The sequence below is a fragment of the Taudactylus pleione genome, unplaced genomic scaffold, assembly GCF_031769625.1.
Source record: "Taudactylus pleione unplaced genomic scaffold, aTauple2 ptg000320l, whole genome shotgun sequence".
Taxonomy (NCBI): Eukaryota; Metazoa; Chordata; class Amphibia; order Anura; family Myobatrachidae; genus Taudactylus; species Taudactylus pleione.
Genome location: NW_028284721.1, coordinates 974,815 through 1,096,710, shown reverse-complemented (window position 1 = coordinate 1,096,710; position 121,896 = coordinate 974,815). Strand labels below are relative to the sequence as shown.

General features: G+C 47.7%; 1 protein-coding gene across 1 annotated transcript; it reads right to left on the bottom strand.

Annotated features, from left to right (window-relative positions):
• Positions 1–7,306: 7,306 nt before the first annotated feature.
• On the bottom strand, positions 7,307–87,792 carry ABCC10 (ATP binding cassette subfamily C member 10). The gene is made up of 22 exons (XM_088442993.1): positions 87,685–87,792; positions 84,409–84,593; positions 81,930–83,193; positions 75,439–75,666; positions 75,121–75,280; positions 74,002–74,138; positions 72,954–73,033; positions 64,894–65,065; positions 63,317–63,415; positions 61,941–62,130; positions 61,754–61,849; positions 43,841–44,026; positions 17,855–17,993; positions 16,023–16,212; positions 12,493–12,836; positions 11,306–11,475; positions 10,586–10,746; positions 10,096–10,349; positions 9,818–9,963; positions 9,645–9,742; positions 9,300–9,412; positions 7,307–9,105 (listed from the first exon to the last, which is right to left on the bottom strand). Exons 2-22 carry the CDS (start codon positions 84,567–84,569, stop codon positions 8,970–8,972), a joined length of 4,524 nt encoding a protein of 1,507 aa, XP_088299119.1. The 5' UTR covers positions 84,570–84,593; positions 87,685–87,792; the 3' UTR covers positions 7,307–8,969.
• Positions 87,793–121,896: the final 34,104 nt, after the last annotated feature.

The window sequence follows — 121,896 nt, the reverse complement described above, 5'->3', positions numbered from 1 at the left end:
GACATAAAGCTAGAGAGCCCTCACCACATCCAATGAAGCCTCCGGCTGAGATGGATCCGTAGTCTGAAATGCAGGAAGTACTATTTATTAATATGGAAGCGGGATACTACCCTGGGAAGGGGTTGGGTATGAAATCCCAGCTGTCGGATGCCATTGGTCAGAATATCGACAGAGGCATCCCAATAGCCAGAATCCCGACACCCATAGGAAGTAATGGTATTTTTCTAACCCCTACTCTAACCCACCCTCCCCGGTGCCTAACCCTAACCTCCCCTCCTAGTGCCTAAACCTAACATCCCCCTCCCCGCACCCTAAACCTAACATCCCTAGCCTGAAGCATGGTCTGAACAAACCTCCTGGAGAGTCCTTCTGTTCTTAGGATGGACGTCTCAAGAGCCACCCCGTCAAAGCGAGACAGGCTAGATCCTGATGAAAGCAGGGGCCCTGAGACAGAAGATCCGACTGCAGTGGAAGACACAGAGAAGCATCTACGGAGAGGCCCAGCAGATCTGCATACCACACTCACCGAAGCCACCAGGATTAGAATGCCTTCTTCCAGTTTGAACTTGCGAAGGACCCGAGGAATCATTGATATCCGAGGGAAGTTATAAATTAGAGGGAAGGTCCAAGGAACAGCTAGTGCCTTTACCAGGAGAGCTTCCGGAATCCTGGTACGGGAGCAATAGCTCGGAGGCTGATGATTGTAGCGAGACGCCATCATGTCCATGTCCGGAAGGCCCCAGTGACGGACTAAAAGCTGGAAGACGTCCGGCAGTAAGGCCCATTCGCCTGCATGGACGTCTTGACGACCTAGGAAGTCTGCTTCCCAATTTTGAATGCCCAGGATGAAGACTGTGGACAGTGCTGGAAGATGCCACTCCGCCCAGCAAATTCTGCTGACTTCTTGCATGGATTCTTAACTGCGAGTTCCGCCATGGTGATTTATGTAGACCACCGCAGTAGCGTTGTCTGACTGTATCTTCACCAGACGTCCCCGAGGAGGTGCTGTGCCTGACACAAAGTCCTGTACATGGCACAAATTTCCAGGATGTTGATGGAAAGCTGGCTTTTTTGAGGAGTCCAACGGCCCTGAAAAGTTGGCTAAGTTACAGCCCCTCCTCCCCCCGAAGGCTTGCAATGGTGGTGAGTAGGACTCAGTCCTGGATCCAAAAAGGGTGGTCCCTTGTCCATAGTAGGATGTACCTCCTGGGGAAAAATTTTAGTCTAAGCCCTAAAGTTCGGACGTGACTCGATCCAATGTTTCAGAATGATTCCCTGGAGAGGCCGGCAGAGAAATGGACCATACTCCACCATGTCGAATGACGAAACTAACGACCCCAGAATTTGCATGCACGAGTGAATGGACACTCACTGCTGACTGAGAAAGGTGCGAATTTTGGTTTGTAATGACAAGATCTTATCCAGAGGGAGAAAGACTCTGGGAGCACTGGTATCCAATAAGGCTCCAAGGTGGAGTATCTCCTGGGATGGAGATAGCGTGGATTTCTTCTAATTTATTATCCATCCGTGTGACTAAAGAAGCTCCGTCTACCGTGAAGTAGATACCGTCTACCATCAGATGGATGTAATCTCTGAAAACTGCTGGAGATTAAGCTAAGAGAAGCAAGTCGTCCAGGTACGGTAAAATTCTGTCGCCCTTCTGGCGCAGATGCCATGACTGCTGTGACCTTTGTGAACACACGAGGGGCTGTGGACAGACCAACAGGTAACGTTGAACAGGAATAATGACCACTGAGGCCAAGAGAGAGCGAAGAGACACCTCAAGAGCTTCCACCTTTTTTGGCTGTGTAGGAAGGCCGGTGGGAAAAAACCTGGAATGTAGACACAGTTGAAAGGTGAGAGTTTTGAGACACGACACCTCTGACCCAAACGTCTGTTGTAGTCTGCATCCATACTGCCGAAAAGCGAAGAAGCCTGCCTCCCACTCCGTGAACCCTCGGGAGGAGGCCCGTCCCATCATGCGGTAAGCTTGTCCACTGGCATGGCAGCCGGATGTCTAGTGGACCAGGGTTGCTTACTTATGGGCTTGGAACTTTTAGGGGCTGAACCCTGGCTTCTGTGAAAAGACTGACCTCTGGCTTTGCCTTGTGGACGAAAGGAAGGAGAGACAGAAGTTCTCGGACTCAGTGTGGCAACTGATCCAATTCCAGACCGAACAGGATGTCGTTCAATAGGGAAGAACTTCCAGAGCCTGATTGGATTCCATGGCCGCCGTCCCGATGCGCAGCCAAAGTGCTTTTCTGGCTGCAATTGCAGATGTAAAAATTTTAGAAGTTAAAATTCCTGAATCTATGGCTGCTTCAGAGAGAAAAGCTGCCTCTCTAACATGCGTAACCATGGAGGCCAGGGCACCTACGTGTGTGCCAGAGATAGGTCCTTCCTCAAAAGCGTCTGCCCAGCAGCCAACAGCTTTTGATACTCAAGCTGCAGCAAGAGCTGGACGAGCCAGAGCACCTGCATTGACATAAAGTGACTTTAAAAATGTTTTCAGCTTCCTATAAATCGGATCTTTCAGAGATGCCATGTTAGGGATAGGCAAGAGAGATGACATAATAAGATGGGCATCCACTGGGGGAGGAGACTCCCACTTTGCCCTATCCGATGCTGGGAGATGGTAAGCAATACACTTGGAAACCGGAAAGCGTCTACTAGGGTGAGTCCACATCTCCACCAAGAGGTCTTGCACCTGTGCTGAAGACGGAAAATCCGCAATTGTCTTTTTAGAAAAAACAAAAACAAAACAGGTGCCTTGAATCTAGGAGGTTTCAAAGCTAGCATCACAGATAGGAACTGAACCTGGGGCTCAGCTCTCATTACTACTGTGCCCCTGCTCACTAGCTATTGGCTAGTCCTCCATTAGTAGAATGGACTTTATTGCTCTGATAAGAGCCTCAACAACTACTGGGGACATAGCCTCCTTTGGGACAGAAAACGTCTCCATACAGGAGACAGTAATGGAAGCCCTAGCCTCGTCATCTAAAGACATCTCTGAATCCGAATCTCCACCAGATAACGGAGTGGAGTCTTCGCGTGGAGCCAGCCTACGTCTAGGAGCCCTATCCTTATGTAGCATTTGCAGAAAGGATGTGGACACCTGAACGAACCCCTGGACCATGGTGGCTCCGCCATGGGCAACTATGGCACAGCGACAGGTGGCACTGGAACTGACATGCGGTCTACAAATTGTATTATTACCAAAGTCAGCCGTGACGCCAAAGCCGGTTCTTGGGTGGAATCCATGGGCAAAATCACCTGTTAATCGAAAGCACAGATAGACAGGCGCTAAAGATACTAATATTTAATAAGAAGACCACAGTAAATAGTAAAATTAAACACTCAAAAAATTAATAAAAATACATATAGGATAGGAAATGCTAAAATGACATATTAATGGGATAATGAAAATAAAAGTAAAAAATAAAGAGTAAAAATATATATAAATTAGAGAATTACTTCAACTAAGACAATAAAAAATGAATAGGAAAATAAAAGCAATATTTGTTGTAATTGCATACAATCTGCACCAAGCAGAGAATAATAAACCTGCAAGATAAATTGTAAAAATGTAGCAACAATGGCAGTGTATAGTGGCTTACATATAAACCATCACAAATAACATTAAAGGTGTTGATATTTACATAGCTCTTAGATGGTCCGTGTAGACATATATATATTAATGTCTCTCACACATCTGAGACTGTAGGAGAATGTTAATTAGTACACCATAATAAAGGTATTCCAGCCTATGTGGCACAACAAATTTTTAGGGGGACTGTTGATGTCCAGTGATATTCTGAAAAAAGTTGGAATATAAATTGAGCCCTTAGGAGCTGGGCTTATAGATTGTTCATCTAGGAGCATTGGCTGTTTCTAACATTTGAAGCCACTCCTAATACGTGTAGACCGCACAGCTGCAGACAGCTCTGTTCAATATATCAGAGAATAAAAATGTAAAAAAATTTTTTTTTTTTGAATAGTGCACATTCAAGGATGCATGCTTTATAGGGTTTGTCACTCACGATCCAGTTGTGACCATAAGTCATACCGTACTCCCCACTTATCTTTCACATGCAGTGGCCTCACAGTAATCCACGGAGGAGAGGGATCGGCTCCGGTGCAATCACCCGTCGGTGTGCAGCGTGCAGCGTTATTGTTCTTCCTCCGTGTAAAGTGGTCAGTGTAGAGTGGTCAGTGACTCACTTGCCCGGCTTGCGGTCTCACGTCCCGTCCTTCTCTCTACGCGTTTCTCCGCCTTAGAAACATCGGCGGCTTCTTCAGGAGACTGTCTCCTGAAGAAGCCGCCGATGTTTCTAAGGCGGAGAAACGCGTAGAGAGGACGGGACGTGAGACCGCAAGCCGGGCAAGTGAGTCACTGACCACTCTACACTGACCACTTTACACGGAGGAAGAACAATAACGCTGCACACCGACGGGTGATTGCACCGGAGCCGATCCCTCTCCTCCGTGGATTACTGTGAGGCCACTGCATGTGAAAGATAAGTGGGGAGTACGGTATGACTTATGGTCACAACTGGATCGTGAGTGACAAACCCTATAAAGCATGCATCCTTGAATGTGCACTATTCTAAAAAAAATTTTTTTTACATTTTTATTCTCTGATATATTGAACAGAGCTGTCTGCAGCTGTGCGGTCTACACGTATTAGGAGTGGCTTCAAATGTTAGAAACAGCCAATGCTCCTAGATGAACAATCTATAAGCCCAGCTCCTAAGGGCTCAATTTATATTCCAACTTTTTTTCAGAATATCACTGGACATCAACAGTCCCCCTAAAAATTTGTTGTGCCACATAGGCTGGAATACCTTTATTATGGTGTACTAATTAACAATCTCCTACAGTCTCAGATGTGTGAGAGATATTAATATATATATGTCTACACGGACCATCTAAGAGCTATGTAAATATCAACACCTTTAATGTTATTTGTGATGGTTTATATGCAAGAAAATATATACTGCCATTGTTGCTACATTTTTATAATTTATCTTGCAGGTTTATTATTCTCTGCTTGGTGCAGATTGTATGCAATTACAACAAATATTGCTTTTATTTTCCTATTCATTTTTTATTGTCTTAGTTGAAGTAATTCTCTAATTTATATATATTTTTACTCTTTATTTTTTACTTTTATTTTCATTATCCCATTAATATGTCATTTTAGCATTTCCTATCCTATATGTATTTTTATTAATTTTTTGAGTGTTTAATTTTACTATTTACTGTGGTCTTCTTATTAAATATTAGTATCTTTAGCGCCTGTCTATCTGTGCTTTCGATTTCTTGGTAATTGTTGGGACGGTCCAGATTCCTCCACCTCTATGACGGCTGCTTTATACTAATTAATCCCCTGGTCCTCTACACACTCCCTACATTTATCCTGGTCCACTGAGGTGGTTATAGTCCAGCGCCTATTTTTTGTCTGTGTGTGTGTCTACTGTAAAATCACCTGTTGTAGGCGCAAGCAACTGGCATTTAGGCGCAATACTCCTTGGTAAGTTTGTTTCTGGACATCTGAGAGTCGCAGTACTCCGCACTCACCAATAATACGCAAGGGCGCAAAGCCAAATGGGTCTTAGGCAGTGTTCGTATATATACATATATATACACACACACACACACACACACACACACACACACACACATACAAAATACATGTGCTCCTTCGGCACTGTTAGCAAAGGGCATGCAGCCCAACTGGCTCTGGTGCCCTCCTTATGGGGTATATACCCCTATTTCATATAGTCCACAATAACAGGCGGCACTCAGAGACTTGAAATCCATAAACCCTCACCAGAGGGATTCATTTAGTGCAAGTCAACGTTTCGGGGTCTTACACCCCTTCCTGTTGTCCTGAGGAAGGGGTGTAAGACCCCAAAACGTTGACATGCACTAAATAAATCCCTCTGGTGAGGGTTTATGGATTTCAAGTCTCTGAGTGCCGCCTGTTATTGTGGAATATATATACTTTACTCACCCCTGCCAGGGATGTTCCCTCAGTGACCAGTAACCACACCAGGTACAGGGACACATGCAGGGTACACTTACTTACAAGTAGCAGGAAGAAGCAATTTAACTAGCTAGCTGCTGGGAGCGTTTAGGCAGGCATTGTGGTCAAATGGCCGCTTAACGTCTGAGAGGGGAGAGGATCTGCCTGGGTCTTGCTGGCCGCGGAGGGAAAGCTTGCCCCAGGGTTGGAGGAGGGGCTACGGGGAAGCGTCCGCCTCCCCCAGCTGATTTTGCCGCCGCTGCTATTAAGCAGCCCCTGCCATGTAATATTCCCTGGTGGTCTAGTGGGCAGCGCGGTCAGACCAGCAGCCCCTGTCAGCACCGCATGGGGGTCTCCTGCTCCGGCGGTGAAAGCCGCAGCTCCATGCATGCAGGGAGCCGCCTTACCTTCTCCCCAGTGAATGCCGGCTGTGGCTTGTGGCTCCCGGTGTGAAGCAGAACATGGCCGAAGTCATTGACCTAGTCACCAGTGCTGCAGCCACCGATGCTGGAGTGACAGTGGGGCGTCCTATAGGACGTCTCACACTGCCCACTCTATAGTAGTAAAACACTATAAAAAATAAGTAATTCAAATTAAATAGCATACGGGAGGACATCTAACTGATCCTCCCTGAAAGTAGTGCCCAGCTCCTGCCTTGGCACCAAACTAAAAACAGAGGTCCAGTGGCTGGGGGCGGGGTATAGAGGAGAGGAGCCTGGGCTTGTGGGTAAATTTCATTAACCATTTGCTGCCCGGATTCTCCTCTCCAGGCTATATCCAGAGTCAACCCTGTGCCCCCTAGTGGAGGAAGAACAAACCTCTCGTGGTTAACAGTATCATTGACTAAGGAAATCCAGCTGTGAAACAGAGGAGGTTCAACCCCGAGCCATGTCCATGCTATAATAACCTTGGCCAGGGATAGCAACTTAAAAACATACTTATAAGTTATGACATTAAACGATTCTTCAGGGGAAAAACCAGACAGATATGTAAGTGGGTCAAGGGGGGGCAAAGCAAATAGAGTAGTACAGACGCAGTCCCACAACTGGTTCCAAAAAAGGTAACAGGAGAATCAAGAATGGAGGGAGAGGAGTTCCCAAACTGGGCACCCAAGGTAACGAAAAAAGGCAGAGTTGGGCAAACAAACTTATTATGCGCTTTTAAATCATTTTTCATGTATTTGAATGTTTTGATACACGTGTATCTTATGTGTATTTCCTTTTCTTTACCCTCCATTTTTACATGTAATCAATCATTTGAAATTATCATTTGAGAGAATACTCTCCATCCCCTCAGACTGTATTGGTTATACTCTCCATTACCCTAACACAGTATTGGTTATACTCTCCATCCTCTCTTACTGTATCGGCCATACTCTCCATCCTCTCTTACTGTATCGGCCATACTCTCCATCCTCTCTTACTGTATCGGCCATACTCTCCATCCTCTCTTACTGTATCGGCCATACTCTCCATCCTTCACACAGTATTGGTTATACTCTCCATGCTCTCACACTGTAGCGGCCATACTCTTCATTCCCTCACACAGTATTGGTCATACTCTCCATCCTCTCTTACTGTATCGGCCATACTCTCCACCCTTTCTCACTCTAGCGGCCGTACGCTCCATCCTCTCTCACTGTATTGGTTATACCCTCCATCCTCTCTCACTGTAGCGACCGTACTCTACATTCCCTCACACAGTATTGGTTATACTCTCCATCCTCTCTCACTGTAGCAGCCATACTCTCCATCGTTTCACTCTAGTGGCCGTACGCTCCATCCTCTCTCTCTGTAGCGGCCGTACTCTCCATCCTCTCTCACTGTAGCGGCCGTACTCTCCATCCTCTCTCACTGTAGTGGCCGTATTCTCCATCCTATCTCACTGTAGCGGCCGTACTCTCCACCCTTTCTCACTCTAGCGGCCGTATGCTCAATCCTCTCTCACTGTAGCGACCGTACTCTACATTCCCTCACACAGTATTGGTTATACTCTCCATCCTCTCTCACTGTAGCAGCCATACTCTCCATCCTCTCTCACTGTAGCGACCGTACTCTACATTCCCTCACACAGTATTGGTTATACTCTCCATCCTCTCTCACTGCAGCAGCCATACTCTCCATTCCCTCACACAGTACTGGTTATACTCTCCATCCTCTCTCAGTGTAGCGGCCGTACGCTCCATCCTCTCTCACTGTAGCGGCCGTACTCTCCATTCTCTCGCACTGTAGCGGCCATACGCTCCATCCTCTCGTACTGTAGTAACTATACTCTCAATCTTCTCGCACTGTAGTGGCCATACTCTCCATTCTCTCACACTGTACTGACTGTCCTCTCCATCCTCTCTTACTGTAGTGGCCGTACTCGCCATCCTCTCTCACTGTAGCGGCCATACTCTCCATCCTCTCTTTCTGTAGCGGTTGTCCTCGCCATCCTCTCGCACTGTACTGGCTGTACTCTACAGCTTCTTGCACTACAGGCGCCTGTACTTTCCATGCTCTCACACTGCACCGGCTGTACTCTCCATCCTTCTCTCACAGTAGTGGCTGTCCTTTCCATCCTCTCTCACTGTAGCGGCTGTCCTCTCCATCCTCTCTCACTGTAGCGGCTGTCCTCTCCATCCTCTCGCTCTGTACTGGCTGTACTCCTCTTGCACTACAGGCGCCTGTACTTTCCATCCTCTCACACTGCAGCAGCTGTCCTCTCCATCCTCTTACACTGTAGCAGCGGTACTGTCCATCCTCTCCCAGCTCTATCGGATGTACTCTCCAGCCTTTCACACTGCACTGCGGTACTCTTCACCCCTTACACTGCACCGGCTGTACTCTCCATCCCTCTCACCCTGCACCAGCTGTATTCTCCATCCCTCTCAGTGAACTGGCTCTGAGATCTCTTACTGTAAAGGCTTCTCCGCCTCCCTTACTGCACAGGATCGCTCTCCTTAAAGTTGCCCACTGTTTATTAGTCTGTAAAAATGTGAGTCTTTCTTGTTGCTGAGAACTATGGGAGAATCCAGTTCAGCCACTTTCCCAGCATGCATCACCAGCACTCGATCTGAATCCATGATAGTGTTCAGCCTATAACAGAGGAGAGACAGAGTTTTTAACATGTGGGGGAGAGTTGTAAGGTAAGAGGAGTACATGAGTGTGAGTGGCGATTGTGTGTATATAAATGTGCGTGTGGCAGTGGCAACTGTGTGTAAATTTGACAATGGTGTCCCTGCATAGAAAAAACAAAGGGGGGAGGGTAACAGGTCAGGGATTCAGGGTACCTGTGAGCGATGGTGAGAACTGTACGATCTCTGAAACGCTCCCGGATGGTTTGCTGGAGGAGGTGGTCTGTTTGGTGGTCCACACTCGCTGTAGCTTCATCAATACAGAGGATCTGCCAAACAGAGATCGTTGGATGTAGATAGGTTTAATGCAGTCTTACAAATGGTATGTTCATATATTTAGGGGACAGACACCCCTAACACACCGCAGAACCAGTGCCTTACTGATAACATTCGGAGATGAGTGTGCACACTATTACTGTGCAAGCATCTACATGCAAGAAATAACCAGCAAGAGTTCCTGTACTGAAAAGTTTATCATCTACATTATCCAGCTGGAATTACCTTGGCTTGGGTTAGCAAAGCTCTGGCCAGACACAAAAGCTGCTTCTGTCCCAGAGAAAATCTCTTCCCCTTGTCCCCAACATCAGCCTCCAGGCCTCCTGCATGACATGAAGAACAGAGGACAATTGGTACCTGATGCGTTTTACATGTCCACAGCCCAAAAAAACACTCACCAATGCGTGACACCAAGTCCTGCAAATGACACTGCTCCAGGACATCCAGCATATCAGCATCTTTGTGAAGGGAAAGAGGGTCCAGGTTCTCCCTCACGCTCCCACTCAACAAGAAGGCATCCTGAGGGATGACAGCAAGTCGCGATCTGGCCGGGATAACATAAGTATACGTTATTATATATGGTCTACATGTGTGATCCATCTGTGTGTATTATATCAGTACTTCTGGTAAAAAAGCGGAGCATGTGGTTCTCGTGCCACAACATCTAATCGGTCACCTTAGTACATCCAAATTCAGCTCCCGTGTGGACAAGTTATCGATGAAAATAAATCCAGAATTCAATTCCATCATTCTGAAAAGTGCAAGGAACAGGGTGGACTTTCCAGAACCCGTTCTTCCCACAATGCCAATCTTCTCTCCTGCGGAAATGGCAAAGCTAACCCCATCGAGAGCATTGGGAAGACCTGGACGATAACATAAAACTGCATCTCTGAACTCAACGCGACCATTTTTGGGCCAGTCAAGCTCCACCTGGGAAGAACAACACAGATGAAATGTGAGCATTGCGAAAACAAGGTATTACCACTTCTGGATGTCCTTCTGGGCGACACTGGACATCCTGTGAAAGTTCCACATCATAATGGGACTAAATTGCAATAAAAGACTAGGAAAAGTCCATTAACTATAGACTATATACTGTTCTATCAGTGCTGACATAGTCTTTGTCTTGGAAGCTTCCATTAAAAATGACACACCGGCTAACTCACCATCACTGTCCCTTCTGTTGGCTCAGACGGTAGAGTTGTAGAATACTCTTCTGCTCTCTCCACACTCACCATCATGGCCTCAGTCTGAGTGAAGCTGGAGATAAGTCCAGAAAGTAAACCAGTGATAGAGAGAGCATAGGATAGAGACAGTCCCACCAGACCTAATGAAGAAGAAGAAAAAAAAACTTATAAAGGTAATTTCTTTGTGACCTCCCAGATCATTATAGGTCACACCTAGTACCATGTAGTCTCCAGGTCTCAGTAGTTCACACCTTGAAATATCTTGTAACCTATTCTCTCCTGTTATCTGTAGGTCATACCTTGTAACCTGTACTCTCCAGATCTCTATAGGTCTCACTTTGTAACCTGTTTTCTCTAGATCTCTATAGGTCTCACCCTGTCACAAGTTCTCTCCAAATTTCTATAGGTCACATCTTGTAACCTGTTCTCTCTAGATCTCTATAGGTCCCATACAGTATTGTAAACTGTTCTCTCCAGATTTGTGAAACTTGTCATACTCCCCCCTGTGCAGTTCCTCACTTCCCTGCCAAGTATCACCCAACTTGCGTTAAGACAACTTCTAATGGTTTGTACACGGCTATAGGCAACCACACTGCTGTATATATTAGGACTACCTTCTGTGTTTTCCATCAATGATCACTTTGTACAATACTGTATGACTACTTATGATCTGTCACTGTATATCCGCATCCATCTCACCTGGATCCCCGGCCCTCCTCTGGTGCTGTATAATAGCGATGATGGCGATGGCTGTAACCACCACTACTCCTATCATCTGTAGGTGGATGTCCAACCACTGTACAGCGCTGTTACTGGCAAACACGCAACGCTGGTTCAGCTCCAGACGAGATTCACATTCTGCTTCAAACCTGTAACCACAGGCCACGTGGAGACACTTACAAATCAGATTCCTGCCCTCTTATCTCTAATGATCTGTAATATCTGGGAATACAGCTGATGCTTTCTATGATAACCTCGCAACAATCCACTATAACATTTAAGGGGCACATCCACTAGACTATCTACTCCCTGTCCAATCTCTAAACGATTTTCCCTTGATTTTTTCCCTTGAAATTTTATCTTTCAGTCTGAACGATTTGCAAACTTTCTTTAATAGATCAAGTGAAATTGACCTGCATGGACGATCAAACGACCAGCGGGAGCGCGCATCATTGATCGTTAACGACCACACACTGCACGATTTATAAACGATTTTTAAACGATTGAACGATAACGACGTCATTATCGTTCAATCGCCTGCTAAAATCGTGTAGTGGATGCCCCCCTTTAGGATTAGAGCATTAAAGGTGGAATCTGTTGTTGCTGTTTGGGCGCCCATTAGTAATGGGCACCCGATGGAGCAATTCATTTGTTGCCCCATTCAGGAGCGAGTGCCAAGATTTCTGCTCGCACCCTCGTGAGATCAGAAGCAGCAATCTGCAAAAAATCGTTTGGAGGCTCTGACACAACTTTAGGCGTTTATGTAGCTAAACCCGATACATTAGGGTGCGACAAGTGCGATAAGTAAAGGGCACCCATGGCACTCGCGCCCGATCAGAGCAACAATTGAATTGTTCTGTCGGGCGTATGGAGCAGAGGTGTTATATGCTATGGCACGATGACCCTTTCCTGCCTAATAATGTGCTGTGTTTGTTACCAGGCTCACACCTACTGACTACAGGGTACTTTTTATGTGGACTGTGTAATCCCATCCCTACATCATACATACTCTTCGGCGGCTTCCTGCTCTATTACCCCCTCTCCCACACCCAGAGAATTAAATGTGCCTTTGTGGCTTCCTAAGAATTGTGTGAGCTGTACCAAGCACAGGGCAGGGTAATGAGTCAGAGAGCTGGTAGATAGAAAGGGGGTAGTCAGTATCTTACCTGTCAGTGTGGCGTGTGGCTCTGATGGTGCTCAGGCCACTCAGGGTCTCAGAGAAGTGGCTGTAGATCGGGGACAGGGTGATGCTCTGCAGTCTTTTCAGTTCCCGGGACGTGTGGCGGTAGAATCTCTGGATATAGTAATACAACAGGGCAAGAGGCAGCAGTATGGGCAGAATCCAGGGCAGCCCATAGCTGATCATCACCAGCATTCCCAGCAGCCCAAAGACGTTGGCAAGGAATATATTGAGCATAAAGGGCAGGAAGTCATCCACACAGTATAGGTCAGAGGAGAAACGATTGATGATGCGTCCGACCGGTGTACTGTCGAAGAATGTCACCGTAGCCTGGAGAGAGAATTACAGGAAACCCATAGAGAATGCAGGACAGGAACCCCACGGGTTCCATATGACTTTATAACCATTTGTTATGTATGATATAGACGTTCCCGACTAACCTCCACTAGGGCAGGGACTGAAGTGACTGACAAATATTCGCTCTACAGCGCAGCGTAATATGGCTGTGCTTTATATACAATACTGATCAGCAGCCAGTTCCTGGAGCTATTCTCCATAGCCACGGCACTGTGCCGAAAATACCACCCTGACCCCCGTTCTTATGGCTAAGTTTTCGATTTAAAGGGCGCGTTTTAATTAGTGATCTCGCAAATTGTTAACTGTCAAGTGCTTGTCAATTCTCATCCAAAGATGCTGCCAATGTAAAAAAATAAAAACAGAATAAGAATAATAATAATATTAATAATAGATGTAATCTAATAACGGAAAAGAAGTGGTCTTAAAAAAAACATGAAATAGAGCCAGAAGAGCTGGATCAGCTACAGAGCCCAGGCCAGCCCCCGTCTGCGGGAGTAAAAACTAGCATCAAATACAGAATATTCTAAATATCTTTTTAGAAGACGGTTCTTAAGAGTTCACTTGTTGTTTTATTTTCTTACTAATTCTAACAAGTCACTTTACTTGTCCTCCCCACCCCCCCTTTTTAATTTGCTTTTTCTTGCATTTATAGCCGGCTTTTCTTAACATTGACATTAACCTGGTTTATCAGTTAATTTCCAAAGACTGCGCCATTATTTATTTGTGTATTAAGGCGATATTTATCTTTCTTAAATATATGAATATTGTATGTAGTGTGAAATTTGTAGGGTTAAATACCCGTAAGTATCCCAGTGTGCGGCAGCTGGCGTTGTTATACCACTGCGCTGTCTCGCGTAAAGCTTTGTAGTTTTGGCACCGAGCTAGTTCCCATAGACACATAATTCCTCATTGGTCGAAGGACATAAGTTTAAGAAATCACATGATCACTTTGGATGCCTTAATCGGAACTTGGTTATAACTGGCATCTATTTAGCTTCTTCAAGAGCTGGATGCCATTGTGCCGTTCTAATGCCATGCTGGGATGTGTGTACAGTTGGTTATGGAATACAGTTTTTATTTTTTTGTATCTTCAAACACTCTTTTCTCCAGGTTTAGGATAAGGCTAAGGCACCGGACAATTCTTAAATGTCGCTGCAAAAACTTGTATATGGACATACGTACAGATGCAGCCATTTACATTGTGGCTGATCGCGCCACAGACGTGCGCACGCATCACGCCATGGTATTCCCTGTGCCTACATACGCTACGTATGGCGAGCACTGCGATCGCACCATGCATTCCTATGGAGGTGCGGTTGTGTATGCAGTGCGCGTATCTGCTCGCGGGTGCGTGTCTCGTGCTATGCGTGGCGCTATTCACATAGATTAAACAGTTGTCGAGGGCCCTGTTTATCCTAATATGACAGAATATATTTATTTGTATGACGTCTCCCACCATCTCTGCTGACCTGCTCATAGCACAGATGCCTGATTGGCACCCCGCATCTCAGTGTAACCATTAAAACCAGTGTCATCATATGTCAGAGCTTACACAAAATGTATCTTAATCAGATCTACTAATATCTGTGGGGCATATCCAAGTAGCTGCGGGATTTACCTTGGACCTGTTTAATCACGTCCCGTATCCCCCGTGCGTTTAGCCCCGAGGGCGTACTTTTCCTTGCATATTCAAGAGCTGCAATGAAAAGTCTGCCTTACAATGCACCCCCTGGGATTTAACGCAAAAGGAAACCATTTAGATTTGTTGCACAAGGGTTTACCATGTGGGGAAAATGCCAAATAAATGAATAGCTCCAGGCGTGGAACCCAGAGCTTTACTCGCGCCTAATTGGATATGCCACCCTGCAAAGGCCAATTAGCTCATTGTACATTTACAAGGGTGGATCCAAAAGTCCATGTCCTGATGTAGTAGTAGATGACGCCTCGTATTTATGTATGTATATACGTACTAGAGGTCTTAGTAGAATACTATTGGAAATTCTTTTATTTTTGCAGATATTGAAAAATAAGCGGAATAATATCACTAAAATTAGGGGACATCATCACTAAAAACTAAAAAATTGAGAATACTGAAAAAAAATCGATAAAACTGGAATTCAAGACGTCATTAAATATCTGCAAATGAAGATGACGCTACTGAAATTCATACTCAAAGAACACATTCGTGGGAAGACTTTTGCGTCTGATGACAATGACATGACTACTGTACAGAACTGGTTTGAGGACCAATGAACAGACTTTTTCCTGAACGGAATCAAGAGGTTGGATCATCGATGGGAGAAGTGTATTGAAGTAAATGGAGACTATGTAAAAAAATAAATGCCATTTGAACTTAAATTTTTCTGTTATTCATGGTCAGGACACCAACTTTTGGATCCACTCTCATACATAAGGGCCTCCGATTTGCAATGTTAACAGTTACAACTAGGATGCTGACAATCATCCTAATCACACCCATACACATCAATTTATCCAATAGAAGCCCGTGTACCAGTGGGTCTGAGTGGCTGGTTCACCCAGTAGATGGACAGCAGACATCTTCATGTGCCAGGTTGATATCAAAATTTATCCGGAATACATATGGGATGCCAGCGCTCGGGATCCCGGCAGTCAAAATCCCGACGCCGGCATCCCAACAGGGTTAGAATACCAACATTTGTTGGTAGGTATTCTAACCCTCCCCCTACCTTAACATTAACCTTCCCTCCCTGCTGCCTGAACATAACCTCCACCCTAGTGCCAAAACCCAACATCCCCATCTCTGCACCCTAGACCTCCACCCTTAGTGACTAACCCTCCCCCTAGTGCCTAACCCTAACCCTCCCCCTAACCCCAGTACTTACATCCGGTATCCTGGCGGTCGGTATACCGACGCCAGTACTCTGACTAGTGCCAGGATTCTGGCGTCGGTGTTCTGACTGCCGGAATCCCAGCGGTCGGGTTACTGACCACATCCCATATGTCTGCAGCAATGAGGCTACAAATGTACCTCATCAACAGTACAATAGCCAACACTGAGGACTTAGTTCATTTTTGTAATAACTATTCAGACTAACAATGAATTACTACTCTGAGGATGTACGGATTCTAATGATAACGGGCACAGGGTCTACACGGAGAGGCGATTGTGAGTCTTACCCTCAGCACTCGCTGTAATAAGCGTCTGTGGATCACATTGGCTGCCCGGACAGCTCCAAAGGCGAAAAGCAGAGCACGCAGGGCGCTGAAGATGGAGTTTGCTACCGCAATTCCCCCGTAGACTGACAAATAGAAGGTTATATCCAGAGAAGAGTTCTGCTCTGTAGACTGATCCCAGCTGACCGGGGACCTAAATATAGAAAAAAAAAACATCTCGTACCAAACACTGGCCAACACTGCATACTGAGTATATATACTGACCTGGGGATGTAACGGGTTGGGTACGCGATGGCGGCGCTCCGGATACGGGCCGTCAAAATCCCAACACCGGCATCCTAACCATTGTCCTACCCCTAACCCTCCCTCCCCCTTGCCTAAACCTAACATCCCCCTCCCCTCCCCCTAAACCTAACCCCTCCCCCCCTAGAACCTAACCCTCCCCCTAGTGCCTAACTCTAACCTTCCCCCTAACCCCGCTAATGATATTCAGGATGCTGGTGGTTGGCATGTCGACGCCAGGGTTCTGACGCGTGTTGGGATCTGGCGCCATTATTCTAAGCGCTGGCATCCCTTTTTGCCAGGATATTGACTGTATCTCGATGTAACATGTGATTAAAATGGTGTCCCGGGTATAAATACTGACCTGAGGGGTGTAACACGTGGATAATAGTGTGTACTGCGTATAAACAGATCTGTCCAAATACGTATTAAACATAACGCTTGAGCGCTGTGCGACTCTGTAACGATGAGAATCTTTTTGTGCAACTACCGAGTCATGCCACGGCATGGCGCGCGACTAGAAGGGCTGTTTAAAGTGCAAGGAAGTAAGATGTAAGTGGACACATCTATATACTGACCTAGGGGAGTAACATATTGGTAATACTGACTGTGTACTGTTTCCATTTCCATCTCACCACTCCAATAACACATTAATACTTCACTTCTATAGCAATGCTATAGTAAGATATTACCTTCCCTCACCTGTGTACTAACACATTCCACTCCCTCACCTCTGCAGTAACACCTTTCCCTCACTCGCCCGTTTTGTAACACAATCAACATTTCCCTCCCTCACCTGTGTAGAAATACAATTCCTCCCTCACACCTGTAGTAACACATTACCCTCACTCACACCTGTAGTAACTTATTCGCCTCCCTCACCTCTGGAGTAACACATCCCCCTCCCTCACTTCTGGATTAACACATTTCCCTCCCTCACCTCTGGAGTAACACATTATATCCGGTCACACCTGTAGTAACACATTCCCCTCCCTCAGCCTTTGTTGACACAACATTTCCTTCCTTCACCCAGTAGTAAGACATTTGACATCTCCATCCCTCACCTCTGTAGTAAAACACATTTTCCGCTCACCTCTGTAGTAACACATTCCCTTCCCTCACCATTAAAATAGGGGAGTCACACCAACTGCCAGTGATGTGTGGCAGCACTTGGGGTGACAGTTGGTGTTTGAATATGAACTGTGCTATAGCCACAGTGAGACAGTCAGTCAGGATATTGTACAGGGGAAGGATATATTTTATCCCCTTGCAACCCTTTAGGAGTCGAATTTTGAAAAATCCCTTCTTAGTGGGTACTTACATCATGAAAGGGATATTCTCCCCAATTTTCATGTTTCTAGGTTGAGGAGTTTGGGCTGGGCGTTTATGAGTCTGATTTTATTTATTTATATATATATATATATATATATATATATATATATATATATATATATATCTATAGTAACTTGATTACTTGGTTCATAAATGCCATGCACATTTGTTCTGAAATACAGGTTATGACTGCACTAGAGCATTGGTTCTATAATACTTACACAAGACCCCCAGTGGAGAACAGAAGCAATGAGGGAGACATCGCAGACAGGGTAAAACTTGCAAGGGAAGAGTTTCTTGGTTGGTCTGGTAAGCTTGAAATCCAGTGTGACAGCCACCAGTCAGAAACGTTCCTCGAGGCTGTAATGGTACATACACATAGAAATAAATACACCCATCAACCATCTTTATGTCTGAGTGTGCACATTCAGCAAACGGATGAGCTGCTGCAAACATGATCGGAGTTTTAACATGTCAGGAGGTGGAGCTTACATAAAAGCGCACAGCGTTACACACGGAAATGCTGTAACTGCAAAAAAGATGTTTAAATGTGGAATACAAAAACCTTTTCTTATGCTTTACCAAGTTTAAAAACCGCAGGAAGTAGACATGGTTTAAAATTTCAACCAAATATTTGTCCTTTTTTGTGTGCAAACTTGAGTCCATTCTATTTCTCACAGGGGACCACACAGTAGCAGGGAAGGGACCCATAACAGCCATATCACACAGCTGTGTAAATAGGAAGCTGATTATTTTGAAGAGTATGTGCCACCTAACAACCAAGATAGAATGAGTAAGAGATTACTCAGGTTCAAGACCATTCTCAGAAACAATGATGGGAAATCCAAGTTATTCTTTGTAGTCATCTCTAAGTATATAATTGGCATGAATTTGCTCCATTCTGGCTGGGCTTATATGATGTAATATGTTTAAGCATTCACAAAAGTCTAATAACAGTAACATTGGTTTTATTCAGGTGAAGAAGATTAAAATGGTTTGTCCTTCGGTTCACAAGCTACCCCCTTAGTGCCCACATATACATTGTGTGCAGGGAATGGTCAAAATAATGGGCACTGGTTTATGCAATATGGGCATAGTTTTATGCAGGCAATATACAACAGAGAGCATTCACGCTAGTGCACTGCTGATCGCAGATTCCCGATTATCGGGAGTCTGCGCATAAGCAGGACCCATTTTGTGCATTTGCAGAGCGGGTCTGTGATCCCGGACGCAGTCCGGCAGCAGACTGTCAGCGATTGACAGTCTGCTGTTGTGGCGACTGCCTCCGTTTCCCAAAAAACAGAACCATGTCGCTGCTGTTACGGGGGAGAGAACAGGCCAGGTTCTCCGTCGGCTGACAGAGATTTCCTGGCCTCTTTTGTGCATCTGCGGTGGCCGGCTTGCGTGACCCCGTGGGTCACTTAGCCGGCCAATGGGATCACAGATGATCCGATGCTGCGTCCTTGGACGCAGCTCAAATCAGTAAGGAGGCATGATGGCTACTGCTGCAGTACCATATCAGTGCTATCACAGCTGCTACCATGTTAGCAGCGATAGCAACGCCGTCCTCTGCTGAAATCAGACACTGAAATACAAGAGAGCATTCGAGTGACCTAAATACAACAGAGAGCATTCGAGTGACCTAAATACAAGAGAGCATTCGAGTGACCTAAATACAAGAGAGCATTCGAGTGACCTAAATACAACAGAGAGCATTCGAGTGACCTAAATACAAGAGAGAGCATTCTAGTAACCAAAATACAATTGAGAACAATACAAGAGTATATGCAACCTAATAATGAAGACAGAAAAACCAAGACCATTCTCAGACGCAATGAAGGGGAATCCCAGTTATTATTTGCAGCTCTAAGTATATCATTGGTATGGATTTGCGCAATTCTGGCTCTGCTTCTTTGATGTAATATGTTTTAGCATTCACAATAGACTTCCAGTACAAAAAATGAGATGCAATAAACTCTGGCACACAGACAAAAGCTGCCTGGAGTACTGTGGACCGGGATCACCCTGTGGCCTCTAACAAGTGAACAGTGAGTCCACTGGTGTTCCCCGGGATGTGTTAACTCCAATGGTGTGCACTTTAGCTGCTCTTGGAGAAGATACACTAGATAAATATTCTGCACAATATGTTGTTAAGTTATGTATGCTCGCCAAGGTTTGCATAGCTAGAACATGGATGGCCCCTGAAGGTCCATCGATAGGACAATGGATAGCACTGGTAAATGAGACCTTGGCGCATGAGACATTTGTGTACGTAGCTAGAAAGGCTGAAAAGAAATTTCAACTTATTTGGGGTAGATGGCTGGATTCATCATATGTGCGGAGACTGGGTGAAACTAGACTTGATACTATGCAGATAACCACTGGGGATAGAGCTGTGCGTAGTACTGAGATTCCTCATATTTAATGTGATGTAGATGAGGTGATATGTATGTGAACAGGGATATATATTTGCATAAAGCTGTGTAATTGCTTTAATCTTGCTGTATAATTTATGCCCAGGGTGTATGTCCTGAACAAGAACCCGTACTGTAGTATGCCCTGTTTGATTTGTACTATTGTATAGAGTATATGTAATATGACCACACACAGACTGTTTATTGCGATGTAAAACAATTTTTTATTTATTTTTATTACTGTTTATGTTTGAATTTTTTCTTGAAAACAAATAAAAAAATTATTGAATTAAAAAAAAAAAAAAAAACAAGTGAACAGTGAGAAAGTGATTGGTGAACATTAGCCCTTGAAAGGTATTTAATAGATAAAACAAAAAGCACATGAAACAAATAGGTTGGCTACGCACACTAAAATGAAGGAAATACAATTGCATCACCAGTTCTTTTTAGACCGCCGGACATCTATGGGGCACAAAAGGAATCCTTCCACAAGGTACCAGCAGCTCACTGCCCGCTAACCTATTTGTTTCATGTGCTTTTTGTTTTATCTATTAAACACCTTTTAATGTGCTGCGCTATGAAGTCTGCATATGTTTCTCTACATGTGGAGCTGGCTTGATCTTTGAAAATTGTCTGAATATCTGTACAAAGAAACCGTGATGTGCGGAGAGAATATCTGTTGCAAGTAAGCACTTCATAAAAGTAAAGAATCCAGTTTATATGGGGGTGTGCACCAAGGGTGTCAGTGGTGGAATTTAAAGAAACCTTTAAGAGTTTTACTCAAGCTCCCTTGATGTAAGCATACATGTGAGCCCTTATTTCTGTGGAATATCACCTGTAAGGAATTGGTAACGGCCATAAAGATACCTTTACGTGATTGCATTGTACAGGTGACATGTAAGCATAATATGTGAGCTATTCTTTTAACCCCCTAAAAGTGGAGCATATTCTGTATGTAATTTTTAGATAAAAACCCCTTGTATTATATAAAGGGTGTTTTATATCTGAATACCCAATACATTGTATATGTTGCAATCAATACAGTACTTGCAATTCCCGCGCTCCTCTGGAGTAACAGTCAGATTCAGGAAAAGTTAATGAATGAGAAAATTTCTCCAGGAATAAATTCCTACGTTGTTCCTTTTCAAATGGTTCAACCAATGAATATGTCAAAATTCCTTCGGGATTCCGGCTGTTGGCATTGTGACCGCTGGAATCCTCGATGTCAGGATATTAAACGTATCCCTACTTATGGTGGCTGCAGGAATCTGCTACAGAGAAATCTGGAATCCCCTTGAAAATCCTGAGTCCCTGGGATAGAAAGTGTTTCGGGATAGTAATACTACACATCGAGGATTCCAGCGGTCACAATGCCAACAGCCGGAATCCCGAAGGAATTTTGACATATTCATTGGTTGCACCATTTGAAAAGGAACAACGTAGGAATTTATTCCGGGAGAAATTTTCTCATTCATTAACTTTTCCTGAATCTGACTGTTACTCCAGAGGAGCGCGGGAATTGCAAGTACTGTATTGATTGTGGTTTATAGGGTGTAAGCAGCCACCCAAGCACTTCCTGCAGCACCATTGGATTGGTGCGCTCATTTCATTATATAATATACATTGTATATGTTCTCTGTTTTTTTCATATGGGCCAACTCCGGAATATCTGTGGAAGCTGGTCTTCGTTAATCACAATCAGATGAACTCTTTATGATTGTATTATTTTATATGTGGAACAGAGGAAGCGCTGACAGTTTGGTATTTATCTGTTGTATCTGTATATTATTGGAGAAATTGGTGCTTCCCTACTACCGAGTGTGGCTGATATTACCTGCGCCTTTGAAAGCTATCAAAAACACGTATTTATTCCAATATTTAGCAATATGTCCAGGTGCCGATGGGCATTATTATTCCATCGATTGCTTATTCATTTGTATCAGAGTACCGATGTTTGCATATAATAGATCAACGTTCAACATTAGTATCTCCTCCTGGTATGCAGTCTAGCAGCGATATTATTCTAGATGACACAAGTACTTACTATCACTGCCCGATTACAAACCAATCAATTAAAAACACAACAGAACCAATAATATATAAGCCATTCTGAACATAATTGCAAATTGTTCAAATGCTCACAGGTCCGTAACCCTGGAGCAATTATATACATATATTTTTGTTGAATTGATTGGTTTGAAATAGGGCAGTGAGTATCGAGACTCCAGGAATGATATATGTGACAAGCAATATCCAGAGTGAAGCAGGTACTCGCATACAGGGAAATAAGGAGTGTATTTACAATATATTAGGAACCGATATATACATCAGAAAAGGATATATGTAGTAAATACACAGCATGTTGAGGGACGGCTATCGCCAATAAGACTCAAACAACTGTATGTATTCAGTCCAAAGGACTTATTCCCAATGACACTGAATGGTCAGAGTTTCAACATTTAGTTGCGCTGGAATTCAGCGGTGATTTTGTGGTTATTACAATATATGACCCTTTGGTTTATTCATCATTCAAATGACTATTCATACCTCAGATAATGGGATCTGGTCAGATGCAGATCAGTAACCAATATTAGATACATATGTAGCAACAATTATCAGAATACCTGAACACTGTAGCAAGTCAGAAATTAAGTTGCCAATATTGAGAGAAACAATTAAATTGCTACAGTTAGAAGTGAGAATTACATCACTGTTAATCTAAAACCAGAAATATACATCTGTTGGAGATATTAAAGGATTAGAAAGCGAGTGGACACCTTAGTTTTAAATTCTAATTTATTTCACATATTCTTTTCTGTTATCACTTCTTTATTTTATATCTTACTGCTATTACCTGTACTTAAATATTAAGGTATTTAAATAATAGTTATATGTTTTAATTAATTAATGGATATTCACATTGATTTACAAGACTGTATGTTGGAAAGGGGCAGATGCACTGAGTAAAACAAGAGATATGGTAAGAACTTACCTTTGTTATCTCTGTTTCTACGAAGTCCATAGGGTCCACAGGGTTGACCTTGGGGTATAGCTGGATCTGGATCCACGGGCACCACGCAGTTAAAGATTTCACTGCTCCCAGGATGCACTTGGGTCCGTCCTCCTCTATACCCCGCCCCCGAGCCACAGGCACCTCAGTTGGTAAGCAGCCAAGGCCGGAGGAGGAGACTAAACAGAGCGAAGGAAGACTGGAAAACACAAGAAACCATACTCACAGAAATGGTAGACGGAAAACCTCAAAAATGTCTGAATTGAAGACCAAGTGGCCGCCTTACATAGCTGAACAGCAGAGGCACCACGTCTAGCAGCCCAAGAAGGACCCACAGACCGAGTGGAAAGAGCCTTAACAGAGGCTGGAACAGGTAAACGTTCCTGTATATAAGCCTCCCTAATAACAGAACAAAGCCAACGGGCTAACATTTGTTTGTTGGCAGGCCAACCCCTCTTATGAAAACCAAAGAGAACAAACAAGGAATCGGACTTTCTTACAGAAGCAGTCCGATCAACATAAACTCTGAGAGCACGGACAACGTCCAATGAAGCCTCACCAGCTGTAAGATCAGGAGATTGAAAAGCTGGTACCACAAGTTCCTGATTGATGTGGAACTTAGAGACTACTTTAGGCAAAAACTTAGGACGAGTACGAAGCACGGCCCTGTCCTGGTGAAAAATTAGGAAGGGGGGACTACATGAAAGTGCCCCCAACTCGGATACCCTCCTGGCTGAAGCAATTGCCAGGAGAAACACAGTTTTCAGTGTTAACCACTTGAGGTCAACGGACTCAAGAGGCTCAAAGGAAGGTCCCTGCAGGACCCGAAGAACCACCGCCAAGTCCCATGGAGCCACTGGAGGCACAAAGGGAGGTTGAATCCTAAGCACACCTTGGAAAAAGGTGTGAACATCAGGCAGGGTAGCAATCTGTCGTTGGAACCAAACAGACAGAGCCGATACGTGAACCTTCAGGGAAGCAAGACGTAAGCCCAGGTCAAGACCTGACTGTAGAAATGCCAAAATCCTAGAAACCCTGAACACCTGAGGATCAAAGTTTCTGGACTCACACCACTGAAAGTAAGTGTGCCACACTCTGTTGTAAATCCGTGCAGAGGCAGGCTTGCGCGCCCTCAGCATGGTACCGATGACAGAGGTTGAAAAACCCTGGGACCTTAAGACGGCTGTCTCAAGAGCCACGCCGTCAAAGACAGCCGACCCAGATCCGGGTAAAGGCAGGGCCCCTGAGACAGCAGGTCCCGATGCTGAGGCAGAAGGAACGGAGCGTCTACAGACAAGCTTCTGAGATCGGAGTACCAAGGACGTCTGGGCCACGCTGGAGCCACCAGCAGAAACGTGCCCCCATCCTGTTTAATTTCTCTGAGTACCCGAGGTAGCAGGGAGATCGGAGGGAACAGGTACGCTAGGTGAAACGTCCATTTCACCGACAGTGCGTCCACTAGGCTTGCACCGGCATCTCTTGTCCTTGAGCCGTACACGGGCAACTTGCAGTTGTGACGGGAGGCCATCAGGTCCAACTCCGGCAGTCCCCATTGTCCACGAGAAGTTGAAACACCTCTGGGTGAAGCGACCATTCCCCGGGATGCACGTCGTGACGGCTGAAGAAGTCTGCCTCCCAGTTGAGGACTCCCGGGATGAAGACTGCCAAGATTGCCGGAAGGTGGCACTCCGCCCAAGCCAGGATCTGAGACACCTCCGACATCGCAGCTCGACTGCGAGTCCCTCCCTGGCTATTTATGTACGCTATCGTGGTAGCGTTGTCCGATTGCACCTGAACTGCTCTTCCGTGAAGAACGGTGCCTGATGACAGTAGAGCACGGTACACCGCCCGCAGCTCTAGAACATTTATGGGAAGGGCAGCTTCCTCCGCCGACCAACGGCCCTGAAGAGACAACGAGCCGGTCACTGCCCCCCAACCCCGGAGACTGGCATCTGTCGTAAGCAGAACCCAGTCCGGGATCCAAAAGGGGCGACCCTGGACGAGATGAGCTGACTGAAGCCACCACGCCAGAGACCGGCGCACTTCCGGGGACAAAACCAGCATCTGGGATCGGATCCGGTGAGATAACCCGTTCCACTCCGATAGAATCTGCCCCTGCAGGGGCCTGGAATGGAACTGGGCAAATTCCACCATGTCGAATGCCGACACCATGGACCCCAGGACTCTCATTGCTGAATGGACCGACACTCTGCCACTGCTCAGGCAACTGTGTATCCTCAGTTGTACGGAGGACACCTTTTCCGGAGTCAAGAAAATCCTTTGTTGACAAGAATCCAGAAGTGCTCCCAGATGGACCATCCGTTGTGATGGGATCAGACCAATTTATCAACCACCCGTGTGCTTGAAGACAAGCAATGGTCAGGTGGAGATGTCGAAGAAGCACCTCCGGGGAGCTTGCCAGCAGCAGAAGATCGTCCAGGTACGGCAACAGCCATATACCCTGACCCCGAAGGTGGGCAGCCCTAACGGCCATCACCTTGGTGAACACCCTCGGAGCCGTGGAAAGGCCGAAAGGCAACGCCCGAAACTGGTAGTGATGGTTCAGGATAGCAAACCTCAGAAACCGCTGATGTGCCGGTGCTATGGGCACATGGAGATAGGCGTCCTGGATATCGAGGGAGACCATGTAATCCCCGGGTTCCATCACCAGAATGATGGAACGTAACGTTTCCATCCTGAACCTGGGAACTCTGAGGTATTTCTTCAGAGACTTCAAATTCAGAACAGGGCGATGAGAACCATTGGGTTTCTGCACCAGAAACAGAGTAGAATAGTACCCCGTCCCGCGCTGAGACTGCAGAACGGGAACAATGACCCCTGCTTGTAGCAAGGATTCTATAGCTACCTGAATCTGGACAGCTTTGGTCTTGTCCAGAGAAGGACTCGTACAGAGAAACTGGCGGGGCGGCCTGAACCGAAAAGACAGGGTGTACCCCTGAGAGACTATTTCTCGAACCCAGGCATCCGTGGTGGTATTGTGCCAACACTGGGCGAATTGGAGAAGTCGGCCTCCCACTCTGGGGTCCCCCAGAGAGAGGCCGGTCCCATCAGGCAGCAGGTTTATCCTCCTGCTTGGAAGAAGGGCGCCGAGCACTCCATGTCTGCTTCTTGGGCTTGGGTGCGGCCTTGGTCGCCGAATGTCTCGGGAAGGACTGAGCCTTGGCCTTACCCTGAACCCGAAAGGATCGAAAGGCAGAGCTCCTCACTTTAGCCGGTGCAGAGGGAGGAAAGCCGACTTGGACTTAGCCAAAGTATCAACTATTTTGTCCAAATCCGGACCAAATAGTAATTCTCCATTAAAAGGCAAGGCCTCCAGACCCTTTTTAGAGTCTGCATCAGCCCTCCAGAACCTCAGCCACAGGAACCGCCGAGCAGACACCGCTGCAGCCGACACCCTAGAAGTGAGCAGGCTGGCATCCAAAGACGCTTCCCCGATATAGGAAGCTGCATCCCGCATCTGTCCCACTAACGCTCTCTGGATATCTGGAGCATCGTCAGGAAAGGTATCCTCCAAGGTATTGGCCCAGGCCTCAATGGCTTTAGCCACCCAGGAGATAGCTATGGACGGGCGAGCCACCGCCCCGGAAAGAGAGTAAATGGACTTTAAACAAGTCTCCACCTTCCTGTCCGTTGGATCCTTCAAAGAGGAGATAGACGGCAATGGCAGCGTCGCGCTTTTGATCAAGCGGGTGACGTGGGAATCCACCGCCGGCAGAGTCTCCCATTTCCTGCAATGAGCTTCAGGAAAAGGATAATTTGACGCCAACCTCTTCTGTGGACGGAACCTCTTACTGGGTAATTGCCAGGCCGCCGCCATATGATCCGTTAATTGATCAGATAGGGGAAACACATTCGAAGTTACCTTGGCTTTTTTAAAATTAGGAAACTTCGACCTAGGGGCCGGCGTATCATCCTCTACATTTAGGATAGCCCGCACCGCCCTAACTAAGGCTGAAACATTAATGGAGGACTTAGCTTCCACCTCCTGCCCCATGGCATCAGAGTCAGAGTCCTCATGGATTTCTCCATCATCTGAGGACACTTCCGAGTCCGACAACTGCGCAGCTAGTGAACTCACAACAGGACGTTTGGGCGCCCTTGGTGGCACATCACTTTGCAACATGACTGAAACGCCGAGGATGAGGCCGCCAGACTCTGTACAGAGCTGGAGAGAACATCCACCCAAGGTGGAGGAGCCGTCGGAGCAAAACTCTGCAAAGGCACCACAGACGCATCACTGGAGGAGACTGCACATACACAGGCAGTCCCGAATAAGGACCCACAGTCTGGGCCCCGGGGCGAGACTGCAATATTTGCGGAATACCCGGGGAATGGGGGATGGTGGGCTGGGGCAACGCCCTAGAAGGGACCGTTGATGGGACCGATAACAAGTCCGCAATAGACGCCAGCACCTGTGAAAACATCGCCCAAGGAGGGTCCTGTGACACAGGGGGGTTGGAGGGGCCTGGTACCAGCTGGCACCGCCCGCACAGACCATCCTGAGATAAGTCCTCCCATCAACTCCAGCAGCACAGCGTCTGCAGGAAAATAGCATAGGAGCCACAGAGCGCTCAGTCTCCTCATCAGACATGATACAGTAAATACACAAGAAATACGTATCATCAGAGGAATTACGGTATTAACACCCGCACACTCACCAGTATGCGACACAACAGCCCAGATATGGTACTGTGTAGCACACAACAATATGTGACTGACCTCACAAATACGTGATTTATATAAGTGAGGATATCAGAAAACGCGCTTCCCCCACACACCTGCCGGGCTGTAGGAGAAGGAAAGAGATAGGTATAAGCTGACAGTAATGGAGAATAAGTCACAGACAGGCAGCACTAGCAATAGTCACATACAATGCAGAAAAGTTAGTATTCACTGCACCCTCCGCTACAATCAACCGCCCAGATTCAGTGTCTGGGAGGGCTATAGCGCTGTGTACACTGTCCTTTAGCAGGGGAGAGGTACACGCGGCGACCCGCGGCTTACCATGATCCCCGTCGCTTCCGGCAGCAGTCATGGGAGTCCCCAGAGCCCGGCTAGTACAGACTCTGGGGTTACGCCGCAATCCCCAGATCTGTACTGGCGTCGCGGCGCCAGCGGGGGGAAGGAGCGGCAGCGTGGACATCCTAAAGGAAAGTCTGATGCTGCCGCTCTAATAGTGTAAAAAAAGAAGAAAAAAAATAAAAAATGTTTTCTTTAAAATAAAGCTTAGGGGCTGCTCCTGCAGCCCCACTGCGACAGGGTGACCCGACTCCGGCTGGGCACCAACTAAAACTGAGGTGCCTGTGGCTCGGGGGCGGGGTATAGAGGAGGACGGACTCAAGTGCATCCTGGGAACAGTGAAAGCTTTAACTGCGTGGTGCCCGTGGATCCAGATCCAGCAATACCCCAAGGTCAACCCTGTGGACCCCCTATGGACCCTGAAGTAGAAAACCCCTTAAACCTTTCTTCTTCTTTCTAATAATTGGTGATAAAGAAGGGGTATCAGTAGCACTCCTGTCTTTGTCAGGATTCAGCCTGGGATCGTGTCATTCCCATCACTGAATTTAAAAATGTAAATACTGTGTTTAAAGTGTTAGAAATTATTTAAACTATTCAATTGCCAGCGCAGAAAACCCTCAATTAGGGGATTTCTGCTCCCATCCTCCTGAGGTGCATGCAGAAATCCGCACTAACTATGCCTCAGGGTTAGCTACAGTGTTACCGCGTACACATCGCGTCCGGTACTTAATACCAGAGCATTAGTTGCAGTAGGGTGCATCTCCTGGCTTAAGTGACGGGCACAATGCAGTCAACTGAATAGCTCCAGGCACTTAACCCAGGAGCTACATCCCCGTGATAAGAAATTAATTCCTCCTTGGACACTAAAATCAATGTTAGTTATACTGTAGCTGTCTGTCAGTGAAATATTTTCATAGAATTAAATATAATCTGAAAATCGTAATTCCAAACAGCAATAATCTTTCACCCACAATTAGGACAAGAAACAGCATATTCACAGTTTAGTGAGCGTAGTATTAATACCTTCAGTTTACTGGGAGTATCTATATTGCTAACGATTACTATCCACAGACTGCATTGCTAAGCAGTATATTTTAATGTCTTATTCAAAGACTGCCCAGCACATACAGCGTTAATAGGCAGCGATTCAATTAGCTCTCAAAATCTTACCAACCAAAAACTTTAACTGACAGCGCACAGTTACATATGTCTTTAGAATTAGCGACAATTCAACTAGCTCTCAGAGTGGCTATAATTATTGGTATATGTAGAATTGATGGAAGTAATAGATAGAAGTGAAGGTGTTGATGATAGATAATAGTGAACGTGTGGATTATACAGCAAATTAAGAAAAATTAATTTGCAGATGCAGTAAAAAAAGATAAAAGTGAAGGTGCAGATGATGTAGAAGGTAGACAGGAAGGAAAGTGCTGAAGATGCCGGAAGTAATTAGAAGTGAAGGTGCAGATGATGTAGAAGGTAGACAGGAAGGAAAGTGCTGAATATGCAGGAAGTAGATAGAAGTGAAGGTGCAGATGATGTAGAAGGTAGACAGGAAGGAAAGTGCTGAAGATGCCGGAAGTAATTAGAAGTGAAGGTGCAGATGATGTAGAAGGTAGACAGGTAGAGGTGCTGAAGATGCAGGAAGTAGATAGAAGTGAAGGTGCAGATGATGTAGAAGGTAGACAGGTAGAGGTGCTGAAGATGCAGGAAGTAGATAGAAGTGAAGGTGCAGATGATGTAGAAGGTAGACAGGTAGAGGTGCTGAAGATGCAGGAAGTAGATAGAAGTGAAGGTGCAGATGATGTAGAAGGTAGACAGGTAGAGGTGCTGAAGATGCAGGAAGCAGATAGAAGTGAAGGTGCAGATGATGCAAAAGACAGAATTTAAAGTGCTGCTGCAAGAAATAGAAGTGAAGGTGTGGATGATTCAGGCAATAGAAGGGGAGGCGGTCAAAATGCAAACGGCCGACAAGGCATCTGACTAAATCCCGGCGACTACATCCCGGTGTCTAAATCCCAATGTGGGACTAAAGACAGGCCGTCGAAATCCCGACGGCCCGACGGCCGTCGAAATCGCCGTCTATATCCCAACGGCGAAATTTAGACTGATGGCTTCTCGAACGAAGGTAAGCCGGGCACTGTAAGTGCTTAGCAGCGGGGGATTAGGGTACTTACCAGCCCCAGTTGGGATCTTCAGCGTTTGGGCTTGTGGCATCGGTATTTAGTCAGATGGCTGCCTGGCCATGTGCATTTCATACCCAACCCAAGTAAAGATGTGGATGATTCAGGGAATAGAAGTGAAGGTGTGTATTATGCAGGAACTAGACAAAAACAGGATTTTGGTACTTACCGATAAATCCCTTTCTCCGATTCCACAGGGGACACTGGAGTTCAAGACAGTGGGGTATAGACGGTGGTAGAGCAGAGCCTGGCACTTTAAATAATTTAGAAGTGTGACTGGCTCCTCCCCCTCTATGCCCCATCAGCCCCAGTTTAAGAACTGAGCCCGAGAGGAGACGGAGGACAACAGAAAAAACGAGGAGAAGGAGAAGACCACAGAACGGAACAAAACAGACTGAAGGAGAACAATGGAACCCATAACAGGGAACCATGAAGTCACACAACCATATAATGAACCCAACAAAACGGCAGGTACGCAGCGCTGGGCGGGCGTCCAGTGTCCCCTGTGGAATCGGAGAAAGGGATTTATCGGTAAGTACAAAATCCTGTTTTCTCCTTCATCCACTAGGGAACACTGGAGTTCAAGACAGTGGGGACGTCCCAAAGCCAACCTCCTGGGTGGGAAGCGCGGAGAACTTGCTGACCCCTCGGCCAAACCGAAACAGGGACCGCCAAGAACAATAGGCCCAGCAGAAGCAGAGGATCAAGTGTCGTAGAGCACAGTAGACAAATACTACTCCTCAGAAAACAGACACAGAAAAACTTCCACAACGTGCGCACAGCGGAAGTCAAAAGGAACAGAACGGCTGGCAAGAAAACAACCACAGTTGAGAAGCGGCTGAAAATAGACCAAACCAGACAGTTGGTAGCAGCTGCAAACAGCAGAATCCCAGCACCGCTGGTAATAATCATATAGATAGAAGTATGACAATACCAAGCAACAGATACAAAGCTGATCCTGTCCACAGACTCCCAACAAAGAGTATGCAGGGAGGCCAAAGACAATACCCAACAGTCCCCTGAACGATCCTTGAGGTCCAACTACAATAAGTTGTTAACCAGCGGAAAGGTTAGACCATAGAAGTCTCCAAGGAGTGAAGATCCCACGGGGCATGAGGCAGAGCGAATACAAGAGGATGGAGACTACAATTCCTTTCAGAAGGTCAGACAGCAGTAGAACCCATACTGAAAACAGGGATAAAAACAGACAACTTCCAACCTGATGGAAGTGGCATAGTCAGTACTAACTGCCGACCCGAACATAGTGTGAAAACAACCAGGAACTTAGCAGTAAAGGAGCACGAATGTAACCTCCACCCAGGGAGAGCTACCAATAGAGGGAAGCATTCCACACAGCAAGGCCAGGGAACAGGACAACCATGAAAGTACCCATCAGGTACCTATTAGTGTGATAAAAATATCAACAGAAACTGAACCCAACCAGGCCCCCTGCGTGGAACATAGTGACTGTCACACTTATGCAAAGATGTGCACTAGCCCAGAGATGCGCTTTGGTCCATAACCCCAACAGATTCTAGTAGAATAGTGTTGCTAATCTCAATGTTCAAACTATGCACCCACACACCAGGGAAACTCTAAAGTGTAGAGCCAACTGATTAAAAGAGCAGATGGCTGCTATGACAGCAGCTAGGGTGCGTAAGGGAGATTAACGTTATGTATGTCAGGTTGCATGAAATAGAAGCATCTTTCTAGGCATTAGTGAGGTAAACTCTTACCTGTGAGCGACCAGAAGCCCTCTGGACGCTAAGTAGAATGTAACTGACCCTTTCTATCACACAGCAACCCGCCACGTTAGGTATAGAGAGTAGCTTCAGTGGACTAAGACCAATGCTCCACAGCACGGACCTTAGTCTGGAGAAGTGCAGTAGAATTTACTGTGGAAACTAGTAAAATGTTAGTGGAGACAAGAAGGTCGTAGAATAGGACTCTAAATTGAGCCTGTTCCATTAGGGATGTGTATCAGTATAGCCGTGTTAGATTATACATATACCCCAAAACGGTCTACTAGTGTAAGTATCCTACCTATAATGGTGAAGTGCGTATTATGCCCACCAAGCTAATACAACCCAGACCTGACCCTGCCTATAACTGCAGGCGGCCCAAGCCCAAGGCCTCATGGTATGAATTGTACCTAACGGCCCTTTTGAGACTCATTTTATTGAGATATGCGACAAAAATATGGAGTACCGGAATAGATACTGAGAAGGGTACCTGTACCTAGATATAGACTGCGTTGGTTATCCCAAGTAAAGAAGGGATATATCAGTAGTGATAACCCCAGTTAGGGTTAAACAAAAAACAGGTTTTTCCCAATTATTAGGAAATATTAATACAAGTGCACCACTGTAGTTGTAATGACAATAGGTCCCCCTAACGGGCGCCGTAGATATAGACTGAAGGGAACCGGACTATAAACCTCGGAGGGTGTAAGTACCTATCTTTATATACATGTGTGTACATACAAGAAGGTCCCAGGACATGTATAGGGTCCACACTGGAAGCAATGCCCAGGGAATTCTGACTATCACTGTGTAAGCTGCAGAACATGACTCTAGTTTATAGAGCCACCATATAATAGGAATGGATATAGCCTACAGCTTCTGGTAAACCCAGACGGCTACCCATCCGTGGAATAATAGGTAAACCTCATGAATGTGGAAGTAGAAACATAAAATAATATAATATATATATATATTTATACACACACACACAACCCAATCCCTAGGGAGAGATAGTGTAAAGCGGAGTCATTGTACCAACTACCGCATCAGGAGCGTCCAGCCTCCAATCGCAGCATCTTTAGTTATGCTAGATATTATGTGGTAAGGATAAGAAACGATATGAACATATGCATACGTGCACCTAGATACAAGTTTAGTAGGTGCCGATATTTACCTCCACGCTGGGAGACTGCTATTGTGTCGCGTGTGGCCGTCATTCTGTTACGGCATAGGGGCAAGATAGGTTAGCAGCGTACTGTCCCAGACTGGTGTCGATCCTGGGACTTCTGTTACTGGTGTACTCGCCTTATATATTAGCAGCGTGCTTCAGGTGAGCTATTTAGCTCCAGATGAACCCGTTTTTCGAAGGGGGAATCAAAAAGACGATCTCAGTTTAGGCAGTGTAGCTAGTACACAATGGGGTAGCCTCCACAGGCTATGATATCAGGCCATTAGATTAAGCTAGACGCCCTTTGTTAAAAAGCCACCGCTGTCAGCACTCAGCATACTAACAGCCATGCTATAAGCAGGCCGCCTTAGTGCCACTGGAGCTGAACATACTGCAACAGCGCCCACACTTCTGTAAGTGACAACACAGCATCACTTTTCCTGTCCTACAGCGCAATTGTGGGGAAGGGGCAGGAGACCTGGCAGGAGCGGGGGGAGAGTCAGCGCTAGCCCACCTCAGGGATGCTGCTGCAGTGCAGAGTACTGAGGGGGGGATACAATGGCGCCGCTGTGTTTATTAGCTCCGCTTTCTGAGCCTAAGCCAGCGCGGTGCTTCTTACAGAAAACCACCAGCGCAGTATCGAACAGCCGCGCTGAGCTGATTAGCCCAGCCCCGTTATGCAGCTATAATTTACAGCGGGGCTGTGTCATGTAGACTCCCGTTATGGGAGTAGTGGGACGCGGCAGTCTCCCTCCCTGTATATAGAGGAGGGAGGAGCAAGCGTTTCCAATAATAGCTGCGCAGCTTGCTGTAGAGGGGCCCGCGCTCCATCCCTTCAATAAATAGGAGGGGGGACAGCATAAAGCCAGAGACCCGGACGCTGACTGCAGAGTGCAGCGGTGGGTCTCGTTAGCGGCTCCGACACTGCCACATTAGTAACACTGGCAGGGGGAAGGAGCTGTGTGTGACAGCCGCGCAGCACGCGCTGTCCCTGAGCCCAGCGTTTTGGCCCACCACTCCAGCTAGTCAGGAGTGGTGGGATATACTTACAGACTGTTGTGGCCGGGATGCAGGGCTGAGGGGGCGGCGAGGAACCCGGACACATGCCGGTGTCAGCAGTGGCGGGTCCTCGCAGGGTCCGATGACTCCATGATGTGTGCCCCCTCCTCAGGGTCACCGGACACAGGCTGCAGTAGCCGTGGCGGTGCCCTTCCCGGCGGCTCCCACGTAGCAGGCAGACTGCCACAGTAAGCAGCTGCCTGTCCTCAGTGCTTGTTAAACAACACTATAAAAATTAAAATTATATGAAAAGGCTGCAGACAGCCTGATGTGCGACCGGCTCTCTCGGGCACATTCTAAAAACTGGGGCTGATGGGGCATAGAGGGGGAGGAGCCAGTCACACTTTTAAATTATTTAAAGTGCCAAGCTCTGCTCTACCACCGTCTATACCCCACTGTCTTGAACTCCAGTGTCCCCTAGTGAATGAAGGAGAAATAAAGATGATGAAGGGAATAGAAGTGAAGGTGTGGATGGTGCAGGAGCTAAACAGAATAAAGATTATTCAGGGAATAAAGATGATTCAGTGAATAGAAGTGAAGGTGTGGATGGTGCAGGAGCTAAACAGAATAAAGATTATTCAGGGAATAAAGATGACTCAGGGAATAGAAGTGAAGGTGTGGATGATCAGGGAATAGCAGTGAAGGTGTGGATGATCAGGGAATAGAAGTGAAGGTGTGGATGACTCAGGGAATAGAAGCGAAGGTGTGGATGATCAGGGAATAGAAGCGAAGGTGTGGATGTTCAGGGAATAGAAGTGAAGGTGTGGATGACTCAGGGAAAAGAAGTGAAGGTGTGGATGACTCAGGGAATAGAAGTGAAGGTGTGGATGATCAGGGAATAGAAGTGAAGGTGTGGATGACTCAGGGAATAGAAGTGAAGGTGTGGATGATCAGGGAATAGAAGTGAAGGTGTGGATGATCAGGGAATAGATACGAATGTGTGGATGATACCGGAGCTAGACAAAATAAAGATGATTCAGGGAATAGAAGTGAAGGTGTGGATGATCAGGGAATAGAAGTGAAGGTGTGGATGATCAGGGAATAGAAGTGAAGGTGTGGATGACCAGGGAATAGAAGTGAAGGTGTGGATGACCAGGAAATAGAAGTGAAGGTGTGGAAGATGCAGGAACTAGACAAAATAAAGATTATTCAGGGAATATAAGTGAAGGTGTGGATGATTCAGGGAATAGATACAAATGTGTGGATGATGCCGGAGCTAGACAACATAAAGATGATTCAGGGAATAGAAGTGAAGGTGAGGATGACCAGGGAATAGAAGTGAAGGTGTGGATGATCAGGGAATAGAAGTGAAGGCGTGGATGATTCAGGGAATAGATATGAATGTGTGGATGATGCAGGAGCTAGACAAAATAAAGATGATTCAGGGAATAGAAGTGAAGAAGTGGATGATCAGGGGATAGAAGTGAAGGAGTGGATGATCAGGGAATAGAAGTGAAGGTGTGGATCATCAGGGAATAGAAGTGAAGGTGTGGATGATCAGGGAATAGAAGTGAAGGTGTGGATGATCAGGGAATAGAAGTGAAGGCGTGGATGAGTCAGGGAATAGATATGAATGTGTGGATGATGCAGGAGCTAGACAAAATAAAGATTATTCAGGGAATAGAAGTGAAGAAGTGGATGATCAGGGAATAGAAGTGAAGGAGTGGATCATCAGGGAATAGAAGTGAAGGTGTGGATGATCAGGGAATAGAAGTGAAGGTGTGGATGATCAGGGAATAGAAGTGAAGGTGTGGATGATCAGGGAATAAAAGTGAAGGTGTGGATGATCAGGGAATAGAAGTGAAGGTGTGGATAATGTGGGAGATAGACATGAATAAAGGTGTGGATGATTTAGGGAACAGATAGAAGTGTAGTGTGGATGATGCAGGAGCTAGACAGAATAAAGATTATTCAGGGAATAAAGATGACTCAGGGAATAGAAGTGAAGGTGTGGATGATCAGGGAATAGAAGTGAAGGCGTGGATGAGTCAGGGAATAGATATGAATGTGTGGATGATGCAGGAGCTAGACAAAATAAAGATGATTCAGGGAATAGAAGTGAAGAAGTGGATGATCAGGGAATAGAAGTGTAGGTGTGGATGATGCATGAGATAGACAGAATAAAGCTGATTCAGAGAATAGAAGTGAAGGTGTGGATGATCAGGGAATAGAAGTGAAGGTGTGGATGATCAGGGAATAGAAGTGAAGGTGTGGATGATCAGGGAATAGAAGTGAAGGTGTGGATGATCAGGGAATAGAAGTGAAGGAGTGGATGATCAGGGAATAGAAGTGAAGGAGTGGATGATCAGGGAATAGAAGTGAAGGTGTGAATGATCAGGGAATAGAAGTGAAGGCGTGGATGATTCAGGGAATAGATATGAATGTGTGGATGATGCAGGAGCTAGACAAAATAAAGATGATTCAGAGAATAGAAGTGAAGGTGTGGATGATCAGGGAATAGAAGTGAAGGTGTGGATGATCAGGGAATAGAAGTGAAGGTGTGGAGGATCAGGGAATAGAAGTGAAGGTGTGGAGGATCAGGGAATAGAAGTGAAGGTGTGGATCATCAGGTAATAGAAGTGAAGGAGTGGATCATCAGGGAATAGAAGTGAAGGTGTGGATGATCAGGGAATAGAAGTGAAGTTGTGGATGGTCATGGAATAGAAGTGAAGGTGTGGATGATCAGGGAATAGAAGTGAAGGTGTGGATAATGTGGGAGATAGATATGAATAAAGGTGTGGATGATTTAGGGAACAGATAGAAGTGTAGTGTGGATGATGCAGGAGCTAGACAGAATAAAGATGATTCAGGGAAAAGAAGTGAAGATATGGATAATGTGGGAGGTAGACATGAATAAAGGTGCGGATGATTTAGGGAACAGATAGAAGTGAAGGTGAGGATGATGCAGAAGACAGATATGAGTTAAACTGCAGATGATTCAGGGAACATATAGAAATGTAAGTGTGGATGACACAGGAGCTAGACATAATAAAGGTGATGTAGGAAAAAGAAGTGAAGGTGCGGATGGTACAGAATAGATAAAAGTGATGGAGCGGATGATGATAATGGGAAGTAGACAGGAATAAAGGTGCTGATCATGCAGGAAGCAGTTGGAAGTGAAGATGCAGATGATGCAGTAAAAAGAGAACAGTGATGGACTAGATTATAGAGGTAGGCAGAAATGAAGGTGCTGATCATGCAGGAAGTAGATAGCAGTGATGGTGCGGACGATGCAGGAAATGGATAGCAGTGATGGGGTGGATGATGCAGGAAATAGCAGTGAAGGTGTGGATGATGCAGGAAATAATAGTGATGCGGTGGATGATGCAGGAAATAATAGTGATGGTGTGGACGATGCAGGAAATAGCAGTGATGGGGTGGACGATGCAGGAAATAGCAGTGATGGTGTGGACGATGCAGGAAATAGCAGTGAAGGGGTGGACGATGCAGGAAATAGCAGTGATGGGGTGGACGATGCAGGAAAACAGGATTTTGGTACTTACCGATAAATCCCTTTCTCCGATTCCACAGGGGACACTGGAGTTCAAGACAGTGGGGTATAGACGGTGGTAGAGTAGAGCCTGGCACTTTAAATAATTTAGAAGTGTGACTGGCTCCTCCCCCTCTATGCCCCATCAGCCCCAGTTTAAGAACTGAGCCCGAGAGGAGACGGAGGACAAAAGGAATATGAGGAGAAGGAGAAGACCACAGAACGGAACAAGACCGACTGAAGGAGAACACAGGAACCCACTGCAGGGAACACATGCAGTCACACAACCATATAAGGACCAAACAAAACGGCAAGTACGCAGCGCTGGGCGGGCGTCCAGTGTCCCCTGTGGAATCGGAGAAAGGGATTTATCGGTAAGTACCAAAATCCTGTTTTCTCCTTCATCCACTAGGGGACACTGGAGTTCAAGACAGTGGGGACATCCCAAAGCCAACCTCCCGGGTGGGAAGCGCGGAGAACTTGTTGACCCTTCTGCCAAACCGAAGCCGGGACCGCCCAGAAACGGAGGCCCAATGGAAAGGCAAGAGCTGAGGATCAAGTGCCGTAGAGCCAGGAGACAATGAGAACTCCTTGCTGAACAGTCACAGAAATTCCAAAACCTACTGCGTAAATCGAGTGGAAAAAAAAAAACGACTAGCCAGAGAACACCCGCAGATGAGAGGCATCAGAACACTGCAAGCTCAGCTGAAACAGACCAAGCCAGAGCGCAGGGAGCAGAGAACCCCAACCAGAATCCATAGGAGAAGGGCAGGAACACGAGAACAAAACTCGAGAAAACAGGAAGCTGCAACAGTCGCAGATAGCAGAATCCCAGCACTGCTGGACTTAAATCATATAGATGGAAGTATAACGATACCAATCTACAGATACAGAGATGATCCTGTCCACAAACTCCAACAAAGAGTATGCAGGGAGGCAAAAGGCAAGACCGAACAGTCACCCTGAACCATCCTAGATGTCCAACTATTATAAGGTTGTTAACCAGCGGAAGGGTTAGACCATAGAAGTCTCCAACGAGTAGAGATCCCACTGGACATGAGGCGGATTCGAGAGGATTGAGAATACAATTCCTTTCAGAGGGTCAGACAGCAGAACAACCCATTCTGAGAACAGAGGGAGAAAACAGTCACTGAAACCCTGCAGCTGAAAAGAAAACCACAGCCACAAACTCCAAACAACTTCCAACATGATGGAAGTGCGTGGTCAGTAGCAACTGCTGGCCCGAACATAGTAAAAAAACAACCAGGATATCCTAGCGGTAAAAGAGCATGGATGCAATAGCCACCCAGGGAGCGCTACCAATATAGGGAAGCATCCCATACAGCAAGGCTAGAGCACTAGGACAACTATGAAGGTACCCGTCAGGCATCTGTCAGTGTGCTGAAAATCTCAACAGATCCTGAACAGGAAAACCAACCAACCAGGCCCCCTGCATAGAACATAGTGACTGTCACACTGTAATGTAAAGATGTGCACTAGCCCAGAGATGCGCTTCAGTCCATAACCCCAACAGATTTCAGTAGAATAGTGTCACTAATCTCAATGTTGGAACTATGCACCCACACACCAGGAAAACTCTAAAGTGTAGAGCCACCTGATTAAAATAGTGGATGGCTGCTAGGACAGCAGCTAGGGTGCGGAAGGGAGAATAACGCTATGTATGTCAGGTTGCATGAAATAGGAGCATCTTCCGAGGCATTAGTAAGCTCTTACCTGTGAGCGACCAGAAGCTTTCTGGACGCTATGTAGAATGTCACTGACCTTTTCCATCACACAGTAACCTGCCACGTTAGGTAAAGAGTAGCTTCAATGGGCTGAAACCAATGTCTACAGCACGGACTTCAGTCTGGAGATGTGCAGTAGAAAATACTGTAGAAACTAGCAAAACGTTAGTGGAGACAAGAAGGTCGTACAACAGGACTCTATACCTGAGCATGTTCCATTAGGGATGTGTATCCATATAGAGATTATACATATACCCCAAAAACAGTCTGCTAGTGTAAGTATCCTTACATTAACACTTATAACGGTGAAGTGCATATTATGCCCACCAATCTAATACAACCCAGGCCTGACCCTGCCTATATCAGAGGGTGGCCATAGGCCTTCATGTAATTTAATTAATTAAGCCCTGAGGATGGAATAGAACCTGGATTCTCTATGTACTGATAGAAATGTACCTAGGGGCCCTTTAGAGACTCCTTTTATTGAGATATGCGACAAGACAATAATATGGAGTACCAGAATCGATACTGAGAAGGGTACCTATACATAGACATAGAATGTGTTAGTTATCCCACGTAAAGAAGGGACATATCTTAGGAAATATTCATACAAGGAATGGTTATAGTATAATATATATACCCACGTACACACCGACAAACATAATTGCATGAGAAGGCAATCTCTTTGAAAGGAAGAGTTAGTGCCAACATAGTAAGTTTACTTGTCAGACTCCTGCACCAGGAGATCAGAATGCCATATATATGTCCTGCATTCTTGGTGTATGTTTGCTACCAAGTGCGCTACTGGAGTGTAGTTGTAAATAATAATAATAATAAGGTCCCCCGAAAAGGGGCGCCGTAGATAAAGACTGACGGGAACAGAACTAACACCCCAGGAGGGTGTAAGCACATATCTTTATATACATGTGTGGACACACAAGAAGGCCCCAGTCATGTATAGGGTCCATACTAGAAGCAATGCCTTAGGGAATTGTGACTATCACTATGTAAGCTGCAGAACATGACTCTAGTTTATAGAGCCACTATTTAATATGTATTGATAAAGCCTACAGTTTCTGTAATTCCCAGGCGGCTTCCCATCCGTGGAGTTATAGGTAACCTAATGATTGTGGAAGTATAGGCATCCTACACACACACACACACAGATATCTATATATATCTCTATATCTATATCTATATATATATCTATCTATATATATATATATATATATATATATATAAATAAAACACAACCAAATCCCTAGGGAGAGATAGTGTAAAGTGGAGTTTTGTACCAACTACCGCTTCAGGAGAGTCAAGCCTCCAGTTGCAGCATGCTAGGTATCAGACATAAAACTGATCAGAACAGATCCTACCCTTGTTCTTATGGTAAGGATAAAAAGTGATATCCACATATGCGTACCTACATACAAGATTAGTAGGAGACAATTTATTTATTTATTTTTTTAAACTAAAACATGAATCATAGTAGAGCCATGGAAGGAACTGAGCCCCAGGACAAAATTCACTCCAGACATGTATATGTTCTAAGGCAGGGCTTAGTATAAAATACAAATATATATACACATACATGTGCCTTACGGCTCATGTGCCGTGTGTGGCCATCATTCTGCTACAGCGTTTGGGCAGGATATTTTTGTAGCGCGCTGTCCCAGACTGGTATCTGTTACCGGTAACCATCTCCCTGGCAGTGCGTCACTAACTTAACCTTGTGTGTGCTGCCAAGGGAGCACATAAGATATAAATCTATATAGATGCACATATGCATACCTTTTAAGGGAAGCACAGAAGGCTGGTGAGAACTGGAAGTTTTTAAAACCAGCCTATAATTTAGCGTATATGCATGTTCATTTAGGCAGGGTAACTAGTGCACCATGAGGTAGCCTTCACAGACTATGATAAATATTTCATAGATGGGACTAGAACCCACTGTGTATTGCTCATCAGTCCACTGCATTAGCTGGTTGCTATTCAGGCTCATTCCGGGCGCGGAGTGCGCACTAACCGGAGAGCAAGTTCGGAAGTCAGGCAATTAGATTAAGCTAGGCGCCCCTTGCTATAGAACCAAGTGAAAGCCTGACAGGGGTTAATACCCAGCGCTGCAAAACGGCGGGACTATGTCCAGTCCGCACAAAGCTTTCATGTGCATTTGGATCCAAGTACTATCAGACGAGATCGGGCGTGTTCATGTAGAATACAATTACCCAGAGCCACTAGCTACAACGCAGAACTCGCCTCCATGTGAGAGGAGACCGGAAAACGATGGCGTCGCTGGAATGCAGGCCGCACCAAACACAGGTCCCTTTCCTTATATAACTAAAGGAAAGCCCTACTGGGACTTGCCAGCTGTACACTATGGTTGCACAGGCTGTTCTTGTGAGCAAAAGGGGGTGGGGGCCACGGTGTCTCCTCTTATAATAGGAGAGCTGTGCATAGTTACCAGAGTGAGTGCGGCAGCACCACATGTCACAACCCCGTTAAGTAACACCTCCTCTACTAAACAAGAGAGGTAAGCAATATGCAGCTAAGGTGCTGGGCAGGGCAGGAGACCTGGACCCAGCGGGGTTCAGTTGCGGCTGGCCCCACTGACTCTGGGAGGGTCGGGGGACCCGAACACAGCCAGGTTCAGCTGCGGCGGGCTCTGCTGAATCGGAGGCTGTATAAAGCTTTCCCTTTGAAGCGGGAAGCCTGATAGTGGCCGAACTGTGTAGCATAAATATATATTCCACCTGACTAGCACCGCCCCCCAACAGAACTGCACAAGCGGAGTTATAGTGCACCCTCTGAATTACTTAGCATGCGCAACTGCGTGTGGGTGGGTGCAGCAAATAGCTGGACTGCAGCAGGTGTAAACTAACTAAACTGTGTGTACACAGGTGTTTACCACTGCCCTTAAGAGGGAAGCGGGGGTGATCTGGCAGGCACTGGTCCGCGCTGCAATCATCACTGAGCCTCCCGCGGAGCAGCCACTTCAGGGGCCCAGACCTCTCCCTGCATCTCATGCGCTGAAGCGTGCGGCCACTACGGCAAATAGGTGGAGAAGGGCGGCGCCTGTTGCTCTCTAGGGCGCTGCAATGGCCGTCGGACCTAAGCCCCGCCCCTTCACTGCCGGGAACGGAGCCCCGGCACTAGTGCCGACCTTTGGCTGCTCTGTAAGGAGCTGCAATAGAGGCTGTATACTGCGGGACTTAATTTAGGCAGCCCGCCTTACAGACCCCCCGAAAGCCAGCGCCGGTGCTAGAGAACTGCGCTGCTTAAAAGCTCTTTACTAGGGGAGCGCTATTATGGCAGCCCCTGACAGCCGTGTGCACGCGGCAGTTGAGGGAGAGCCCGACCACAGATGGCGCCGCTAGTATGCATGACGCGCCAATAAACCTACGCCCCCCGCTTGCTCTGGTGCTCTCACCGGGATGCCTAACTTCGGAGGTCAGGGAGAAGTGGTGCAGGGGGGAGGGTTGGGTCTCTCCTAACAGTGACAGCGCAATTGTCACTGAGCCCAGCTTTTTACAACCACTGCTCCTGCTAATCAGGAGCAGTGGTTATACTTACAGGCTGCTGCGGCCGGGATGCTGGGCTGAGGGGGCGGCGAGGAACCCGGACACATGCCGATGTCAGCAGTGGCGGATCCACGCAGGGTCCGATGACTCCATGATTGTGCCCCCTCCTCAGGGTCACCGGACACAGGCTGCAGTAGCCGTGTGGTGCCCTACCGGCGGCTCCCACGTAGCAGGCAGACTGCCACAGCAAGCAGCCTGCCTGTCCTCAATGCTTGTTTAAATTATGGAAAGGCTGGAGACAGCCTGATGTGCGACCGGCTCTCTCGGGCACATTCTAAAAACTGGGGCTGATGGGGCATAGAGGGAGAGGAGCCAGTCACACTTCTAAATTATTTAAAGTGCCAGGCTCTACTCTACCACCGTCTATACCCCACTGTCTTGAACTCCAGTGTCCCCTAGTGGATGAAGGAGAAATAGCAGTGATGGGGTGGACGATGCAGGAAATAGCAGTGATGGGGTGGACGATGCAGGAAATAGCAGTGATGGGGTGGACGATGCAGGAAATAGCAGTGATGGGGTGGACGATGCAGGAAATAGCAGTGATGGGGTGGACGATGCAGGAAATAGCAGTGATGGGGTGGACGATGCAGGAAATAGCAGTGATGGGGTGGACGATGCAGGAAACAGCAGTGATGGTGTGGATGATACAGGAAACAGCAGTGATGGTGTGGATGATGCAAGCAATCTAAGTTAACTTACGGATGATGCAGAATATAGATAGAAGTTAGGGTGCTGATATTCAGGAAATAAATAGGAGTGACATCTGACAGACACTTACCCTGCATTAGTAGTACAGCTAACAGCACCGAACAAGCCAGGCAACTTCCTACTGCTCTCCAGTACGCTACATAAACCTGTAAGGACACTGCGCCTTCTTTCTTCTCTTCTTCTCCCATTTCATTCTCAGAAACCAGGTTTTCAATTTTGTTGTCATCGTCTTCATTTACATGACTGCTGCCTGACCCTAGAATTAAACAGAATAGATGCACTAAACTTAAAATATAACCTTTATTAATAGAATCTAAAAATTCAATATCGAATCCATAAAACAATGAAATATAAAAGGTAGAATTGTGTTGATAAAGAGAGAGATTAGTGAAAAAAATTGTTATCCAGACCGCTTGGCGCTCCTACTTTGACCTATATAGCAATAAATAATTAATTTGAAACCTAGTATACTTCCACTGAGCTTATAGTGAAAGATAAGAGTTATGGTAGACTTACCATTTATAACTCTTTTTCTTTGAGGTCCATAGGGTCCACAGGGCACTCTTTTCTTTCGGTCACGTATTCCCTCATCTTGTATGAGAGTGTTTCTGGTGTACGATTGTTCTTCCTTCTCCTCTATCCTTCTCCTGCCTTGGGCTTGTTTACAAACTGAATGCCTGAGGCCAGGGTATACGTGGAAAAGGACCAGAGGCATCCTGGGAGCTGAAAGCTTTAACTGTTTGGTGCCTGGATCACTCCAAACACATTATCCCCATGGTATCCCTGTGGACCCTATGGACCTCGAAGAAAGAGTTAACAATGTTAAGTCTATCATAACTCTTATTTTCTTCTTCAGGTTCCATAAGGATCCACAGGGATACCATGGGGATGTCCTACAGAAGTTCCCCTAAGGGTTCCCCTGAGCAGAAAAGAGAACTCGTCGCACAAAGTAAGCATCCTGAGAGGCAAAACTATCAAAGGCGTTGCATCTGAGAAAAGTGTGAACAGAAGACTACGTGGCTGCCTTGCACAATTGGGCAGCAGAGGCACCACGACTAACCGCCAAAGATGGTCCTACAGACTGAGTAGAATGTGCTGTCACCGTGTTTGGAACAGGGAGATCAGCCTGTGTGTATACCTGAGAGATAGTCATAGGTAACCATCTAGCCAGAGTCTGTTTGTTAGCTAGCCATCCTCATATGTGAAAACCACATAACCCAAAAAAAGAGCATCTGATTTTCTAAAAGAGTTTGTATTCTCCACATAGATACAGTAGATACAGAGTGCACAAACTACATCCAGGGAGGCTTCCCCTACAGAAAGATCTGAAGCCTGAAAAGCTGGAACCACAATTTCTTCATTCATATGAAAACGGGACACTACCTTAGGAAGGTAATACTCCCTTGTACGATGAACAGGTCTATCCTGGAGAAAAATCAAAAATGGGGAGCGACAAGATAGTGCTGCCAAGTCAGAGACTCTGCATGCAGAAGATATAGCTAGAAGAAAAAGTGTCTTCTCTGTCAACCATTTCAAGTCTACAGAGTCCAGAGATTCAAATGGGGGAGCTTGTAGCCCCTTAAGAACCAAAGACAAATCCCATGGTGCTACTGGTGGGACATCGGAGAACCCTCTGAGCAAAAAATTCTAACATCTGGTAAAGAAGTAATCTTTCTCTGGAATCAGACTGACAGTGCAGAAACTGTCAAAGTGGCCAGGTAGACACCAAGGTCTAATCCAGCCTGGAGAAAAGTCAGTATCCGGGAAACCCTAAACACCTTCAGGTCATATTTTCTGTGGGAACACCATCGACCAAAAGAATGCCAAACCCTGTAATAGATACGGGCAGAAGAAGGCTTTCGTGCCCTAAGCATCGTCTGAATCACAGAACTGGAGAAACCTTTGGCTCTTAGAATGGAAGTTTCAAGAGCCACGCCATCAAAGACAGACGAGGTAAGTCCGGATGCAGGCAGGGACCCTGTGCTAACAGATCCGGTCATAAAGAAAGAGGATACGGACTGTCTATGGATAGATTCCGTATGTCAGTGAACCTATGACGTCTGGGCCAAGCAGGAGCCACTAGTATCACTGTGGCTCCTGCTTGAATTTCCTGAGGACCCTTGGGGGGAGGGAAATCGGAGGAAAGAGATACGCTAGCTTGAAGTCGCATCTTACTGCCAATGCGTCCACGAACAATGCTGATGGGTCTCTGGACCTGGACCCGTACCTGGGGACCTTGTGGTTGTGACATGATGCCATGAGATCTATGTCTGGTAGTCCCCATTTGTTCACCAAGAGTTGCAAAACTCCTGGATGGAGAGACCACTCTCCCGCGTGTATGTCCTGATGACTTAGGAAGTCTGCTTCCCAACCCCAGAGAGAGCTGGAAGATGACGTTCTGACCAAATCAGAACTCTTGTCACTTCCCTCATGGCTGCATGACTACACGTGTCTCACTGATGATTGGGATAGGCTACTGTTGTTGGGCTGGATCTGGACCGGCCTGCCCTGGAGCAGGTCCTGTGCCACGATGAGTGCTTTGTATACTGTTTGAAGCTCCAGAATGTTTATTGGCAGATGACTTTCCTGATTTGTCCATCTTCCCTGAAAGGTGTGAGGGGGGGAAGGGAGAAAGAGAGAGGGAGAGGGAGATTGAATATTAGATGATACTGTCCGTTCCACCTGGAGAGAATAAATTTTAGCAGAGGCCTGGAATGGAACTGAGCATTCCCGACCATGTCAAAGGTGGATACCATTGACCCCAGGACCTGCATCGCTGATAGAATGGATACCCTTCTCTTGAGTAGCAATTTGCATACTCGCAATGATAGGGCCGCAAAATTGTCCTCTTGCAGAAACACTCTTTATGTCTGAGAATCCAGAAGTACCCCCAGATGTACCATCTGCTGTGTTGGAGAAAATATGAGATATGGTAAGAACTTACCCTTGTTATCTCTATTTCTACGAAGTCCATAGGGTTCCACAGGATACCTTGGGGTATAGGTGTGACGTCAGTCGCAGGGCACCAAAGAGTTAAGCTTTCAGCCTCCCAGGATGCACTAGGTCCCCCTCCTATACCCCGCCCCCGGGCCAAGGCACCTCAGTTAGTTACCAAGCCATAGGCCGGAGGAGGAGAAGGAAGAGAGAGAACAAAGATCTGGACACATACAAGAATCACATTCTCACCAGAGGGAGACGGAAAACCGGTGACCAGAGCAAAGCCCATCTGCAGCACAGGTGCGACAGGGCGGGAGTCCTGTGGAACCCTATGGACTTCGTAGAAATAGAGATAACAAGGGTAAGTTCTTACCATATCTCATATTTTCTACTTCAGGGTCCATAGGGTATCCACAGGATACCTTGGGGATGTCCCAAAGCAGTATCCTTTAAGGGTGGGGACGCTCCTGTGCAGAAAGGAGAATCCGCCGCCCGAAGGAAGCATCCTGAGAGGCGAAGGTGTCAAACCTGTAATACCTCACGAAGGTATGGACAGAAGACCACGTAGCAGCCTTGCAGATCTGAACTGCCGAGGCACCACGTCGAGCTGCCCACGAAGGACCCACAGACCTAGTGGAATGAGCCTTCAGAGAAGGAGGGACCGGTAGGCCTTCATGAAGATAAGCTTCAGAAATAGCCATACGGATCCAGGCTGCCAAAGTTTGCTTTGAAGCAGGCCAACCCTTTTTACGGAAGCCATAGAGGACAAACAAAGCGTCCGACTTCCTAAACGAAGAAGTGCGGTCAACATAAGTCCTTAAGGCCCGCACAACATCCAAAGAGGCCTCACCCACGGAAAGACCCGGTGAGTTAAAGGCCGGAACAACTATTTCCTCATTAACATGAAACCGGGAAACAACTTTGGGAAGAAACTCGGGCCGAGTGCGGAGCACTGCCCTGTTCCCATAAAAAACCAAGAAAGGGGGTCTACAAGAAAGAGCCCCTAACTCAGAAAATAGGATTTTGGTACTTACCGATAAATCCCTTTCTCCGATTCCACAGGGGACACTGGAGTTCAAGACAGTGGGGTATAGACGGTGGTAGAGTAGAGCCTGGCACTTTAAATCATTTAGAAGTGTGACTGGCTCCTCCCCCTCTATGCCCCATCAGCCCCAGTTTAAGAACTGAGCCCGAGAGGAGACGGAGGACAACAGGAAAACTAGGAGGAGAAGACCACAGAACGGAACAAGACCGACTGAAGGAGAACAGAGGAATCCACTGCAGGGAACACATGCAGTCACACAACCATATAAGGAACCAAAGAAAAAACGGCAGGTACGCAGCGCTGGGCGGGCGTCCAGTGTCCCCTGTGGAATCGGAGAAAGGGATTTATCGGTAAGTACCAAAATCCTATTTTCTCCTTCATCCACTAGGGGACACTGGAGTTCAAGACAGTGGGGACGTCCCAAAGCCAACCTCCCGGGTGGGAAGCGCGGAGAACTTGCCGATCCCGCTGCAAAACCGAAACAGGGACTGCCAAGAACCATAGGCCCAATGTAAAGGCAAGAGCTGAGGAACAAGTGTCGTAGAGCACAGAAGACAATCAGAACTCCTTGATGAACAGCCACAGAAATTCCACAACATACAGCGTAAGTCGAATGGAATAAAATGGCTAGAGAGAGAACACCCGCAGATGAGAATCAACAAAACACCGTAAGCTCAGCTGAAAACACTAAGCCAGACTGTTGGTAGCAGACAGCCCCAACCAGAATCCATAGAAGGGCAGTAACACGAGGACAAATCTCGAGAAAACCGTACCAGAGCTTAAAACAGGAAGCTGCAACAGTCGCAGACAGCAGAATCCCAGCACTGCTGGATAGATATATAGATATAGATATATATATGTATATATGTGTGTGTATGTATGTATGTATGTATAACGAAAGCAATCTACAGATACAGAGCTGATCCTGTCCACAGACTCCTAACAAAGAGTATACAGGGAGGCAAAAGTCAAGACTGAACCGTCGCGATGAACCATTCATGAGGTCCAACTATTACAAGGCTGTCAACCAGCAGAAGGGTTAGACCATAGAAGTTTTAAACGAGTTGAGAACTTACTGGGCATGAGGAAGAGGTAGCTCCGAAAGGATTGAGACTACAATTTCTTTCAGGGTGTCAGAAAGCAGTACAACCCATTCTGGAAACAGAGGGATAAAACAGCAACTAAAACCCTGCAGCTGAAAAGAAACCCACAGCAACAAACCCCAGACAACAGACCACTTCCAACATGATGGAAGCGCGTAGTCAGTACCAACTGCTGGCCCGAACAGAGGACGGATGCAACAGCCCCCCAAGGAGAGTTACCAATATAGGGAAGCTAGAGCACTAGGTCAACCACATAGGTATCCGTCAGTGTAATGAAAATATCAGATACTGAACAGGAAAAACAACTAAACCAACTGCGTGGAATATAGTGACTGTCACACTTTACTGTAAAGATGTGCAATAGCCCATAGATTTACTTTCCTAACAAATTCTAGGAGAATAGAGTAACTTATCTCAATGTTGGAACTATGCACCCACATGCCAGGAAAGCTCTAAAGTGTAGAGCCAACTGATATGACTGAAGGCTGCAAGGACAGCCGCTAGGGTGCGGAAGGGAGAAAACGCTATGTAATGGGAGGTTGCATGAAATAGGAGCATCTTCCGAGGCTTTAGAGGAGTAAGTCCACTCACCTGTGAGTGAGCAGAAGCCCTCTGGATGCTATGTAGAAAGTCACTGACCTTTTCCATCTCGCATCAACCCACCTCGTCAGGTATAGAGAGTAGCTTCAGTGGCTACGAACCAATGCTCTACAGCGCAGATTTCAGTCTGGATATGTTGCAGAAGAAAATACTGTAGAGACTAGCAGAATGTTAGCGGAGACAAGAAGGTCGTACAACAGGACTCTATAGCTGAGCTTGTCCCCTTAGGGATGTGCATCCATATATAGATTATACATTTACCTAGTGCAAGTATCCTTACATTAACACTTATCATGGTAAAATGCTCATTAGCCAAGAGGTAGGATAGCAAAAGAAATTAATTAAGACCCTTTACCGGTGAAGATACACATAGAAATATCACATATTTGATGATGATGGACCCCCACCAGTGACCCCGACATTTATAGTGGTCACAACGAGAGGGATTAAATTTGAACCTCTAATACAACCCAGGCCTCACCCTGCCTATATCAGTGGATGGCCCTTGGCGTTTAGGCTTAGGAGTAGTATCTGCAGTCTGTTGTAATGTAACAAATTAAGCCCTGAGGAAGGAATAGAACCTGGATTCCCTATGTAATGATAGGAATGTACCTAGGGGACACTGTAGAGGCTCATTACAAGACAATAATATGGCGTACCGGAATCTATACTGAGAAGGGTACCTGTATATAGACATAGAATGCATTAGTTATCCCCAAGTAAAGAAGGGATATATCTGCAGTGATTACCCCAGTTAGGGCTACAAACAGGTTTTCCCAATTATTAGGAAATAGTCATACAAGGAATGTGAATATATCAGTATATATACACACAGACATAACATACAGTAATAAGTTCACTTGTCAGACTCCTGCACCAGGAGTGTATGTATGTATATATATACACACACACATACATACACATACATATATATATACATATATATACACATACATACACATACACACACATACACATTGTCCTGCATGCTTAGTGTCTTAGAAGTTTGCTACCAAGTGCGTCACTGGGGTGTAAACAATAGGTCCCCCAAAAAGGGATGCTATAGATATACGGGAACAGAACTATAACCCCAGGAGGGTGTAAGAACAGGTCTTTATATACATGTGTGGACATACAAGAAGGCACCAGGACATGTATAGGGTCCATACTAGAAGCACTGCTTTATGGAATTGTGACTATCACAATGTAAGCTGCAGAACATGACTGTAGTCTATAGAGCCACCTAAACAATTTTTGTACGTGCTGCAAAAGCGAGCAGTCAGATTAAATATATATATGGATATATCCTACAGCTTCATGTAATCCCAGGTCGGCTCCCCATCCGTGGGATTATAGGTAAACCTAATGATTGTGGAAGTATAGCATACCTACACATATATACACACAGACACACACACACAACAATCCTTAGGGAGAGTTAGTGTAAAGCAGAGTAATTGTAAAAACTATCGCATCAGGAGAGTAAAGCCTCCAAACTCTGCATCTTTCTTTTAAAATAAGCTAGGTATCAGACATAAAACTGCCAAGAACATATCCTACCCTTGCCTTTATGGCAAGGATAAAAAGCGATATATATATTATGTATACGCATACTGTACCTACAGACAAGATTAATAGGTGATTATAATATCTTAAAAATAGAACATGAGCAATAGTTAGAGCCATGGAAGGAACTGAGCCAAGACCTTAATTGAGCCCAGGACAAATTTCACTCAAGGCATATATATGTTCTAAAGCAGGGCTTAGCATAAAATACAAATATATTATATATATACACACACACACCACACATATGTGGCTTACCTCCACGCAGGGAGCATGCTCATGTGCTGCGTTGCGGCCGTCATTCTGCTACGGCGGGATATTTTAGTAGCGTGCTGTCCCAGACTGGTTTAGATCCTAGGGACACATCTGTCCTCGGTGTACTCGCCTTATCAGGTGAGCCATTTGAGCTCCAGTTGAACCGGCTTTTTTACAGTGGGAATCAAAAAGACGAACTCAATGCTGTGAGGTAGTGACCACTACACTGGCAGCTACTAACTTCTTCTTGTATGTGCAGCCAAACGGAGCACATAAAATATAAATCTATATAGATGTATATATGCATACCTTCTAAGGTAAGCAGAGAAGGCTGGTGAGAACTGGAAGGTTTTAAAACTAGACTATAATTTAGTTTATGCATGGATACTGCCTTTCTTTAAGGCGAACCAATGTGATGAATGAGCCTGGGGATGGGATGCAATCATCTGCTAACCCTGTTAAGGGTATGCTATAACCCTAAGTTCTGGCAGCAGCACCAGAACTGTGGCTGTTAATATACATACACATTGTAGAGATATATACTGTACATATATTTAGTGATTATAAGGAAGATGTGCACCAAGAGGTAGCCTCCACAGGCTACAATATCAGACAATGCTTTTAGCCGGGATGTGTACCGGCTGAACAAACTGGCTCCACTCAGAACTGTTATAATGTGCAAAAGGGGTTGGGCTAGTTCTCATTGTGCTAGCAACAGCTGTCCACTGTCGCTAGCACTATTACTCCTGTCATACAGTGACAGCCATCTTTACCTTCTGCACTGAAGAACTCCCTGCTGCAGGAGTTATGGCAGTCCTAAGGAGGGAAACCGGGAGACAGCCGCGCTCTTGCATGCGGCTGGTCAGCACTGCACTCCGCCCAGAGGCCTTACGTAGCTGTGTGGAAGCAGCTGCAATAGAGAGGAGCCTGCTTAATAACAATTGCTTCAGGGCTGACCCGCGGATATCGGGAGCTCTACAGTGTAAGCATCTGGTCCCCGAGCTGGTATATTGGGAGAGCTGCGCTATCGCTAAGCCCCGCCCCCAGTCTCCATAATCCCAGCCGGTCTATTGCTGTAGCGCTGGCTGGTCGCTTAGCGCCCTTTGTTTCACCCTGCTGTGCTTTAGCTGCCCGCCTCAGCACCAGCTGGAAAGGTGGGAATACACCGCTATGTAAGGGAGCACTTTAGCGTCCCTCCCCATGCTAAGAGCGTGCGCCTGCAGCTCGCTGCCCGCCTCAGCTACCAGAGCGATGCACAGCGCTCCCACTGTAAGTACAGAGGGACGCGCCGTCTTCTCCTTTGTATTAGAGAAGAGCTGCTGGAAGGTACAAAGGGCATTTCCTGCATTAGAATGCAGAGCTGTGCCCAGGCCAAGTTAATGGCTCCAGGGCAGTCACCTACTTTATAAGAGGTGGGCCGGGAAGGCGATCCAGTCTCCGTATAAAGGAGCGTACAGGAGTGAAGCCCCGACCAACAAGGTTCAGCACGACAGCACCGCACTGTCATATACTCTCCCAAACAACTTCTGTAAGGGAGTGCAGAGAGGGAGAGCCCTTACTAAAATAGCGCCGCTGGTGTGCAGGACGCGCCAATTAATCCGCCACCCGTTTCTTTAAAAACCACCATCTGTGGAGATTTCGGGTGGGGAGGTAGTTCTGCTAACAGTAACAGAATGTCACTGAGCCCAGCTATTCATCCACTGCTCCTGCTAATGCAGAGCAGTGGTTATACTTACAAGCTGTTGCGGCCGGGATGCTGGGCTGAGGGGGCGGCGAGGAAACCCGGACACGAGCCAGTGTCAGCTGTGGCGGGTCCTCGCAGTGTCTGATGACACCATCTGTAAGCCCCCTTCTCAGGGTCACCGGACACAGGCTGCAGTAGCCGTGGCGGTACCCTCCCGGCGGCTCCCCCGTAGCAGGCAGACTGCCACAGCAAGCAGTCTGCCTGTCCTCAATGCTTGTTTATAAAACAAAAGAAAAAGATAAAAATTTATGGAAAGGCTGGAGACAGCCTGATGTGCTACCGGCTCTCTCGGGCACATTCTAAAAACTGGGGCTGATGGGGCATAGAGGGGGAGGAGCCAGTCACACTTCTAAATGATTTAAAGTGCCAGGCTCTACTCTACCACCGTCTATACCCCACTGTCTTGAACTCCAGTGTCCCCTAGTGGATGAAGGAGAAACACGTCTGGCCGAAGCAATGGCCAGAAGGAAAACAGTCTTAGCTGTTAGCCATTTAAGATCCACTGAGCCCAGTGGTTCAAACGGCGGTCCTTGGAGAGCCCTCAGGACCACAGCCAAATCCCAAGGCGCCACAGGTGGAACAAAGGGCGGCTGAATGCGGAGAACACCCTGCATAAAGGTGCGCACATCCGGGATTGTAGCAATCCTACGGTGAAACCAGACAGATAGGGCCGAAACCTGTACCTTCAAAGAAGCAAGGCGAAGCCCATGATCTAGTCCCGCTTGCAGGAAGGCGAGAATCCGAGACAGACGAAACTCCCGCGGTGCATAACCTCTCGGTCGACACCACTGGAAGAACGTATGCCACACACGATGGTATATCCTCGCGGAAGACGGTTTCCGAGCTCGTAACATGGTACGCACCACAGAGCTGGAAAACCCCCGGGACCTCAGCATGGCCGTCTCAACAGCCACGCCGTCAAAGACAGCCGAGTCAGGTCCGGGTGAAGGCAAGGACCCTGAGACAGAAGGTCCGGTCGTAGCGGCAACCGCAGAGGACTGTCCACGGACAGACCCTGAAGGTCTGAGAACCAGTGCCGTCTGGGCCACGCGGGAGCTATCAACAGGAGCGTCCCTCCTTCCTGTTTGAATTTCCGGATTACCCGTGGAAGAAGGGAGACCGGAGGGAACAGGTATGCGAACCGGAACGTCCACCGGACGGACAGAGCATCCACCAGAGACGCCCCTTAGTCTCTTGTGCGAGACCCGTACACCGGCAACTTGTTGTTGTGCCGGGACGCCATGAGGTCGATTTCTGGAAGACCCCACCTGTCCACCAGTAGTTGAAAAACGTCCGGGTGCAGGGACCATTCCCCCGGATGAACGTCCTGGCGACTTAGAAAGTCCGCCTCCCAATTTAGCACTCCCGGGATGAAGACCGCTGATATGGCCGGAAGATTGCGCTCCGCCCAAACCAGGATCCGAGAGACCTCTACGAGAGCCGCCCGACTGCGAGTTCCTCCTTGCCTGTTTATGTAGGCCACGGTGGTAGCGTTGTCCGACTGGACCTGCACTGGGCGACCCTGGAGAAACCGCTGTGCCTGCTGGAGAGCATTGAAGACCGCACGGAGTTCCAAGATATTTATTGGAAGCTCCGCTTCTGTCGGCGTCCACCTGCCCTGGAACAAGTGTGGACCCGAAACTGCTCCCCAGCCCCGAAGACTGGCGTCCGTTGTCAACAGGACCCAATTTGGAACCCAGAACGGAAGTCCCTTGTTGAGGTGGGTCGTCTGTAACCACCACGCAAGGGACAGGCGAACCTCCTGGGTGAGCACAATCGTCTGGGACTTCAGAGACTGAGTCAGCCCGTTCCACTTGGACAGGATCAGGTGCTGCAGAGGTCTGGAGTGAAACTGGGCGTATTCCACCATGTCGAACACCGACACCATGGAGCCCAGTAACCTCATCGCCGAGTGTAAGGACACCCGGCGGCTGTGCAGGCAACTGCGCCCCCTTGACTGTAAAGCAGAGATCTTGTCCTCCGTCACGAAGATCCTTTGCTGTCCCGAGTCCAATAAGGCTCCAAGATACAGAATCCTCCGAGACGGGATTAGAGTGGACTTCTGCCAGTTGATTAGCCAGCCGTGCCGTTGCAGCAGTGCAATGGTCAGGTCCAAGTGGCGTAACAGGAGCTCTGGAGATCCTGCCACCAATAACAGGTCGTCCAAATACGGCAACATGCGGACTCCCTGCAGCCGCAGAGAAGCCGCCATGACCGCCATCACCTTGGTGAAAACACGTGGTGCTGTTGCCAGGCCAAAAGGTAACGCCCGAAACTGGAAGTGGTCGCTGCGGATTGCAAACCTGAGGAACTGTTGATGGCGCAAAAGAATAGGGACATGCAGGTAAGCGTCCTGTATGTCCAATGACACCAAGTAGTCCTCAGGTTCCAGCGCCAGAATGATGGACCGTAGGGTCTCCATCCGAAACTTCGGGACCCGCAAAGACTTGTTGAGTGCTTTGAGGTTGAGAATCGGACGATATGACCCATTGGGTTTCTGTACCAAAAATAGATTTGGATAGAAACCCTGGCCAATCTGGGAGAATGGAACAGCAACTATAACTCCAGCCTGGAGCATAGTGTGCAATACCTTCTGCAGCTCCGTAGCCTTGTTCCGGTCTGATGGGAGACCCGTGGTGAAGAAGCGAGCCGGGGGTCTGTGCCGGAAGGAGAGGGCGTATCCGTGGGAAACCACCTCCAGAACCCAAGTGTCTGTCGTAGTGGTCGACCAACACTGGGCGAACTGTAGCAGGCGGCCTCCCACCCTGGGATCCCCGGACCGTCAGGCCGCAGGCTTGTCATCTGGCTTGGGGGCCGGACGTCTGGTACTCCATGCCTGCTTCCGGGGCTTGACCGATTTCTTAGGGCCAGCCTGTCGAGGAAACGACTGTGGTTTGGGCCTGCCCTGGGCCCTAGATGACCGAAAGGACGATGGTCCCGAACCAGAAGGAGCAGCGGCCGACGGGAGACAAGCAGATTTGGCTGCCGCCAGCGTGGCCACAATCTTATCCAGATCCGGACCGAAGAGAACTTCTCCGGTAAACGGCAACGCTTCCAGACCTTTCTTGGAATCTGCGTCCGCCTTCCAGGATCGCAGCCACAAGGTGCGACGAGCAGCTACCGCTGCTGAAGAAATTCTAGACACCAGAGTACTAATGTCTAGAGCCGCCTCGTTGATGTAGGTGGCCGAATCACGGAGATTGCCAATCAACTCCGCCTGTTCGGCCGGACAGTCGGATTCAAAAGAAGCCTCTAATGAATCCGCCCAGCGCTCCATCGCTCTGGCAACCCAGCAAATGGCCATAGCCGGCCGTGCTGCCCCCCCCTGCAAGGGAATAAGCGGACTTCAGGCAGATTTCTACCTTGCGGTCCGTAGCATCCTTAAGGGAGGACATGGATGGCATCGGCAATGTGGCACTACGGACAAGACGGGTCACGTGAGAATCCACCTGTGGAGGGGATTCCCACTTAGCAAAATAATTATCCGCGAACGGATAAGCCACCGCCAGGCGTCTCTGCGGCTGGTATCTTTTGCCAGGTTGTTTCCACGCCTCCTCTAAATGGTCCACCAACTGACCCGAAAGAGGAAAGACTGTGGCATCGCCCTTCACATCTTTGAAAAAGGCATACTTAGATTTAGCCGCTGGGGGAACTTCGTCCTCAATCACCAAGGCTGTGCGGACCGCCCGAATAAGTCCAGGAATATATACTTTGGACTTAGCATCAGCGTCCTTAGTATGGAGAGGTTCCTGATCGTAAGGATCCAGAATCTCCCCATCATCAGACGTCCCTTCGTCATCCTCATAAGGAGCGGACAGAGACGCCACCGGCCTTTTATGAGGCCTCATCACAGACTCCCCTTGCAACACATCCGACAAGTGCTGTACAGAACTCGTCAGGGAGTTAACCCACGCTGGCTCCTGAGAACCCGGGAGCGGGGAAATAGGGAGACTGTGGGGTACCACCAATTGTAGTGGGAACCCCTGCATGGGTGACGACACCACAGACTGCTGGGACAAACCCATCGGAGTAAACGCGGGCTGCGGAGCTAACTGGCCCACTAAAGCTGTTAACGCCTGAGCGAACAAGCCCAGGGCGGCTCCTGTACCGGTGCTGTAACCGTAATAGGCCGCGCCATGGACAAACACTGCCGGCAAAGGCCCTCCGCGCTACCCTCCCCCTCCGCTAACGGTACTTTGCACGTGGTACACTGTAGCCGGAGGGGAAAATCACTTTCAGACATGATGGCACCACGTATGTGACCTCTCTCACCAATTAAGTATTAAATAGGCGAGAGACCACCCTGCAGCACCGCACCGCAAGGGCTTTAGCAGAAGAACAGGGACAGTAATAAAGCTGACAGTTTAGAGAAGAAAAGTTACAGGGAGCGCTAGCACAGTCACATACAATGCAGAGAAATAACAATTCCTGCACTAACAGCGCTGATTACTCAACTACACAGACACAGGGCCTGGTAGGACACAGCGCTGCATACACAGACCTGAGCCACAGCAGAGGAGAGGTATGCGGGGGGACCCAGACCACGATGCTTCCGTCCAGCGCTTCCAGCAGCGTTCACCATGCGTTCTGGAGAAGATGGCCGCCGAGGAGCAGAGAGGGGGCTGGCCTGGGGGAGGAGCGCTGCCACAGGACCAGTCGGCAGCATGCAGAGAGGGCTGTGTGCAGCGGGGGAGGCGCCGGCTGTGAGACAGGGAAGGCGCGCTCCCCTGGCATGCATTTAACCCCTGGGACGCCGCAGCGCTACCGCTCTGCTGCGGTCCGCTGTCCCAGGGGGTAGTGGAAGCGCAGGTTGGTCGCCTGGCTCCACGCTGCAGCCAGTCCCCAGGGAGCCCCCTGCCTGGGGACTTAGGACCATGTGATCAGCGGGGACCCACCGCGGGACCCCGCTGCTTACCTCTGTCCCCCTGAATCCGGCCATGGTCCGGAGCATCTGGGGTCACCGCTAGCTGTGACCCCAGACGCCCACCAGCATCCCCGGATCAGTACCGGCGTTCTGGTACCGGCGGGGTGTAGGGAAGACAGCATGGACGTCAGGACTGACTGTCCATGCTGTTCATCCAGATGTGCAGCCACAGCTGCATGAAGAAAAAGCTTCAGGGGCTCTTCTAGCCCCCACTCCAACAGGTGCACCCGACTCCGGCCGGGCACCAAACTAAACTGAGGTGCCTTGGCCCGGGGGCGGGGTATAGGAGGGGGACCTAGTGCATCCTGGGAGGCTGAAAGCTTAACTCTTTGGTGCCCTGCGACTGACGTCACACCTATACCCCAAGGTATCCTGTGGAACCCTATGGACCCTGAAGTAGAAAGAGAGGATTTCTTCCAATTGATGATCCAGCCGTGCTTCTGTAGACAGGCAATGGTCAGTTGGAGATGGTGTTGTGAAACACTGGAAACTGTGCCAATATCAGAAGGTCATCCAGATTTCTTAGTATTCAGATTCCCTGATGCCTGAGATAGGCCGTCATAACCGCCATTATTTTGGTAAAGACCCGAGGGGCCGTAGATAGACCAAAGGGCAGTGTCTGAAACTGGTAATGTTGTTGCAGGACAGCAAACCGTAGAAATTGCTGGTGGGATGGCATAATAGGCATATGCAGATACGCATCCTGAATGTCCAGGGAGACCATAAGATCCCCAGGCTCCATTGCCAAAATAATTGACCGAAAAGTTTCCATACGGAACTTGGGTACACAGATACATTTGTTGAGGGTTTTCAGATTTAGAATAGGGCGATGAGACCCATTCGGTTTCTGAACCAAAAATAGATTGGAATAATAACCCCTTCCCTGTGCGACACAGGAACCGGGATTATTATCCCTGCCTGCAGTAGGGAGTAAATGGCTTCCTGTAGGGCCAAGGCCTTGACAGCATCTGATGCAGGATTTGTGCAAAAAAACTTCTGAGTACGATGCCTCCGGAAAGTGAGGGTATACCCCTGAGAGACCATTTCTCGGACCTAGGCATCTGTTGTTGTTTGATGCCAGTACTCCTCAAACTGAAGAAGCTCAACAGCTGATCGTCTGTAACCCTTGTCTCCAAGCAAATGCAAAATAAAGCACCTGACTCAACCTCCTTTTCAGGAGATGTAATATCCAGACTCAAATACCCATAAGGTATCACAGTGTTTAAGAAGTAAGGTTTAGTGAGAAACACTTTCACCTCTCTCATTCCGATCTTACCACTCCTTAGTACATAGTCATTGCGGGTTAATTTCTCCGCATTGGTTTGATACTGCGAGGCAGACTGGCGATGTCCGGCACATACAGTCTCTAGGAGGGCGTATGCAGGTGGTCACACTTTTCTGGCTGGTAGCACAAAGGGTAAAACAGACGGCTCTAGTAGTTTCTGTAAGTAATAGCAAATAGGCAGAGTTTCCTTAGATCCTTGACCAGTTTCTCCGCTGTTGTTAAGAAGCGGTTTCTTCAGAAGTCAAAAAGATGTTGAAACTGCCAGAGTAGCTATTATCTTACTACAAGATACTATACACAAATTCTTCGTGCAAAAGATACTTTCTCCTCAATACAAGCATTCATTTGTGAGGGCTAACACTATTCATATGGTAATTCCACCAACCTCAATTTGGGAAGGAAAGATTGTAATATGACCTATATTGATATTTTCACTATAAGCTCAGTCGAAGTATACTAGGTTTCAAATTAATTATTTATTGCTATGTAGGTGAAAGTAGGAGCGCCAAGCGGCCTGGATAACAATTTTATTCACTAATCTCTCTCTTTATGAACACAGGGCCTGATTCAGAGCCGGACGCTCTGAACGAGCGCCCGCTCTGAATCAGGGCGTGTTTTGTTTTTTTTAACGAAGCGGCCTTTTGGACGCTCGCATAGCTGTGGGTTACCACCCACAGCTTATGCGAGCGTCCATGATGATGGTCGCGATGGTCAAGACCGTCGCCACCATCGGGCTTGCGACGAGACCCTTGCGGTAGGATCTTGCTGCCGCAAGCCCAGGAGTGCTTTTGGCTCTTTCAGAGCCAAAAGCACTCCCACTGACATCACTAGTGATGTCAGTGGGGCCGGACCCAGACGGTAGGCGTTCCCATGGAAACGCCTCCGTCTGGGCAGCCACACCCCCGGCACGCCCACCAAAGGGGGCGTGCTGTCACTCACCATCGACAGCATACCCCTTTGGTGTGAGACCTGAAGCGACGGCTTCCCCGTTGCTCCACGGGTCTCGCGCATGCACACGACGGAGCTCCCTCCGTCATGCGCACTAGGGCACCATCGACCCGCTTGCGAGCGCTCAGCGCTCGCGAGCGGGTCTGAATCAGGCCCACAATTCTCTTTTATATTTCACTGTTTTATGGATTCGATATTGAAGTTTTAGATTTTAGTTTTAGATTTTATTAATAAAGGTTATGTTTTAAGATTAGTGCATCAACTTATGACAATTCTTTTTTTCTTGTTTTTTTTATGTGATACCTGCACAAGTGTGAGTGGTTGCTACCAGACCATGTGATTATGTGAGAGAGATGGTTACCTGTGCAGGTGACGGGGCTGTTAACAATCTCTCACACATAATCACCTGGACTGGTAGCAGCCTCTTTTACACCTGCACAGATAACAATCTCTCACACATAATCATCTGGACTGGTAACAGCCCCTCACCTGTACAGGTAACAATCTCTCACACATAATCACCTGGACTGTTATCTGTGCAGGTGTAAAAGAGGCTGCTACCAGTCCAGATGATTATGTGTGAGAGATTGTTACCTGTGCATGTGAGGGGGCTGTTAACATCCTCTCACACATAATCATCTGGACTGGTAACAGCCTCCTCACCTGTACAGATAACATCCGCTCACACATAATCATATGGACTGGTAACAGCCCCCTCACCTGTACAGATACCAGTCCATATGATTATGTGTGAGCGGATGTTATCTGTACAGGTGAGGAGGCTGTTACCAGTCCAGGTGATTATGTGTGAGCGGATGTTATCTGTACAGGTGAGGGGGCTGTTACCAGTCTAGGTGATTATGTGTGAGAGATTGTTATCTGTACAGGAGTAAGAGGCTGCTATCTGTCCAGGTGATTAAGTGGAGGAGGTTATTATACATACAGGTAATGAGGTTTGAGAGGCTGTTAATTGTCCAGGATAGTAGATAAGAGATTATTATTGTTTTGATGATCCTGTGTAGGAGGCTGTTACCGGTCCAGATGATTAGGTGAAATAATTTGAAAGTAGTGAGTGAGAGTTTGTTCGATGTTCCAATGTTCAGGCGTAAGGGCTTTAACTTGTCCAGGTGACTATGCTTAAAAGCTTGTTAATTGTACAGGTGATTAGGTCTAATGGTGCATACACATGGGCCGATCGTCAACGATAGCGATATCGCTGAACAATCTCCCTGCACCTTCCCGGAGTGCTGGATGATCGATATCGATCATCCAGCACACCACCAACGACGGGCCAGCGACCCACGATCAACGATCGTGGGTCCCTATGTAACCTGGTCGATACCGACCAGTTTGCCCTGCATGCTTGATATCGTTATCGTCCATACGTGCCTGCACATCGCTGGTCATTTGTGGGTTGGAAGGTACCAAAAAATGCACGATATGATCGATATTGTTATCATTCATATCGTGCATTTTATAGTACCGTGTGTACGCACCATTAGAAAGGTTTCTCTCTGTTACCTAATTAGTATTGCTATGCCCAGCTGTATTAACACGAGTTACATGAGTTACGCACCATTCTCCAGTGTTCTTTCTTGAGAGGCTTCGAGCTTGGGAGAGGCTTCAAGCTTGGGAGAGGCTTCAACCAAGGCTAAGATGTCTTGCGGTGGTCCTTCAAGACCAAAAGTAAAACTGAGAGTGAGCACAAAGCAACAGAAAATTGTCAATTGAAAGACTGGGCAGCGTTACTACCTGTCACTCACCTGTACAGACAATTTTCCCATCATCCATCAGCACAACAACATCCGCTTTTTCCAGCAGTTCGGTGCGATGGGTGCAGAGGACCCTGGTCCTGTGTCTAAGAATACCCAGAATGCATCTCTCCATGAGCTGAGAGGCCACATCAGCATCGACCGCTGCTAGGGGGTCATCCAGTAAGTAAATGTCCTTCTCCTAAGTAGGGTAAAGCAATTAGCAATAGAGAACACCACAACTTAGGGCGGTATCCAATTACCCCTGAACATTGCTTGGGCACTAATGATCCCCCAGGGCTATACAATTAGCCCCAAGGACCGGCCTGACGCCGGCACATATTGGGGATTTTTTTGGGGGACCTGATGTGTCTCAAAAATCCACCCAAGATTATTAATTTTCAAACTCTCCCAATCTCCTGGAAACCTGCTGATACCATGAGAGTTGTAGACGACCCACCCCAGACAAGGACACACTCGTCTTATAGTGTTACAGTATGTCACTCCCCCAACCAACATCAAATGAACTCAGGGTCTCATTCAGACCCGCTCGCGAGCGCAGGACGCTCGCAAGCGGGTTGATGGTACCCAAATGCGCATGACGGAGCCGGCTCCGTCGTGCGCATGCGCGAGACCCGGCGAGCGACGGGGAAGCCGTCGCTCGGGGTCTCGCACCAAAGGGGGCGTGCTGTCGATGGTGAGTGACAGCACGCCCCCTTTGGTGGGCGTGCCTGGGGCGTGGCTGCCAGACGGAGGCGTTCCCATGGGAACGCCTACCGTCTGGGTCCGGCCCCACTGACATCACTAGTGATGTCAGTGGGAGTGATTTTGGCTCTGATTAAGCCAAAATCACTCCAGGGCTTGCGGCAACGAGACCCTACCACAAGGGTCTCGTCGCAAGCCCGATGGTCGCGATGGTCTTGATTGACCCACAGCTATGATGGTCGCTGTGGTAACCCACAGCTATGCGAGCGTCCAAGAGGCCGCTCCAATATTAGGTAGCCCGGCCCTGATTCAGAGCGAGCGCTCTGGTCAGAGCGTCCAGCTCTGAATCAGGCCCTCAGTCTCTGGAGATCATTACCGACCTGCAACTACCAACAATTGTAACCGTCACCCACCACATGGAGATTCTAAGAGCAGTTTCTACAACACAAGGCCACATGGATGCACAGGTACCCGATTGAGAATATATCATGTCACAGTGATAAATCATATCCCTACAGCAAGAGGATACAATGGAGACGAGAGAGTGAGAGCCCAAATCTGTGTTTTGAAGACACTGTGGTAGGTTTGGCTTCAGTATTATCACTATTTAACTAGCCTTGTACTCCTCTACACCACCTGTATCTCAGCCAGTACTTCCTCTGTGACATCATAAAATACACAACCTGGTAAACAGCTCGGGCCAGGCTGACTCGAGCCTTCTGCCCCCCGCTAAGTGTGACACCATTCTCTCCGACCTCTGTCTGGTCTCCAGCAGGTAAGACCTGAAATAATGCAGATTAAAAAAATTGCGATTACAAGAGGCGATAAGAGGTGCTTTGTATCAGTCTGATATAAGAGTCTCGAAACAATGTGCATATTTTAATAAAAGTACACCACACATCCCATGGAGCTTGTCAGAGTTGATACTCTGTATTTAATGACTAGGTATAGCGTTATCCATTTCATCTAGCATATAAACAAACACATACATGTAAATAGCACATACAGCTTAGTTTACTTCCCAGTAGCTGCAGAGATCACAGGACTGACGCGTTTCGGAAGTGTCTCAGGAGGCTAATGAAAAATGGAGTGGAGGCTCGACAATCATCTCATCTTCTATAGAACGCGTGGTTGCTGGACAAGAAGAGGACCTCTCTGTACTCATTGCATGTTCCTACTTATCTGTTTCCACTTTGATGAATCCAATAACACTGAAATGAAACTCCACTGGTTCTGACAATACATTTGGTCCACCTGATTGTTAAGCCTCTGGTATGACTTAGTAGGGTATAGTCCCGCAACCGCCTTGAGGGCTGGTATTACCTTGGCTAGATGCGGCCGTGTAGCAGCTTAAACAGCTGATAAGATTAGAGTGGCTGAAGCCTGTGAGCCTGTATGATGTGGTGTGGCCTTCGGGCCATGCAGCAGCTCTGAGGGCTGGAAGTGCCTTGGCTGGCTGTGGCCTGTGGGCCTGAAGATGAGATGAGGCCTCTGAGCTGGTAGCAGCCTTGAGGGCTGGAAGTGCCTTGGCTGGCTGTTGTAACAGAAGACTGCAGGAAGTACGCCGGCCCGCGTACAAAGGACGCTGGATAGCGACTTATGCTGCCGAGTTGACACAAGCCACCGGTACTGAAGTGTGGCCTGTGCCGCCGAGTTGACATAAGCGCGAGTACACTGGTTTGTGTACTGAGGACGCTGGAGTGCGGCCTGTGCCGCCAGGTTGACACAAGCAACTGACGCTGGAGTGCGGCCTGTGCAGCCGGGTTGACACAAGCGTCAGTACGCTGGCTTGCGTACTGAGGACACTGCTGTGCAGCCTGTGCCACCTGGATCACACAAACGGCAAATAGACAGTAAGCGAGCCGTGCCGCCCAGGTGACACAAACGACAGGTATACAAGATAAGCAGGAGGGCTGGATACTCAACTGAATACAGGAGACACAATGCCAGAACCGGAAACACGTGAAACGCTATAACCAGCATCGGAGCAGCGTTCACAGCAGAAGGACATGGACGCTGGAGGCAATCCGGGCCGATCCCAGAATGATGGACAGGAGGTAGGCGGAGTTTCAGCGAACGCTGGCCCGGCGTGCGCTTTGCACAGCATTAGCAGTGCGGCGATTAGTGACACCGATTAAAGGATTATTTTAAATGCATTGTGATAAAAACTTTCCTGTTGCCTTTTGATGGGAAAGTAAACATTAAAGTTCTTTCTAAACCACCTACTTATAACCCCAATGTCATTGTCTGAGATACTCACTCTCAGATCGTCAGTCAGGGCACAGGCCTCCAGGACTTCCTGGTACAGACGCTCATTAAATTCCTTCCCGAATAGGATGTTCTCCCTGATGGTGGCAAACTGGACCCAGGATTCCTGAGCCACAAAGCCAAATCCAAACTCCTGATGGGACACAAAGAGGTCTCCACCTAATCTGTGACAAAAATAACTATCAGCAGGTTCTCTACAGCTGGATCAAGAGTTTCATATATCAAAACTAATTACCTTTCATTAGTTATGCAAAGCTGTTATCTGTACATTGGATTACGTGTGAGAGGCTGTTAGATGTACAAGTGATTGGGCGTGAGAGGCCATTACCTGTTCAAGTGAATGGGTGCGAGAGGCTTTTACCTGTATAGGTGATTAGATATTTCTAGCTGTTTTCTGGTGGTCAGCTGTGAGAGACCTTTATCTGTACAGGTGATTCGGTGTGAGAGGTTGTTACCAGTACAGGTGATTAAATGTGAAAAGATATTATCTGTACAGGTGACTGGGTGTTACAGGCTTATTACCTTTACCGCTGAATAGGAATGAAAATATGAGATATGGTAAGAACTTACCTTTGTTATCTCTATTTCTACGAAGTCCATAGGGTTCCACAGGATACCTTGGGGTATAGGTGTGACGTCAGTCGCTTGGCACCATAGAGTTAAGCTTTTCAGCCTCCCAGGATGCACTAGGGTCCCCCTCCTATACCCCGCCCCCGAGCCAAGGCACCTCAGTTAGTTATCAAGCCATAGGCCGGAGGAGGAGAAGGAAGAGAGAGAAAAAAGAACTGGACACATACAAGAATCACATTCTCACCAGAGGGAGACGGAAAACCGGTGACCAGAGCAAAGCCCATCTGCAGCACAGGTGCGACAGGGCGGGAGTCCTGTGGAGCCCTATGGACTTCGTAGAAATAGAGATAACAAAGGTAAGTTCTTACCATATCTCATATTTTCTACTTCAGGGTCCATAGGGTATCCACAGGATACCTTGGGGATGTCCCAAAGCAGTATCCTTTAAGGGTGGGGACGCTCCTGTGCAGAAAGGAGAATCCGCCGCCCGAAGGAAGCATCCTGAGAGGCGAAGGTGTCAAAACCTGTAATACCTCACGAAGGTATGAACAGAGGACCACGTAGCAGCCTTGCAGATCTGAACAGCCGAGGCACCACGTCGAGCTGCCCACGAAGGACCCACAGACCTAGTGGAATGAGCCTTCAGAGAAGGAGGGACCGGTAGGCCTTCATGAAGATAAGCTTCAGAAATAGCCATACCGATCCAGGCTGCCAAAGTTTGCTTTGAAGCAGGCCAACCCTTTTTACGGAAGCCATAGAGGACAAACAAAGCGTCCGACTTCCTAAACGAAGAAGTGCGGTCAACATAAGTCCTTAAGGCCCGCACAACATCCAAAGAGGCCTCACCCACGGAAAGACCCGGTGAGTTAAAGGCTGGAACAACGATTTCCTCGTTAACATGAAACTGGGAAACAACTTTGGGAAGAAACTCGGGCCGAGTGCGGAGCACTGCCCTGTTCCCATGAAAAACCAAGAAAGGGGGTCTACAAGAAAGAGCCCCTAACTCAGAAACACGTCTGGCCGAAGCAATGGCCAGAAGGAAAACAGTCTTAGCTGTTAGCCATTTAAGATCCACTGAGCCCAGTGGTTCAAACGGCGGTCCTTGGAGAGCCCTCAGGACCACAGCCAAATCCCAAGGCGCCACAGGTGGAACAAAGGGCGGCTGAATGCGGAGAACACCCTGCATAAAGGTGCGCACATCCGGGATTGTAGCAATCCTACGGTGAAACCAGACAGATGGGGCCGAAACCTGTACCTTCAAAGAAGCAAGGCGAAGCCCATGATCTAGTCCCGCTTGCAGGAAGGCGAGAATACGAGACAGACGAAACTCCCGCGGTGCATAACCTCTCGGTCGACACCACTGGAAGAACGTATGCCACACGCGATGGTATATCCTCGCGGAAGACGGTTTCCGAGCTCGTAACATGGTACGCACCACAGAGCTGGAAAACCCCCGGGACCTCAGCATGGCCGTCTCAACAGCCACGCCGTCAAAGACAGCCGAGTCAGGTCCGGGTGAAGACAAGGACCCTGAGACAGAAGGTCCGGTTGTAGCGGCAACCGCAGAGGACTGTCTACGGACAGACCCTGAAGGTCTGAGAACCAGTGCCGTCTGGGCCACGCGGGAGCCATCAACAGGAGCGTCCCTCCTTCCTGTTTGAATTTCCGGATTACCCGTGGAAGAAGGGAGACCGGAGGGAACAGGTATGCGAACCGGAACGTCCACCGGACGGACAGAGCATCCACCAGAGACGCCCCTTCGTCTCTTGTGCGAGACCCGTACACCGGCAACTTGTTGTTGTGCCGGGACGCCATGAGGTCGATCTCTGGAAGACCCCACCTGTCCACCAGCAGTTGAAAAACGTCCGGGTGCAGGGACCATTCCCCCGGATGAACGTCCTGGCGACTTAGAAAGTCCGCCTCCCAATTTAGCACTCCCGGGATGAAGACCGCTGATATGGCCGGAAGATTGTGCTCCACCCAAACCAGGATCCGAGAGACCTCTACGAGAGCCGCCCAACTGCGAGTTCCTCCTTGCCTGTTTATGTAGGCCACGGTGGTAGCGTTGTCCGACTGGACCTGCACCGGGTGACCCTGGAGAAACCGATGTGTCTGCTGGAGAGCATTGAAGACCGCACGGAGTTCCAAGATATTTATTGGAAGCTCCGCTTCTGTCGGCGTCCACCTGCCCTGGAACAAGTGTGGACCCGAAACTGTTCCTCAGCCCCGAAGACTGGCGTCCGTTGTCAACAGGACCCAATTTGGAACCCAGAACGGACGTCCCTTGTTGAGGTGGGTCGTCTGTAACCACCACGCAAGGGACAGGCGAACCTCTGGGGTGATCACAATCGTCTGGGACTTCAGAGACTGAGGCAGCCCGTTCCACTTGGACAGGATCAGGTGCTGCAGAGGTCTGGAGTGAAACTGGGCGTATTCCACCATGTCGAACACCGACACCATGGAGCCCAGTAACCTCATCACCGAGTGTAGGGACACCCGGCGGCTGTGCAGACAACTGCGCACCCTTGACTGTAAAGCAGAGATCTTGTCCTCCGTCACGTAGATCCTTTGTTGTCCCGAGTCCAATAAGGCTCCAAGATGCAGAATCCTCCGAGATGGGAGTAGAGTAGACTTCTGCCAGTTGATTAGCCAGCCGTGCCGTTGCAGCAGTGCAATGGTCAGGTCCAAGTGGCGTAACAGGAGCTCTGGAGATCCTGCCACCTATAACAGGTCGTCCAAGTACGGTAACATGCGGACTCCCTGCAGCCGCAGAGAAGCCGCCATGACCGCCATCACCTTGGTGAAAACACGTGGTGCTGTCGCCAGGCCAAAAGGTAACGCCCGAAACTGGAAGTGGTCGCTGCGGATTGCAAACCTGAGGAACTGTTGATGGCGCAAAAGAATAGGGACATGCAGGTAAGCGTCCTGTATGTCCAATGACACCATGTAGTCCCCAGGTTCCAGCGCCAGAATGATGAACCGTAGGGTCTCCATCCGAAACTTCGGGACCCGCAAAGACTTGTTGAGTGCTTTGGAGGTTGAGAATCGGACGATACGACCCATTGGGTTTCTGTACCAAAAATAGATTTGAATAGAAACCCTGGCCCCTCTGGGAGAATGGAACAGGCACTATAACTCCAGCCTGGAGCATAGTGTGCAATACCTTCCGCAGCTCCGTAGCCTTGTTCCGGTCTGATGGTAGACCCGTGGTGAAGAATCGAGCTCCGGAAGGAGAGGGCGTATCCGTGGGAAACCACCTCCAGAACCCAAGTGTCTGTCGTAGTGGCCGACCAACACTGGGCGAACTGCAGCAGGCGGCCGCCCACCCTGGGATCCCCCAAAGGGAGGCCCGGACCGTCAGGCCGCAGGCTTGTCATCTGGCTTGGGGGCCGGACGTCTGGTACTCCATGCCTGCTTCCGGGGCTTGGCTGATTTCTTAGGACCAGCCTGTCGAGGAAACGACTGTGGTTTGGGCCTGCCCTGGGCCCAAGATGACCGAAAGGACGATGGTCCAGAACCAGAAGGAGCAGCGGCCGACGGGAGACAAGCCGATTTGGCTGCCGCCAGCGTGGCCACAATCTTATCCAGATCCGGACTGAAGAGAACTTCTCCGGTAAACGGCAACGCCTCCAGACCCTTTTTGGAATCTGCGTCCGCCTTCCAGGATCGCAGCCACAAGGTGCGACGAGCAGCCACCGCTGCTGAAGAAATTCTAGACACCAGAGTACTAATGTCTAGGGCCGCCTCGTTGATATAAGTGGCCGAATCACGGAGATTACCAATCAACTCCGCCTGTTCGGCTGGACAGTCGGAATCAAAAGAAGCCTCTAATGAATCCGCCCAGCGCTCCATCACTCTGGCAACCCAGCAAATGGCCATAGCCGGTCGTGCTGCCCCCCGCAAGGGAATAAGCGGACTTCAGGCAGATCTCCACCTTGCGGTCCGTAGCATCCTTAAGGGAGGACATAGATGGCATTGGCAATGTGGCACTACGGACAAGACGGGTCACGTGAGAATCCACCTGTGGAGGGGATTCCCACTTTGCAAAATAATTATCTGCGAACGGATAAGCCACCGCCAGGCATCTCTGCGGCTGGTATCTTTTGCCAGGCTGTTTCCACGCCTCCTCTAAATGGTCCACCAACTGACCCGAAAGAGGAAAGACTGTGGCATCGCTCTTCACATCTTTGAAAAAGGCATACTTAGATTTAGCCGCTGGGGGAACTTCGTCCTCAATCACCAAGGCTGTGCGGACCGCCCGAATAAGTCCAGGAATATATACTTTGGACTTAGCATCAACGTCCTTAGTATGGAGAGGTTCCTGATCGTAAGGATCCAGAATCTCCCCATCATCAGACGTCCCCTCGTCATCCTCATAAGGAGCCGACAGAGACGCCACCGGCCGTTTATGTGGCCGCATCACAGACTCCCCTTGCAACACATCCGACAAATGCTGTACAGAACTCGTCAGGGAGTTAACCCACGCTGGCTCCTGAGAAACCGGGAGCGGGGAAATAGGGAGACTGTGGGGTACCACCAATTGTCGTGGGAAACCCTGCATGGGTGACGACACCACTGACTGCTGGGATAAACCCATCGGTGTAAACGCGGGCTGCGGAGCTAACTGGCCCACTAAGGCTGTAAGCGCCTGAGCGAAACAAGCCCAGGGCGGCTCCTGTACCGGTGCTGTAACCGTAAGAGGCCGCACCATGGACAAACACTGCCGGCAAAGGCCCTCCGCGCTACCCTCCCCCTCTGCTAACGGTACTTTACACGTAGTACACTGTAGCCGGAGGGGAAAATCACTTTCGGACATGATGGCACCACGTATGTGACCTCTCTCACCAATTATAACTTAAATAGGCGAGAGACCACCCTGCAGCACCACACCGCAAGGGCTTAGCAGAAAGAACAGGGACAGTAATAAAGCTGACAGTTTAGAGAAAAGTTACAGGCAGCAGCGCTAGCACAGTCACATACAATGCAAAGAAAATCAATTCCTGCACTAACAGCGCTGATCACTCAACTACGCAGATACAGGGCCTGGTAGGACACAGCGCTGCATACACAGACCTGACCACAGCGGAGGAGAGGTATGCGGGGGGACCCAGACCAAGAGGCTTCCTTCCAGGCATCCAGCAGCGTTCACCATGCGTTCTGGAGAAGATGGCCGCCGAGGAGCAGAGAGGAGGCTGGCCTGGGGGAGGAGCGCTGCCACAGGACCAGTCGGCAGCGTGCAGAGGGCTGTGTGCAGCGGGGGAGGCGCCGGCTGTGAGACAGGGAAGGCGCGCTCCCCTGGCATGCATTTAACCCCTGGGACGCCGCAGCGCTACCGCTCTGCTGCGGTCCGCTGTCCCAGGGGGTAGTGGAAAGCGCAGGTTGGTCGCCTGGCTCCACGCTGCAGCCAGTCCCCAGGGAGCCCCCTGCCTGGGGACTTAGGACCATGTGACCAGCGGGGACCCACCGCGGGACCCCGCTGCTTACCTTTGTCCCCCTTGGATCCGGCCATGGTCCGGAACATCTGGGGTCACCGCTAGCTGTGACCCCAGATGCTCACCAGCATCCCCGGATCGGTACCGGCGTTCTGGTACCGGCGGGGGTGTAGGGAAGACAGCATGGACGTCAGGACTGACTGTCCATGCTGTACATCCAGATGTGCAGCCACAGCTGCACTGAAAAAAGCTTCAGGGGCTCTTCTAGCCCCCACTCCGACAGGTGCACCCGACTCCGGCCGGGCACCAAACTAAACTGAGGTGCCTTGGCTCGGGGGCGCGGTATAGGAGGGGGACCCTAGTGCATCCTGGGAGGCTGAAAAGCTTAACTCTATGGTGCCCAGCGACTGACGTCACACCTATACCCCAAGGTATCCTGTGGATACCCTATGGACCCTGAAGTAGAAAAACTGTTACCTAGACAAGATGTTAGTTGTGAGCGGTTATTACCTGTAAAGGTGATTAGGTGTGAGAGGCTCATACCTATACAGATTAATGGGTGTGAGAGGCTCATACTATACCCGTACAGGTGATTAGATGTGAAAGGATGTTAGCTATACAGGTGACTATGTATGAGAGGACACTACCTGTAAAGATGATCAGCTGTGAGAGGCCTTTACTTATACAGGTGTTTCAGTGTGAGATGCTGTTACTTGTACAGGTGATTAGATATGAAGGAGATTTAGCTGTACATGTTACTGGGTGTGAAAGGCCATTACCTGTACAGGTGAATAGGTATGAGAAACTGTTGTTACCTATACAAGATGTTAGATGTGAGAGGTCATTACCTGTAAAAGTGAATAGATGTGAGAGTCTCATTCCTATACAACACAGGTTCTCAAACTCGGTCCTCAGGACCCCAAACAGTGCATGTTTTCCAGGTCTCCTCACAGAATCACAAGTGAAATAATTAGCTCCACCTGTGGATATTTTAAAATGTGTCAGTGAGTAATGAATACACCTGTGCACCTGCTGGGTGACCTGGAAAACGTGACCTGTGTGGGGTCCTGAGGACCGAGTTTGAGAACCACTGCTATATAGAATAATGGGTGTAAGAAGCTCATACATATATAGGTAAAAATTACACCCAGTTACCTGTACAAGTGATTAGGTATGCGTGGCTGTTACCTGTACATGTAAGTAGCTGTGAGAGGTCTTTACCTGTACATGTGATTGGGTGTGAGAGGAGCATGCCTGCACAGGTGATTTGGTGTGAGAAACTATTACCTGCACAGGGGATTAGGGGCCTGACGTGGGAGTACAGCAAAAAAGAGCAAGTACAGTAACTGTGCACCTGGAAAAACCATGCTGCAAGGGGTGCAAATATATTTATTATTTTTTCTCGCTGGATAAATACCGGCTGCTTTTGCATGTAGCCCACAAACGCTGGACAGGTTTATTGTTACATTGCAATTTAGATTTGAATTTGGACATGCCCCTCTCAAATCTAAATATCTACGTACATTTTACATTTGCTCAACCTGCAGTGCAACATGGTTTTACCCAGGTGCAAAATCACTTGCTCTTTCATGCTATACTCCCAGCTATCAAGCCCTAGGCATGTGCAGCTCTTCCTGTACAGGAGATTAGTTGTGACAGGCCATTAGCTGTACAGGAGATTAGGAGTGCTAGGCTTTTATTTGTACAGGTGATTAGGTGTGAGATGCTGTTAACTGCACAGGTGATTAGGTGTGCAGAGTTTTAACCTGTATAGGCGATTAGGTGTGAGAGGTTCATAACTGTACATGTGATTAGATGTGAGAGTCCATTACCTTTGCAGGTGATTGGGCGTGAGAGGCCATTACCTGTTAAGGTGTGAGATTACCTGCACAGGTCATTAGGTGTGCAAGTCTATTACATGAACATGTGATTAGGTGTGAGAAGCCTTTTCCCATACAGAAGATTAGGTGAGAGATGAAAGGATCTGTAGAGGCGATTAGGTGTGAGATGCCATTATCTGTGCAGGTGATTAGCTGTGAAAGGCTGTTACCTTGTCAGTTCTCCTGTGATTGCTGAAAGCAAAGTGCTTTTCCCACAGCCAACTCTACCAACAACGGCAATCAGTGCTCCCTGTAGAGGAGTCAGAAACAGAAACAGATGGCATCATAGGAATGGAAGTCCTTCTAAAGAGGCATCACTGTATAGACAATATCAGCTGCTTACACTAGCTGTCCACTGACCAATGAGGTTCATTCACAGCAGCTGAGTATCCCATACTCTGAGGGATAATGTTGCTGACACTACAGCACTGGGATCTCAAGAAAATAAAAAAGTACAATATTCCAGGGAAATCACAGCACAACACGTCTCACTGTCTATTATTTACTATACATACATTGTGGCTCATCATAGTAGATTAAAGTCAAAACCTGTTTATGCAGGATCTCAGGCACCCCATCACCCGTGATAGTGATAGATATTTGCTGCAATTGGTAGTCACTTTCTCGGTGTCACCTAGCATATAGAGAAGCACTTCACGAAGTCTGTAATCAGACCAAACAGGGAGCTGGACCATACAGAGTAGAACAGGAGTATTCAACATGTGGCCCTCCTGCTGCTGTGGAACTATAAATCCCAGCATGCCCTAATAGCAAAACCATAGCAGGGCATGTTGGGACATGTAACAAAAGCTGGAGGGACGCATGTGGAATACCCCTGGAGTAGAAGATCTGTAGGATCTGTAGTTTCCCCTCATTGGAGGAAGTTGCTCTCCAAGGGATCTATTTACTAAAGCTTGGCTGGAGATAAAATGGAGATAAAGTACCAGCCAATCAGCTCCCAACTGCCTTGTCACAGGCTGTGTTTGAACAATGACAGTTAGGATCTGGTTGGTTGGTACTTTATCTCCATCCAAGGCTTAGTAAATAGACCCCATAGTCTCTGAGCGGTAACCCGGAACTTCCCAGAGGCCAACTGTCTATCCCACAGTACAGTACAGAAGATCTCATGCTATTTCTATGTATGTTTTCCTAGTCCTGTGCTCATTTGCAGGAAGATTACCTAGGAGGTCACATGACAGGAGGAGAGCGCTTCCTCACCTTTCTCACAGACAGATCCTGAATGAAGAGCTGGAGCGAGCGGGATCTTTCTCCGCCATCTTTAACCTCTGACTCTGTCCCCCAAGAAAAAACAGCATCTCTCATTTCCACAGCACAGGATCCGTCTGTAGGTGGCGCTGGGTCAGGGCACAAAGACAATTAGTGCACTATACCAGAAATGTATAAGGATACAGCGCTTCCATAATTACCACATTTACTCTAGTTTTAACCCTAAATGTCCTTCACAGTGACGATAACTCTCTCTCTCTATCTCTCATACAACTGTAGCATCCCGATTCAGAAACTATTAAATAAGTAATGGTTTCCAGAATTGGGTGTGACCTATGTCTCTTATTAAGCCATCATAATAAAGGTCTAAAACTACAGGATATTGTGAATTACAAAGCTCAAATAAATTTGCTTCAGACAATGTCTCAAGATTGTTAAAAGTGGACCTATCACTTGCGCTCAGTGCGCAGAACCAATGTGAATGACGCATCTTAGCTCATTAGGAACCAGATACAGAAATAATGATTAGTATCAAACCGATCTATTCATTAGGAACCAGATACATGAAGACTGCCGTGAAAGCCAACTATGGGTTCATCAGGAACCAGAGACATAAAAAATGCCACCTATAAGCCCCTCTGTTACAAGCTGCAGTCTGCATGAATATTCGTTAAGCCCACCATATAGCGGCCTCTAACAGTAGGTTTGGCCTCTCTGAGCTATAATGAAGAAGACCAGAGAGAGGCAAAGTTCACAGTACTCCATATACAATGTCATATCGATTATTACCGGGCAGAACTGAACCATTCCACCTTACATCTAGAATCGTGAACGGTAACCAGTGGTTCTACAGCCATTATGGAACTACAAGCCTCAGCATGCTGAAGAAAACAGAGATGCCACCGTCTGCTTAAGCCTTCATTTTATAACATGTTATATGTCAATAGCAATTTTGCAACTCTTCCATAATAGATGAATGAAACATTTCTGTGTGTGGATTTATTTAATTCAAATGTTTGTATTGGAGATATTTTATAACAACACTGTTATATGGCAGATCCAGTTTACTGTACCCTGGACACAGTCCACCCAACACCCCACTATCCTCACCCTCTGATCTGTAATAACGGAGCATGTCCTGCTCCGGCAGGTCCAGAAAACACTGGATCCGGTCCAGAGATACTTTAGCTTCTAAAACTCCATTCAGCACCCAGGGGAAGTTATTGAGTGGGAGAATTAACATCCCCACCAGTGCCACGGCTGTAAACACCTAGGACGAAGAATGAAGATGTTAGAGACCTAGCATGATGATGGACAATGGGGTTGGTGGTTTGGGTAACTATATGAATGGTCAGTCAGGGTATGGATCATTCCAATGTGTACGGATGGTTGGGTTAGATGGATTTGTCTGTAGACTTCTGTACTGACCTTGGCTGCTGTAAGCTGGTGCCCCAGCAATACATAGGTGACAAATATGATGATGGATACGAGGACCGGCAACGCTGCCCACAGATACACACAAGCAGCGTCCAGAAGCTTAATGGCACGAAGACTACGCAGCTCCCGCTCCCGCAGACTGGTCACCAGGCGGGCAAAGTGTCCTTCCCAGGTGTAGAACTTCACCACCCGCATCCCAGAGAGAAGCTCAGTCACAAGCTGGGGAAAGAGACAGACCGAGACATCATCAACTGGACTGTGTGAGAGAGTGTTCTATCAGCAGCTAGGGAAACAAACAGACCGATAGCGATATATCATCAACTAGAATGTGTGAGAGAGAAGCTCAGTCACCAGCTGGGGAAACAGACAGACTGAGGCCATCATTCAGAGGTGGTCGCTAGAAGCGATCGCTCTCTCTGAATGAGGGTGGCCGCTTCTTTTTTTTAGTGCGGCCTCCTGGTCGCTAGCTAAGCTGTGGGTTACCACCCACAACTTAGCGACCGACCAGGGTGATGGTCACGATGGTCAAGACCATCACGACCATCGGGGCTTGCGACGAGACCCTAAGGTTGGGTCTCGTCAACCGCAAGCCCCAGGGAGCTCCCTGCTCTGATCGAGCAGGAAGCTCCCCACTGACATCACTGCTGATGTCAGTGCGGCCGCCCACAAAACGGCAGGCGTTCCGTTAGGAACGCCTCCATTTGTGTAGCCACCCCCCCCGCCCCGCCTACAAAACAGGCCCAGCTGTCGACAGCCGGCCCTTTTGTAGTGAGCTCCGGAGCGAGAGAGTTTCTCTCTCGCTCCGGGGCTTGCGCGGGCGCAGGACCAAAACATCGGCCCGCTTGTGAGCGCTCAGCACTTGCGACCGGGTCTGAATGAGGTCCTGAGACATCATCAACTAAATAAGGAGAGAAAAACATTTTAAATAAAGTCATTAGACACTTTTCGTTGATATGATCACATTAATTACAACTGAAATTAGTTACTTTGACAGTGTTTGATTGCTAAAATAGTCACATTGTATTGAAAGTGCCTAATTTTCTAGGATAACATTTAAACAAGATTCAGCAGGTGGACAGAGCCATATAGATCGTTTCCTTGTTGGTTGCACAAGTCCTCTCTTATGCTGGCCATACACGGCACGATATACGTGCCGAGCCGACAGATCGGCACGATATAGGTGCTATATTGTGCCATATATGGGCACGATATCGTACCCAATATCGTGCTGCGCGCTCCCACGGAATCGTATATCGCATCCCAAGATCTTCTCGCAGGTTAATCTGATTTGGGATGCGATGTACGATCCCATTCAGATGGTGGAGAAGGGAGCCGGCATATCGTGCGGTCAGCGGGGACCACGAGATTGTCAGCGGGGACAGCACGATTCGTCTGCCAATGGATCGGCAGTCGCCCTACACGGTACCTCGCACCGTGTATGGCACCATTAGGGCCTGATTGAGCTGCGGACGCAGCTCAGTTTAATTACGCACATTTCTGATGTTCGGGAATTTGCGCACGTGCAGTACGGGTCTGCAATATTGCTCACAGTGATTGAAAGTCTGCTGCCGTTTCAGGATGGTGCCGGCCTCCGTTTCCCATAACAGAGGCGTGTCGCCGCCGTTGTGGGGGAGTGGCGAGGCCAGGATCTCCGTCGGCTGACCGAGATTTCCTGGACTCTTTACAGCAGCAGCGGAGGATGGCTTGCATGACCCCATGGGTAACTTAGTTGGTCCATGACATTGCGGATGATCCGATGTTGCGTTCTAGATACAACTCGGATCAGTAATGCATGCAGGAGGCATGACGCCTAATGCTGCATTACCATATTAGAGCTATCGCAGCTGCTACCATGTAAGCAGCTGCGATAGCCACTCCATCCGCTGCTGAATCAGGCCCTTAGCCATCAAAGAGATGACTTGCTGATGCTCTGAAGGTCCTAGTAACTGTGAAATGTCCTATACTAAGGGGTTAAGTGAGAGTTTTTAGAAGTGACAATGTTGCCCATAGCAACCAATCCAGTGCCGTAACTAGGGTATTTGGAGCCCAGGGCAAATTTAAAAATGGAGCCCCCCCTCTATGTGCGCGCTCGCGGCAAAAAAAAGAAAGAAAAAAAGGGGCGTGGTCACTTAAAAATGGGGTGTGTCAACATGACGCACCCCTTTATCGTCACTCTGAACATTCCTTTCCATATGCACCTTAACCCCAGTAGTGCCCTTTATATAGTGCCCCCAGTAGTAGTCCCCCCTATGCAGTGCCCCCAGTAGTGGTCCCCCTTATGCAGGCCCATAGTAGTGCTCCTTATACAGTACCCCCAGTAATGGTCTCCCTTATGCAGCCCCCCATTAGTTCCCCTTATTCAGTGCCCCCAGTAGTGGTTCCCCTTATGCAGCCCCTCATGAGTTCCCCTTATTCAGTGCCCTCAGTAGTGGTCCCCCTTATGCAGTGCCCTTATGAAGTGCCCCCAGTAGTGGTCCCCCTTATATAGTGCCCCCAGTAGCAGTCCCCCCAATGCAGTGCCCCCAGTAGTGGTACCCCCTTATGCAGTGCCCCCAGTAGTGGTACCCCCTTATGCAGTGCCCTTTATATAGTGCCCCCAGTAGTAGTCCCCCCTATGCAGTGCCCCCAGTAGTGGTACCCCTTATGCAGTGCCCTTTATATAGTGCCCTCAGCAGTAGTCCCCCCCATGCAGTGACCCCAGTAGTGCTCCCCCTTATGCAGGCCCCCAGCAGTGATCCCCCCCTATCCAGTGCCCCTTATACAGTGCCCCCTGTAGTGGTCCTCCCTATTTAGTGCCCCCAGTAGTGGTCCCCCCCAGTGCTGTGCCCCTAGTCCCTTATATAGTGCCCCCAGTATTAGTCCCCGCCCCATGCAGTGCCCCCAGTAGTGCTCCCCCTTATGCAGGCCCATAGTAGTGCTCCTTATACAGTACCCCCAGTAATGGTCTCCCTTATGCAGCCCCCCATTAGTTCCCCTTATTCAGTGCCCCCAGTAGTGGTTCCCCTTATGCAGCCCCTCATGAGTTCCCCTTATTCAGTGCCCTCAGTAGTGGTCCCCCTTATGCAGTGCCCCCAGTAGTGGTCCCCCTTATATAGTGCCCCCAGTAGCAGTCCCCCCAATGCAGTGCCCCCAGTAGTGGTACCCCCTTATGCAGTGCCCCCAGTAGTGGTACCCCCCTATGCAGTGCCCTTTATATAGTGCCCCCAGTAGTAGTCCCCCCTATGCAGTGCCCCCAGTAGTGGTACCCCTTATGCAGTGCCCTTTATATATTGCCCTCAGCAGTAGTCCGCCCCATGCAGGGACCCCAGTAGTGCTCCCCCTTATGCAGGCCCCCAGCAGTGATCCCCCCCTATCCAGTGCCCCTTATACAGTGCCCCCTGTAGTGGTCCTCCCTATTTAGTGCCCCCAGTAGTGGTCCCCCCCAGTGCTGTGCCCCTAGTCCCTTATATAGTGCCCCCAGTATTAGTCCCCGCCCCATGCAGTGCCCCCAGTAGTGCTCCCCCTTATGCAGTGCCCCCAGTAGTGATCCCCCCCTATCCAGTGCCCCCTGTAGTGGTCCTCTCTATTTAGTGTCCCCAGTAGTGGGTCCCCTAGTAGAAAGCCCCTTATATAGTTCCCCCATTAGTAGTTTTCCCCCTCCCGATGCAGCCCCCCCAGTAGTAGCCCCCCCAGTTGTAGTCCCCAGTAGTGCCCCACCCCCTGTAGAGGTCCCCCCCAGTAATGGTGCCCCTAGTAGTAGTATCCCCCCCCCCAATTATGGTGCCCCCAGTAGTAGTAGTATCTCCCCCCCCAATAATGGTGCCCCCAGTAGTAGTAGTATTCCCTCCCCCCAATAATGGGGCCCCAGTAGTAGTATCCCCCCCCCCAATAATGGTGCCCCCAGTAGTAGTAGTATCTCCCCCCACAGTAATGGTGCCCCCAGTAGTAGTAGTATCTACCCCGCCCCAGTGATGGTGCCCCCAGTAGTAGTGTCTCCCTCCCCTCCCAGTAATGGTGCCCCCAGTAGTAGCAGTATCTCCCCCCCCCCCAATAATGGTGCCCCCAGTAGTAGTAGTATCTCCTCCCACAGTAATGGTGCCCCCAGTAGTAGTAGTAGTATCTACCCCCCCCCCAATAATGGTGCCCCCAGTAGTAGTAGTATCTCCTCCCACAGTAATGGTGCCCCCAGTAGTAGTAGTAGTATCTACCCCCCCCCCCCAGTGATGGTGCCCCCAGTAGTAGTATCTCCCTCCCAATAATGGTGCCCCCAGTAGTAGTATCTCTCCCCCCCCCCCCAATAATGGTGCCCCCAGTAGTAGTATCTCCCCCCGTTCCCCGTAGTGCAGGCACAAGTTACACAAAGAAAAAATACACTTACTTGAATCCACGCTCCAGCTCCGGCCACTGCTCCCGCCGCACGTCAGTCCTCCCGGGCTGGCGCGCTTTGCATTATGGGAGAGAAGTCATGACGTCTCTCCCATTACCCACTGCAGGAGCCAGAAGGTAGTCGGCTCTTGCACTGGGCCTGCAAGAGTCTGTCTGACTCTCATTGGCTGCTGTTTAACACACACATCGCCGCCAGCGCTGGCGGAGATGTGTGTGCAGTAGCAGCAGCCAGTGAGAGTCTGTCTGACCTCATTGGCTGCTGATTCACACACATCGCTGCCGCTCGGCGGTGATGTGCGTGCAGTAGCAGCAGCAGCCAATGAGAGTCGCCTGACTCTCATTGGCTGCTGGTTAACGATGTGTGTGTTATGCACAGCATGAGCCCGCCTGCCACCCTCCTCCTGGCGCTATTGGGCAAGTGCTCAGGGGGAGGAAAGGGGCTCGGCTGTTGAGCACAGGACCGGCGCTGGAAGCCTAACGCCGGTCCTATGTAAATGTGTAGCGCTGACCCGCACTCACTGTGGTCAGCGCTACACTGGCTAACTAGGGTGGGCCGGTGGCGTGCCCCACCCCCCACACACACACCCCCGCGCCGCCGGTCCCACGGCGCCCAGGGCACGTGCCCCGCTCACCCTGCCCTAGTTACGCCACTGAACCAATCAGATTCTACTTAACATTTAACTAGCACCTTCTAGAAGATAATAGCTAGAATCTGATTGGTTGCTATGGCAACATCTCCACTTCTAAAAACTCTCACTTTAGTAAATTTACCCCTAAGTCTTGGCTCAAGCACATCTAATGCATTTATATTTAGATGGGCAAATTTATGTGACATGTAATACAGACAGCTCTGGTGTCCCCTTACTCTCAGGACATCTAACACACAGACAGTCCCTGTATCCTCTCACCCTCAGGATGCATGTAATACATACAGTCCTGGTGTCCCCTCACTCTCAAGACAGATGTAATACATACAGTCCTGGTGTCCCCTCACTCTCAAGACAGATGTAATACAGACAGTTCTGGTGTCCCCTCACTCTCGGGACACATGTATTACAGTCCCAATGTTACCTCACTCTCAGGACACATGTAAAACAGACAGTCCCAATATTCCCTCACTCTCAAGACACATGTAATACAGACAGTCCTGATGTCCCCTCACTCTCAGGACACATGTAATACAGACAGTTGCAATATTCCCACACTCTCAGGACACATGTAATACAGACAGTCCCAATATTCCCTCACTCTCAAGACACATGTAATACAGAAAGTCGCAATGTTCCCACACTCTCAGGACACAAGTACGGTAATACAGACAGTCCCAATGTCCCCTCACTCTCAGGACACATGTAACACAGACAGTCCTGGTGTCTCCTCACTCTCAGGACACATGTAATACAGAAAGTCGCAATGTTCCCACACTCTCAGGACACATGTAATACAGACAGTCCCAATGTTCCCACACTCTCAGGACACATGTAATACAGACAGTTCTGGTGTCCCCTCACTCTCATGATTAACTTATGACAAATCAGAACTCAAGAGAAAAAACAACCTGTAGTTTGGTGAAGTGGGTAGCTGTATAGCAGTGACAGTAGTGAACTTTACAGATGTGTCTACATACATCTCACTTCCTTGCGTGTCCTTCTACTTGTGCCATGCCATGGCGTGACTTGTTAGTGCAGAGCATCTATTCGCAAAGCAGGTGCTAACCCTGTAACGTAGCATTTCGCATGCAGATACACCCGCAGTCGCACGCAGAATATAATTTTAATCATCAGAAGCTGCTTGTGCGTCCTATTTGCATCACTTTGCGAATAAGAAGCATCTGAAGGTAAAAAGTGGCACGTAAAGACGTCGGGCGCTACAAAGTCGCACAGCGCTCACGAATTGTTTAACACGACTTGTAGCGCACGGAGGTAAGATATATGCGGACACATATGTACTTTAAGGATTTATTCTTTTCACCATGTGCAGGTCCTACTGTCCACCTAAGCACGTTAGAGGCGGATAGTCAGGCACATTACAAATGCACCGCACGTCACTCACAGGAATAACCTTTAATGCAAACACGCAGTCAAACATAAATATGGCAAGCAAGAACCATGGAGTACCTTGACACGGGCGTCCTTATGCTCCAGCATTTCTTTGTTGTTTTTCAAAATGCGGGTGGCAATCACTTTGTTCAATGGTACCAACAAGAGGGCGATACCAAGCCCCCCCAGGAAGGCGATGCCCACTTGCTGGTATAAGATGTACAGTGTGATAGAGAACTGCAGAGGAAGACTCCAGAGATCATGGAAACTGCGGCAGAAGTTGGATATTCGATCTGCATCGGTGCTCATGAAGTTCACCACTTCCCCTGGGGAGAACCCACCCAGGCCCGTCCCCTCACCACGTAGAGTCTTGCGATAGACACTAGTGAGCACAGACGTTTTAATGGCCAACGTCAGCTTGAAAATCTCTTGCGTGAACTGATTCTGTAGAAGAGCACCCAGAAATCCGCTAGCAAACAGACCCATGGTGTACAGCACACCCCAACTAAGGGGCTCCTGCCGGGACTCCATGAAGTTAACTAGAAGGTTTAGCAGCAAAGGACCCATAAAACCCAGGAGACTTGCCATGAGTTTCAGAAGACCTATTGAATAATAGTGAACTCCAAAGGTGGCATGTAAAGCTGGTAAGAGCCGCAGACCTTCATGGGCAGATCTGGACATGAATTTCTGTCGAATCCTCTCAGTCCGGAGATTATAGGGCAAAAGGCACACATCCTGGGGCTTCTTTAGTCCTCCGCCTGCTCCTTTCTGCATAAGAGGATGCATCCAAATGTAGAAGAACCGTGATAGCCAACTCTCGCCATCTTCAGCTGGCTCCCCAACATTGGCTGACTGGAGCGAGGAGAACAAAGGCGAATGCTCATCATCATCATCATCATTGATGGAGACAACTATGGGCGATCTGGTGTGCTGAGGAGGAATAAGAAAGGCCCCTATATATACAATAATGCAACAGAGGCGAAGGCATAAGAGGGAGAAACGAGACACAAGCAACGAGTCCAATGGCGATGTCAAAGCCCCCTCCCGACACAACCACACCCCTGTGATCACCAATGAGGGGACCACGAAAAGAACTGGTATCACCAAAGTCAGTGGGCCCCGTGAGCGGCCGCACCATGTCTTTCGGAGTCTGAGGAGAGCCAGAAAATGTGTGAGCCACGATAAGCAGGACACACCCCCCGATAGCACTTCAAGCGCGAAGGGGCCTTGAAGAGGATAAACAGCTCCCAGGATCCAGTCGACAACACAAAAAACAGTGATGAGGAAGGAAACGGAACTCCGGCACAACCAGGCCAGACTCGGGGAGCTGGAAATGCAGTATCTGGAAGGAAAACACACATTCAGTTACCAATATGACCATAAACAGATCCACAGACATTTCCCATCAGAAAATGTATTTTCTTTTCCCATTGGTTCTTAATATTTTCACTGGTAGCTACATACTATCACCATTCAACCTCCTACCTATCTGATCAATATAATTTCATTACAACGTCTAATGTTCTGGGAATGATAATTTTCCTTCCACCTTACCCTTCCTTGGTAAGGATTGATGTATCAAGCAGTAAAAAGAGTGAAGAAGTGGACCAGTGTAAAATTGCCCATAGCTACCAATCATTTATTAAGTACATTCTATAATATGATAGGTAGAAGCGGATTGGTTGCTATAGGCAACTTCGCCACTCTTTACACTGCTTGACACATTAACCTCTGTTTTCCTTCCACCTTCTCTAGCTCTGGTGAAGACCACATCCAACGTTCTTCATCACTGGTAACTACCACTTTCCTAGCACATCTCCTGTCTCTGTTTACGGGATACCTCCCATAGTAATGCATCTGGTTTTCCCCAATAAGTTCTTACAGTTCTACACTTCAACAAATGTAGAATTATATACATTAGTTCTAAAACAGTAAAACACAAATTGGTGGTGGCAAATCATTTCAATAAGAGTATTACTGCTAAGCTCTAAAATGTGATGCCCCATTCATCAATAGCGCTATATAAGAAATACATGAAATGCAGTAAGTATAGTTCTACACATAAAGCAGCCCCGTGGAGCACTTTCCTTTACTACCCGTAATAGACAGACTCCAAATCCTTCTCGGCCAAGACTGCATTTCTCTTTCATTGCACCCAGGCCTGCATCTCGTATGCCCCCAGGTCTCAGCTAATAACCTGCGAGATGCAGGCATGGGCACCATGCTGCCAACCTCTGCACGTATTGTTAAAGCGGTAATCATTTGAAAGACAAAACCAGGTTGGTTTTGCCTTTTAAATGATTACCGATTTAAAAAATATGGGCAGACTGGCCAGAATGTGGCCGAATGATGTGGGATGGAGGCTGGAGTATGAGAGAGAGAATGTTAGACAGTCGGTGTGCGGCTGGAGGACGCGACAGGCCCGGTGTGCGGCTGGAGGACGCGACAGGCCCGGTGTGCGGCTGGAGGACGCGACAGGCCCGGTGTGCGGCTGGAGGACGCGACAGGCCCGGTGTGCGGCTGGAGGACGTGAACATGCAATATGTGGCAAGCTCACCTGTAAGAACCAGCATGGCACGCACTGGTCACTGCAAGAATAACATGAGGAACTGAACTCAGAATCAACTGGTTGAAGCAGACCCCGACATGTCCGCTGACCCAGACAGGCAACGGGTCTGAGGCATTGGAGCCACACAGCCGAGCGACCCCGTCTTCCATTCCATTAACTGCACTGGCAGGAATCTACAAGAGACAAAGTAATGAAAAAAAATTACCATAAATGCCCTTCAAATCTTATACATTCAGCACTCTGGGTCTGATTCAGAGCCGGACGCTATTTGCGCTCGCTCGTTCAGAAAAAGGGGGTGGCTATTCAAATTAACCGTTCGCTCTTTGCGGTCTGTTGACGCCTCTATGTCTGAACGAGCGAACAAAACTTGCGGTCGTAATTTTGAAAAAAACGCCCCCTGGCCGCTCGCATCATACGTCATGTCCACTATTTATTAGAATAATCTAGTACATCGAACGGCGTATGAACTGCTCGCTATTCTTGTGGTTGGTTTTTCCTACCGCAATCTTGCGAGCAGTTCTGACTATAAAACAACCAAGTGACGTGGTCAATGACGCTGCTGTATTAATTATGCACACTCTTAAAACGCCCGTTTTGACCTTTAGGCACGCCTGCGTTCGGAATTCCACTCCCCGTTTTCAAGCACCTTCCCCTGTTACCACCCACATACGCCTCCTCCTGTCACTCAAAATAGCAGGTATTCGCTATTTAGCGAGTACACGATTTTCGGCCGCACTGACTGGTTCGCGCATGCGTATTACAATCTGTACGCATGCGCAGATGTGCGAACATCACTCGGAACGAACGAGCGGCCGCTTACAAGCGGCTCTGAATGAAGCCCTCAGTGTTTTTATGAAGGTTGGTGCAGTCTCTCTGATACTATGGGCCAAATGTCATAGAGTGAGAATTTAGAAAATGTGAGAGTTTAGCAGAAATCTCTCACATTGGTCGAGTTGTATCTTCAAAATGGGAAAACATCTGGATGAGAGTTTAAATCGTGAGTTTTTGAGTCTGAAAAACATGCGAGTTTGCCTGTTCTCAGACTCTATTACATTGGCCGAGTTTAAAAAGTGTGAGGGTTTTACTGCTAAACTCTCACCCGATTACATTTGGCCCTATATCTTCCATTTTATCACATCCCCTGCTGCTCCTGATATTTTCCTTTTCCCTTCTTTTTCAGTTATTCTAGAATTGAATGTGAGAGCAAAACACAGATGATGATGATAATTTTGTGTTTTTATTGTTGTGACTGCACTATTCTATAGTATCCAGTAATATTATGATATATATACATACACTGTAGATTCTAAGTTCATATGAGCAGGGTCCTCTACACTTTATCTTCTCTACATAATTATGCTAACTGCACACTTTAATTGTATATGAATGTATACACTGTCTGTACTACACTGTACGCATGTTCCTTGTTACCAGTTTATCCCCTTGTGGTGCCTTATAAATACAAGCTAATAATAATACTGTAAATTTTTTGGAACTTGTTAATTATATGTGGGCCACAGTAGAGGAAATGCTCAAGACCTTTGTATGTTATCGCTGGTATATTTTTGAGGGAAGATCTTAGAAGCGTCCATACAAACATCACCCCACACATCTCGGCTGTAAGCTACCATACTGCCGCAGAGAACTGTGGAGCTCATTCAGACCCGCTCGCTAGATGCGTTCGCTTGCAACCAGCATATGCAATTCTTGCACACGCCCAGCAAGGCAGGCGATCGCACGGCAAGGCATTAGCACGCCCACTGTGTCTTGGCGTGCGATCACTTTGTGTATGCAGACGCCCACCAGCCATTCATAAGACGCCGACGTGCGCACTTCATCTCCTGGAAGTGCATGGGGATCGGTATGAAATACCGCCGGCAGTTTGAATCCCGGGAGTGGCAGGCCGACAGAAGCAGAGTTCCCCGCAGCGGAAGCCCGACTGCCCCTAATCCCTGGAAATCACGATCGTCCTAAAGGTAAGTAAAAACTAACCTAACCCCCTAATCCTTCTTAGGGTGCCTAACCCTAACCTCCCCCCCAAGTGCCTAAACCTAATCCCCCCCCTCTAGGTGCCTAACCCTAACTCCCCCTTCCCCGCTGCCTAACCCTAAGTCCCCCCGGGGGTGCCTAACCCTAACCCTCCCTCCCCCTAGCCTAACCCTCCCAGGGGGGTGCCTAACCCTAAGTCCCCCCCGGGTGCACTAAACCTAACCCTCCCCCCCGGCGGATGTCCGCTCGCGGCGCCCGGCATCCCTTCGATCGGGATGCCGGGCGCCGGTCTCCCAGCGTTGGGAAAATGACAGGCGTCTAGATATAGACGCCTGTCATTTAACCGACGCCGGGATAAAGCAGTCGGGAAGCCGGCTGTCGGGATTAAGACAGCCGGTTTCCCGATTGCATCCCATTGCATGAAACCATTGGTACATCGAGCACCATCGCATGCGATCGCAGCGCTTGAGGTTGATTATACCCTTCCGCAAGCACTGCGATCACTTCAGTGTGAAATTCAACCAGGTGACGTGTACAATGACGCTGCCTGTTAATTATGCACGCCTGTGAAACGGCGTTGAGACACTCAGGCACGCCTGCGTTCGCACCTCCACTCCCCCGTTTCTAGTGGCCTGCCCGTCACCACCCACAAACGGCTTCTCCTGTCACTCATTCAGCTGGGCTGTCTATGCTGGGCGAGCGAACGCTTCCCGATCTTTCGCAGTGTTTCGCGCACTGCGATGCATATGCATGTGCAGATTGCAAATATCGGCTAGCTACGAGCGAACACAACCTAGCGAGTGGGTCTGAATCAGCTCCTGTGACCAGACAATACTAGTACAGCAGGTGAGGGGCTGTTCAGTCAGCAGTATTAGCAATCCCCCCCACTCGTACCAAGATAACAAAATCCTCCCCCAGAATCACAGGCAGGCAGAGGAATTCACCATTTTATTTTTTTGCAAGTGGAGCTTGTATAGGTTAGCAAGTATATATTATAGTATGATAGATAGATAGGATATTTACAGTTATATACTATTACATCGATAGATACAGTAATATTGTGATTTTACATTATTGAAATCGTAAAATAATTCTTATTTGTGTTACATATTATATTATTGCTACATATGATTGTTATATAGTGATGTGCTGAATACTATAGGATATCATTGTGTTACATGTGTATGATGAGCAGTGAGGCTCTCTATCCTCCTGAGTTATTCAGATCTCCAGCACCAGGAAGGAACTTAACTGAGCCCCCCCACACACACTCACCTCATTCCCTTCCTGCTTCCAGCTCACACAGATGGTTCATGGTGGAACTGATAATTCCATGGTTCGTTGCCCGGGAAGCTATATCATGACGGACCGTAACACGTTATTGACAATAGAGAGCCAGCGGGTCCAGAGCGTCCTGCACGATTACAGGGTGTGATAAAGCAGCCTACCACCAGGTGTCAGTGAGAAGCAAAGTTTGTGTGTGCTGTATAGTTATTAACTGTATGTAGTGTGTACTGTATGTCTTGTGCATGGAGTATATGTGTACTATTCTTGTAGTATGTCCTATGCAAGTAGTATGGATGTCATATTCATGTAGTATGTGTGTTGTACTCCTGTAGTATTATATCCTATGCATGTAGTATGTGTGTTGTACTCCTGTAGTATTATATCCTATGCATGTATGTACTAGGTTATGACTAGAATAGGGGGCTGCAGGGGACCTGTGACGTCACATCCACGTGACCGGCGCTGAAAGGGGGAGGGACAAGTATGAGAACGGGGGGTGCCAAAAGTGTCCCCTCGTGGGCTCGCCACGCTTCAGGCACGGTGGCTTGCTACGCTCGCCACAAATATTTATTCCCCCTCTATGCCCTAGTGGATGGTAATACGAGCGGTCCAGCCTCCTGCAGTGGTCACGTGGTTGATACGTAACAGAGGTCCTTTAGCCACATAGGATCTAGCATCAACCATATGGACTAGTCTACTATGGGACTCGAGTAGAGTTATACGTCTCTTTTGGTGTCCTGACCAAAAGGGATTGTTAATAGTGAAGGCATGGTACAGGGTATGTACAATGTATGTACTCTATGTACTACATATGTAGGTGCTATTTATATACTGTGCATGTATCGACAGTCTCCAACAGTGATGTAGTTAGCAGACCGGCGGACGGCATGCCGCCGGTCTGCATCCCGACGGTGGAAGCCCGACACGGGGCTTAAGATAGGCGTCGAAATACAGACATCTTAAACTCGACGCCGGAATCCAGAAGGACGCCAGCCCGTACGAGGTAAGTCCGGGGCATGTTAGCTGCGGGGAGAGGGGGGGGGGGGGAGGACTGTTAGGTCTATGCAGCATAGCAGGGTCAGGTTTTTTTTTTGGGGGGGGGGTAGGGTTAGCATACCTGCCAACATTTATTAATAGTAACCCAAGACATCCGAAGGCAAGCGCGCTCCCGAAAAGGGGCGTGGCCTATGTGTAGTGGTGGCGTTGCCTAGCGGCACGCCCCGTTTACATCACTAAGGGACGTGCCCAGCATCTCCGAGATGCTGGGCTGTCCCCGGGCTTCCCCCCCATACTGTGAATACAGCAGCGGTATATGCTTCCCCCGCACCACCACGGCCCGCGAGTGGGACAGTCCCATAATCATGGGACAGTTGGGAGCTATGGGTTAGGCACCACTGGGGATGGGGGGGGGAGGGGAGGTAGGTACCAAGGGGGAGGTTTAGGCACGAAGTGGGGAGACTTAGGTTTAGGCACTAACGGGGAAGTTTAGGGTTAGGGGCAGAAGGGGGGAGAGTAAGTATACTTACCCGAACCTTGTCGGGATACCAACCATCGGGATGCCGCTGTCAGTATTTCGACAGGAGTCATCACGACTGCCAGCTTTACATACAGATTCCCTCCAACATACCTGGATTGGTTTACAAGGCTGGCAGCTTTTTTAACCATCTCCAACACTGTGAGTGTCTGAACTGTATATACAGTGCATCTGGAAAGTATTCACAGCGCTTCACTTTTTCAACATTTTGTTATGTTACAGCCTTATTCCAAAATGGAATAAATTAATTTTTATCCTCAAAATTCTACACACAATGCTCCATAATGACAATGTGTAAAAAGTTTTTTTGCGATTTTTGTATATTTAATTAAAAAAAAAACCCACTAAGAAATCACATGTATATAAGTATTCACAACCTTTGCTCAATACTTTGTTGATGCACCTTTGGCAGCAATTATAGCCTCAAGTCTTTTTGAATATGATGCCACACGCTTGGCACACCTCTCTTTGGGCAGTTTCCTCTTTGCAGCACCTCTCAAACTCCATGAGGTTGGATGGGAAGCGTCGGTGCACAGCCATTTTCAGATCTCTCCAAAGATGTTCAATCAGATTGGTCTGGGCTCTGGCTGGGCCACTCAAGGACATTCACTGAGTTGTCCTGAAGCCACTCCTTTGACATCTTGGCTGTGTGCTTAGGGTCGCTCTCCTGCTGAAAGATGAACAGTCACCCCAGTCTGAGGTCAAGAGCGCTCTGGAGCAGGTTTTCATCCAGGATGTCTCTGTAAATTGCTGCATTCACCTTTCCCTCTATCCTGACTAGTCTCCCAGTTCCTGCCGCTGAAAAACATCCCCACAGCATGATGCTGCCACCACCATGCTTCACTGTAGGGATGGTATTGGCCTGGTGATGAGCGGTGCCTGGTTTCCTCCAAACATAACGCCTGGCATTCACGCTTCAATCTTTGTCTCATCAGACCAGATAATTTTGTTTCTCATGATCTGAGAGTCCTTCAGGTGCATTTTGGCAAACTCCAGATGGGCTGCCATGTGCTTTTTACTAAGGAGTGGCTTCCGTCTGGCCACTCTATCATACAGGCCTGATTGGTGGATTGCTGCAGAGATGGTTGTCCTTCTGGAAGGTTCTCCTCTCTCCACAGAGGATTATGACCATCGGGTATTGGTCACCTCCCTGAATAGGGCCCTTCTCCCCCGATCGCTCGTTTTAGACGGCCGGCCAACTCTAGGAAGAGTCCTGGTAGTTCCGAACTTCTTCCATTTACAGATGATGGAGGCCACTGTGCTCATTGGGACCTTTAAAGCAGCAGATATTTTTCTGTACCCTTCCCCAGATCCGTGCCTCGAGACAATCCTGTCTTTGAGGTCTACAGACAATTCCTTGGACTTCATGCTTGAATACTTTTGAAAATTAGTTTCATGGAGATTTTAGGTGGTAGCCGCTGAGGGGGCGTGTCATGTTCCGCCCAAAGGGCGTGTCTAGTTTCACATATGGGCATGTCTATTGTCACTCAGGGTCGTGTCTTGCAGTGGCAGGTGAAAACTATAGTACTAAGAGCAGCATACCACCAGAGCTAGTTTTTCTATGGGTAGCCTACCAGAGGTTGTATAGTCAAAGCCGGCAATCTTGTATCATGTGTTATTCCTTTTATATATGGTGCAATGCCCCCATAGTACCCCCCAGTACACACAGTGCCCCCATGGTACCCCCAGTACACAGAGCACCTCCATATTACCCCCCCAGTACACAGAGCACCTCCATATTACCACCCAGTACACAGTGCCCTCAGTACACACGGTGCCCCATATTACCCCCCAGTACACACAATGCCCCATATTACCCCCCAGTAAACAGTGACCCATATTAACCCCCAGTACACACAGTACCCCATATTACCCCCAGTACACTGAGCACCTCCATATTACCCCCAGTACAGTGCCCCATATTACTCCCAGTACACAGCCCAACTCCATATAATCCCCCCCAGTACACACAGTGCCCTCATATTGCCTCCCATTAAAACAGTGCCCCCATATTACCCCCCAGTACACACAGAGTCCCAATGTAATCCCCCAATACACAGAGTGCCCCTATGGTACCTTTTTTTTCTCCTCCTGTAAAAACTGAGCTGGAAGCTGGGGCAGTGTTTTGAGGGTAGGCGGCACAGGCAGTGACTCAGGCAAGAAGCAGGTCAGCAGGAAGAAGAGGGCTGATACGTGCAGCCCACTTTGAGCCCGGTGTTAGGTTGGCTGGTCCCTTGGGAGAGACCAGCCACTGTGAAGCAGTGTCGGACAGCCAGCCCTCATATGTGTGCTGGCTGGGTCATTTACTCACTGCTGTGTGGCCACCATGGAGGAGGAGTGGATCCTGCAGCACTTTTTCTGAGCTGCGAGAAGCCCCAGGGAGGAAAGGTAGGGAGTGGGGCCATGCGCTGTTGTCACAGAGGCTGCGCTGCATGTTGCAGGGGCCGACCCAGTCACCAGACTGACATCACCGGCCCGCTGTCAGTCTGGTGACAGTGTGTGGCAGCGGCTGCTCATCAGAGAGGAGGTCGACCTGCGCTGTTGATACAGCCGCTGATCCCGCTGCCACCAACAGTCTGCCCGCCAGTGCCCTCTCTACATGCACAGCTGGACTGACTATCCGGCCACCACTATCCACAACCCCGTGGTGGCCGGCCTTTAAGTAACATGACGTCCTCATACAGGCCCCGCCCCCAGCATTCCTGGACTTGCGCATGCGCAGTCCGATGGTTTAAAAAAAATAATAATCGGGAGTTAAAGTACATTTTGCGGGACAGCAGGAGGCTTCTAAAAATCGTGAGGGTAGGCAACTCTGCATGCTTGGTTTGTGCTCTGACATGCACTGTCAAGTATGGGACGTTATATAGGCAGGTGTATGCCTTTCAAAATCATGTCCGATCCACTGAATTTACCACAGGTGGACTCCAATTAAGCTGTAGGAACATCTCAAGGATGATCAGTGGAAACAGGATGCACCTGAGCACAATTTTGAGCTTCATGGTAAAGGCTGTGAATACTTATTTTCATGTGATTTCTTAGTTTGTTTGTTTTTTATTAAATTTGCAAAAATCTAAAAAAAAAAACTTTTTACACATTGTCATTATGGGGTATTGTGTGTGGAATTTTGAGGACAAAAAATGAATTTATTCCACTTTGGAATAAGGCTGTAACATAACAAAATGTGGAAAAAGTGAAGCGCTGTGAATACTTTCCGGATGCACTGTAAGAAAAGGCTTGTAGCCTATGTAAAACTATACAATCACTAACTGAGCTGCTCTTGTAATAGCTATTTGAGCAATAAAACATTATTACCACAAAGAGCCTGCTAAGTTCCTGTGAGACGCCTGCCCCTCTTGTGTTCCCATGAGACTCCTGTCCCTATTGTGTCCCCGTGAGACTCCTGTCCCTCTTGTGCCCCCGAGAGAAGCCTGTCCCTCTTGTGCCCCCGAGAGAAGCCTGTCCCTCTTGTGCCCCCGAGAGAAGCCTGTCCCTCTTGTGCCCCCGAGAGAAGCCTGTCCCTCTTGTGCCCCCGTGAGACTCCTGTCCCTATTGTGTCCCCGAGAGACTCCTGTCCCTCATGTCCCCATGAGACTCCTGTCCCTCTTGTGTTCCCATGAGACTCCTGTCCCTCTTGTGTCCCCGTGAGACTCCTGTCCCTCTTGTGTCCCCGTGAGACTCCTGTCCCTATTGTGTCCCCGTGAGACTCCTGTCCCTCTTGTGCCCCCGAGAGAAGCCTGTCCCTCTTGTGCCCCCGAGAGAAGCCTGTCCCTCTTGTGCCCCCGAGAGAAGCCTGTCCCTCTTGTGCCCCCGAGAGAAGCCTGCCCCTCTTGTGCCCCCGAGAGAAGCCTGTCCCTCTTGTGCCCCCGAGAGAAGCCTGTCCCTCTTGTGCCCCCGAGAGAAGCCTGTCCCTCTTGTGCCCCCGAGAGAAGCCTGCCCCTCTTGTGCCCCCGAGAGAAGCCTGTCCCTCTTGTGCCCCCGAGAGACGCCTGCCCCTCTTGTGCCCCCGAGAGACGCCTGCCCCTCTTGTGTCCCCGTGAGACCCCTGTCCCTCTTGTGTCCCCGTGAGACCCCTGTCCCTCTTGTGTCCCCGTGAGACTCCTGTCCCTCTTGTGCCCCCGAGAGAAGCCTGCCCCTCTTGTGCCCCCGAGAGAAGCCTGCCCCTCTTGTGCCCCCGAGAGACGCCTGCCCCTCTTGTGCCCCCGAGAGACGCCTGCCCCTCTTGTGCCCCCGAGAGACGCCTGCCCCTCTTGTGCCCCCGAGAGACTCCTGTCCCTCTTGTGTCCCCGTGAGACTCCTGTCCCTCTTGTGTCCCCGTGAGACTCCTGTCCCTATTGTGTCCCCGTGAGACTCCTGTCCCTCTTGTGCCCCCGAGAGAAGCCTGTCCCTCTTGTGCCCCCGAGAGAAGCCTGTCCCTCTTGTGCCCCCGAGAGAAGCCTGTCCCTCTTGTGCCCCCGAGAGACGCCTGTCCCTCTTGTGCCCCCGAGAGACGCCTGCCCCTCTTGTGTCCCCGTGAGACTCCTGTCCCTCTTGTGTCCCCGTGAGACTCCTGTCCCTCTTGTGTCCCCGTGAGACCCCTGTCCCTCTTGTGCCCCCGAGAGAAGCCTGCCCCTCTTGTGCCCCCGAGAGAAGCCTGCCCCTCTTGTGCCCCCGAGAGACGCCTGCCCCTCTTGTGCCCCCGAGAGACGCCTGCCCCTCTTGTGCCCCCGAGAGACGCCTGCCCCTCTTGTGCCCCCGAGAGACGCCTGCCCCTCTTGTGTCCCCGTGAGACGCCTGTCCCTCTTGTGTCCCCGTGAGACGCCTGTCCCTCTTGTGTCCCCATGAGACGCCTGCCCCTCTTGTGTCCCCCTGAGACGCCTGTCCCTCTTGTGTCCCCGTGAGACGCCTGTCCCTCTTGTGGATTATGATGTACATTTGCAGTTTTGGAGCATCTTTAGTGAAAACCCCCCCCCCAGGAATTTGGCATATAGAGCCTCATTCAACCTGGTTCGCAAGTCTGCATTAGCGCACCCGGTCGATGTTTGCGTTCTGCGCATGCACAACAGTGAGTGAGCCGGCCGCTGCGATCTCGAAAGCAGTGGAAACGCAGAGCCACTTAGAAATGAATGACAGGAAGTGCTGTTTGCGGGTGGAGAGGGGGGGTGGTCGTAGGAACGCAAGCGTGCCTGTGCAGTTGAACGCCGTAACAGGGGCGTGCATAATTAAGCCCCTGTGATGGCATACACAGCCAGTGGTCTAGATGGCAACAGGAAGTTTTGCAGTTTGCGAGTCAGGTCAAGCTCAACTACAACTGTGCGTATGGGTCCGATGTTACCGATGTTTTTGCTGACTTGCGGATGTATGTAATGGGTAGTGGGTGGCTTTATAAGCTGGTGGTGTCTTGGTATAGTGCTATGATCGCATTCTTTGCATAATTTCGCAACGCGCAGGTGCGTGCGATTGCAGACTTGCGATCCATGCTGATTGAGGCCCATAATCCACAATACAATCATAAAATAAAAAGAGTTTATCCAAACTATTAACCCTAGCAGATCAACACCTCAACCCTGGCATTCCTAATGCACCAGATATCTGCAAAAGTAGTTACGAACCACCGAGTGACAGTGGAGAAGATCACACTCCAACGCAGAATAGTATTTCAAGACCCTTACCTCCTCCCAGTCCTCCAAATCTATTGTCTCTTCGCCACTTTCAACTCCCTCATCTGTCCATTCCCTTCTTGCCTCTCCTTCCCACTCTCTGCCCTTGACTTTGCCACCCACTTCACATCTAAAAGTCCATGGGGAATTTTAGTTTTGCAGAAGTGGAGATGTTGCCCATAGCAACCAATCAGATTCTACTTAACATTTAACTAGCACTTCCTAAAGGATAATGGCCCTCATTCAGAGGCGCTCGTTCTGAATGAGGGCGGACGCTTATATTTTTAAGTGCGGCCTCCTGGTCGTTAGCTAAGCTGTGGGTTACCACCCACAGCTTTAGCGAACGACCAAGTTGATGGTAGCGATGGTCAAGAACATCGCAACCATCGGGGCTTGCGATGAGACCCTAAGGTTGGGTCTCGGCAACCGCAAACCCCAGGGAGCTTCCTGCTCTGATCAAGCAGGAAGCTCCCCACTGACATCACTGATGATGTCAGTGCGGCTGCCCACAAAACGGCCTCCGTTTGTGAAACCACCCCCCCCGCCACGCCTACAAAACGGGTCGAGCTGTCGATCAACATCGACAGCCGGCCCATTTGTAGTGAGCTCCGGAGCGAGAGAATTTCTCTCTCGCTCCGGGGCTTGCGCACGCGCAGTGCGGCCACTGCGCGTGCACAGGGCCTAAACATCGACCCTGTTGCGAGTGCTCAGTGCTTGCGACCGGGTCTGAATGAGGGCCAATATCTATAATCTGATTGGTTGGTATGGACAACATCTTAACTTCTAAAAACCCGCACTTTAGTAAATGTACCCCTATAAGTAAGGCCATCACGTCCTGCCAGAACCTCAGCACCGCATCCCTTCCTTTTCCAGCCTACCACTTCCCAACTCTGACCTCTTTCTCCCCAGTTTCTGGAGATGAAGTCATGGCCCTAATTCGTCCCTTCCATCTCCACCCCTAACCCTGTTCCCATCTTGCCCATCTCTTCAATCTCTCCCTCTCATCAGACACTACCCCCTTTGAATGCAAGTATGCACTTTTCTCCCCCATTCTTAAACCCACCCTTGATTCTAATACTTTCTCCCATCTCTCTCCTCTCACTAGCCTCCAAACTCCTTGAGCGTACTATTTACAATAGTCTTCCTTTCCTCCCACTCCCTGCTTGACCAATTGCAGTCTGGCTTCCGTCCTCTCCACTCCACAGAATCTGCCGTCACGAAAGTCAGCAATGACCTCCTTGCTGCCAAATCCAAAGGCCTCTACTCTTTGCTCATTTTCCTTTACTGTTTGCTGTTTTTGACACTGTGTACCACCCTTTGCTCATGCAAATCCTACTGGCTGTCCTCTTTCCTCTCTGACTGTTCTTTATCCATTTTCTCTCATGTCTCCACTCCACCACCACCGCTGCCACTATCGGTAGGTGTCCCCCCAAGGTTCTGTTCTTGCACATCACCTATTCTCCCTCTATATGTCCTCTTTAGTCAAGCTCATCAGCTCTTTTGGCCTCCAAAATCATCTCTATGCTGATGATACTCAGATCTACCTTTCCTCCCCTGACCTTTCCCTCTCTCTCCTCACTCGTATCTCCAACTATCTCTCTGCTATCTCTTCCTGGATGTCCCAGCACTTTTTTAAACTTAACATGTCTAAGACTGAGATGATTGTCTTCCCACCCTGACCTCCCACAGCTTGTGCGAGCAGGCAGGTCTTGCGACGAGACCATGTGGTAGGGTCTCGGCTACCGCAAGGCCGAGAGGACTTCTTGCTCTAATAGAGCAGGAAGTCCACTACTGACTGATGTCAGTAGGGCCTCCCACAAACTCCTACAAAATGGGGCGAGCTGTTACTCACCATCGACAGCCGCCCCGTCTTGTAGCGAGCCCCGCAGCGACTGAAGTTCAGTCGCTTGGCGTGGCTCACACATGCGCACGCCGGACACGGTGCATCTGCAGGGGGAAAATATTGAGCTGCTCACGAGCGGCTCTGAATCAGGCCCTCTCACCCTATTAGACTTTCCACCTCTCTACAAAAATTCAAATGGGCTCTCAAGACCCACTACTTCATCAAAGCCATCAAGCGCTCATCCTAGCCCACTGCTCCATGCTCCTTGCTCACTGTCTCCCCCACCTGTGTCACCCCTGTCTTTCTGCCCCTCCTTTTAGAATGTAAGCTCTCATGACCAGGGCCCACTTCCCTTGTGTGCTTTTCCTCCACTACTTATACCATTATCTACTCCCTATAACGGCACCCAACCCATTGAGTATTATGATTGCTAATGCAGCAATGTTTTATACCATGTCCTGCAATGTTCTTTACTGTAAGTGACTTTTTTCTTGTCACTCTGTTTATGTACTTTGTAAGACGCTGTGGACCTCTTGTGGCTCCATATAAATAATGGATAAAAATATAATGAAACAATACCTTTTATCTCAGTCAGCATTTTTTGTATCTTAATATACTAAGATATTCTCTCTACATCTCACAGTCGGTGTCCCCTGTACCTTTATATACTGAGATAATATCACTATATACCACAGTCAGTGTCCCCTGTACCTTTATATACTGAGATAATATCACTATATACCACAGTCAGTGTCCCCTGTACCTTTATATAGTGAGATAATATCACTATATACCACAGTCAGTGTCCCCTGTACCTTTATATACTGAGATAATATCACTATATACCACAGTCAGTGTCCCCTGTACCTTTATATACTGAGATAATATCACTATATACCACAGTCAGTGTCCCCTGTACCTTTATATACTGAGATAATATCACTATATACCACAGTCAGTGTCCCCTGTACCTTTATATACTGAGATAATATCACTATATACCACAGTCGGTGCACCCTGTATTTAAATTCTGAGATAATATTGCTATGTATATACCACAGTTGGTGCCCATTTATCTTTATATACTGAGGTAAAATTGCTATATACCACATTCAGCGCCCATGTACCTTCATATACTGAGATAATATCACTATATACCACAGTCAGTGCCCCCTGTACCTTTTATATACGGAGATAATATCACTATATACCACAGTCGGTGCACCCTGTACCTTTTATATACGGAGATAATATCACTATATACCACAGTCAGTGCCCCCTGTACCTTTTATATACGGAGATAATATCACTATATACCACAGTCAGTGCCCCCTGTACCTTTTATATACGGAGATAATATCACTATATACCACAGTTGGTGCCCCCTGTACCTTTTATATATGGAGATAATATCACTATATACCACAGTCAGTGCCCCCTGTACCTTTTATATACGGAGATAATATCACTATATACCACAGTCAGTGCCCCCTGTACCTTTTATATACGGAGATAATATCACTATATACCACAGTTGGTGCCCATGTATCTTTATATACTGAGGTAAAATTGCTATATATCACATTCGGCGCCCATGTACTTTTATATACTGAGGTAATATTGCTGTATACCACAGTCGGCAAGGGTGCCAAGAGGGGGATTGGGTACTAATTACCCGGGCCCAGGCTTTTTGGAGGGGTCCAGAACTGCTGCTGCCACACTCCCCCTTACCTGTCAGCAGCTTCTCTCCTAGCCCAGCACACACTGCTATGTGCTGGGCTTTGGCAGAAGAGAGTGATATACTACACCAGTAATTAGAGATTATTTGGTAATAGTACTATTGAAACCTCAATGAAGATACTTACCCATACTTATACCCGACTTATAAATTCTCCTCCCCGGGAAAAGCAGGTAGGCGGAGCTGGGGGTAGAACCAACCGGATCGTGTCAATAATCCCCGCCTCCTCATGGGAATTTAAATGAGGAGATTCTCATAGAATTTTCTCATTAGGCCCCGCCTCCAATGCATGGACCCGCTGATGCCCGCTAATATTCTCCCCATTCTGCCCACTTCACTAGGAAGTGGGCAGGATGCAGGAGAAGTGCCTACCCTTCTGGGGGGGGCGGTTACCCCCAAAATCGGGAGCCTCCCGCGAATTCCGGGAGTGTGGGCATATATGTACTTACCTCTCCAAAGTCCCATGGAGTAGTGTTACACAAAATGCCTGAAAAATGGCCGCTGTGACCTTTTTTCTGCCATTTTGCGCATACGCAGTAGACTTCGGGCACAGACAAGAGCAGGGAAGGGGGAGAAAGTACCTGGTCTATAGTTCCGATAGGGTTCCCAGCAGGATAATAGTCAGAGTGACTATCAGTGGAAATTCATGCAAAAATCAGTAAATAACCGTGAGGAACACAAAAATTAAATACACCGCAATCATAGAATTCAATCAATTGTCCATAATAGTTATATTGCTTGAATTATATCTCTGAGGCGTCCCTCAGTAAGCTGAGATGATCAATTCAATACAATAGGGTATCATGTCTCCCCAATTCAGCTTCCTCTGAAAAAGCCCTCGGCGAAATGCGCATCAACACCGCTCATGGGGTACCTCTGTGCATACAGAGGACCCTTGCACCAATGACCACTGACTAACATCCTGCTGGGAACTCTATTGGTACTACAGACCAGGTACTATCTCTCCTTTCCCTGCTCTCTCACGGTTACGGCCCCCTCGCTGACACATAGCACTGCCTGGCAACAGTGTGAGGCCACAGACCAGGCAGCTGCTTACTTCACTGTGGGCCTGATTCAGAGCCGCTCACTAGATGCGATCGCTCGCAAATTGCGTAGGCAGTGCAATCGCACAGCAATGCATTAGCACGCCCAGTATTTCTTAGAGATTGATCACATAGCATACTTGCCTACTCTCCCAGGACTGTCGGGAGCCTCCAGATAATCGGGTGCCGCTCCCGACACTCCGCAAGAGGAGGCAAATCTGCCACATCGTCTGCCGCCCCCCGCGACCCCCCCCAACACCGCATGTAAAAGTGGGCGGTTCGAGTGACGATGCCGCGATTCGCGCTAAATTGCATCATCGTAACCCTGCCCCCTGATTTGTAATGCTGGTAATATCGGCATTATAAAGCAGGGGGCGGGGCCGCGATGACACGGACACGCCCCCGCTCCGCCCATTACAGCCGCCCGCACCCTCCCTGCTGGACCATCCTGGCAGCCCTCTCCCGGAAGGGGCTGCCAGAAAGTCGGTATGTATGTCACATAGTGTATGCAGACACCCACCAGCCTGTCTTAAGACGCCCACTTGTGCACGTCATGTCCAGGAAGTGTATGCAACCATCGGTACATCGGGTAACATTGGATGCGATCGCAGCGCTTGGGGTTGACCATACCCTACCGCAAGCACAGCGAGCACTTCAGTGTAAAAACAAGCCAGGTGACCTATACTATGATGCTGTCTTATAATTATGCACACCTCTAACACGCCGTTGAGATGCTCTGGCACGCCTGCGTTTGCACCTCCACTCCCACGTTTTTAATGGCCAGTCCGTTACCCCCTACAAACGGCTTCCCCTGTCACTCACTCTGATGGGCTGTCTATGCGCAGCGAGCGAATGCATTGTGAACTTTCGCTAAGGTATGCATGAGCACGCGCACTGCTATACATGCGCACAATGCATACACACTGCATACCATCAGCAGCAGCGAGCGTGTGCATCTTAGCGAGCAGGTCTGGATCAGGCCATCTGTCCTTACTTTGGAAGTCTAATTCCCAATCCTACGTTCAGCAAGATTGGGAAAAGCAGATTTCATTGTATATAAGAACACAGGTACTATTTTTCCCCTTGTATATTATATACTCTATATTGTGAAGACCTGGTACACTATCCTATTAAATCAACCATCCCAGCCTGTTGAGGGACGCCTCAGAGATGTTATCAAATCAATATAACAATTATTATGGACAATTGATTGCATTTTGTGGTCTTGGTGCATTTTAAATGTGTGTGTTTTTCACTGCTATTATTTTTGCCGAAAGTTGCCCCTGTGGTAACTGTTATCACTTATCACCATTTCACTGCACAAAATGTGTTTTCATCTTATATTGTTTTGTTCTTTATATATGTTTACTCTGGAATAATTCTTTCCAGATTTCTGCTTGCGTACATTATTTTTAGCTGTTCTTTGATTTCAGTATTTTAATGCATGAAATAAAGATTTACATTTTATGATACATATTTTTTGAGGTGTGCCCCAATCATAGGAGTACTCTTTTGCTTCTTTTGCATATTTTGATACATATCTGTATTGCGCAAGGAACATGTCCATTAAGCATACTTGCCGACAATCAGCTCCAGCCTTCCGGGAGGGAGCTGATTGTCGGCTAATAGCGGGGGGCGGGGCCGGCCATTGGGGGTGGAGCCGGGGGCGGGGCAGCCATATTGGGTCACACTGGGGGCGGAGCCGCACGATCGCGTCATCGTGACTCCGCCCCCTCTTCACAATGCCGTGATTTTCGGCATTGTGAAGCAGGGGGCGGGGCCACGATGACGTGATTCTGTGCGAATCGCGTCACCGGGCCCCCCGCTGCGGGGATTTCTGTTTTTTTCAGGGGGGAGGGTGTGAGACTTCTGGGAGGCTTGCCTGCCTTTCCGGGGGGCCGGAAGCGGCACCCGAAAATCGGGAGGCTCCTGGCCAAATCGGGAGGGTAGGCAAGCCTGCCATTAAGGCGTCAGCCTTAATGATCAGGATTTCATTGCTTTTTTTAAGTTTGAGTGGCAGAATTTCAGTAGGTTTTGTGAAATTTCAGGTCATGTCTAAAGGTGTGTATCCACTACTAGATCTTGGAACGACAGTACGATTACGACATCGTAATCGTACAGTCGTTCCTGATTCCCTGTAGTGCTTACACTGAACGATATGTCCCTCATCACCAAACATGGCCAATCTGTCGCTATCGGCAGATTGACCGGCATGTTCGGGTGATGATTGATGTCGGAAACGACCAGCGGGAGCGCGCATCGCTGGTCGTTTCTGACATTTTAGTGCCCAATTAATGCGCGATTGAACGATAACAATATCGTTCTCGTTCAATCGCGCATTAAAATTGGCAAGTGGATACCCGCCTTAAGAAGCCTTAATGGGACATATGAAACCGTAAGTTTTTTTTGTCTATGGAATTTCATTGCTTTTTTATAATTTATTAACCATCAGGGACAGGAGCAGCACACCGGGCAAGAAGGGCAACAAAATGGTACACTAGCTTTGGTTGTGGAGGGGACAGCACACAAGGAGTTTCGGGGGTGCATACGAAGAGACGGCTGCGGGGGAAGGCTGCAGTTGAGCAGGGCAGTGGCAGCAGCGGGGGACAGAGGGGATGTCCCAGCAGTGAACTGCTTCTTAACTTAAGGAGTTCACGGCTGGGATCATCAGCTCAGGAGTGAGCTCCGTCCTCCAGCTGCAGTTAGGGAGCCACCAGGTACCCACTGGTAACAAAACCTCAGCGGGCGCCCAGCATATGGAAAAGCCAGCGGCGGCCCCTCTCCAGCCTGGCAGAGTGCCGGGTGGCTCAGTGCTTGAAGTGCCGGAATACCATACCATTTTATATCGGCATACTTTGAGCACTGGTATATATAACTTACAGCCTGAACTGTTGTGTGCTGGGCTGCAGTGGGGCCAGGGAGGCTGCTGCAGTGATCGTGCCCCTGGTTGGGGGCTCATAGCGCCCCCCTGTTAAGCGAATACTGTTTTTTTCTATTTTTTTCTTGAAGGGGGGCATGGCCTCGCTCCCCACGATTAGGTCACGTCCCTGAAAAGTGCCTGGGCCTGGCCCAGTTCTCCACAGGCCTGACAGTCTTTGCCCATGTACCTCCATACACTGGGATTATATCTCTATATCACAGTCTGTACTCATGTGCTATATACCACAGTCGCTGCCCATGTACTGAGATAATATCGTTATATACCACAGTCTGTGCCCATGTACCATAATATCCTGAGATAATATTGCTAGATACCACAATCACTGCCCATGTACCTTCATGTACTGAGATATCGTTATATACCACAGTCGGTGCCCATGTACCATAATATCCTGAGATAATATTGCTAGATACCACAATCACTGCCCATGTACCTTCATGTACTGAGATATCGTTATATACCACAGTCGGTGCCCATGTACCATAATATCCTGAGATAATATTGCTAGATACCACAATTACTGCCCATGTACCTTTTATATCCTGAGATAATATTGTTAGATAGCACAGTCTGTGCCCATGCACCTTTATATACTGAGATAATATTGTTATATACCACAGTCTATGCCCAAGTACCTTTATATCCTGAGATAATATTGTTATATACCACAGTCTGTGCCCAAGTACCTTTATATCCTGAGATAATATTGCTATATATTACAGTTGGTGCCCATGTACCTTTGTATACTGAGATAATATCGCTAAATACCACAGTTAGTGCCCATGTAACTTCATAAACTGAGATCATATATTTATCACGGTAGGTGCCCACATTACCTGAATGTGGGTTCCCCTTGGCACACCTTTGTTGTCGCAGTCCAGTCCAGATCACATTCACAATGATTCCGGGTTCTCTGACGTTTGATCTTTGTACCAAATATATTTACAAGGAATGAAGTCTCTAGTGCCAGGAAGCTGCTGCCAGGCGGGTGACTCACAGAGAGCCGAGAACAGGGCGCATTCGCAGGGGATCTATGATAAGATGTTTGCAGACTCAATGTTTTATGATTAAGACAGGCTCTGGTAGTTCAGAAACAATATAGACAATAATAGAAATTATATTTTACATTGTAAGACCCCCCTAAAGTTGTAAAAACATGGGGGAACACTATGGGTACCCCCGTTTTAGCCTTTAATTGAAAGTCGGGGATTTAAATAGCCGCAGCAGGTGTTTTTTTCCCGACATTGAAGAAGTGATGCAGAAGAGCACTTAGGTTATTTTTTTAGTTTTTTTAAGTGGTCCCATCAAATTTGGGGTACATGAAAATGGGTATTAGCATATTTTGATGTCCCTAAAGTAAGTTTTTAAAAATTCTGCATTTGTGCACCTGCCGCTATAATTCTATTCTTCAAAACACCTGCCGCATACTTGCAGAATAGCCCTGAACCTATTTCCCTAGTTTTAAACAATTTTTTCCCTTTTTTTTTTTTTCACCCCAATTTTTTAATTAATTTTTTGGGGTGTCCCTATTTTTTTAAAAACTTTTTTTGACACAGATCTTTTTTAAATGTCAGTCCCAGGGGTGCAGGCTATTTTTTTAAGCCTGCACCCCTAAACCCCAATTCTGCACTTTTTTTCGACACCTATTCAATGGTGAAACGTTATCCCCATTTTTTTCCAAAGACTTTTCGAACCTGCGATAAGTTTTTGATATTGAATACAGTGTAAAACTAAAACCTGCGATAATGACGTCATAATTGCGATACTAACGCAAAAACGATGTTATCGCTCCCATATTGAATACCTCTGAAAGTCTTTTATGTGTTTTAGTTTTTATGGAGCTTTAGGGGGTCATTCAGACCCGTTCGCAAGCAAAGGACGCTCGCAAATGGGTCAATGTTGCCCCACTGCGCATGTGCACGACGGAGGGAGCTCCGTCATGCGCATGCGCGAGACCCGGACTGCGACAGCCAAGCTGTCGCTCCGGGTCTCGCACCAAAGGGGGTGTGCTGTCGATGTTGATTGACAGCACACCCCCTTTGGTGGGCGTGCCAGCCAGACGGAGGCGTTTCCATGGGAACGCCTACCGTCTGAAGCCGGCCCCACTGACATCACTAGTGATGTCAGTGGGAGTGATTTTGGCTCTGATAGAGCCAAAATCACTCCAGGGCTTGCGGCAGCGAGAGGCTACCGCAGGGTCTCCGTCGCAAGCCCAATGGTCGGGATGGTCTTTGACCATCGCGACCATCATCATGGACGCTCGCTATAGCTGTGGGTGGTCATGGAGGAGGGCCCTGATTCAGAGCGAGCGCTCTGGTCAGAGCGTCCGGCTCTGAATCAGGCCCTTAGTCCTTGACCTATATGAATTAAACCGTTTTTCACTTTCATCCATGTTGGGGATGCTGGTTCAAGAAGCTCAGCACTGAAGTTTGTGCTCTAAGGGCTCTATTTACTACAATCCGCATATTGAATGCAGATTGTAGTGTGATATTAACAACTGAATTCGCATTGCGAATTCAGGCAATATAACAGGGATTTACTACAAATCCCTTGCAGGGACAGAGCTTGCGATAAAGCTCTGTCCCTGCGAATCCCCTTCGGAGCCTTATCACGGTATTTCCGCAAATAATACCGTGACTAAGTGCCCGCGCATGCGCCGACCGGTTGTCGTTGCTACCCCCCCCCGGCGATAAGCCCCCCCCCAGCGCTAAGCACGATTTAAGATTTGTAACGAGTGATAACAAGAATAGATTGTGCTTTATTCTAGGTTTTAGTCTGGAGTGGGGACTCTGGTATGCCCGGGAGAGACCTAGATACATGCTCACAGGTGGTACGGGAGGTTTGGAGTAGAGATGGTCATATATATAACGCCCCCTCATGAATGTATTAATAATTATATGTTTACAGCAGGACAGTATTACTAAGAAGGTACACTGGGCAAGTACTATAGTAGACAATGGAAAATACTGGGACTAGATAGAACAGGCACTGGTGCCGGATTGGGACCAAACTTGGAGTATACACTGGACCTGGAGTAGGACCAGACTAGGACTGGAGCCGGAGTGGGACCGGGCTTGGAGTATACACTAGAGCAAGTGGGACCGGACTAGGAGCACAGACTGGAACCAGAGTGGGACCGGACTTGTAGTATACACTGGAGTCGGAGTGGGACCGGACTAGCAACACAGACTGGAACCAGAGTGGGACCGGACTTGGAGTATACGCTGGAGTCAATGTTTGATTTGTCAATGAGCCAAAGACAACTAGCCAGGAGTAGAGTCTAGGACATGTATCAGCAATGAAGCACAGATACAGAATGCTGTCAGAGCAGGATACTTATACCCTGGGTCTCGCAGGGATTGGCTGATGCGGTCAGGTGGACAACGGCTTGGTAGTCACCAGAGACTAGCAGTCAGCAGACCTGGACTAATATGGCGGCACCTAGTGTCCGGAGCCCCTGGAACGCCGCCGAAACTCAGAGCCCCCTGAGACCACCACTATGCTGGGAGCCCATCAGCAATGCAGTCAACTGGCCGGAGCCAGCGGGAATGCTGCTGGAGCTCTGGACCCCTGAGACCACCACTATGCTGGGAGCCCATCAGCAATGCAGTCAACTGGCCGGAGCCAGCGGGAATGCTGCTGGAGCTCTGGACCCCTGAGACCACCACCATTCTGGGGACCCGTCAACAGTGTACTCTGAGAGCTCCAGACATCTGGAATCCGCAGAAGGCAGTGGGGAAGACAGACTCATTAACAGTTCTGTAGGCCGTGGTTTCATTTAAAACACCCAACACCGGGGCTTAGGGCATTGTACCTCACACCCATGGGGTGTCACCTCATCATAGGAACATGTGAGGTATTTACAAACCCAGTGCTTTCTAGGCAGTTCCATCTCCAGTTAGAGTGTGTGGCAGTTCCTAGCCTGATTGACAGGACGTATGGAGTGCTGTGACAAGTGACAGGAGAGCCTGATAGCCTACCGCCAGCAGATCTTGCTCTACAGAAAAGGTCCAGCAAAAGAACTATTTCCATGTCTAATAGGGACATTGTAGGACTCTCAGAGTGTGGCTAATACTGCTGGCAATTCTGTATTTATTGTATATAGTTTGTAGTTAATGTTTTAACACGACTATAATGTGTGCTGTGTAAAATAAATGTATAGATGTATCTTTTGCTATTGTGCCACTCCTTATGCTGGGCATACACGGCCAGATAAAATGCCTGTCAGACCGTAGGAAGGAACACAGGAAATGTCTGTCTGTCGGCTGCGCTGGGCATACACTGCCCGATGCTGCCGACAGTTTACCAGGAAATATCGCATCGGACGGGCATGCTGGGCAATCCAGCATGCCCGACCGAGCAATATTTAACCCTCGGTCGCCCCCCCACACGCTACAATTATCGGGGCGATCCGCGGATATCGGGCGGATCGTCCCGATAATTGTAGCGTGTATGGCTAGCATCAGCGATCTGAGGGACTGTGCTGGGGTGCTGTGCAATAGCTATAACCGCTACCTTTCGCAAATGACAACAGTGAAAAATAATGCACATATAATCCCAGTAGCATCGCATTTTGTAGCAAGCGCTGAAAATCGCTTAGTTCAAAGGTGGAAGCACTAGGGCTTCGTATTGTGGTAAGACCAGGATCTGGAAACACAATAGTCAGTAGCTGGCCAGTTTACTCATTGGAGGGACCCATAAACCAGAATTCCTAGCAGGCGGTGCCCGGAGGTCAGGTCTCACCCACACGCAGGAAGTTCTCTACCATCTCTAGATGCCTCTGGAGATACTAAAAGGAATGACATCTCTGGGCTGCATAAATGGAATGCCAATATAGGTGTGCACAGATGCTGGCACAGGGGGTACTGCTTTGGCGTGTTGCTCTCCGCCGGGTCACGGAATATTCCGTCCCCCTCTTCCCCCGAGACATACACTGCTCATCGGGATGGCCAGATGAGTAGTGTATGTCCTGGAGGGAGGGGGGGGGGGACGACGGTATTCCATGACACCTGTGCCAGCTTCTGCGTGTACTTATGAATACAATTGACTGTAATGGGAGCAGACTAAAGTTTATTTATATATATATATATATATATATATATATATATATACACACACATACACACAGGTGCATAAATATTGGGACATTGACAGAATTTTTATATTTTGGCCTCTATTCACCACCACAATGGCTTTGAAATGAAACAAACAAGATGTGCTTTAACTGCAGACTTTCAGATTTAATTTGAGGGTAATTACATCCAAATCAGGTGAACGGTGTAGGAATTACAACGGTTTCTATATGTGCCTCCCACTTTTTAAGTGGCCAAAAGTAATGGGACAAACTAAACAATCCTAAATCTAACTTTCACTTTTTAATACTTTGTTGCAAATCCTTTGCAGGCAATTACATCCTGAAGTCTGGAACGCATAGCCATCACCAGACGTTGGGTTTCATCCCTGGTGATGCTCTGCCAGGCCTCTACTGCAAATGTCTTCAGTTCCAGCTTGTTCTTGGGGCATTTTCCCTTCAGTTTTGTCTTCATCAAGTGAAATGCATGCTCAATCGGATTCAGGTCAGGGGATTGACTTGGCCATTGCATAACATTCCACTTTTTAGCCTTGAAAAACTCTTTGGTTGCTTTTGCAGTATGCTTCGGGTCATTGTCCATCTGCACTGTGAAGCGCTGTCCAATGAGTTCTGAAGCATTTGACTGAATATGAGCATATAATATTGCCCGAAACACTTCAGAATTCATTCTGCTGCTTTTATCAGCAGTCACATCATCAATAAATACAAGGGAACCAGTTCCATTGGCAGCCATACATGCCCACGCCATGACACTATGACCACCATGCTTCACTGATGAGGTGGTATGTTTTGGATCATGAGCAGTTCCTTTCCTTCTCCATACTCTTCTCTTCCCATCACTCTGGTACAAGTTGATCTTTGTCTCATCTGTCCATAGGATGTTGTTCCAGAACTGTAATGGCTTTTTTAGATGTTGTTTGGCAAACTCTAATCTGGTCTTCCTGTTTTTGAGGCTCACCAATGGTTTACATCTTGTGATGAACCCTCTATATTCACTCTTGTGAAGTCTTCTCTTGATTGTAGACTTTGACACATATACACCTACCTCCTGGAGAGTGTTCTTGATTTGGCCAACTGTTGTGAAGGGGTTTTTATGCACCAGGGAAATAATTCTTCTGTCATCCACCACAGTTGTTTTCCGTGGTCTTCCGGGTCTTTTGGTGTTGCTGAGCTCTCCAGTGCGTGCTTTCTTTTTAAGAATGTTCCAAACAGTTGATTTGGCCACACCTAATGTTTTTGCTATCTCTCTGATGGGTTTGTTTTGATTTTTCAGCCTAATGATGGCTTGCTTCACTGATAGTGACAGCTCTTTGGATCTCATATTCAGAGTCGACAGGAACTGATTCCAAATGCAAATGTCACACCTAGAATCAACTCTAGACCTTTTACCTGCTTAATTGATAATGAAATAACGAGGGAATAGCCCACACCTGTCCATGAAATAGCTTTTGAGTTGATAGTCCCATTACTTTTGGCCCTTAAAAAGTGGGAGGTACATATAGAAACCGTTGTAATTCCTACACCGTTCACCTGATTTGGATGTAATTACCCTCAAATTAAATCTGAAAGTCTGCAGTTAAAGCACATCTTGTTTGTTTAATTTCAAAGCCATTGTGGTGGTGAATAGAGGCCAAAATATGAAAATTCTGTCAATGTCCCAATATTTATGCACCTGACTGTATATATATTTGAAAAAAATCTTCAGAACATGTCTTCCTTAAGCTGGGTACACATTAGGCGATCCATTGCACATTATTTTGTTCCAACGCAGATCGTCTCAGCCAGGTGGACAGAATGCAGACTACTGGGGGTTTTCTGTGCTCCCACCATGGCATTGTTGGCTATGCTGGGTACATGTCAGCTTGGGGAACAATTCCAGGCTTGCACATTCCAGCGTAGCAGGAAAGGGTTGAGTTCCTCTAGTGGGGTTGTTCGGCTATGAATTTATTTGCCAGATGGGAGGGTCAGCCGGGCTGTGGTCAGACACCCATTTCTGGAGCCCTGAAGGTCAGTAGGCAGTTGGGCTAGGAATTGTTCTAGGACCAAGTCCATTATCTAACCTGCACTGATCGCCTGTTTCAATTCTGCCCAATTTGTGAAGAGGTGTCATGCAGTACTCACCATAGGAGCTTCCCTACTTCGTCCCAGCTCCACAGAACTTCTGGCAGTAGAACTGTAAGCAGGCCAATAGCACCTTCTTCAATTTTGCGTATTCATTATAGGTCTGGCTACTGAGGCCTTCATAGACTTTCAGGGCTTTTACAGTCAGACAGGGGCCAGAAAGTTGGGCCAGAACTCAAACATTTGACGATTGGTATCACTGTCTGTCTTGGCTTTCCTGAATGGTTGGTCTCCCAAACCCTTCATCAGGGGTCAGGGTAGCCAGCACCTGTCATGTACTATAGTAGACAATGGAAAAAACTGGGACTAGATAGAACAGGCACTGGAGCCGGATTGGACCACACTTGGAGTATACCCTGGAGCCGGAGTGGGACCAGACTAGGACTGGAGCCAGAGTGGGACCGGGCTTGGAGTATACACTAGAGCAAGTGGGACTGGACTAGGAGCACAGACTGGAACCAGAGTGGGACTGGACTTGTAGTATACATTGGAGTTGGAGTGAGACCAGACAAGGAACACAGACTGGAACCAGAGTGGGACCGGACTTGGAGTACAGACTGGAGCTGGAGTGGGACCGGAGTTGCAGTATACACTGGAGCCGGAGTGGGACCAGACTTTGAGCACAGACTGGAGCTGGAGTGAGACCGGACTTGGAGTATATGCTGGAGTTGATGTTTGATTTGTCAATGAGCCAAAGACAACTAGCCAGGAGTAGAGTCTAGGACATGTATCAGCAATGAAGCACAGATACAGAATGCTGTCAGAGCAGGATACTTATTCCCTGAGTCTCGCGGGGATTGGCTGATGTGGTCAGGTGAACAACGGATCTTGACAGCCCTTTGGTCCTGGTGAAGCGAGTAAAGGAGTTGATCTACAGTAAAATAGTAATGAAGTCTAACTGGCTACGTATGACTATCTCTCAGGTGTACACATAGACTGATCTCCCTGTCCCAAGCACGGTGACAGCACATTCTACTCAGTCTGTAGTGCCATCGTGGGCATTTAGTCATGGTGCCTCTGCTGAACAGTTTTGTAAGGCAGCCACGTGGTCTTCTGTCCACACTTTTCTTAGGTTCTATGCCTTTGATACTTTTGCCTCTCAGGATGCTTCCTTTTGGCGATGAGTTCTCTTTTCTGCTCAGGAGCGTTCTGCACCCTACATCCCCATGGTATCCCTGTGGATCCCTATGGACCCTGAAGAAAAAAATTAGAGTTATGGTAGACTTACCTAGGTAACTCCTTTTCTTCGAGGTCCATAGGGTCCACAGGGCACCCACCCAGACACACCTTGCTGCATGGGTAATTATTTATTTTGGTCACGGATTCCCTCATTTTGTATAAGAGTGTTTCTGATGTACGATTGCTCTTCCTTCTCCTCTTTGCTTCTCCTGCCTTGAGGCTTGTTAACAAAACTGGATGCCTGTGGCTAGGGGTGGGGTATATATGGAGGAGGACCCTAGGCATCCTGGTAGCTGAAGCTTTAACTGTTTGGTGCCTGGATTTCTCCAACCACATTATCCCCATGGTATCCCTGTGGACCCTATGGACCTCGAAGAAAAGGAGTTATCTAGATAGGTTGTGTGTTGAAGGCCCTGAACACACAACAATCTGCCTCAGCGTTCCTAGTATAATGGTGTCCCAGTAAACTTTAATTTTAGTATCAAACACAGTGCTGCAGTCCACTCCTAAGGAGATTTTTGTGCCTCACAGTGCTGCAGCAGCACACCGTGACTCTACAGTCCCCTTTAACAGAGTGCTGCAGCCAGCCCACAGTACAGGACCTCATTCAGAGCCGGACGCAAGCAGCCGTTCGCTCGTACACATTTGATTTTTTTTTTTAAACCACGCATGCATCCGGTTATCATTGCGCATGTGCGGCAGTATCTTTGCGGTCATTTTTCTTTCGCTCATATACACAGCGAACAGGAAGTGACCTATGTAATTTGATTGACAGAATGTTCCATTTATGGGTGGTAATGGGGGTGGAGATGTGAAAACGCAGGCGTGTCAAGCCGTTTTTTGGGCGTACATGTATTATCTTGAACGAACGTCCAATTTGGATGGTCTTTTGGATACGTCACTGTTTGATCCAGTTTCCATTATGACTGCTCATTCAGCTTGTTGTAGGGTATTGGATCTCGCAAAGACGATGGTCTCTTCGTAGCTCCCTTAGCGAATCGATGTTTTGTTATTCTCCTTTACAAGGCACAAGACCAATCACCTAATAATTGGTTCACTTGCGAGAAGGTGATTTGCAATGGCCATGATTTATTAGCTAAATTTGGAACGCATGTTGTGTTCCTATTTGTTTGTGTTTTGAAATCACAGCAATCACAAAATAAATGTTTCAATAAAGTTTAAAATGCTTGATGTTTTTGCTATATTCCGTACGCATGTTGTTGTCAGATTTATTTAGTTTTTTTAAAAGCCCAACACCTATCTTTTTTTTTTTTTTCCTTTTGGTTTCAATACAGAAAGACAATCGGCTACTAATTGCTTTGCTTGTGTTATTGTTTAATTACCTGTTAAAAAAATGTTTGAATTAAAAAAACATAAGGTAAGTATATGACCTTTGTTATGTATTTAAGTATGTTTGTTCCAGTCCCTTTTTGCCATTTGAGAATGAATTTAACACACTTTTTTTTTTTTTAAATTAAATGTTAAAATTTTTGTATAAATTTGACTTTTTTTTCAGCCAAAATTTTTTTTTTTGTGGTGCAAAATTATGGGGCAAACACAGAGATGGAATTTAGGGGAATTAGCCAGTGCTGTCAACGCCTTTTCCCCCACTTGGCTTGATGTTGGAGGGAGCATGACTTTGTCCATCTGGTCGTGCGCCTTGCCTGGCCAGAGGTAGCTGGTGTTTCCTCTGGCCTAGGCATAGGGCTAGGCACATTTGGAGGGATGGCTGATGTTGCGCCAGAGGTGGAGGGCCCTGATGTTCCGGCAGGAAGGGAGGCCGGCTCCAACATGCGCAGGCGGACGAGCTGCTCCAGGGCATTAGCTATTCTGACATTGGCCGCAGCGTTTTCCTCCAGGGCGTCCGCCACCCGTAGCAGATTGGCGTCCATCCTCATCAGAATCTCGGTGTTCTTATCCGTTTTCTCATTGAGATCTGAGAGAAGGGCCACTGCCTGCGAGGGGGAAGGCCCTGGACTGTCCGCCACAGGGTCCCCAGCCGGATATACTGCTTCCTCCCTTGCGGAGGCAGCAGATCTACTGCGGCCAAACCTCAGTTCTGGAGCAGACTCGTCCTCTTCTGTGCCTGTGTGAAAAAGATAATACAAATATTAGTACATTTTTAATTTTTCTAAAAATTCCTTTTTAAACCGTTTGAACTAAATTACCTGCGGCAACATGTGGAGCCGCAAAGTCTGGCATGTCTGTGTCCTTGTTGGACACGCCAAACACCTCCTCTTCCTGCACACACCCCTGTGCCAGCTCCTCCAAATCGGTCAGCTCCAGTGACACAGGGGTTGGCCCACCACCTGTCCCCCCTGCATGCCTAGCCCTATCAGCCAACTTTTGCTTTAGGCGATATTTGAAGTCACTCCATCTGTTGGTAATAAAAAGTAGTTTTAGATTTAAAATGTTCCTCCAAATTTTTGGAAATAGGTTAGAGCATTTACGTACCGCTGTTTGACCTCTTTGGTTAAACGGACAAAGTCACCAACCCCATTGACAGCACTGGCTTTGTCCTCCCACAGTTTCCATCTCTGTGTTGCACCCATATTTCTTGGTGCATGGGCCAAGTTATCCATGCACTTTTGCACCAAAACCTCCATCTCCTTTCTTGTGAATTGTGGCTGTCGTTTTTTTTTCTGACAGGGCTGGTTGCTGGGCCCCGCAGCTGCCTCATTATATGTCTCCATGCCTTTAAAAAAATGTTACATTTTGAAAAAAATAAATTGTAATGTTTTTTGACATTCAATTTTTGAGGTACTTACTGTGAGTTTCAGGAATTGGGCTTTGCTGCTCCTCAGTGGTCATTTTGTCCAAAATGAGTAAAGCAGACCGATTTAGTGCTCTCGTGTCATTTTTATAGATGCATGTGCATTACGCGGCCAGATCATGCTTTGGGCGCACCTATTAGCGTCATTGATTTATGCAGGAAAGTTTAGGCTATTTAAGGCTTATTTCTGGCCTGTTTTCGGGGTGGGTTGTTTAGAGTTTGGAGTTGGACTTGGAGTTGGATTTGGAGTCATGGTCGTGGTCTTGGGTGTCGAATTTCGAGTGTTCATTGCGAAAAAATGTTTTGCCTTTGGTTAGGTACGTAAGAATTTTTAAAAAATGTTTTAAAAAATTATGTTATATATTGGAAGTGTTTCAGATTATTAATATACTTTCTTTCGATTTTACTTGTTTTTTTTTATAAAAAAAATGTTAATACGTGTTTACTTTTCTTTCATTTAGTTGTTTGAACTTTTTCTTTGCTTTTTTTGGATTTGGAAACTTTGGGTGTATTCATCTGTGTGGTAAGTGTTTATTGATATCCTTATAAACTTGTATTTATCTACATTTGTGAGGTTATTTTTAGTGGTCACGCTGTGCAGTGTTGTGCCTAAAAACCTGTCTGATTTGCAATGTTTTTTATTTTTAATTTTTTAAAAATAAATTGTGGCGTAGAATTTTGCGATCTTATGTTTGTGTTTTTAGCGGTAAGGTAAAATGTGGTGTAGTATTTTGCGATCTTATGTTTGTGTTTTTAGCGGTAAGGTAAAATGTGGCGTAGAATTTTGCGATCTAATGTTTGTGTTTTTAGCGGTAAGGTAAAATGTGGTGTAGTATTTTGCGATGTTATGTTTGTGGTTTTAGCGGTAAGGTAAAATGTGCCGTACAGTTTGCCAAGGTCAATGTTAAGCGGACAGTACATTTTTTAAAAAATTTGTGTTTTTAAAAAAACATCATCTGGGTAGTGCATGCATTCTGGTTCATTTTGCCTTAGTCTGTAAATTTTTGTCAAATTTTGAGTGTTCTTTTTCTTCTCACTAACAAATTCGTAGGTTTACTACAAGATGTCACTGCCCAACCCTGTAAGATTCGCCTTTTTATGTTGAAAAGATAAGTATTTTTTAACGTTCACAACAATCTAAATCTTAACTTCATTGCTTAACATTTCAGAATGATGTCGGCCGAATTATATTGGCGATGGTCACAGACCCCGACCAACCAGGACATCCTCCTAGGCGTAGGCCTCGTAGGCGTGCAAGGCCCCAGATATTTCGAACACGTGTCACCCTTTTTGGAATGCCTGATGATGAGGTGTTAAAGCGTTACCTCCTACCACCAAAAATTATCCTAGAAACTCTTTCATTAATAGAGAGTGATCTTGAAAGGCAAATTACCAATCCAACAGCAATACCACCACTAACGCAGTTTATGTCGGTGTTACATTTTTGTGCCTCAGGATCCTTCCAGACCACATTTGGAATAGTGGCAGGAATTTCACAGTCCTCCTTTTCCCGGACCTGAGGGGCTTGATGGATGCGTTATTTAAGCACCTCCATCATTTTATTAATATGCCATTGGATATGGGTTCCCTTACTGTGGTGAAGCAATAATTTTTCAAAATTGCAGGCTTCCCACACATCATAGGGGTTGTGGATGGCACTCACATACCACTTCAGCCTCCAGCAGTGCTGGAGGTTATATTTAGGAACCGTAAACATTTTCATTCAATGAATGTAATGGTGGTATGTGATGCCTCCCTCCAGATCCTGTCCCTGAATGCCAAGTTCCCAGGAAGTGCACGATTCTTTTGTCATCCGGCAATCAGGGCTTTGGCAGAAATTAAACAACCTACAAGCTGGTGATGCGTGGCTTCTGGGTAAGTGGGACCCTTAATGTCTTGATGTTACCTTTTTTTTAATATGTTTTTTTTCTTTTATTTTATGTTTTTACATTTGCAGGAGACAGTGGTTACCCTTGCATGCCCTGGCTGCTCACTCCTTATTTGGTCCCTACACCAGGGCCACAAAGTGAATTTAATTCTGCACTTACTGCCACCAGGCAGGTGGTGGAGCGCTGTATCGTCCTTTTAAAAGGCCGATTTAGATGCTTCCACTGCTCTGGTGGCGACCTAATGTATTTGCCAGCTATGGTTTCCAAAATTGTGGTCCTGTGTGGGATTTTCCATAACATCGCCATAAGGAGTGGTGTTCTAATGCAGCCAGAGGATGCCTTGCCGGAGGATGGCCCCCCTGAGGTTGGTCCTAAGAGAGTGTGGGGGTTCCATACGTGGTGACGTAGTTTCTAATTTTTTCAGGTATTTTATTTTCCTTTTTTTTAACATTTGTTGACATTGGGAATAAGGTAAATTATGTGTGTTAACTATCCTATGTTTTGAATTGTAAACTGTTTCTTTTCTTGTTTTTTCAAAAACCAAACTTCCTGAAATTGCTCGACTGTGACAATGATGACTCACAAATGAACTTAACACCTGGACAAATGTGTTTTTAACCTGAATTTGGACAACATGTTGGCATGCACCATCTTCAACCAGTTCTTGATTTTGTGTTTATAAAATTTGTGTGTATATTTTTTGTTTTGGGTGATAATGTGTATTAAACATTTTTTGATTTTTTTTTCTTTTTTAACTTGAAAAAACACCAAAAACCTTTAACAAATGGACAGTACCTTTGAAATTTGTTTCCAAGTGTTTAGATTTTGTTTTGTTTTGTATTTTTGTCTTTTTCACCTAACAATTAACAACATGTTTGCATAGTTTGGCCAACCTTTTTTTCCTCTTTATTTTCCTATTTTGGGAGTTGCATTTTTTAAATTTGGAAAAAACAATAACTACATAGGGGTGTTCTAGTGAACCATTATGGAGTTAATGTCAATTAACCACATTTTTGGAATTTCAAAATATGTCTTCAATTTCGGGGAAACCACTCAGGTTGTATGTTATTTTATTTTTTTTATTTTTTTTTAAATTTTAGTCTGGAACATTGTTTGCATTTTCATAAGCAAAATCCCCCCCCAAAAAAGAAAAATTAACACATGCAAACAAATTGATTGACCTTGGTAGCTAATGTTTGAGTCAATAAATTAGAATTTTTGCATTTAACAAATTTTATTAACAAAAACAAACATAAAAAACATATTAATGGTGCAATAAGATAACCAAATGGTCCATGGCCACAAGAAGCAGCACCAAATGGCCCCGCATATTTAATATTTGGGCCAAAATCTGCTGATCCCGCATCCTTGGGTCTGTTGAAAGAGAAATCTGTATATTAATATCCTTTTTTTAAAAAAAAAAAAAAAACAAACAAACGACAGTATGATTTACCATGAAAATTAGTAAAAACAAGAACATGAGAATAGTGGGTTGAACAATCACTTTGGCATCTGAAAAAATCCTTACACAATTTGTATTTTGATTTTATACAACAAATTAAAAAAAGCAACATGAAACTTGTATGTGGCTCTGGCATATGTGATAATGCAAAAATTTATTTGGTAAAAAAGAATGTAGAAAATCTCCAAAAATGTATTTAAAAAAAAATAAAATGTACAACCCCCCCAAAAAAAAAAAAGTAAGACATTGTAAGGTAAAAAATTGGCCCTAAATTTAACATTAAATAACAAAAAAAAAAAAGGATGATTTAACATAAAATAATTATAAAAAATGTACAAATTTGGAATGGCCTTAGATTGTATTCAGGGATACCACAGTGTATGCATATAGGGCACCTTTTCACAAATTAATTGCACACATGTAAAACAAATTACCTGCAGCTTCAGGGCCAGGTTGGCCAAGATCCTCATCCTCCGATGAAGTGGGCCAGTGGACAGAAGAATAAGGTGGGGTAATTTGAGGTGGGGATAAAGGGGAGGGAGTAGAATAAAGAGTGGGTAGATCAGGGGAAGGTGTGGGAATGTGGATGGGTAGGACAGGGGAGGGAGGGGTTGTTTGGAATTGGGGAGCAGGAGAGGGAGGGGAAATGTCCAGGTCAGGGGAGGGTGGAGAAATTTGGGAGGAGTGGGCAGGGGAGGACATGGTGGGAGTTGGGGAGAGGGGTCGGGCAGGCCTCTGACTCCGTCTCTGGATCCGCTCCTGACCTAAATGATGTATAGTTTGGAAGATTAGCAAATATGTATTCCCAAAAACATTTTAAATGTAAAACATTAACCCAAAAGAAAATAAAAATTAAAAATAAACAACATTAACAAGGTCTCATTTAGCCAAATAGAAACGCATACTGCACACATGCACACACATTAATGCAAATTTACATTAGCAAAGACAAAAATTAAAAACAGATTGACATAGATATATAAACATTCAAATATCCACTTACGCCGACGGATCCACATCCGAAGATGCGCAAGCAGGTGTGGGGACCTGCGCCATAAATCCGACCACCGGCGCTCCAATTGGCCGATGGTCCTCCGATACCCCATTGTTCGCAGCCTGCGCCGCACCTCCGCGTACGCCCGTCACTTCAGCATGTTGGTGACGGGGGGCGGCCTGTCCGTTATACGGCGATCTATAGTGTCTGTGAGCACCAGCAGCTCACGCGTGTAAAAGCACTGGCTCTCATGATGGCAATGTTTTGTTTTTTTTAACACAAATCAGTTTTATTACAGGGACCCCTAAATTTTGATTGGCTAATGTACTTTCATAAATAACATGAACAATTCTATTGGTTAATGTGTGAGTCATGTGAACAACCCATAAAAATATTTTGTGACTTAGGATTGGCTTGCTGCATTTTGATGCGTTAGCAACAATCCGGAAAAAACAAGTAAAACATTTTCTATATTATAAACCAAAATAAAACCAAAAAAAAAACCAAACAAACAGCCTTTGGATTTAAAATAAATAACAAGTTTGCCGTTAAAAGCGGACGGAATCTACAGACCAAAATGAACACAAAACAAACAATAAATTTTATTGACATTCAATAAAGAAACAAGATTGAAAACATTAGACCAACAATTAAGTAAATTAAGGTAATGATTGGCACCAATCGATTCACGGATGTTTGCCGAACGAGAAACAAGGCAATCGACAAATGACAGGCCTACTTCCGGTAGTACTTGTGCGAGCGAACACTTCAACAAAAAACGAGTAGAGCGCTCGCTATTTCGGACGCTCGTTAGCTAGAGGAGGGGTTGGGGAAATATGGGGCGGAAGACTTGCTACGAGCGACCACACGTGCCAGCACCTGGTTTGACATTTGGACGGTCGTACCTACTGCGGGCGAACACTGTTTTGCATCCGGCTCTGAATCAGGCCCACAGTGCCCCTGCCTTAATACTGCTCCTAATCATTATATATATATATATATATATATATATATATATATATATATAGTGCCCCTACACCCACACCTTTCCTCTGGTCTCCGGTATCAAATGGCGCCTGATCATGAGGGAAGGACTTTAAAATGTAATCCAAAACACGTCAGATCCGATGTCTAAAAAATTAAGTTTTGCCACATTTTGGAATCTGAGCTTGACGGGAAGACCCAGAGCCGAGGATCGGTTTGACTCTGAACCCCTCAGTTCAGGTATCTTTGGTTTCCACGGAAACCGAACCGCACGTCTCTAGTTTTAATTGTATTTTTGTTTAGGGTTGGCATATAAAACAGCTGTCATTTCAAAGTGAATAGCTGCATACTCCCCAACATTCTGTAGTTTGTAATCTGGATCTCTGTGCGCCTTAGACGCTTGTGCCTGAAAAAGTGGTGTGGCCTCGCTGTAACAGGGGGCATGGTCTCGCTGAAAGGGTTATAGGCTTGCGGTATGCCCCAGTTTTCATCACTCTGCGGGCGAGCCCAGCACTCCCGGAGATAGTGTGTTGTCCCCAGGCTTTCTTTGCACAGTGAAGAGATGCCGTGCGCATGCTATGCAGCAGGTGAATAGATGCTGTGCAGCAGTGAAAGTGATTTCCCCCAACTTACACCCACTGCAGTCCGCTGGTGGGATGACATGACAGTCCCTGAATAGTGGGACTGTCCCGCCAATAGTGGGAGAGTTGTGAGGTATGTAGTTGTCATTCAGCATTGTGTGACAAGTATAGTGGGGTACAGGTGCAGGCAGTGCTATTTTTCAGCAGGAACTCAGTTTTTGAACCTCTCATTAAGTATGACGTAATGTCCTGGACCTAAATGTAGTTTTCCAGAAGATAAGTTTTGTTTTTAAAGGCCCTCTTGAGTGCCTACTTTTCTAAATGCTATATATATATATATATATATATTTGTTTTTCTATATAAAGTATAGTATAAAGTAGCTCCACCCACAGTTTCTGATCTTATTTTTCCAGAAAAATAGCGCTGGGTATAGGTGATTTGGTTCTTTTCCCCAAATTAGCATCAGTTCGGATTTGGCTATCCAAACTTGTGATAGTCGGATAGCCAATAGGATGCCGTTTCTTAGGATCTAAACAAACTGTAACCGAGTATAACAAAACACTCATCTCTACTTTATGCATACCTGCCGACTTTCTGGCTGCTCCTTCCGGGAGGGAGCAGCCAGATCGGCAGGACGGGGTGGGCGTGGCCGAGACAAGGGGAGTGGCTGGTCAGGTGACATAACTTGTGGGCATGGCAGGGGCGGAGTCACGCGATCGTGTTAGTTTGGCCAAAATGACGCGAATCGCGTCACCGGCCCCCCTGCTGCGGGGGTTTCAGGGGTTATAGCGGGGGGGATAGGAGGGGTGAGCGGCACCTGGGAGAATTGCCTTCCTTCCCGGGAGGTCGGGAGTGGCACCCGATTTTCGGGAGGCTCCCGACCAAATCTGGAGGGTAGGCAAGTATGACTTTATGTGGGACATATAAACTGTGTTAATCACATTTTTGCTTAGGGATGGTGTATAAAACAGCTGTCATGCCATAGCAAACAGTACAGTATGTGAAATCATCTTAGCAAGACATGTGCTGAAGATAGAGGGCCTGATTCAGCAGATGTTCGGAAATCTGCGCATGTACAGAACAGGTATGCGATCCCGCTCACAGACTGGCAGTAGACTGTCAGTGATTGACAGTCTGCTGCCGTTTGTGGGCGGGGAGGGGGCGGCGATGCCCTCCATTTCTTGAAACGGAGGCGTGTTGCCACTGTTGGGGGGGGGGGAGGGAAGAGGCCAGGATCTCCATCGGCTGACAGAGATTTCCTGGCCTCTTCCTCTCAACTGCAGCGGCCGGCTATGGGTCACTTTAGCCGGCCGATGTTACGCAGATTATCCAATGCTGCGTTGGACAGCACAGCTCGGATAAGTAATGCACAGGAGGCGTGATACCTCCTGCTGCATTACCATTTCTGCAAGGATCGCAATTGCAAAGCTGCCTGCATGATACATCATATCTATAGCCTGCGTGCATACATCATATACAGTATCTATAGCCTGGGTGCATACATCATAGCTATAGCCTGCGTGCATACATCATATCTATAGCCTGCGTGCATACATCATATATCTATAGCCTGCGTGCAGCTTTGCAATTGCGATCCTTGCTGAATCAGGCCCAGAGTGCGCAGTTTTAAGGTTTTGTTTTTAAAATATACATTAAAGCAATTTGCTCCCAATATAGTCAACTGGCATTCTATTTATGCAGACAAGTCAAGAGCTATCATCACCACTTTCAGACATATGACCCGGGAATTTCCCTGCTCAGTTCCAGGTTTTTCACCTCGGCAAAAACCCAGGTTTTTGCTCGAGACCCCCTTTCACACTATGGGAAAAAATTACTAAGCGGCGGGTTCTAAACCCGGCGGTTTGGTTATCTGCAGATTTACTAAGGCCAAAACCGCTTGCAAAACCGTCGTCAAATCACATTTTAGAATAGAATAGAACAGGCCTGTCATTTAGAAACCACTGCAAAACCGCCACCAAACCCCCGTGATTTAGAACAGAATAGAGCCCGCCCTCAAACTGCCGGGAGGTTTAGAACCCACTGCTTAGTAAATTTTGCCCTACATCTGAGACCTGAGAAAATCCCGGGTCAACCCCATTAGGTCATAAGCCTGTCTGCCCTGGTATTCTAACAGCCAGGGCTGCCAGGCTACTCTCATGTCACACTCATGCACACACGTACATATCATGCACACACAAACACACACGTCACACTCCTACACATTCACGCAATCACACACCCCTTTTCCAGCCACCAGACCTCACAACAATGGGCACACCCCTACTCCAGCCACCAGACCTCACAACAATGGGCACACCCCTACTCCAGCCACCAGACCTCACAACAATGGGCACACCCCTACTCCAGCCACAAGACCTCACAACAGCGG

Excerpts from the sequence above, each read along its gene's own strand:
- ABCC10 (XM_088442993.1), bottom strand. The coding sequence starts at position 84,569 with ATGGAAGACGGGGTCGCTCGGCTGTGTGGCTCCAATGCCTCAGACCCG. Across the intron at positions 63,416-64,893 it reads CCCTGACTGACGATCTGAGA|GTCTTACCTGCTGGAGACCA; the intron begins GTGAGTATCTCA and ends GCATTATTTCAG. Across the intron at positions 9,964-10,095 it reads CTGAATTTGGATGTACTAAG|ATCGCGACTTGCTGTCATCC; the intron begins GTGACCGATTAG and ends TATCCCGGCCAG.